Below are 144,179 nucleotides of genomic sequence, written 5' to 3'. Positions count from 1 at the left end.
TGTGTCACTGGCCGGTGCTTGCTGCCCGGCCTATGGGGTTGCTGAACTTGGTATGCTCGCCATATAAAACAACTCAAGGCTAATGGATATGTGTACAAATTGCCCTGTAACACATGGGTCAGCGACGGTGTACCAGTGGAGGAGGCAACTGGCTGGGGCCACCGATGTCTGAGGAACGAGGCTGACCCTTGATACCAAGACAAAATGCCATGCTCGGACTGGGTGGTAGGCCGAGCGCTGTCCCAAACAGCACTGCTGTGGTGGATGCCATTGCTCTGCCACTGGTGGGGTAACACTGGTGGCTCACCCCCGAAAACCAATCTCTGCCAGCAACCGAGCCTGGAGTGGGTAGAAGTCTCCCTGGTTGAAGTCTCTGAGTAAAGGACTGGGGGGGACCAGCAACCCATGCCATTGGAGAGCGATTGCTAGGTGGCGGGGAGCCTCCATTCTGGGTCGCAGTGCACCCAGCGGCATCTGGAGTGGGGCGAGGGAGGCGACAGCAGTCCGGCTTGCCCCTCATTGTACTGGGACGGGCCGGGGTAGGCAACTCCCGACTATGGTGCTAGGAGACACGGCAGCGGTGAGTCCATCAAGTCTGAGGCCACCTCGAATGCCTCCATGTAGAGGGGAGGCGCAATCTCCACTAAGGTTCCGGGGATCTAGGCCGGTCCGGTACTTGAATCACCCTCTCTGCGGTGTGGAGTGACGGAGCAACCGAGGGCTGTTTTTTTGGTGCAGGATATTGTCCATTAACTGCGGACACAAATCAGGATATAGTGAATGGCAATATACAAAAATTTGTAGGAGAACACTTCCAAACAATCTCCCTGGCCACACTATAGTAGATCTTAAGGTGGCCATCCTACAGCAAAAAACTTCATGACAGACTTCAAAGAGAAAACTGGTCTGAGCTTCAGTTCACTTGCGAATTGACCGACCATCAGCTCGGATTAAACAAAGACTTGTGAATGGCTTGCCAACTTACCAAAACCCAGTTTCTCCTCCCTTGGTTTTCCACACCTCAACTGCTAGAACAGGGCCTCATCCTCCCTGATGAACTAACCTCATTATCTTCTGGCTGCTTCATTTAGTATACCTGCCCGTGGAAATTTCCACTATATGCATCTGACGAAGTGGGTATTTACCCACGAAAGCTCATGCTCCAAAACGTCTGTTAGTCTATAAGGTGCCACAGGATTCTTTGCTGCTTTTAGCTATATGCTTTTTAAAAAAACATATTTGTCTCTTTTCTCAGTATTGTTATTGATTATCTAATGTGAAACTACTCAGTTAGAACCTATTTAAATCATGCCAGATTATAGCAGCACTGATGTGTGATGTGGGTCCCATTTTTAAAAGCTTTGAGACAGATTGTGAACTCCTCACACACAATGGTGAGTAATTGCTATGCAGGCATATTATGCTCCTAGCTCCTGGCAGCAGCTACCAGGGACAACAGAAGTACACAGAAAATACATCCAAGGATCAAGGTGTGAAAATCCTTCAACAGTGTCTGAGTTCCTACCACTGCCCTTCGCTGTACTGCAGTGAGTGGGAAAGGAGTGCTCAATGTTCACGTTAAGGTGTTTGAAGAAGAGTCAGGATGCATCTATTTCCATGATCATCACCCTCATAAAATCAATCCAACATACTGAAAAGGAGTGATATTTCTGAGCACTGGGATGCCAAATATTCTGTGTTACAGTATCCCCGAGCAAAGAGAGGTCTATAAAGGATTAATTTGCTGTTACTTGTTACTGGCCAATGATTTTTTACTCTGGTTTGAAGGATTTTTTTGATCTTTTGATTTTACAGGAGACTGGAATTGATAAACCTGCTGATTTCAAGGACTGCGATTCAATCAAAAAACCCCTGGTGAGGCTGCAATGAATGGCAAGTCCTGGGATTTGAAGGTTTAAGTCGGGGACCGCCAATTATTATCACTAAAGCACTACCAGTTTAGCTACGTGAACTAAGCTCCGTGTGCAATAGCTTAGCCAGCAGATGTCACTGTTACACTCAAACAACTTAAGATACAGAATAAGAGCCTGATTCTGAGAAATCCCATGAATGTAAGTAACTTTACCCCATGGGGTTGCTCTCAATAGTAAGCACCACTCTTAATAGCAATTCATCCCTTTGCAAGACAGTAGTTCTCCTGTGTACCACTTAAGCTCTTTGAATTTCACCCTAAGGGTCAGATTCTGATCCCCTTATTCATGATGAATAATACCTTAACCTACAAATAGTCCTGCTGAAGTCAGTGAGATTGCTCACAGAGGCTCTGGCTCAGCAGAATTTAAGCATCTGCTTCACTGATGGTTACACATGGTTAAATCCCATAGAAATTAATGGTACCTAAGCGTGTGTTTAAAGTTGAGCTTGAATGGGGATGGGGTCAAGCATTTACGTCACTGTCAGGCCACAAGTAAGTGTTTTGCAGCATCAGGGTCAGAGTAGAAAAACTAATAAGTATTAGTAAGGATATGAAAATCTGGCCCTAAATGATTGCAGGATTGGGCCCTAAATTAGTACTCAGCCCATCCTAAAATGGAACAGTGTTGTTTTGGAATTTTGGTGGTAATTATGGTATTTGCAGTTCCACTACATCCATCCCTCCATACGAGGACTGTGAGTCAGATTCGGATCTCAGTTACACCAATATACTGTAAATCGATAGTAATTTTACTACAGAATTACACCAATATAATTGAGATCTGATTCATTAAATAAATGTTACTTTTTATGATGTGTAGATGCACATTCTATTTACTATATTATTCATTATTAGTATTATTTTCCAATTCCGTATCATTCAAAAAAGGAAAGTCTGATTTTCTATTTGCTTTTTACATTAGAAATAGCACTTCCTTCTCTCTGCTGGAGGACTCTGGTAAGATCTTTGAAGAACTTGAATAATGATACTATATGCAGTCTTGTTTTAGCTGTATTGGTCCCAGGATATTAGATGGACAAGGGGGAGTGAGGTAGTATCTGTTATTGGATTAACTTCTGTTGGTGAGAGAGACAAGCTCTCGAGCTACACAGAGCTCTTCTTCAGGTCTGGGACATGTAGTGAGGCCTTGTCTACCACTATCAAATTAGGTCAGTTTAAATATGTTGCTCAGGGATGTGAAAAATCCATACCCCGAGTGGTGTAGTTAAGCCAACGTAAGTCCCAATCTAGACAGCCCTAGGTCAATGGAAGAATTTTTCCATCAACCTAGCTACCACCTCTTGGGGAGGTGGATGACCTATGCTAAAGGGGCAACCCTGCCCATTGGCATAGGTACTGTCTACACTGAAGTGCTACAGTAGCACATCTGTGGCACTGTATTGTTTTAAGTGTAGACAAGCCCTCAGAGTGTCACAGCTAAATGCAAGGTGGAACAGCTTGTTTATCATAACTTGTTAACACATATTCCAAGGCACCATTCAAGGTAAAAAGGCCGGTGAACAACTCTCCAGTCATAAGGGGGAAAGAAGAAGAGAGGAAAAAACAGCTGCGTGTAGTGGTTAGTGAGTCATAGATTGCTGTAATAAGCCATAAATCCAGTGTCTCTATTCAGTCCGTGATTTTTAGTATCTAGCAAAGTAATGAATTTAAGTTCTCAGCAGCGTCTTTTGAAGGTGTTGTGCAGGTTTCCTTTGAAGATGAGGACTGAGAGGTCAGCTATGCAGTGTTCACTGACAGGTGATAGAGTGTTTTTGTCTTTTATCATTTTTCTGTGTGAGTTCATTCGAGAGTGTAATGATTGTCTGGTTTCACCCACATAACTGTTATTAAGGCATAATCGGCCACTTCACCTTGAATGGTCCTTTGAAATATGTGTTAACTACTTACACTAAACAATCTGTTCTTCTTCGAGTGCTTGCTCATGTCGATTCCAATTAGGTGTGCGTGTGCCGCGTGCACGTTCATCAGAAGATTTTTACCCTAGCAACACTCGGTGGGTCGGCTGGGTCGCCTCCTGGAGTGGTGCCGTTATGGCGCCGGATATATACCCGTGCCAACCGAATGGCCCCTCAGTTCCTTCTTACTGCCAGTGACGGTCATTGCAACTGTGGAGCGCAGCTTTGCTGATCTCCACTTCCCTAGCTGACTCGTTCTTTACTGTTAATTGTGTTGATAGTTCGAGTTTGTAGTTAGTGTTAGTTTTTGTATATATATAGTTAGTGTACATAATTGAAAGGGGGATCGAGGATTAGCCCCTTTCCTCCACCTCGATGCTGGGCTCATGCCCAGGTCACCGGGATTCAAACCGTGCTCAGCATGCCAAAAGCCGATGCCAATAGGGGATCCCCACCACTCCTGCCTCAAGTGCCTAGGGGAATCCCACCTTCCTGAAAAGTGCTGCATCTGTAAGTTATTTAAACTGAGGATGAAGAAAGAGTGGGACTTTCGACTGAAACAGCTTCTCATGGAGGCGGCACTTAGCCCTGCAACGTTGGTACCGAGCGCTCAACAGCCTGCATCTGTGAGGAGCGCCCCTTCGGCTCTGGACCGCTCCGGTACCGCAAAAGGGTCACGGCACCGACCCTCACCGGCACCGATGTCTGCTCAGCACCGCTCCCCGTCCCTGAGGCCCAGGAAACAGCACAGCACTCCGGCAGCTTCGGCACCACCCACACCACAGAAGGAGCGCCCATCGATGACGGATCGCCCGGCACCGTCATCTGCCGCGGCACCACCGAGTGCGGCACCGCAGAGTGCATCACCGTTGATTCCGGTCCCACAAGAGCTGTTGAGTCCTGTGCCCAAAAGCTCCCCGGCTCACGCCATGGTCGAGCTCACTCTCCCATCCTTGCCGGAGACCTTCTCCACGGCACGGGAGTTGATCGTGATGACAGAGACCACGCTGCCTCAACCCCTGGCACCGCCGGTGCGGGTCATTCAATCTATTGGCAAGCCTGTCTTGAGATGCTGCCCTCTGTGGGAGCCGCCAAGAGGCATCATTCAAGATCTTGGTTCCACCGACGACCTCGGTCACGCCACCGATCCTGGTCCCGAAGCCGCCCGCAGTCCCGGCACCGCTCTCCATCGCGGTACCAGTCGCACTCGCAGTATCACTCGGCCTCCCGTTCGCCTGCCAGATACTCACGGTACTGATCTGACTCCCGGCAACCAATTCACGTCCCACGCAATCTTCGCGAGCCAATTCCAGGCGAAGGGATCACATCCCAAGTGACCTCTCCGGACGCTACGTCCGCAGGTTCTTTCTGGTCTCGCTCGCCGGTACCATTATAGATCCTCCGTAACCCTTCTCCTGATCCGCCGGAAAGACAACACAACCAAGTCCCCCAAGGGTCTGTCAGCACCGACCGGGGCCGTAGAGACACACACGTGTGTCCAAGTTGTAGCACCCCTACCAGAGGAGCCGCTCCCAGATTTGTCCCCAGCCATGAATATATCTTCCCTCCGAGTTAGCCAGCAGCGCCGCTGAGCGAGGGACCCATCACTGTCCTTCTGGAACACCATGGTGCTCATACCCCAAACCCCAACAAAGGTGTGCAATCGTTTCGGTGTTCGCCGATCGGCCCGTCTCAGAGTAAACCGGGTGCGGAAAGCGCAGCGAAGTAAGCGTGCCGTTCCGCCACCCCCCCATGGACACGGGATTGATACGCCGTTCCGATATCCAGTCTGGCAGATACCGCAAACGGTCCACCTGAACGCACATGAGTCCTCACAGAACATGAGCCCCCACAGGATCCTCCGGTCCTTGGTCTCCTCCGCTCGCGTCGCCTAACTTAGAGCCTGTGGCTAGAGAACATCTCCTCAGCCCTCCGCCAATTTGATCCCTAAGGGTCATCAAGACCTCTTGAAGACGATGGCTTCAATATACTTAACAGGTGGAGGAGGTTCCCTGGAAAATAGAGGACCTTGTAAGTGGACATCCTTTCGGCTTGACGCACCTACTAGAGTGGCTCCCCCGTTTAATCCGCACCATAAACAGGCAAGTGTGGAACCAACCTTTGGCAATCCCAGCCTCATTCCCCTCACCAGCCCAGGGGAAGTAGGAGAGAGAATACATGGTCCCCTCCAAAGGGATGAATAATCTCTACACTCCACCCCAACTCCTTTGCTCTCCTATAGTGCAGATGCCAGGGAGCGTTCTGCGCGCCCTGCTCCTAGTCAGTGAGTGGCGGCATCCTGCAATTAAACTCGACCGGCCTTCACTTGGTGCAACGCCTCTAGCAGGTATAACTTACGTGTCTTTGGGGTTTACGGCCTTCTTTCCCAGAGTCCGGTCCAAGAAAATTTACGGCCCTCTTGAGGAGAAGTAAAAAAGGTGGCAAGACCCTTTCCTCCAAGCCCTTTCTTGGATGCAGTGGACATCCTGCAGCCAGAACTTGGTGTCAGGAGTGACGATGAGGCATAATCTCCTGGCTCCAGGTCCTCCAGGCCTTCCCCTGAATTACACAACTATTCAGGAACTTGCCTTTGAAGGCCAGGGCCTTTCTCAGACAAGACTGGACCCCAGATTGCAAAGTCTGAGGACAATCGCATCAAATAAGCACATTGCTGGAAAGATGCACACGCAGTGACCCAAGCAGGACCTTCAGACGCAGCCCATACCGCCCTTTATGCCCAGTCTAAGGCTGCGTCAGGAAACTTTAAGCAAAGAAGGTGTGGTAAGGGGAATCGTCGGAGGCAGTCTGGCCCCAAATGGGGCACAAAAATCAGGCCCCCCTAAACCACCAAGCAGGGCCCAAGCAGAACTTTTGATGGGGATGCCTGAAGGACGGCCCACCGTTAAACTTTTCCGGATCCTTTTCCTCCATTTGTCAACCCACCTCTCCCATTCCTCCGCCTGGTCCCAGCTAACCTTCCCGAATCACTGGGACTGCGCACGGTGGATATTGAAGATGCCACCTCCAGTTTTGTTTCAAACCCCACCTTCCCACCTTGCCTCCCGTCCCCCTTCAGGGACCTCCTCTCATGAGCAATTCCTCTTACAGAGGTTCCTGTCTCTCCCTAGCATGGGAAGCCATAAGGAGGTGCCAAAAGACATGAGGGGCAAGGGGTTTTATTCCTGCTACTTCCTAATCCTCAAGGCAAAGGGAGGTCTATGACCGATCCTAGACCTGCAAGAACTCAACAAATTCATGATAAAGTTGAAGTTCCGCATGGTAACCCTGGGGACCATTATCCCCTCCCTGGATCCGGGAGACTGGTATGCCGCCCTCGATATGAAGGACGCATATTTCCACATTGCAATTTACCCACCACACAGATGGTCAACCATCAACACTTTCAGTTCACCGTACTTCCGTTCGGCCTTTCTACGGCCCCGCGAGTGTTCACGAAATGCATGGCAGTAGTCGCCGCCTCCCTCCGGTGTCGTCGGGTACACATCTACCAGTATCTCAACGATTGGCTCATTCGAGGGACATCCCAGTTACAAATGTCACATCACCTGTGCATCGTCCAAGACCTCTTCAGGAGCCTAGGTCTGCTAATGAACACAGAGAAGACTACTCTGACACCCTCGCAGAGAATAGACTTCATTGGAGCGGTTCTGGACTCCAATCTGGCCAGAGCCCACCTCCCGCAGTCGCGTTTTCAAGTAATGGCTACAATTATTCGAGGATTTCAAAGCTTCCCGACAGCGTCGGTGCACAACTGCCTCAGCCTAGTAGGTCACATGGCCTCCTGCACCTTTGTGACCAAACACACCAGGCTACGTCTCCGTCCCTTTCAAACCTGGCTTGCTTCAGTATACCGGCTACGCAGGGACAGCCTGGACTCGGTGCTCACTATTCCCCAGAAGGTTCTGGGCTCCCTACCCTGGTGGCTAAATCCCACTCTAGTCTGTGCAGGATGCCATTCCACCCACTGCAACCCTCGATGGCCCTAATCACGGATGCATCATCTCTGGGTTGGAGTGCTCACCTCGAGGGCCTCTGCACTCAAGGCCTCTGGTCAACTCAAGAGCTAGCCTTACCCATCAATGTGCGGGAGCTGAGGGCGGTGCGTCTAGCATACCAGGTGTTTCGAGAGGATCTCCAAGGCCATTGTGTATCAGTGTTCACAGACAACACGACGGCCATGTTTTACATAAACAAGCAGGGTGGAGCATGATCCTCTCTCCTTTGTCAAGAAGCCTTCCACCTCTGGGACTTTTGCATAACCCACTCAATCGATTTGGTAGTGTCCTTTCTCCCAGGAGTCCAGAACACTCTGGCGGATCACCTCAGCAGATCCTTCCTGTCTCACGAGTGGTCGGTTCGTCCAGATGTCATCCATTCTGTTTGCTGGAAGTGGGGATTTCCCCACATAGACCTCTTTGCCTCCTGAGAGAACAGGAAATGCCAAGTGTTCTGCTCCTTCCAGGGACACTCCCTGCACTCCCTATCAGACGCTTTCCTCATCCTGTGGAAGAAGCACCTACTCTATACCTTTCCACCGTTCCTGCTGGTCCACAGAGTCCTACTCAAGTTTTGCAGGGACAGTGCCCACCTGATCCTGATCGCCCCAGCGTGGCCGAGGCAGCACTGGTACACCATGTTGTTCGACCTCTCAGTGACAGACCCGATCCCCCTGCCACTCTGGCCAGATCTCATAACGTAGGACTTTGGCAGACTTCACCATCCGGACTTGCAGTCTCTTCACTTCACAGCATGGTTGCTGCGTGGTTGAGCCAGTCTGAGTTGCGTTGCTCTGCCTCGGTCCAACAGGTGCTCTTGGGCAGTAGGAAGCCTTCCACTATGATGACGTATCTGGCCAAGTGGAAGTGTTTCTCCTGCTGGTGCGCTCAACATAACTCAGTCCCCACGCAGGTGTCAGTTCCTACTGTCCTGGACTACCTCTGTCCCTGAAAGAACAAGGCCTAGCGGTCTCTTCCATAAAGGTGCATCTGGCAGCCATCTCTGCCTTCCACCCAGGGGAAAATGGCCGATCAGTCTTTTCTCACCCCATAGTTTCAAGGTTCCTCAAGGGATTGGAACGCTTGTACCCACAAGTTAGACGCCTGACACCTACCTGGGAACTCAACCTGGTGCTAGCCAAGCTTATGGGTGCTCTTTTTGAACCACTAGCCACCTGCTCGCTGCTGTACCTTTCCTGGAAGACAGCCTTCCTCGTCGCTATTACTTCGGCAAGACGAGTATCTGAGCTTCGGGCCCTGACAGCGGAGCCCCCGTATACGGTGTTCCATAAGGACAAGGTACAGCTGTCGAGCCCTTACAACCCCAATCACTTCCCCTCGCCTAAGTGATTTTCGCCTTCATCGTCAATCAACGAACAACTCAGATTGTAGGGTAATACTGTCCTCCTTCACTCAGTCTTCTATTCGCGCGATATGCATATCCGGTGCACGCATCAAGGACGTCGTGAACCGATACAGCTGACACCCGTAGAAACGCGCAAGGGTTTTCTCGCCGTGCTTTAGTATCAAGAGAATATCCCTTTCTGAAGGTTCGCCCCATTCAGCTCTTTGTAGCTTGTGGCAGACCGGATGGCAGGCTACCGGCTCTATCACAAACGAAGTGTCACTATTTGAGGATACCTGTCTGCATTCCCGTACATTCGCTATGATCTTGGCTCATGTACGGCTAGCCCAACCCTCAACCGCGTCCGCTTATCTAGTACCCTCAGGTCAAGCTTCATTGCCTGTCCGCTCTTTCTCTGCCCCATGTTCCCCATCCAGCCTGAAATTTATATCCGGAGCCACTACCGTGTCATCGATTCACCTTTCCTCACATTGCGATTGGTTCAGACAGTCCAGAAGATGATGCAGCATTTGGCGTCAGCAGTTTGCATTCGTGCAACATCTACACTCCGACCCTATGTCTGCTTGTGCCTAACTCCGCTCAGTAGGGAGAGCCCAGAGCTGGGTGAGATCACCACTCCTTAATTGAAAGCGATACTCGACCCAGAGTCCAGTCTGAAGAAGAGAGGAACGTGTTAATCGTAACCCTTTTAACTGTTTCTTGAAAGGCGAGACACGCTGTTTGATCATATCCATCCAAATCAGCCCGTGCTCTGCAGTAAGCGTGTCACACGCCCTCTGAGGTCGGAGAATAGCTCTGAGCAAGAAAGGGAAGGCTTAAGCGGTTGTATACGAGTTGCGAGAGTGTTTTGAGTAGGCAGGGGTCTATAATCTATCTTTGGCCTATAATCCAGGGCCCACTTCCAGGGGGTCGACCAGGCGACACTCCGGATAGCCAAGCTGCCAAGTTGTTGGACGTCACAGGGTAGGAGAGATAATCAGCTATTCCTGAGATAGAATTACTATAGCCACTCGCAGGATCAACGCGAGCAGCGCGCACGATAGCCACCCTAGTGGAATAGCATATGAGCAACTACTGAGTTATCGTACAGCAAGCCAACAATGATCACACTTAAGTGGCTGAGGTAACCTAGCGTCTTTTACTCATCAGATCAGAAGCTTCTTTCCATACACTCACACAGCTGGAACCAAAAGACAGGTCCAAAACAGAAATCTACCGATACGCGTTTAGCACCCTTCGTACTACTCTCCAACATATGAAAATAAATATAACAATGATATAGAGAACCGTATTGGATCATACCTAACATGCGAGACGCCCACATGCTGTCAGACATCTCACTAGCTTATCAACAGACCTCTTGAACATTACATTTGTTTTTACACATCCATGTCAGAACGCTTTTGAATAATGGATTTCAGCCTAACACGGAGGTCCATGTTTGTTCTATAATATCTTATGTGAATGCATTAAGGCCAAGTGAGTAATGACACAAACCTGCACGGCAGTCGCGGTTGGGGGGGGTTGGAGTGTGTAAGGATCCGGCGGGGGGGGTTCCAGGTGAGCCCCGAGAGTTGCACTTCCTGGGAGGTGTGAGCATGATCAACAACCTTAAAAACTCCACATCCCAGCTGTGAACTTTGTGCCTCAAAAGTAATACTTTGCACCCCAGATTAACCTCGTGATATGATTATAATATAATTATGATTCATCTTATTCAAGATATGGCATTGAGGATCAATGGAAGTTATGGTTTGCTAAATCACGATTGTTATTTGCACATTATTTTTTCTCTGGAGTATGAATATTGACGATCATCTATATTTCAACTGTGTTTTGCTCTGGGGTTAACACACCGAAGTTGTTTACATCCAGTCTAAGCCCGCACATTGGCTACCAGGGGCTACCCAAGGTAATGGCTCATGCAGTGAAAACAGTGCCATGGGAAAGTTTAGCCTCGCCTGATAAGCTTTCCTGTGGAGCTTCAGCCAAAAATGTGTAATGGCGTGCGGTATGTACGCATGTGCATGAATTGCTGAAGAAATGTGACTAAATCCATGTGGTCTGGGGACTTGTTCTCAGATCCTTGGCTTGTATGGTTACATAAATCACTGCGGGGGCTTGGTGAACAGCGAAGTTTGCGCGCTCTCGACATTAGGTAGATGAGGCGTAGTAAAATGGGGGGAATCAAGCATCACCATGAGGGTGCCTCACTCCGCCTCGCTAGACATCACACTGACTCTGGAAGTAGAGATGAGACGTTGAACTAGGGAAGAAGGGTCCAGGTAGGGGTTATCAGAAGCAATTCCTGCCTGTAGCTGTGGGGCAAATAGGCTAATACTTGCTCTTAACCTTATCTAACTTAAGGATGTTAGAGTACCAGACTTCGATTCATCTTCACGCGTCGTGAATCTGAAAGCTGAGGTAGGAGTCTGCGTGTTTTGTGGTGTTATCTTCTGGTATAGTTGACATCTGATCTAGTATGCTTGCTCCTATGTATGCCTTAAATCTTTCTTGGCTTAAATTGTCGCTCCTTGTGCAGCTTAATCCCTGTAATTATCATTTTGTTTAATATAATTGTTTTAATGTTTTACTAAACAGTGTGTTGGCCTAGGATGGCTTGGGGAATCTGCTCAGGAACCAAAACTAGTGCATTGTCCTCTTCCACACTGAGGCGAGCGGCACGACTGGAAATAAACTACTCGTCAGGGTCTTTTGACAGGAAAATGGTATAAGCTCTGGGTCCTAGGCTGTGGAGCTGGGGGCCGGCGAAAGCCTTCAGCATCGTAAGGCAGGGCTGGGGTGTGTTTCAGTGTTGGGAGTGGAGGAGTGCTCTTAGCTTGTCAGCAACGACATGTGAAGGGAGCCAGGTTGAGTGAGTCAGAGGGCTCGGTTTGTACCCCCAGTTCGAGTTGCAGCCCTGGAGGAGCCCATCGATACTGGCAACACCTTAGAACTTATGTAGCACTTTGCACAATAGCTAGGCCAGGGGTCGAGCAACCTTTCAGAAGTAGGTGCCGAGTCTTCCGTTAGTCACTCTAATTTAAGGTTTTGCGTGCGGGCATACATGTACCTTTTTAGCAGGTCTTTCTAAAAATCTATAATATATAACTCAGAACTATTGTTATATGTACAGTAAATAAGGTTTTAAAAATGTTTAAGAAACTTCACTTTAAATTAAATTAAAATGCAGAGCCCTCTGGACCGGTGGCCAGGACCCGGGCAGTGTGAGTGCCACTGAAAATCAGCTTGTGTGCCGCAGGTTGCCTACCCCTGAGCTAGGCTGAATGTTGCTGGCACAGGGCTCTTCTGAACCTCAGGGCACAGCCAGCTCTGCTAGTTCATTGTGACCTCTGCACTACCCCTGGACAGAGTTGGGCTGTGGGCATGCCCAAAAAGGAAGAGTGGGGTGGCAGCAGGTCAGGGTGGCTCTCCCCTGAAATGCTCACCATGCCAGAGAGAGGTCAGGAGTAGGGGGCATAAAACTGGCTCTGTACTTTATTCTCGTGTGTGTGTGTGTGTGTGTGTGCAGTCCAAGTCACAATCTGGCTGTATAGAAACAATAATGTTAGCAAAGCATGAAGAGTCATTGGCATCCAGCCATGCAGAACCAAGTCAGTTTTAGGAGAAGACAGGACTTATGTTAAGGCCCAGGAGTAGAAGTCAGGAGATGTTGTTAGGTGTTTAAAGAGTGCTTAGCATAATGGACCCTGGTATATGACTGGGTGGTGTGACTACAATACAGATAATTAATAAGAAGAAATATTGCTACTATTGGCTACTATATAGCAATGTAAAGCAGTTTGAAATCCTAAAATGGGAGGATTGTTTGGATACTAAGATGGTGGGTGCCCTAGAAATGCTTGCTGGGAGCCAGCTAGCTGGCAAACACACAGTTGAAATTTGGGACACCAAGTATCAGATACTTGCACTGAATTGTCTATGCTCAATTTATAAGAAAAAGTTGGGAAAAAATGCCATTGAGCACATTTGAATAACCAATAAACCTGAGGGAATTGCAATCTGCTCATGGGCATTCCACATGTAGAAAGAGAGCTAAATTCATGCAGTAAAATATTCCCTACAAATTATTTGCTCAGGGCTAGAATATGTGGCTTTACCATAAGCCTTGTGTAGGAGATAGCACATAGCTGCATTGCCCTACGAACAACACAGGGAAGAAGTGCCTCTGGGATGCACAGTTTCCTCCCATGCTTGTCCCTTGCTCCTGAGATAACTTGCCACTGACCCATGCCATGAATAGATTACATCACCCTTCCAACACCAGCTCAGCTGCTCCACCCATTCCTCATCCCTCCCTGTCCACCTGCTGCAAGGAGAAATATAAGCAACCGCCCCTCCAGCCTTCCCCTCCCAGGAAGAACACCTGAGAAGAATCCAAAACAGAGGTCTGTTTGGGCCTAATTTTATGCCCAAGCTGAGCACAAGTGACCCAGACTCAGAGAGTGTTGTTGAATCATTTTGACCCTAACCCTTCCCACTGTATTGCCACCACCGCTTCATCCTTGGGACTTGGCCTAGGGGCTTCTTGATCCCCAGGCCTCCTGACTTGTCAGCACACTCACTCTGCAGCTCACACAGAATGTAGTGAGTTGGCAGTGGCCAGCAAGAACAGGGCATGCAGCTGCAGCCACTCTACCCCAACCCACCCCACAGGCAGGAGGAGATGATTAGACACAACCCAAGCTCAAGAGGGCTGGGGGGTTTTCAGCCTTGACTTGACCTGAACCTAACACTTTTAGTCAGGTCCCATCAGTCCCATCAGGTTCAGTTTGGGTTGCAAGGCCCTAATCCGAAAGAATCTCCACAAGCAGAACCTCAAGGGGTTTCCTTAACCGTTTCATGTAGTTTTTTGCATGGGAAGAGATGTTTATCCCCGAACGGCTTTGGAATTAGATTTTCAGAAGACTGATACTTTCAAAAGCCTGAGACCCCTATTTGAGGGTGTCACAAATCAAATGACCAGCACCTCTAAGCACCCTGCAGGTAATTAATGAGATGTAAATCTGCGATTTTTCACTTGCAGTTGAATTGCAGGTGTAGATTGCCCTTGCATTTCACTTCTGCAAGCACAAATTGTCACACAAAAGTTGCTGGGAATTTTTAAAATCTGGTCCTTCATCTGTTTCACACCACAGAGAAGCCGCCTGAATATTGAATTATGAGAGGTCAGGAGACAGAGATTAGGAAAAAGAAAAACTTTCTGACGTGTCGGTCCAGAAATACTGTGATTTGTTTCACCCAGCCAAGAGATCTTTTATGCATTAATGTAACTTTTCAGTGTGACCCAAAGTTTGGGTTAATAGCAGGCTGATGTCCTTAGGATTGTTACCTTGTGGGCTTGAAAACCAGAAAATAAAAATTTGTTTCCAGTTGTAACATTGATGCAGGGTAACAGAAGTGATAGTTGATTCCTAACCTAGCCCCAACAGCAACCCACTCTGAGCTGAAGATTTTTCAGTGTTCTTTGGTGCCATCACGTGGCAGTGAGTCTGAAGGACAAAAATATTGTAGAGATCTTATTGTTACAGATAAGGATTTGAGGTCATACTATTAGCATATATATGAGGTAAAGTCTTCTCCCCTGGTTTGGGAGTCTATCAAAATATAGCTGCAAAGCCAAGCAGATAAAATAACATATACCAGTGTTTTAACCAGCTTGCAATGTAAACCTTTTAAACAGTGGAAGCTATGCTTGAATGTTCTGTTTTTGATAACTTGTGGTTATAGCAGCATTTGCAGATGCAGCTTGGGGAAAGGTCATGTTAGTCAGTTCCTAGAACACACTTGATTTTTGAGAGTTGTAGGAGTTGAATAAAATTTAATGGCCAAATCCTCAGCTTGTGTAAGTCAGTAAAGTGCAAAGTCAATGGAGCTAAGTTGATTTACACCAGTAGAGGAACTGTCCTTAAAAATTAGATCCATTCTGAAATTTATAGGGCCGTATTCATGAAGAAACTTAGGCAGGACCATGCTGAGTGTCACCACACATAACTTGTAGGTGCCAGAAAATCACTACGGTTCACAAAGTCTAAGTTCAGCACCTAGGCTCCCTCTACAATGAATGAGGAGAGATAGGTGCCTCAGAACGGGCTTCGCAAAAGCCAGCAGGCTTGACGGCTCCCTGCCTAAGCTAGCCAGTATTAGATCCTGACAAGAAGGGTGTGTTCTAAGTGCCACCCCTTCAAGAAGTTCAGCACTTGGGGTTCTCAGCTAAAAACCTCTCTTGGGGTTAAGTTCCTATGCCCTTTTGTGGGGAGAAGGGTTGAAGATGACCTCTCTCATAGCCTTTCGTCCTGTGGTTCAAATACTCACCTGAGATGTGGGGAACCCCCAGTTCAAGTTCCCCTTCCACCTGTCCATCTCTCTTGTTGAAGCTGTTCCACTGTGGCTATATAATGAAAGCATCATTAGGCTGGAGAAAGAGAGAAAGCAAGCATGAGAATGAGGCTGCAGCCTGGTGTTTGGCGAGCTCACCTGGGAGACCCAGGATCTGGTCACCTTGCTCCAGTACCTTTTTTAAAATTATTTATCCACAGTGAAACAGCTTCAACAGGAGAGACTGAAGGAACATCATATCAGAATATCCCATAGCCCAGTGGCTAAGGCATTTACCTGAGAGGTGGCAGGTCTTTTTTCAAATCCCTTTTCCCTCTCAGGTGGAGGGAAGCCTTGAACCAGGGGTTTTCCAGATTCCGTGGGGGTGCCTTGACGGCTGAGCTATAAGAGAAGCCATCCTCATACCCCCCTCACCTGTTTTATATAAGCTCACTTCTAGGCAACCGATCCAGTAGGTGAGCTCTGCGCACACTTAGTGGATTGGGCTCCGCAGGTGACTTAACTGTTGGAACTCCTGTCTTCCCCTGGTTCATGCATCGCTCTGGGGCTTAGTCATCCAGATGCCTGGCATGGGGCTGCCATGTACATGCTCATTGGCAGAAACATAGGTGCCTAGGGAACTTTCACTGGAAACATTTAGGTGCCAACCATGTTTAGGTGCCTCCAGGGTTCAGCGGCAGCTCAGCTGTGTTTTGTGAATTCCAGTGGGGCCTGATTCTGGGATTTAGGCACCATAAGTGGCAGTTAGGTGGGACTGGAGCACCCACGGGAAAAAAATAGTGGAGGGTCAGCACCCACTGGCAGCCCCATAGATAAGCTCCTCCCCCTCCACCTCAGTGCCTCCCACCCACTGCAATTCAGCTGTTCAGCGGTGGACAGGAGGCGCTGGATGGTGGGTGGAGCTAGGCGAGGGCACACTTGGGTAGGGGGGTGAAACAGGGTGGGAAAAGGCAGGAGTAGGGGCGGAGTGAGGGTGGGAAGAGGTGGGGCAGGGGTGGGACCTTGTGGGAAGGGGTGGAGTGAGGGCAGGATCTGGGGAAGAATGGGGATCGAGCACCCCCAGGGAAATGAGAAAGTCGGTGCCTGAGATTAGGTGTCTAAGGCCTTGGCTACACTGGCGCTTTACAGAGCTGCAACTTTCTCGCTCAGGGGTCTGAGCGCAGCAAGTTACAGCGCTGCAAAGCGCCAGTGTAAACACTGCCCCAGCGCTGGGAGCGTGGCTCCCAGTGCTGCAAACTAATCCTCACGGGGAGGTGGAGTACCTGCAGCGACCACACTCACACTTCAAAGCGCTGCCGCGGGAGCACTGTACGGCTGTAAGTGTAGCCATACCCTAAGTCCCTTTGTGAATCTAGCCCCTAGTCTGACTAGACTTGTTTGTTTCTTGGTTGTATACATTTATAAATAAAGTCATAGTTTCTTAGAGTTTATGGCCAGAAGGGACCACTACATTATCTAGGCTGACCTCCTCTATATCACAGACCATTGAATAACCCCTGCTTACTCCTGGACTGAGCCCAATAACTTGTTTGACTAAAGCATAACTTGCATTTGAGTAATGTATATCTTCCACAAAGGCATCTAGTCTTAATGTGAAGAGATGGAGAATCCACCACCTCCCGGGATAGCTTGTTCCAGTGGATAATCACCCTAACTGTTAAAAATTTGTGCCTAATTTTTAATTTGAATTTGTTTGGCTTCAGCTTCCAGAAATTGATTCATGTCATGTCTTTCTCTGCTAAATTAAAGAGCATTTTAGTACATGGTGTTTGCTCCCTGAGAAAATACTTATACACTGTAAGATACATTTACTTTGCTTTCATGTCTAAGCAAGAATGAAAAAGGGAATTTACACAAAGCTCAGACAAATTGATTTCTGTTGTTTTAAGAGCTGGAAAAGCAATGAAAAACCCAAATAAAATATCTAGCTAGGAAAACCAGTGTCAGTTCCTTTAAAATAAAACCAACACGAGTGATTTTAAAGGACATTTTTATGGTAATTAATCTAAAAGATATTTTAAATACTGGATGGTTTATTTAAAAAAGAAGAGTTTAAAATTGTTGAGATATTTTTGAAAAGGTGTAAATACATAAGGACTCTTTCATCAAAGATATAACTGATTATATAGTTTATGTAATGAAAAATATAAACAGGGGAATCCCGAGCAGTAGTAGAGAGGTTATATTACCTCTGTATGTGGCATTGGTGCAACTGCTGCTGTGTCCATTTCTGGTGTCCACAATTTGAAAAGTTTGTTTATAAACTGGAGAGGGTTTAGAGAAGACTCATGAAAATGATTGAAGGATTGGAGAACATGACTTACAGTGATAGACTCAAGGAGTTCAATCTATTTAGCTTACCAAAGAGGAGGTTAAAGGTGGCTTGATCACAGTCTAGAATAAGCACTTAAACGGGGATGAACAAATATTTGATAATGAGGGGTTTTCAGTCTAACAGAAAATTGGTATAACAAGATCTAATGGCTGGAAGTTGAAGCTAGACAAATTCAGACAGGAATGAAGCATGAACTTTTAACAGTGAGGATAATTAACTACTGGAACAACTTATCAAGTGTCTTGGTGGATCCTTCATCACTGGCAATTTTAAAATCAAGATTGGATGTTTTCCCAAAAGATCTGCCCTAGTATAAGCAGGAATCAGTTCAGGGAAGTTCTGTGGCCTGGGTTATGCCAGAGGTGAGACTAGAATATCACAGTGGTCCTTTCTGGCCTTAGAATCTAGTTCAAGGTTGACAAAAATATACAACACAAAAGGACTCAGAGAAGAGAATGAAATCTAACTTAGCTCATTATGTATAACTGTTGCAATGGTCTCCAGACAGCAGCCAAATGGAATGAGTTCAGAAGAAAGCACCTGATTCTTCATTGCCTTGCACATCGTATGCTCTGTACATCTGCGTTAAGTGGGTGCAAAAGGCTGCTATCTTGTTGTGGAAGTGTTTCGCACTGATTTTGCACAGATGCAAAGACCATGGAGAATCAAACAGAAATTTGAGGGGGGTTGTGGATTTAAATCACACTAAAATGTTAATTAGACACTAGAAAGACTTTTGAGCTACAAAGTTTGGGTCTGTATTTTGAACCTTTGAGCATGAGGATGCTTGGTTGTAAATTTTGGTTTTGCCCCATTATACTCTAAAAATGTATACTTCCTCACAACAGCTGGTGAGGTTGGAATGTGCTGTTACTCCCACCTTACAGAGTGAGAACTGATGCCCAGATCCATTCAGGGACGTGGCTAGAAAAATCCCTGGAACAACAATGGGATCCACAAAGCCTGAGTTAGGGACCTGGGCTCCCTCTACAATCAATGTGGAGAGATAGACACCTTAGAATGGGATCCACAAAAGCCATCATGCAAGATAGAGAGCTGCCTATTCTAATCAATGGGAAATGCCAATGAGAGGGGTATGTCCTAAGCCCCACCCCTCTGAATGCAATGCCCTAGTCTGTGACACAGGGAGGCACTTATCACTGCTTGTGAGCCACAGCTGGGAACTCTATCCTGGAGTTTGGCAGCTTGGATGGCTAAGATGCTTCTTGGGAGAATGAGGTAGGTGCATGCCTCCCTACACACTAAATGGATGGAGGAGAAGGTGAGCATGCCCCTCCATCACTTTTAGCTCAGTGGTTAGAGCACTCACCTGGGCTGTGGGAGATCCAGGTTCAATTCCCTTCTGCCTAATGGGGAGAAGGGGTTTCAAACAGGGTTTTCCCACCTGGCAAGAGACAGCCCTCGCCACTAGGCAGTGGGATAGTCTGATTGGGTTGTCTAAGTGCCTAAATTCCTTTCAAAAATTAGATTTTAGGCTCCTAAATCAGTTAAACTTTACAACAATGAGCACAGCAGCATCTTTAAAAATCTCAGCCTAAGTGACTGACCCAAGGCCACGTGACAGAGCAGGGAATTGTGCCTAACCACTGGACCAGTGTTCCTTTAGGGACAGTTCTGAATGTCTATCCTAGATCCACTGCTGATTCTGAACTCCTTCTCCCACCCGTGGTATAGGGATGATGTTTACAACTCTAAAGTGGCTGCCCCTTTCCTGAGCAGCACCTCAGTGATGAATAGCTGATCCCAACTAACTCATGAAGAATGCCCTCTTACAGGAATTTTTCCCATCTTGCTTTTCTGGGGCTGGCCCTTTCAATTTGGCAGAGTCAAGTAGCACCAGTCCTGAGATGGTCATTTTGCAACTGGCTGTATCTCTTTCTTCTTCCAGCTGATAAGAACCAGTTATTTTTCCCTTTCTTGCTGAAAGGAGGACACATGGCATTGATTGCGGTTTGGGGTTTTGGTTCTGGTGTGTGCCGGTTTGACATGAAATAGTTTTTGGCTATTAAATCCCCATTTAGGAATCCCATTTTCCTTTTTCACTAGCAGGCGTCTCAACCTTTCTTTGCTCCAAAAATAAAATCTTAGTCCTGGACCCACAAAGGGACTTATGTGCTGTGACGCTAACTTGTAGATGCCTAGAAAATCACAAGAACAACACTTGCAATTCACAGTGCCTGAGTTAGGCACCTATATGCTCTATACAACAAATGGGGAGAGAGAATCACCTTAAAATTCAGAGCACAAAAGCCAACACGCCAGGCAGGAAGCCACCTAAGATAGCCCATGGGAGATGGCAATGAGAGGGGTGTGTCCTAAGCTTCTTAATGACTCTTTATTTCACCACAGTGGAACAGCTCCAATAGGCAATGTTGAGGAAGCTCCCCTCTCTCAGAGCATCCCATAGCTCAGGGGGTTAGCACACTCTCTTGAAATGTAGCTAGCCCCTTTGCAAATCCTTTCACCTCATCTGGCAGAGAGGGGACTTGAACCTGGTTCACCCACAACACAGATGAGTGCCCTAACCACTGGGCTAAAAGTTGTAAAGAAGGCATGGGCTGTTCCTCTGGCAGCCAGATGTTGAATGAGTCCCAATCTGGTAGCTGACCTCAGAGTATGTACTGATTCAGGCCTGCATGTGAAACAGGCGGGTGATCACCTGTCACCTCCCGGGAAGTGAATTGCTCTGGGTCTTAGGCAGGAGCTAGATGGACAGACACCTAGAGTAAAGCAACAGTGCATATGCCCAGAGGCAGAAACTTAGGTGCCTACTGAACTTTTACCCTGAAATGTAGGCATCTAAACTGACTCAACACCTATAGGGTTTAATGGGAGTTTAGAACTGGGACTTAGTCTGGAGTTTAAGTGCCTAGGTACCTTTGTGGATTGGGGTCTTAGTGTCTCTTGAATTTATTCATGTGCTTCATTTAAACTGCCAGTCCTGGTAATTTAGACTCCGATTCAGCCAAGCTAAGCATATGAATATTTGTGTAGACGTCAGTGGGACTGGTACAGAGAAGGGCTACGAGGATGATCTGAGGAATGGAAAACCTGTCTTATGAAAGGAGATTCAAAGAGCTTGGCTTGTTTAGCCTAACGAAAAGAAGGCTGAGGGGAGATAAGATTGCTCTTTATAAATATATCAGAGGGATAAATATCAGGGAGGGAGACGAATTATTTAAGCTTAGTACCAATGTGGACACAAAAACAAATGGATATAAACTGGACACTAGGACGTTTAGATTTGAAATAAACAAGGCTTTCTAAGCATCGAGGAGCTGAAGTTCTGGAACAGCCTTTTCCAAGGGTGAAGTAGTGGGCGTCAAAAGACGCATCTGCCCTCAAGACTAAGCTTGATAAGTTTATGGAGGGGATGGATGATGGGATAGCCTAATTTTGGCAATTAATTGATCTTTCATTAATTAGCAGTGTAAATGGCCTGTGATGGGATGTTAGATTGGTGGGATCTGAGTTACTACAGAGAATCTTTCCTGGTGCTGGCTGGTGAGTCTTGCCCACATGCCCTCAGGGTTCAACTCATCTCCATATTTGGGGTTCAGGAAGGAATTTTCCTTCAGGCAGATTGGCCAGAGGTTCCTGGACGGTTTTTTGCCTTCTTCGCGAGTGGGGGCACGGTCACTTGCTGGAGATCTCTGCACTTTCTCTTTGCGGAGGTCTTTTAAACCCAATTGATTTGAGGACTTCCAATAAACTCAGACTTAGGTTAAGGTTTGTTAAGGAGGGTGGGTGCAGATCTTGGCCTGCTATGCTGCAGAGAGGTCAGGACTAGAATGACCATGATGCCGTCCTTCTGACCGTAATAGTCTATGAGTCGTGTGATGCTTACATGCTTTAACTAAGCCACTGGTGTAATCAGTGTTTATTCTTTCAGCTGTAAGCCATAATTGCGTTTAAGGCCAAAGTTTTGGGGCGAAATTTAAGAATCAGTAAAGCTTGATTAAGAGTCGTTGTGGTGTGGAGATCACATGACTACCTTGTGAGACTTATATGAGGCAAAGGTCTTGGCTGAATCTGAGAGGGGTAGGATTGCCGCCGGAAAAGAGTAGATGGAACTAAGGCCCAGAAGTGATAAGTGTTGTGAGGCTGTTAGGTAAGTATGGAAAGCTCTGAGTACAAGTATTTCCTAGGCACAGTTGGGGAAACTGAGTCAGCGATACACCTGCGTGACGGCGTCTTGGGGTAAGGTCATTTGTGCTTACAATGTGCTTTGACTGCTTTGCTGTAGGGGAGATGAGGGGCCCCATAATTCAGTGATAAATTTAATATCTTCCATTGCCCCAGATCTAAACTTTGGCTAGTATTATGAAAAGTAGTGTTGTGAAAGCCCACTGCTGTGAGCGCTCTACTGGATACTCCTTTGTTATCTATCATTATACTTGCCTCCTTGGCTCTAGTTACTCTCACATGGATCTGTCCTTCTGAGAGAAGGAAGTAGTTGAGAATGGGGATTGTAGAGACCTGATATACAAACATACATGTCCACGATACCTTGTGACCATGCTTTGTTGCCTTACTGTGCCAATGCCTGCTCATGTCTTACTTCCCAGAACAATTGGCCTTGCCATGTTTGCTCCCTCTGCTGCTTCCTGGCTTCTTGTGTATGCATGTTGCCCTTCCAGATTCCCTCCACCCTCTCTCTCTCTCTCTCTCTCTGCTTACAAAGAGATTCTTTGATTCCCAGTATTCTACCAAAGGAGCTATTACAAGTTAGCAGGGGATTTTATTATAAGGCATTTTTTTTTTTTGAAATTGTGTTGGCAAGTGGATGTACTTACGGTAATTACCAGGTGACAGAATATTGAAAGCCCTTTGCTTTGATGGGAAAATTGTGAAAAGCTAAAGTCTGCTTAACCAGCTCCTTCAATATTTGTCTTTTTTCCCTGCAATCTGATTACTCTGGTTGGCTTAATTTGGAGACCGATCAGAAATAGGACAGATACAGGTCTTGAGTTACTGTACAGTAGGTGGAGAACAGGCAGTCAGACCATGCTGTGAACCTCTTCATCTAGCGTGCCAGGGGAGTGCGCTGTGATGCCTTTTTCAGTCGTGATCTCAAAAAGGAGGCATGTATAAAACCAAAGGCAAATTTAGCTCAGCTGCTGCTTCTGTGGGTTAAAGTGGAAAGAACATTACTGACACCTAATGGTAAAACGAATGACTACATTTTTTCATGTAAAAAGCTGTGCATGTGGAGCATTAGGGAGCCCCAATTTCCCTGTTTCTTGTTACCGGCCCAACTGATGCTTACTCCCTTTGATATAGGCACAAACCAAAACTTCCCCCATCGTAGGGAACTTGAGATCCAAACCACTGTACTCCATCCCATTCTTTTCAAGTGTATCTTATACTAAAGGGCACAACTCGTTTTAGTCCCACAGCTACCTATGTTCCACACAAACGTGGTGTCCTCTCACTTTGATCACTGAACATTATTTACATCAGAAATAAAGAATCATGAGACTGAAATAAATTGACCGTAAGGATGTGACCGCACAGCAGCTGGGAGGGTGATTTCCAGCCCAGATAGACAGATGCACTAACAATAGCAGCATGGCTGTGGTGGCACAGGTGGCTGCTTCGGCTAACTGCTTGAATATGTACCCAGAGGTTCAGGTGGAATTGTATTTGGGTGGCAGGCCCAAGCCGCTGCCTGTATGCCACAGCCACGCTGCTATTTTTAGAGCGCTGGCATATGTCTGTCTACCCACTCTGGGAAGCACCCTACCAACTGCTAAAGGGAAGAGTGTTAGTGTCTTGCAGGAATGCTTTTTGTACATCCTTGCTTGTCGGTGTATGTCAATTGTTTTGGACCCGGACAGCTTGAGATGTAGGCTGGTCCCATCTCTGTAACGGCCAAACCGCTGAGTGTGCACACACACTGAGGAAATTTGGCATTCTCTCTCTCTCTCTCTCTCTCTCTGGATGAAGATCTGATTGAGGGGCTTAAGGTAAGGAGGGAGTGTGCATGTGTACACAAAATGGTGCGCAACTCCTCTCAGCACAAATGTGGAAGATGTGTTCAGGAAGGTGGAATAACAATGAATACTCCCTCAGAAAGCAATCCAGACACAGGAGGTGCATATAACTAGGGTGGCGCATGTGCAGTAGGCAGCACTAGCCAGTCAGATCAGAGTGGCACCTGAGGAATTCTTTCAAAAAGGCAAAAGTGGCAAGTGAGGGCACAAAGCTGTTGCATGCATGGTTGGATAACAATGTAATACCAACAGCACAAGACCACCTGTGGCCTATGTGGAATGACTTGGAGATCTGCCTAATGCTTCGTGAACAGCTGTCTAGATCATTAACCTCACAATCATTACTCTCTATGCTTTTCAATTTGGAAATAAGTCTTTCTCTTTTTTTACGGTGAGGGTGAGTAACCATTGGAACAAGCTACAAAGGGAAATGGTGGATTCTGTCTCTTGATGGCTTCAAATAAAGACTGGATGCCTTTCTTGAAGAAATGCCTTAGTCAAATGTAAGTTATTGGGCTCAGTGCTGGGGTAACTGTGTGGCATTCTGTGGCCCTTTGTTAGACAGCAGGTCACACTAGATCAGGGATCAGCAACCTCTGGCACGCTGCTCACCAGGGTGCTTACCCTGGCGGGCTGGACCAGTTAGCTTACCTGCTGCATTGGCGGGTTCAGCCAGTCACAGCTCCCACTCACTGCAATTTGCTGTCCCAGGCCAATGGGGCCAGCAGGAAGCCATGGCCAGCACATCCCTTGTCCACACTGCTTCTCGCCACCCCCTTCCCCCCATTGGCCTGGGACGGTGAACTGCAGCCAGTGGAAGCCACGATCAGTCGGACCTGCCGACATGGCAGGTAAACTGGCCCAGCCTGTCAGGGTGCTTACCCTGCTGAGCTGTGTGCCAGAGGTTGCCAACCCCTGGACTAGATGATCTAATGGTCACCTTTGGCATTAATCTCTAAATCTTCATGTCTTCACAAGAAGTGACCTTTAATATGAAACTCTTGTCAGGTGATGTTAAATATTAAATACACTTTTGCACTTTTCATAGGTGTATAATGCTATTCTCTGGTGTCCTTAACAAAACATGCCCTCCCCAGACTGTAGGATGGCATCATTCGCCCCGTCTGACTGCTGTCCTCCATCCACGCCCAAAATAGCCTTAGCAGGGACCAGAATCTGGCCTCAGAACTAGATGCCATGTCATGGGTCCATAGTTTAAATGGGGATGGAAAAACTGCCCTCAGTCCCTTAAAGTAGCCTCTCCAGGTTGAGGTGAATCCATGGTTGAGTTAGGGCATGTTGACAGGGGAAACATGGTTTTATGGTTATGGTTCTGATCATGGTCTTAGAGTAGGATTCTATTCCTGGCTCTTGCTATGGAGCTTGACCAAATCACTTAATCTCTGTGCCTACATGCTCAGCTGCAAAATGGGCATAGCAATCTTAATCGGTTCCACAGGGCCAGGACTGTCTCTTACTGTGTGTGTATGTGGCACCTAGAACAATGAGATCTTTATCTCCGCAGGAGCCTCTAGGCATTACTGCAGTAGAAATCATTAATTTTCTGGTAGTGGCCTTCTGCAACCTGTATTGCACCTGTCCCATGGACAAAAGACATGACTCTCCATTGTGTCACTTCAGCACCTTTCTAATACACTTGTCTTAGAAAACAAAATAACTTGTAAATTCCTTAGATTTGGTGCCTAGTTGGTTGATAGATACTTGTACAGCTCCATGAAGCAGGAGCACTCTGTGGGATCAGGTTGATGTACACGCTCTCTCATTTTGTTGCTCTTTGTGGTGAGTTTTCATGTCTCATCAGTGATTTTGCTCTATTAGTATACAAAGGCCCCTTGGAATGGGGTTCCCTGTTCTTTGCAAACAACTCTCATCTCTGATCTGACAAACTCACTACATCAAATGCACTGCTTACAAGGTATTTGCTCATAAAGAGTAATATTAAGGTCTCTTGAAAGCTTGCAACTTGATTGTAATCGTGGCATGATGTGTGTACAGGTGATGATAAATATAGTTACATTATTCCTTAAGTAAGTTGATGCCCGTATGGTCTTGCAGTTAAAAAGGAGTAACCAGGGAATCGTAGTACTTAGTGATGGCCTATTAATGCAGGAGAGAGTGACTTCCAATCCCTTATATTACATCACTGGCTAACCACGCTCAATTGTCTATCATTTTACCTCATCCCAAAACAGTCAATGGGAAAACCAACAGAGACCGCTGCAAACAATTGGAACCACTTGGATGTAAAACAGGAACACTATAACAGGTGGGATCATCTTCTATGAATAAAGACAAGACTGTCCCACTGAAGCAGAGTGGGAAAAGGCATTCTGGATCCATTCACTGAGGAGACAGCTTGGTGGGTGGGGGAGGAGGAGTTTTTTCATGAAAGGTTGGATCCTGGTTCCTGTGAAGCCAGGCAGTTTTGCAACAGACTGAACTTTGTGGGGAAACCCAGGGTTGAATTCACAACCCTGGGTTTAGCAGGCCAATGCTCAAACCACTGAGCTATCCCTCCCTCTCCCCTCCTCCCGTCATGTTTAATGACTTTGTTTTGCATTATCATTTGTTTCCTTCACTTTCTCATTTCTAGTAGAATCTTTATTCTTTCTTAAACCTTTTGCTTCATTACAAGTGCTGTGAGTTATATGGAAAAAATGGTATAAGTTTCAACTGGAGTACACTTCTCCTTTGGGACCAAAGCATGTGAGATTTCTGAGAGTGCCAGGGGTCAGAGATCCTGGGGGAACACTTCAAGGGTACTAGAATTTACCTGTTAGCTTGCAAGGCAACAATATGGCTGACATACTCCAGAGGAGAGTTCTTGAGTGGCTGAAAGTCTGGTGGTGTTGGGGTGTTGACACCCAGCTATCACAGACAAGACACCATCTCTCTGAAGGCACAGGCTGACTGAGTGACTCTCAGTCCTAAGTACCCCAAAAGCTGTCACAGCATCTGTTTGCAAAAGAAAATGCAGTGCTTGCCCACATTTTGTATTAAAATACCAGAGCGGTTCCAGTACTATTTCCACACCTCTGTCATGGAAGTGGGATTTGGGGAGCATCCCAATACTCTACAGCTGTTTTTGGAGGGGTGAGTCCAGCCTGAAGCAGGGAGTCACCCAGAGTCACACACTTTGGGGAAAGAGCCCTAATAAACAGGAGACTGGAGCCAAAGCCAGAGTTCTGGGTAGTTTAAACAGAACTATGAAGCGAGGTGGGTGGGAGTGTGTTGGCTCAGGAACAGTCCTCATGTCAATAGGCTTTTCAGCCCTTCACACAGCTATTGTATGCAAAGGGGACTCTTACTGCAGCTGTCAACAAAATGAAAATTGAGCTGGCTGACTATGGATCTGTTAAACGTGAAGTCCAACACTACACTTAACCAGCAGTGGTGGATGGGTGGGTGTGTGTGTGCACTTAAATCCAAAGTCAGCTCAAACTGTGGCTCAGTACCATATACCCTTTCGTTCAGTCTTTAACCTCTCTCACAGAAACACTGATGCTTATGAGTATTGGCAGACACTGGTTGCTCTCAAAAATGATCCCGTTTTGCCAAGATCAGTAAAGAATGTTACCTCAGTAGCTGAGGTTCTCTGAGTTTCCTGCCCCTCTATATGAAATGCTTAGAGAGAATAAAATATTCAAGTAATGTTATGATATCTACAACACACGCTGCTTTAATGGAAGGAAAAGAAGGAAGTTCCTTGCTTCTCCTATGAGGAGTAACTTTTAACGAGAAACTGACAAATCACCACAGGGCCATTATTCCTCGCCAGCCTACGATACCACCTTGGGTCTCAGGGGCTGAGTTCAGTTCCTGCCTCTGCCATATGGGGGTGGTGGTGGGGATAAGAGTTGAGCTAATGTATCTGCAACTACATGGATCTACTGACTGTTTCGCCTTGTGGATCTGTAGTATGATCTGAAAGAGTCAGGCTTCAAGGGACTTGCTATGATGCTAGGGCTCAACCGTGCAAGCTGGGTCATGCTGCTACCAAACAAGCATAGGCCTCTCAATAAAGATCTTTCCCATGACTGAGCCTGCTTGCTGCTTTGCTTGTTGCTATTGAATCAAGGGATTACTGTAGCGGCCTCACAAAGGCCAGAATAGGAAGTGTTCCTTTCCTGGTGCTCCCCCAGGCACTTTTTAAAGTGCATCCTGGCTACTTAGCCTGTGTGCTAGGGTTAGGAGACAGCCCTAAGTGAATGGGTTAAAAGACACTGAGGACATTTGGCTCTTGGGCTGGTGCTGAACATAACAGGGTTGTGGGTGTGTGACTGACAGTAGAATTTGGCCCAACTTTTAGTACAATGTTGTGGGATTACCTGGAGAGGTAATGCTTTAAAATTAGGGATAGCAAATAGGCATAATGCAGAGTTGTATGCAGCAAACTGCATTTAAAGAATCTTGCGTGCGAAAAAAGTACTTAACTCGTGAAACACAAAAGTTAAGGTAGCCTTTGTCACCTTGACTCTGCCCATTAGTGTATGTACGTTACAATATAGTCCTAGATTCTCAGCTGTGATTGAGGAGTGCTTGGTTCAGCTGAGGAGATGAAGTGCCAAGATGCCCTGCTCCCAGTCATGGAGTCACTTAAGTGCCTTTCTAATCCCCTGTCTAAATTAGAGTAAGGAAATGTTTCAACAGCTAGAGATTCTCTCCTCTCCAGTTAAAGCCATGCCCCCTTTTCCTAGCCATGCCACCTGTGCCAGAGGCTGGGGAGGAGACTGTAGAAGCTGACAGTCAGCTCTGAGCTGCTTGAGAAGCCTCTGCTTTAGGAAAATTCTCTCTAGCTGCAGCCTAAGCTGGCTGTAGGGTAGCTTTGTGTTGGCGGAGTGATGCAAAGCTGCCCCATCATCCAGAAGAATCTGGCCTGTACTCTTCCATAATGCTGTTGGTTTCTCTGCAGGGCTGTTGTTCATCAGCCAAGTAGCAGGGTGCACTGTGAATGAGGCAATGGTTTGCTATCTTTTTTGGAAAAAGGGAAATTATTTTTATTTATATAAATATATTAAAACTGCCACCTCCATGAAAGGGTCTGCTAGACTGTACTGGAAGGCTCTGTCTTGCACAGCCTGTTCACTCCAGGAGGCCAGGTTTCACAGCATAATTTTGAGCCTCTAGTGAGCATGTTGATGCATCATATAGAATGAGACCTGTTTCATTCCATACATTCCCTCATCACCCATATCCTTCCCGCCCGACACATACAACCCTGGTCCAAAGCCTGATAACAGCTAGGTGAATGCCTTGTGCCTATGAGCATGTGTTTCAGCCATTTTGCACAATGTGAGGCATCTCCTCACATATCTCAAGAGAGGGAGGAAGAGGATGGTTTGCCATAAAATTGTCTTCCAAATTTTGACTTTTTATTTGGATAATTTGCCTATTGTGCTTCAGGCCTGATTCTCCTCTCACTTCTAGTGCTGTACATCAGAAGTAACTCCACTGAAGTCAATGGCCTTGACTCTTTTTCCCCCACCCCTCATTTACCCCATTGATTTGAATAGACTTTCTCCAGTGTGGGAGGAGAACTAGGCCTATTATCTTCATAAAAGCTACATTAATGGTGGTACGATGCTACTTGTTATAGCTATGGCTAATGAACAATCCTGCAGGAATTCTGAATGGAAAACATTATTTGTAATGAAGTCAGTAATGACTGCGCCAAAGGAAGGCAGGCAGATCCACCGTTTACATTCCTAAATAACCCCGAGTGTGTATTACACTTCATTGGAATAAAGTTCTTCGGAAGTTGAATCATAGCTACAGACGTATCAAAAGCCCACTCAGTTCAGTGTCTAGCTCCAGTCTTTAGTGAATAATTCCTCTCATTTATTGAGCACAAGAAGCCAGAAGCTTTCTTATAGCTCGTCTTCTATCACCACTTGTTTCCCTTGAACAAACATAGTCATTGTTGCCATTGCAAGCAAGAGCTCACTGTCCACTGACAGTGGTTTCTCTCTGTCCCATAGCAGTACATGCTGATGGAGTACAGGGTCTCCCTAGCTCATGTGATACTTCATGGCTGTGGAGTGAATACCGGCAAGATGTTTGCACTGGCTTCAATGCTAGCTCCTTTCTGGAAGTGGGGAAGACTGGGAGACTGAGGGGTCTCATTTTGTCATGTGAGGATTCAGCACTTGCCCCTTGTCTCACCTCCTAGAGGATGTGGATATGTCAGCCAATTGAACTGGCAGAGTGTGCTGAGAATAACAGTTCTTCTATCCAGTTGCCCCATATATCCAATCCAGTCAGTGACTGGTGAAAGCTAGTCTTCGTGGTAGGCTGATGAATGCAGTGAACATCCCTCATTACAGCACAGGCTAATGATCCCTCTTATGACAATATGTGAGGGAATGGCTATTGAGGGCCAGGTTGTCTGGCCCTTGCATGGATGCATTGTGAGCCCTCGGGAGAGGAAGACACAAGGAGCCTTCCCTGCTTGTGCCTGGCCCTTGTGCAGGGTGGTATAATCCGTCTGCACTCCAGGCAGCTTACAATTGTTCCCTTCTATGCCCCTGCAGCTACAGGAAACCCTGAAGGGGCCAGGCAGAGGCAGATCCATGCTCCTATTCCTCCCCTCAGCACAGATTGGCTGACATGGCCAGCTGCATGGAGAGGTGTATGGTGCACCTTGGGAGCCGGGGGCAGGGGGGTTATTGAAGGACTTGGACCTCTTGCTGCCCAGTTCCTCCTGGAACACCCATGTGGCAGTACAATTCTGCCACTGCCCCAATACTGGCCTGTGCCAGCATTGCCTATTGGGGGACACGTGCCGAGTACAATGCAGGATGATTACTTGCCTTGTAGGAAAGCTGAGTGCAGGCAGTTGTAGGTGTGCAGCTCTACTGAAGTCAATGGGGTTTCACAGGTGAAGTTGAGAGCAGAATTTAGCAGCCTGGGGAAAATTTTTCAGTCACCCAAGTAACTTAGGCTCCTAATTCCCATTGACTTTCAGCAATCCTGACATCCTTAAGGCCCAGAGCCTCAAATGTATTTAGGCACATAAATCTCTTTAGAAAATAGAATTCAGGGTCCCATGTCACTAAGGTGCTAAATTAGGGCAGCCCTTTCCATAGGCCAAAACCATCCTGCAACTGTTCCAGGGCATGTCCACAGTACAAGTGAAATATATGTTGGGGGACCTGGTTGTAGCCAAGGTTCTCCTTGTAATGCAGATGAGGACTTAACTGTGTCCAGGAACCCTGGCTCTCCATTGAATGGTATGAGTGCTGTAGAATTTAGCAAACTGACCTTATACCAGGGACTTTTGACTCAGTAAGGATTGAGTAAAGTGAATAAAATAACCTTGGGTTTTGGGTGCGGGTGGGAGAGAGACTGAAGGCTTTTTTGTTAGATAATTACTTAGCTTGTCCCACGTATCCATTCCTCTAACACTGTGGATGGAAGCAGTTGGGTAGCTGCTTATGGGGCCAAATTCTTTGCTGGTATAAATGGGTTAATTTGACTTCAATGGAGTTTTGCTGATTTGGACCAGATGGTAACTTGATGTGTAACCTGCATCACTTTGTTTTAATTTGCATCACTTGCAAATTAAAATGATCTACCAACTCTTCTGTTTCCTGCTGGCAGCATTTGAGAGATCCTCCTCCCTCTGAGCTTTCCACCACAATCTGTATTGCCAGGTGATGCATTTTAACCTGGGACGGAAGGGTTAAAACGAAGAATCAGGCCTGGTGCGAAGGGAGTGGGGGGGGGCAATCTCTACAGTTTGGCCACAGACCTTGATTCACTACCTATGCTGTATGTTAGGAGACCTACAGGGACAAATAATACCTCTTATGAGGCTCAGTGAGGAGAGAGCAGGAGCACTATCCATGTGGCAGAGCTGGGGACCTTATGCTTGTATGAGGCAGGTGAGGGGAAGCATTGTGCACCTTTTGAAAGGCACAGCAAGTGCTCTCTGGTGCAACCATCTCACTGCACAGAGGATGGAGATGTGGTCCCACCTAGCAGTGCCCTTTCCACAGCATCGTGCAAGTCAGAGACCTCTAGCCAGTTAACCTTCCTTTTCACACTGAAATACTCAGAGTCAACTCATGGCTGCCTTCTGCGAGGATGCTGTGTGGGGAAGAAGACCATATGGCCACTTCTCTGCGATATCCATGGAGGTGCAGGTGTAGTTGTGGCCAAACTGTTCTGAAAGGCACAGTGTGTTGCTTAACCAATCTACACAAATATCATGTAACAAATACTGTTGGGGCTTTTTGGTTATTTTTCTTACAGTGACCATACATATAGGGTGCCCCATTCTGTCCCCCAATAACAGCAGGGCCACCCAAACCTATTCCCCATGGGCATTATTTAAAAAAAAAAATTATCGGAGGGATTCATCTGAGAGTACAGTCATTGTTTTGCATGGCTGGGTGCCAAACACAGACCACTGTAATTAAAAGAAAATTGCATCTTTGTGGGTTTTCACTTCCGTGGCCTCAGCAGGTGCCCCTGCAGGGTGGTAAAAGGCAACCGCAGCTGCTACAGCTGTTACTCTGGCACCAAAACAAGAACTCAGTCGAAACTCAGTAAAACTGTTTTCTGTTCAGCTGGTAAACCCCATGTAGGAGCCTGCTGGCGCTTGATTCTAAGGCATTTGTTGGAATTAGTGTGTGGTGGGTGGCTGTGTTTGTGTGTTTTGTGTTATACAGGAAATCAGCCAAGCCCAATTTTCTGCCAGCCATTTGCCCCCACATCAATGCTTTTCTGTGTGTGTGTGGGGAGGGGTGTAATGACGTGAGGAGCTTGCTTTTAGGAAATGTTGAACCCACTGTCGACAAGTCGGCATTTGGTATAATTAGAATCCAGCTTGCTGAGCTAAATGAACCAACTGAGTCACCATTCAACAGCAAAGTGACAAAGCACTGTCTACAGTGGATTTTCTGGTTGATATTTTCCACGAAAGCCTTTTTCTGCCCTTTTCTCCCCACCCCCAATTCCTTTGTTTGCAGATTAGAACAGCCTTCAAGTCACAAAAGCCCAACATCTACTGAGCTGTTTGATTTGCCAAACTTCTAAATCCATAGCAAAACCTATGGGTCTCTTTCAACTTTGTCATTTGCTGGTGGGGGAGAATACACTCAACTCCGTTAAAAGAAGAAGCCTCTCAAGAATTGTAATGTTGTGTAAGTTTCTGAGATAATAGAGAGCTGTCCTGTTGACAGGGCTAGAATGGATCCAGTTTTAAAACACAGTTTCCCTTTTTGAAGTAAGGAGCTTTCGCCCTCCAGCCTCTAGGCTTCTACGGACATTGCATCAACAGTTGATATTAAAAGGCTTTGGCTTGACTTGTAACAGTCAATGTGGGAATAGTCCTCTGACTGGCTCTACCTGGCATATTTACTCAGCTTACATATACATTCGACACAGTGATAGAAAATTGCTCTTCTGTATCTCATAGGTTTGGGTCAGAAGTTTATTTAGTTTCAAACTTCAGTGTCTACCTTTTTTACAAAAGTGCTGAGCATCCTCTGCTCCCATGGGTTTTGGGAGGAACTAAAGAAGACAGTCAACACCTTTGAACATCTAGGCCCCAGCTTGGCTTTCAAAGATATTGAGACACTAACAGAATGTACCTCCGTGTCCACACCCTATGCTGTTCTAGTAATCTTGGCCCAAAGTATGCCTTGTGTGAGATCTTCTGAATACTCCTAATTTACTGGTTGATACTATCCTGAGGAGGTGTGGCAACATTGTTTGAAGTTAAAATGTCTCTGGATAAAATGTTCCGAACCACAGCAGAAGTTGGCAAACAGGTCTGTCTTGAGCAAAGAAATGTGTGCTCTGCTTTGTTTTCATTTAAGTAGTAAATAGTCATCAAGCATGAAGGGTAGGCAAAGAATCCTAAAACAGGTGAAAAAAAGGAGTAGGGAACATCCTTCTCCATAGACTTTTTGTCTCCAGAATCTCAGCTGGAAATGTTTTCCAAGAAGGGGACTGACACTATAAAAAGGAGGGACAAACACCTCAAAGCACTCCTCTTTTTTTTCTTTCTCTCTCTCTCTATCAAGTCACCACATCAGAAGTGACAAAGGAAGCAGCCACTGAACTGGAAAAGGATCCTGACCTAAGGATTTTGGTAGGTAAGACTGCTGAGAGTGTGTGGTGAGAGAACCTTGTGTTAAATTTAAACAGTATAAATTAAGCCCCAGTTGTATCTTTCTTTCTTGTAATCATTTTTGACTTTTATGCCTCATTACCTGTACTCAAGCTCTTTGTGGCTAATACACTTGTTATATGTAATCCAATGTGTTTAGATTGAAGTGTCTGTGAAACTCCAATTGGGGTAACAAGGTCTGTGCACATTATTTGAATCTGTAGTACTCGAACTACGGATTCTATTTCTTAGTCTAAGAGATGGCTGGGAAATGCAAGACAGACATTTCTGGGCGGGGGCGGAATCTAAGACTGAGAGTGTGGTGGGGTCATCCTGCAGTATAGGCTGCGGTGCGTGTGTACACACATCCCACTGAGAGTGACTTGCATGCTGGAGGCTGTGAATAGGCCAGACTGGAGACTACCAGAGCAAAGTCTTGTAAAGGGCACACCAGGTTACAGGGCAGGGAAGACACTGCTACTTATTAGTCTGTATTGTAGCCTGGGTACATACAGACATCTAACCCCCACTGAACAGTGAGGGTTAAGTGCCTAAATACCTTTGAGGCTCTAGGCCTGGATGGTAGTGTAGATGCAGCATTGTGTAATTTTACTTAATTGGCCTCCAGGTGGTGTCCCACAATGCTCATCTGTGACTGCTCCGGAGGTCATTCTCAACGCTGCTGCACCACAGCAAGGTACACAGGAAACAGCCCCTTCCCTGCTAAAGCTTTGGGAATTTTTGATTTCCCATTTCCTGTTTGATCAGCATTGGGAGTGTGCCAGCTTGAGCACAGCTGATCATGGAGCCTACATGTCCCAAACACACTCCAGCCTGGTCTGCACAGGAGGTGGTGGATCTCATCCCTGTGTGGGGAGAAGAGTCTGTGCAGGCAGAGCCTCAATCCAGCAGAAGAAACGCTGACACCTATGGAAAGATTGCTTGTAGAATGGGGGAGAAGGGCTACATGAGGGACACACAGCAGTACCGTGAGAAAATAAAAACTTCACCAAGTGTACCAGAATGCCAGGGAGGCAAACAGTCATTCTGGTGCTGAACCCCAAACATGCTGATTCTACTACAAGCTGCATGCAATTCTCAGGGGTGACCCTACCAGCATCCCCACAAACAACGTGGACACCTCACAGGTCTGTGACTCTAGGGAGAACAAGGAGAATGATATGGTGGATGAGGAAGAGAAGCAGCAGAATGGAAGACAGGTGAGTGGTGGATCCATTCTCCCCAGGAAGTATTTTTTTAACCCTGGAGCCCCGTGGGTCGCAGGACATCACAATGCCTGACCATGATGCCATGGAAGGCACCTCTAGAGAGTATACAGTTACAATCAAAATCCAGTTAAGCTTTAGCGGGAGCACATATTTGGTGGTATTGCATGTTTACTGTAAGAAAAAGCAAGGTGCTGTGGCTCTCTGCTTATAAGAGGCTACTCCAGCTACGGAGAGGGTGACCCCCAGAAAAGACTGTTTATGTGGGCTGGGATATCCATGAAGGATTCCCAGGCTATCTATCTCTAGGAAACTTTCATGGAGGTACTCTGCAATCCTTCGCAGAAGGTTTCTGGGCAGGGCAGTCTTACTTTTTTCATCATGGTAGGACACTTTCCCCGCAACTTCCTGAATTTAATTGTTGCTTGGCATCATTGCGGTTATACAGCATTTAAGGACCAGGTCTTTACCCAGATTGTTGCGGCATCTCCTTCCTTTCACCTCTGTTCACGTATCAGAGGATAGCGTGTAGTCTGGAGCTGTTAAAGCAGCAGAGATCCTGTGGCACCTTATAGACTAACAGAAGTTTTGGAGCGTGAGCTTTCGTGGGTGAATACCCACTGTGTCTGAACGAAGTGGGTATTCACCACGAAGCTCACGCTCCAAAACTTCTGTTAGTCTGTAAGGTTGCCACCAGATTCTTGCTGCCTTATCCACCTCTGTTACCCTCAGAAGACTTGATTTCACATAGGACTTGCTTAGGGGAACAGGGGAAGTTTGCATATTAAAAGTGCTCTTACACGGGAAAAAGGGCATGTAGCATCACCCCACACACACACAAACACACATGCATTCCGGATCGCCAGGGGCGACTCCAGGCCCCAGCACGCCAATCGCGTGCTTGAGGTAGCAAGCCGGGGGGGGGCTCACTAGAAGCTGATGCTGCATCACTGCCCACCAAGTTCAATGAATGAGAACTGCATGGGACAAAAAAAGCTCTCGGATCTGTGTCTGCAATTCTCTGTTCTTTCCTCTCATGTTGGCACCATTATCGTAGCCCTGACCTCTCATGTCAGCTATTGCAATTCCCATATCTTCCAGCATTTTAAGAAGCACATTTGTCAATCAGCTCCTGTAGCATCATCAATATCAATACATTCTAGAAAATGCTCTGACAGCCACCATTGTAGGGATATTTTCACTAGGTTCTGTTGTTGCAAAACACACCATTAAAGCCATTTGTTCCATATGGCTGATGTCAGGTGTGCAGTCAAGAATAACAGAGTAATATCTTGCTATCTTCAGATCTGCCACACCCTTCTGTTTGCCTTTTGTTGCCAGTAACTGTGTGATCTCATTTTGAATTCTTTTCAAGATAGTGGTGTGTGTACATTTCTTGGATGGTGACTCTTCTTAGATGCTCCTGGAGTACAGCATCAAACTCCGCCATGAGCTCTACAGTTTTAAGGAAGTTTCCACTGTTTGGCACATACAGCTGATCTGAAGTGCCACGCAGTGCTACATTTTGGGTAGCAAGCATTCTCATGATGGCAATAAGTCTTTTTTCAGAACATTTTGCCAGTAAAGAGACTCTGATGCAATCTTCTCTTGATGCTGATCATCTATGGTGACCTTTAACCTTAGTCTCCTCTCAAGTTCTTTCCACCTATGGAATGCTCTCTGGTGATTTGCTGCCATCTCATGGCATGCCAGATTTCTAGCAGATTTTTCCAGTCCTTTGTTCCTGTAGAACCCATGTGGCTAGAACATTAGACTGGAAGAGTTTGCAACAAAGATAGTATGCAGCATTCTGGGTTTTTGAGTACATAAGCCCTGGCCTCTCCATTTTGTCACCACTGAGGATTTGACGCCAGTAATGTGTTGAATGGAAACTTCTATTTTCATTGTCTTTGGGAAGCATGGAGTTTTTCACTTGCTGTGGCCCATGCAGTACTTAAGGAACTAAACTCAGCAACAGCAGCTGTTTCTTGCACTTCAACCACACTCTTCTTTGATCTACACCTTTCTTCAGGAACGTGCATGGTTACATCCACCTGAGATGGAGATATGGATGCTGAAGTAGCTGCCAGGTCACCTGCACTCTAACTGGAAGATCAGGCATCTCCTCCCACTCACATCCTCACTGGAGCCAGAAAGCTCACTGTGAACATGTGTCTATGTATCTCAGGGAAGCTCCTTCAGTAGAAAAGTTTCCTTTGCTTGCTTTTGTTTCTCAGTGTTGCCCCAGAGGGGCGTTTTCTTCTTTCACTCATGATGACTGTTCTGTGCCAGCTATAGTGGCTCTCAACACTCAGTTGAAGGGGTCAAATACTCAGGCTGATAGCAGGGCCTGAGTGAGGGAAGATATCAGCGTCTTAAGGGTCTAAGTGGCTCCTGCTACTTCAGTTGACTGCCTGTTCTCCTCAAGTGGGTTCAGGGAAGCAGCAGGAAACAGGAAGGTCCCTGAGAAGCTGGTGTTAATCAGTCCAGGCTCCTGGGGGTGCTAGAGAGGTACATAAGAGGCTCCTCCTCTCCTGCTGCTGTCTGTTGTTCTCTCACTTTTTCGCCTGCCTGCCTTCTTATGTCTTTTGTGCCCTCCTTCCTCCAGCACAGCACTCCCCCATCTCTGTGCATCTAGAGCAGAGAGAATACATATGCACCTGCAGCAGACACAACTTTCTACACTCTGGATCCTAGTGGTGCCCCTCCACAGTCTGGCACCTGAGGCAGCTGCCTCAGTTAGGGCTGGCCTTACCATGAGGCTGGCTTGCACCTAGTGTAATAAGGGTGGGTTTTTTATGCAAACAGCCTTGCTAGGGAAACATTTTATTCATGTATAATGGCCCCTTTATTCTTCCCATGACTGGCACCTGGAAAAGTTTCCTTTGGCATCTCATCAACACCTGAAAGCATCCTTTCACTGATTAGAAGGAAAAGTTCACTGAGATAATGAACACCTCCAGGACAGCTGACATAGAGCTGAGAGCATGGAGGACTGCACTGTTTGTGAAGTTAAACATGGTCATGGAGAACAGGAAAGCTTTCAGTGAGCAAGAGCGTGCAGCGCAGGATGAGATGCTTCAGATTATGAGAGACAAAGCAGACACATTGAGGCGTCTGGCTGAACTGCAGGAACAGAAGCAGGAGAAGAGAGTCCCTCTGCAGACCCTGGTGGACGGCCAGTCAGCAGTGCCTGGTGCAGAATCACCCTCCCCGAAGCATTCCATGAGGCATAGGCGAAAAGTCCTTTATCCCTTTCACTTTGTTCAGGGGAAGGATACGAGGAAAAGAAGATGCCCATTCAGTCCTTTGAAGGTCCGGAATGTGGTGTTATGTTACACAGCTGAAAATGTTTCTCCCGTTCCAACTTTACAACCCCTGTTTGCCCAAGGTTACCCCCCCTTTTTTTTTCTGTTCTCCCTCTCTACTTATGTATGTTAAAGTAAATGGATTCGAGAAATAAATGTTCTTTATTGAGTAGTAGTAGTGGGCATGGGCGGGGGTTGGGTTTACAGAGACAGTGATACAAGCCAGGTGAAGGTTTGGGAAAGCACCATGCACACACACAGCTCACATTACTGTGACTCATTATTGGAACAGCTTTTCAAAACCTCCCACATCTGCAGCACCCTTGTTGTGCTCTTCTTATTGCACTGGTGTCTAGCTGCTCAAAAATGGCTGCCATGTGCTCACCCCTGCGGAAAATTTCCCTCATTTTTTTCAGATATTATGGAGCACACAGCAGGCCGCTATAACTATGGGGATGTTCTCTTCACTAAGGTCCAAGCTTGTTAGTAGACTACTCCAGTGCCCTTTCAAATGACCAAAGGCACATTCAACTACCATTCTGCACTTGCTGAGTCTATAGTTGAGCCGTTCCTTACTGCTGTCCAGATGGCCGGTGTATGGCTTCGTGAGCTATGAGAGCAAGGGGTAGGCTGGGTCCCCCAGGATAACTGATGACATTGAGATGCCTATAATGTTCATTTTGTGGTCTGGAAAGAAATTCCCAGAATGCAGCTCTTTGAACAGACCCAAGTTCCTAAAGATATGTGACATGAACCTTTCCCAACCATCATACGCTGATGTCAGTGAAATGTCCCCTGTGATCCAACAGCACTTGCAACATCATTAAAAGTATCCCTTTCAGTTTATTACTCTTTGGCAAGATGGTTTGGTGCCAAGATGCGAATATGCGTGCCATCTATCGCCCCATCATAGTTAGGGAACCCTCTTGCAGCAATACCATCCCCTATGTCCTGCACCTTTCTCAGACTCACTGCCCTTTGTAGCAGAAGTCTATTAATGACCCTGCACACTTGGAGCACAGCAGCTCCCACAGTTGATATACCTACTCCAAATTGATTCCCCACTGACTGGCATTGCAAGCTTCCAAATAGCGAGTGGCAATTGCTTCTCCACTGTCAAAGCAGCTCTCATTTTTGTGGTGTTGAACTGCAGGGCAGGGGAAAGCTGCACAAAGTTCCTGGAAGGTGGCCTTCCACTTTCAAAAGTTCTGCAGCCACCGCTCATCATCCCATACATGCAAAACAATACAGTCCCATCAGTCAGTGCTTGTTTCACAGGACCAGAAATGGTGCTCAACAGAGTGCAGCTGCTCCATGACTGCCATCAGCAATTGTGAATTTTATTTTATTTTTTTCAATGGCTCGCAGCAGGGCTGCTTGCAGGACATTGCTATGTTCCACGCGGCAGACCCTACTTCGGCTCTGGAAATACTGCAGGAGACAGCACAGGATGTTTGAGATGCTCACAGCAAGAGTGCGCAGATGAGCAGGCTCCACGATTCCAGGGTTATGGTGTACACACTGTGGTTTTAAGATGCGAAAACCACTGGGTTGTTTGCTGTTGATATGCGGGAGGGAGCACAGTGCATCATGTGACACAATGTTCTCATTCTCCCCTGCAACAATGTTTTGGTCCCATGAGGCACTGCCTGAAACACAGTGCGGCAAGTTGCACTTTGGTATAGCTACCCACGATGCACTGCTTTGTGCATCAATGCAGACGCTGCTACTGCGAATGCACACCATCGAGACAACGTGCATAGCCACACCATGCTCAGTCAACTTAATTAATTTGGAGGGTTGAGGTTGAATTAGATAAGGTTGACTTAATATTATAATGTAGACAAGCCCTGAGGGTAGAATTTTGACCTGCCTTCAGGGTGTCTTTTATTTGGGGGTGGGGGAGGGGAAAGTTGCTGCTGGGTAAACTGATCAAATGGTTTAAAGGAACTGAAGAACTGCACATAGATCTTTAACATTATAAATATGTGGTTTATTGTATTGAGGACATATTCTGTCAACAGCACTCAAGGATCCAGTTTTGAAGAACCAAGAAAGCAGCTTTTTTATGATAAGCTGCATATAAACATGTTGTTTGGAATTTTCTTGCTTTGCTTTGGAGCAAGGATTGCATTTTTCTGATATGTTCCAGCCAATTGTTGTAATCACTGTGGTCTTGTTAGGTTATTTCCTTGATAGAAAGGCTACTCTGTATTTTTCCCACAGAATTTAGAATGAAAATATCACTTTTACTGTCTGCGAATTGATATGTTTTAGGGGCAGGAACTAATGACAGGTCAGGACTCCTTTTTTCAAGAAGGAAAAACAAGCCTTTTTCCAAAGTATGAAAAGGCAAGTTGATGATAGTGTGTTTGGTGTCTTGGGATATTTGCTGAAGCCAAAGGCTACACTGTGTGATTGTTTTCAAGACACTATACTTTTCCATGACTGCAAGAATATGATGACCCTTGGCTTCCCACCTCTCTCATAAACAGTTTGTAGAGAAGAGCCTGATTGAACTAAATCAGTGCAAAATTCTCAGTGACTGGTCACTATTATCAGCATTTTAAAGTGTTTTTTTTTTATTGCAGTTTAAGCAATTAATCATTCAAATATGAAGCTCCATTGTTACTCACTACAAATCTACTAGCTTGTGAGTAAGGGGTGCTATGTACTGCAGCTGTCCTGTCCCCAACACCAAAGTTGAACAATGTTCCCACTTCTCTTCTCCCCCCACCCCGCCAAATATGGTTCTAACTCATCAGCAAAGAGTTGGGGGGGAAGGGGGAAGGAGGGGAAAGGAATGAGTAAGGAGGCATCTCAGCTGGCATAATGCAACAAGTCTATGGCACATCCACTGTTCTTCCATGTCTCCAAGTGGCATAGGGTCATGCCAGAGCTCTCTGCTGAAAAACCTGTTCCTATGCCATCTGTGCATAAGAGTGGCAAGAAGGAGTGGGGAATGCATCTGCATATCAACTGGCATGTTGTCCCCTAGAGACCATAGACAGAGGCCCCCAGGCTGGGCCTGAAACAGGCCCCAGAGCAGAGCTGCACTGATAATCTGGTAGTTGGCAAAGGGCTCCTTGGCTTTCCTCCCCTTGCATCCTTTGCCAAGAGAATCTTGGACCTGAATATGCAACTAGCATTATTTTATTGTACTTTCTGACTGAGGATGGAAGCTTCCCTCCTTACGGAACAGCATGGTGGGCTGGGGACACCTTTCACTGCCCTTCTGCTTTTCTTAGACTAACGTAGTTTTTGCAACATGGAAGACTTTGAAAAGAGAATATTTTTCTGAATTAGTTCAGCTTTTTTGAAGTTCTAAAAGCCCCCATCCCTATTACCTCATGTCAAAGCAAGAAATACTTCATAGCAAATTCTTTATGGGACAGTTTGTGTTTAATATGTTTTTGTGCATAGAGATTGTTACCACAAATTCTTAGAGCCCAAATTCATTTTCTCAGAAAAAATGTCACTCCCACCACACGAGAAACTGTACTGCAGCCAAATAAATCCACTTATAATATTAATGCAATCTTCTAAGGTCAATGAAGTCTTCAGGTGTTCTGATAGCAGTAACCTGGTCAGCTGTGTCTTTACATCAAACATCTGTTTGCTTTATTATCTTAGTACCAGTTGACAATTGAACCTCAAAAGTCTTGGAGATTTGGTTCTAATATTTGGATGAACCTCATGTGCTGTCTAGAGGAAAACATTTTATGTCCCCGAGCTTAAGACTTTATTATCTGTCTTCTCATGTGAGCCCCAGTTCTTTCCTGTCCATAGGTTGCCAATCATGTTGTGTGATGTGCAGTACAAGAGTGAGAGCACTTCCCCACATTCCCTGTGCCTGTATTTGAACTCTGGTCTCAAGAAGGTATCAATTAGCTCCTTAGCACTGTGCTTACCACCTATAGGCTAAGCAGCAGATGTTTTCTTATCTCTGTCATTGAAATGTGTATAGTTTGATGCCTATGGCTCCTTGGTTTATTCCTGACTACAAGAGAAGGTACCAAGAACACAGTGTCTCTAAAATCCTTAAATAAACTCTCTTGTTCTATACCCTTGGCTGTAAATCTTCTAGTCCAACAGGTGCCTGTAAACGCAAGTGAAACCCTGCAATTTTTGCTTATGAAATCTTGCAAAAGCCATAGTGAGTGCTATATTTGAAAGGACAAAGCACACCCATGCACACGTGTGCGCTAAAGCCAAACCACTTGGTTCACTGTCTGTCTCTCCCACTGCCTACAGTGGTACCTGGGCTGTTGGGAGGGGCAGGATGGTGTAATGGAGGATCCCCAGCAGAGTCCCAGCTGCTACTGGCAAACACTAGCTGAAGTGCTGGCACTGCTCTGATGCAGTTGCCCAGGGAATGCTACAAGCTGGGCTCCTTCTTCTCCATTCCTGTATCTCTTTCTTTTCCTCATCCTTTCCCCCGTCCTCTCCCATTCTCTTCTCCTCACCCCACTTCCAGGGTGAAAGTAACTTAAGGGACTTACCGGTACTCAGGGCAGCCGAGGTCCTGAGAAAGGTGGGGGGAGGGTGGCTCAACCAGAAGGGGCGTGGCCTCAGGCAGAAGGGGCGGGGCTGGGGCCAGACTCCCCCAGCCAGCCCTTCAGTGTGGTGCAGCAGCAACTTAAAGGGCCCAGGTCTCCAGCTGTGGTAGTGACAGCTGGGAGCCCTTGGCCCTTTAAATCACTGCTGGAAACCCATGGTAGTGGCAACAGCTGGGAGCCCCAGGGCTCTGGTGGCAATTTAAAGGGCCAGGGGCTCTGGCCGCTGCAGTCAGCTGTTTACCGGCTCTTACTGGTATGCTGTATTGGCCCGGACCAGCTTACTTTCACCTCTTCCCACTTCCCTTGATCTGACCCCTGCACTCTCAGTTGTAGAGGAAGAAGGTGGGCACTATGACCTAAAAGTGGCATCCAGCTGCTGAAGTAGGACCCAGAGCACAGCTGCTCTGTCTGCTCCCCATCAGCCAACATGCCGGGGGAGGAGAGTAGGGGCATTGCAGCATGGGAATGAGAGAGCCCTCTTCTCCCACCCAGTGTGAGCAGAGCTGAAGACCAGGGTTGGGGTGCAGGGTTTCCCGTTTTTCCAGGGACCCCCAATTGACTGGGGTCCCTGGGGACAGGCTCTATTGACCTGGCGGCTAATCCGCCACTGATTGTCTGCGTACTGGAAAGAACTTAGTGCTATTTGAAGTGGTAAATGGCAGGTGGCTCTGTTTTTCAGAGCAGCTACAGTTCCCATTAAAAATCAAGCCAGTGATGTTTGCACTAGCAGTCATCGGACCAGTTTAGATACAAGAATATCCTCACATTTCACTCAAAATTACAAATTGGTTCTTATGAAATTAAATAGAAAAACAAATTCTTAGGTTCTAAGGCTCCAAGAGACCATTCTGAGCATCTAGTCTTGACCTCCCTGTATAATATAGGCCATCTAGGGTATGTCTACACTGCAGCTGGCATGTAGACACTCTCCTTAGTAGGGTTCAAGTTGACGCTTGTTAATAGCAGTGTGGACATTGCTGCTTAGGTTCTCATGCCCACCTGATTCCCGAGTCTGAGCTTGGGTGGTTAGCCCTAGTCTCTGCCAGGGCCACAACATCGCTGCTATTTTTAGAGTGCTACCTCAAGACCTGCTGGTGTGAGTCTGTGGGCTGAAAGGCTCACTTCCAGCTGCAGTGTAGATGCACTCAGTGCACTCTAACTCACAACATGTTCACACTGGCAAGGCACGTAGAGCGCTCTGGTACTCCATCTCGGCAAGTTGCTGAGTCACCCAGAACTGGGGGTCTCAAACTAGGGGGTCAGGACCCATTAGGGGGTTGCGAGGTTATTTCCTGGGGGGTCACGAGCTGTCAGCCTCCACTCCAAACCCTGTTTGCCGTCAGCATTTATAATGGTGTTAAATATATTAAAAAGTGTTTTTAATTTATTAGAGGAGTTGCACTCAGAGGCTTGCTATGTGAAAGGGGTCACTAGTACAAAAGTTTGAGAACCACTGCCCCAGAACCTTGGCTGGGATAGTTGGAGACAAAGCAATTGCTTCTGTTGTTTGACCTCCAGTAAAGTGAAAGCTTTTGATAAATACTGATTAATGGATTCTGTTCTGTTTAGGTTCTCAGACCACACTCAAAGGCTTAGTATCTGGGAAAATTTTGTTTAAAACCTCATTTTAGATTGTTAGCAGAACAAGCTATAATAGTGTTGTTTTTGTTTTATTTTAAACATATATATTTTTCTGGTTTGCCTGACTTTTCCCCCCAAATGAAACAAAGGCCCAGCAGAGATGCACTGCGAGCAAACATTGCTAAAAGAATTAGCAAGCACACTGACATCGGAGAAAGAAAAATATCAACCAACTGGATGAAGAGATTTAACAAGCAAAAATTCTGCTTAATCCAGATGCTAGGTAGCAGCTCTAACCTTGTGAAAACTGACCTATACCATAGCCCTGGGGTTCTTGATTCCAAGAAGTGTCTTCTCTTTAAAGATATTGATTTCTTTTACAGACCTTGACCTCTCACTATTTTTCATCCCCTATCAACGCATGGGGCTTACTGACCTTGTTTCAAGAAGTCACATGCACAAGAGATGCTCTCCAACCAAATAAAAAGTTTTCCACATAGGGTTCATTGAGCCAATGCTTGTTACAACAAATTCTTCCCTGTTCTGACACCGGATTACGTTGATCTGACTGAGGTAATTGGCAAAACAGTTTTCTAACTGACCTTGTACTTGAAAGATGACCTCCATTTCCCCCACTCAAATGCTGATTATGGGGCAATAAATACCATCAAGAAATGGGGAAATAATTTTGTCACTTAGAAATATTGCTGTGGGATAAAAACTCAGCCTTGTCCCCTTCCTAAATTTGAAAAGAGAGTTGAATGGTCAATTTAAACATCTGACCACCCCTCACAGGCAGGAGTGCCACCAGCTTTTTTGGCGCCGTAGGCAGCAGAAGGTCCCGCCCCCGAAATACTGCCAACGACCAGGGCGGCCACCGCCCCCCAAATGTTAGTGCGCTAGACGACCGCCTAGGGCGCCTAAAGGGTTGCGCCAGCACTGCTCACAGGCAGGCTTTGCTAAGAAAAACTGAGCAGTAGGCAAAGGCAAGCTTGGCTGGTAAGAGCAGGTGACCTTCCAGAGGCTTCGAGGTTGCATAAGTATCCAAAAACGTGGCTACTTAAATCTGATCTGAAGTATCTGAGCCTCTTGTGCCTACAAGACAGGCCTGGAGACAGTTATTTTAGGAATAGTTTCTCATAAGTTTCCTGGTATTTCCTACTTCCAGTTGGGCCTTTAGTGTGGTCCATTATTTCAACATGTCTTTTCTTGTTCCCAGACAAAACCGGAACTTTCAGAGACATGAAAAAATAAGCTTAATGACCAGTCGTGTTCACTTTCCATGGGAGAATAGTTCCCATTGAAGCAACAGCGCTGCTCGCTTATGTAAGGCCGTAAATTCCAAAGGCATTAAGTCAAGGGCTGTATCATACTCTGCTCTCTACAGTGCTGAGAAAAGAACTGCCAGCATTTAAAAAGGAATAACTAGTAATAATAATTGATCAGAAGAATTAACATATTTGCGGGCTTGAGGAAGTTTGCTTTGGGTTTCATTCTAGTTTCGGGTGAAAGTTCTGTTAGTTTAGAATGTGTTCATTGCTCCACAGTATGTTTATGGGTTAAGTTCTGTAAAGGGCTCAATGCCGAGTGTTGAATGTCCTTCACTCCCTCAGGTACATAGGGTCCTAATCCTAATTCATACACTGATGTCATTTCACTGACATTGGTGTTATCCCTGTGTAAAACTGGACTGAGATCCGGTTTAGCGCTTAAAGGAGACGCTAAGCACTTCACACATTCAGTCCTCTGATCTTTGAGTTGCGGATGTCTAGACCCAGCCACAGTACGTATAACTGAAAAAAAAAAAAAGATGTTTTCAGGGTGGAAGAGGAGAGTTAGAAAACACTTTTAGGGATATGCACCCTTGCAATTCTGCCCACTGCTCCCCCAGCGTTACACAAAACACATTTAAATCACGCCATGAGTTAAAGGTCCTGCCACAAGGTGGTGGAACTGAGCAGGAATGACTTGAGGATGCAATATGTTGTTCAATGGGCCATGCAAAAGGAAGGAGAAATAATCTACACAAGTAATGGGAAAGCCCCTAGGTATAGAGCCAGCACCCAAACAATGGCGCACTTAGCAAACAACGTAATTGTATAGAAACACAAGTGAAATAGCTTTTTCTACAAGGAAAAAGGAGACTGTCCACCTAGGGAATAATAATTCTCATGGAGGGAAGAGCAGATTGAGGATTGTCGCTTTTCTGTGGGACTGATGCTATAGTCATTAGTCTATGGGTACATTTACACAGCAGGTGTGATTCCCAGCTCCGATAGATGTACATATGCTAGCACACCAATATCTTTGTGGCCATGGTAGCATGAGCAGCTCTTCAAGCTGGTGGTATGAGTACAGTGCTGCTCAGCCATCTGGGTATGTACTTAGGTGGCTAGCCTGAGCCACCTGACGTGCCATTGTGGCCACACTGCTGTTTTTAGCGCGCTAGCTGGAGCAGAGCTGGGAATGTCTGTTGGACCTGGGACTCTCACCGCCCAGCTGCTGTGAAGTTGTACCCGAAGTTACAATCCCGATTGATTTCATTGGTGAAAGATTGGGTCCTAGAAATACTGCTGTTGGAGCCAAGGCTCAGATCTTAGAGAGAGATGGATACTATACAGACTATGAAAACTGTAGAATTGGATGTTTTCTCTGTGTGTGTGTGTGTGTGTGTGTGTGTGTACACATATGTATTTATATATCAGAGACTTTCATGCCCTGCTTTTGATAAATGAAAATATTTTCCCTCAGGTTTTACAGCTCCTCAGTACATAGAAAAACTCATGGCTTTTTCTGCATAAAGTTTTCTTTGTTGTCTGGAAGTCTGGGTTTTTAGCTCCCTCATAAGCCTGTCACACTTATAAAATCTGCAGCTGCTCGATTCCTGTGGAAAATAAATGTGAATAGGTAGTCTCCACTGTAAGCATGGAAACTACGTGTGTGAAACACAACAGCTCTCTAGTGCCCGTGAATATGCAGAATAGGCCCAAATCTGGGAACCTTCCATCATCTGTGACTCTGTGAATCAACAGTACTGTCACCCCCAAGGGTTCAAAAATCTGAAGTCAGGCCCCAAACATCATGAGATTGTCTTTAAAATCATACATTTAAAAAAAATCTTGGGTTTTCATTTACCTTCTGTTTCTTGAGCCTTTTAGGATTCACATTTTCAAGCTTTTCCCTGCAACTGAGGGCCAGAAACTTTTTTGTTTAATGAAAGCTGAGATTCCCACAATCACATGACTCCAGGAGCCAGGGCTTTAAGAATAACTCTAAACCTCTCAAAACTCATGATAAAATCGTGAAGTGGCAAATTGAACCAGCTAATAGCTAATGAAATAGATGAGTTTCAAGTGTTGTAGCCTATGACCAAGTGAACAGAAGTATTGCTCTTTCTGGAATGTCCTGAATGCTTTTTGAAAGGTACTTTGTGCCTTCAATTCCCATTTTCACTTTAATTATCTATGGCTTAGCCTGGGTCATACAGATGAAGAGCCATATTGTAATTTGGCAGTAGAATAAATTAACTGTATTCCACATTCTGTTATAACAATGATTAGATTAGTTCAGAATATTCTAACCCCATCTATCCCATCATGTGAGCCCTATTTCTTGGAAATCAAACGTTGATTCAATGGATATATTATAATACATAAAATAAACATTTTAAACAATGAACACCAGGCTCTGGCTGGGTAAAATATGCAAACAATCTATCTTATGTTTAAAACAAGGATTACTGGCTTCACACTGTAGTGCAAGATCTGAAACAATTCAACTTTGACCTTGCAAAGGGAGATTTTAGATTTGTTAATCCAAATAATGGAAGACTTGTCAAAGCAGCTGTGGATTTTTGTTCTAGATAAAATATCCTCAGCTGTCCTCTATTGATCTAGATGTGTTGATGGGACAATCACAGGAAACTGAATCCTCTCTTTTTTTAAATCAATCCAATCATTTCACAAATGGGATACATATGAACACATAAATATGAAATTCCCGGTGTCATTCATGGGTAGGATCAGGGCCATCCTTACCCATACACAAAGAACACAGTTGCATAGGGTACCAGGAAATTTGGGGCACCAAATGTCCTGGTGCCCTGCACAGCTGCGTGCTGCTTCAGCTCCTGCTCTAGCTCTTCCCCAGGGCCTCTGCCCCACCCATGCTCCACTCCCACCTCTTCACAGCCATGTCCCGCCCCCTGCTCTGCCTTGCCCCCACTCCTCTGAGGACTCCAGAAGGGTCAGACCTGCACTCATTGGTAAGTAGCGCGACCCGGCCCCAGACTGCTCCGCTTCCCTGGCTCCCAGTCGCTCCATTGGCAAGTGCTGGGGGGCGGTTCCCCCTCCCCGCAAGCCTGAGAGCCAGGGGAGTGGAGCAGGCTGGGGCTGGGTCACTCCACATCCCGCAGGAAGCGGCCAGTCCTGCCCCCCCGCTGCCCCTGTCCCTCACAGAGGCCTGGACCCAGCCCCCCCAGCCCCCAGAGGCCTGGACCCAGCCCCCCCAGAGGCCTGGGGCGGGACCCCACACAGTCCTCCCATGGAGGACTGGGGCCAGCCCCCCACCCCCTCCATGGAGCCTGCCTCACAGAGGCCTGGGGTCCCACACAGCCTCCACCATGGGGGGACTGCATAGGGCATCTTAATAGCTAGGGACGGCCCTGGGTAGGATCATTCCAAAATGTCAGTGAGCTCCCATCGTTCAGGAGCCTAGGATCAGTTGGGCATATCTCACCTAATCAATCCCCTACGATCGCGAAGGTCTCAGGCAGTGGTGGCACCTTCTCTCCTCTTCTATGCCTGTGGCATGCAGCAATTTTGTCTACTGAGCAAAATGCTTTAGTTTAACCCAAGCTTTTTGGGCTAAACTGAAGGGTAACTGGGTGAAATGTAATGACCAGTGATAAACAATAGGTCAGATTAGATGACCTAATTTAATGGTACCTTCTAACCTCTATGAAAAGTTTATATGCAGGTGTGGCCCCATTTGGCGGGAGAGGAGGAGTAAGTGTCATACACAGACATTGTGACTTTGGAATGATTTTACTCATGAATGACATAAGAAATTTCCTATGTTATGAGTTCATATGCACTCACAGGTTACATAAGTACACAGCCGTTATCCTGTCTTGGTGACTGCTCGTGAATGAAGAGGAGAATTTACCTTCTGGTGAAGTGTGCCATTTCCCCAGCCCAGTACTGAAGTAGTAGCTCTTTTCCAGTAAGTAGTCATCTTTGCCACTATCTGTAATACAGCAAGTGTATTTGTACATGTGCTAGGTACAGAGGAGATGTCCCCTGGCTTTTATAACACAGGAGCCAGACATCTGTGGGTCAGTGCCAGAAAAATATTCTGCACATGCAGCAGCTCTCAGTTCCTGCCTCCTCTGCTTTTCTAACCTTTCCCAGCCAAATTCAAGGATGAGATTCAAAGTGTCCATTATGTCACCAGTTATTTGGCAGCTGTAAACATCAGGGATCCAGTCATGTGAGGTGTTGAGTACCCTTAACTCCCCCCTAAATTGAAATTCACTCCCACAGTTGCTCAGGGTGCAGGACTGGGCCCAATGTAAGCAGAAGATTCCAACCTAGGCCACTATTTCATTCAGGCAAGTGGCCCTCTGTCCCAAAAACAAATCGAGTACCATTTAAAATAAACACGCACCTGTTTACACCGACACAGATAAATCCAGATCCTCCTTCTGAAGCAGTTTTCGATATTTCTTTTGCACTGGAACTAGCTTGTGTTTATTATTCAGTTCTTGGCACAGAATCATAGAACTGGTAGGGACTTCGAGAGGTCATCTAGTTCAGTCCCCTGCACTTGTGGCAGGAACAAGTGTTATCTCTATATCAAAGAACTCCAGAACCACAGAAAGGATTTCAGGGGAGAACAATGGTAACTGGGACTGAAGTGATGGAAGACCCTGCACTAGACTAGAAAGATGTCACATGTTCCTTTATATGCTCAATAACTAGTAGATACATATTCCTCTATTTCTGTAGCAATCTTTAAAACATACATTGTGTCTTTAGGCAGGAAGGGTGGTATGTTCATGGCACCAGCCCAAGAGTGACCCCAGGAGGCACTGTGATTGAGAAACATCGTCTGAGGCACAATTCTCTGTCTGCTACTCCCTGGCTCTAGAGAGGTAGTAACTTGCTGCTGGTCCACATAAGCAGCAAACTGGAACACCACCTGCGCTGACTCATCTGGGCTGGCTGGTGTGCTGGGAAGGGGAGAGACTGATATAAAGGCTCCACCCATTTTCCATCCCAGTGGGCAGATGGAACATGCAAGAGAAATTCTTATTGCTCCTTACCCAATTGCACAGGCCTGAATCCAGATCATGTATTTGAAACCGCATGAGGGCTAGATTATAAGAGAGAGGGAGTATGTGATGCTGCATCAAGTGCCTGAGCCTGTTTGTAATTCCACATCCAAAACCTGGATATTTTACCTGGGGATTAGGATCCCAATATTTAAACAAACAGTTTATATAAGAGGAAAGATGAAAAGAATCAATGTATATTTTTGGCTCAGAAACCACTTTGGGGAAGCGGGTCACTGATAACAATCTACAAGTATGAAGCATATGAAAATGGAGGAGAAGAGATGTTCAAGGTAGAACATGGGGATATAACTAGCATTCATGAAATTAAATTAAGAAAGAGAAAATGTAGCCAAACATCAGGAGAAACTCCTTGGCGGTGAACTGCAATAGGCTATGGTTATGGGGGGAAAAAACCAAATGAATTGGTAGGAGCTCAAATGCTTGGGACATTTAATACTAGACTGGACAGAGCACTGCAAAATGTGCAGTAGGGACACTCTTCCAGTGGCAGTGAGGGTGGAAGATCTAACAGGTCTCTGTTTGACTCTGTCTATGTGCAATTTTTTTTAGGTGGTCTCTTAAGCAATGTCTTGCTCTCAGCCTAGCTCAGCTATGCATTGTTCAGTCCTGCAGAGGGCAGGTCTGCACAGGACATATGCCTTTGCTGTGCCCGTCGCCTATGCATAGAAACTTACACTCTTTCTTTTCACAGTTGCTGATTTGTGAGCAAAGATGAGAACAATTTAATGTCACAGGGTTGGTATTTCTGTCATCTTGGTCCCTTACTCCCTCTTTATCCTTAATTTGGCCTCCTCCTTGAAACTGAAAGCAGGGGCTGAACAATGGCGGCTTTTATGGGGGCTGGCCGTGGCAGATTGGAATGAGGCACTGTAACAACTGCTGCAGGAGCCTGGGTTGTGGCCTACCATTGTCTGCACAATAATCTAGCCCTAAAATGGCTGCTCATTAACCAGTTTGCTGCTGTGCCTCATTATTTTTTTCTCAAGTGGATGCTTTAATCATGCCTGGTTGTGCTGAAAAAGCATTGTCTGGTGGGGGCGAGGATACATGGTATTGGAATGGAAGTCGTAAATAGATTTCCTAAAGGAGAAATCTCTCCATCTTAGATCCAAATTTGGCTCCATGGGTCCAAGTCAAACCCTTTACACTCCCCCCTCACAACTAGCATTCACCAAGACTGTTGCTCTGGTTTAACTACAACATTTCAGGCATAAGTATGTATGTGCATATCCTCTGGGCCTACATTTGGAGGCTGCTCTTTGTTGGTAACTGCTTGCCAAAATTTTCATACATGGATATTTAAAGTTAGGTTCTTCAAATATGTAGGGACACAGATATTAATTCTCTACTAGTTCCTGGAAGCCTCAATCAGCACTAGAGCTCCTTTGCTCCAAGTGCTGGACAGCCATGGGGATAAAACAATCCCTGCCACAGAGAGGCTCATCATCTGGCAAAATGACAGGACACCATGGGTGGCAGTGGGAAAGAATGAGTGGAGGGCCATGGTAACAGCAACATCCCTGATTCAGCAAGGTACATTCGCACTCTAGCTTGAAGCATGTGAGTCATCCCTTTGGAGTCAATGGCTTTATTCACATACTTAAAGTGAGACATGTGCTTAAGTGCTCTGCTGAATCAGGGTCCAAGCGCTCACATTATGCTTAATAAACCACTCTCCGAGCTTCTCACCTGACTACTCAAAATAAAAAATGGCCTGATCTGCAAGGGTGGTCAGCACCTTCAGCTGTCATTGACTTTCCTGGCACTTGTGGGTGCTGGGGCCCAGCACTACTGAAAATTAGGCCATTTATATTTAGGGGGCACCCAGCCGTGAGACTATTGGCCTCTGTTTCACTGTCGTCTTTACCTTCCAGTGTACAGTAGGAGCGACCTTAGTTTAGCAGGCAAGCTTTTTATCAAGCCAGGCACCGGGGAAATTAATTAAATCTAACAGAAGCCACCCTTTTTCTGCAGCCCCTTCACAATTTAAAGCTGCAGGGTGAAGTAATTAAATGTTATAGAAGTTGCAGCTTATTAAATGACAATGTAAGGTTTTGAATACAGTAGGGATAAGCATTAATAAGGCATCAGGGGGCCTAGTCTGAGGGAGCCATGGGAACCAGCAGCCCCTAAATTATTATCCCAGCTCTGACTTTGATGCATTCTCTAGCTGAGGACAAGTCACTTAAGTTCTCTGCCATGCTTTCCCCATCTCCAATTTGGGGATAATAATTACTTGCATACCTCACATGGGGTGTTGTGAGGATTTGTGAATGTGTGAAGAGTGCTTTGAAGAGGAAACATCACATCAATAATAATATTATCCCTTGATAATGAAATGATTGTGTGTGTGCATCACATATGCCATGACAAACAATAAGTTATAATGTGGCAGCCCCTCGTGATAGATGCATAAACATCATGTGAGGTTTTCACAAATACCTCTTTTCTGCAGGGATCTAATCTGTCACCCTTACTGCTTAATGTTATTTGTCATGCATATGTCATGTCATAAACATACCACACTGAGATCCCATGACAGGGGTTTGTGAAAACCTATGTTCTTATCAGACTCCCTTGCTGGTACTGTAACCCTTGTTTCCCGGGTTTGATTTTGTTAATTATTATCTGGTGAAATTCACTTCTATGCCAGAGGACCAGCAAAAGTCCCATTGGTCTGAAGAGGATCAGAGACTTCATGCAGGCCCTTTGTGTGTGTGTGGGGGGGGGGAGGTGTTTGATCTATCTTACGCTTTTTCCAATCAAGAATATTTAACACATACCAAAAAAAAAGTCAGGTGACAAAAGGTTGAAGATGTGAATCTGATACACAGAGAAATGTCAATTGTATTAGAGAAGGTTCAGACATGTTAGTGATCAAAATAACTGAAGAAGACTCGGGATGGGGGAGAAATTAGAAAAACTGGTAATGGGACACAGATCATAGACCTCTAAGTCAGCAGTTAGAATACAAACCAAGAAAGGTTGGTAGGTAGGGAAAGCTCTCGTCCTCTACAGTTGCTTGGTGGTTTTTGTGAAATGGGTCAAGGGGTTTCAACCCAGTTCCTAGCAGACAGGTGTCCGCACCACAATAACCCCCATCACAGATGTCACCATGGTTGGCAGCCTTAGCAGAGAGACCAATGACTGAATAGGCAATAGAAACTGAAAGGTTGTGGAAGCTGGACTTTACACTCATTTTCTGAGCCACCGTTCCTCTTGGAGCTCCTCTTGGGCGTGCAGCTCCACACTGAACCCTTGATGGGCTGGGCAAAGTCTGGCCATTTATATATGACAGGCCTCTTAGTCTTTTTGTGCCATTCAGCCTGGTTTGTAAATTGGAGACGAGCCTTGTTTTTAGACAAGGGAACCACTGGCTTTTTGGCACGAAGGTCTTAGAGCCTCCAACTGGGGGTAAATCTTGTATGTCTTGCTCATGTGAATAAGTTCACTCTCTGCAGCATGTGTCCCTTGCTGTGGAGTGAAAGGGAGAGGTGGCTTCCCACAACTCTGATAATGGGCAAAATCCTGCCTCAGCCAAGTCAATGGCAAAACTCCATCTTACTTCACTGGGGCCAGGAGTTCACCCTTGTGTCACTCTTCCCCTCCATTAAACAGCACAGTGTGAAAAACCAGGTTTTTTTACCTGAGCACAGTTGCATATGATCAGGATTAAGTTTACACTCTGAATGCTTTGTACAGCATAAAGGGAAGGGGAAAGGTCTTTTTGGATAGCGATACCTGAGCATAGCCGTGTCTTCTGGGCCAGATTCTCAGTTTATGTAAATCAGCATAGCTCCATGGAAGAGCTTAATAGAGCTACACTGACTTATGTCTGCCAAGGGTCTGACCGCAGGGTTTTACTAGCTGATAGGATTCCAGCACTGCAACCGTAACTGGCTGGGACTTCATGTGATTTTTACATAAAACGACTTTTTCAAATTTAGACTTTGCAATAAAAAAGCCACTGTTGGTGCAAATAATCGCACTTCTCTCATTTGCATAAACTCTAGGAAGCTGGATAGCAGAGGAAATAAGCAATAACAGCAATACAAATGGGCCCTAAAGTGAAGCAAGACTATAAATTACAATGCAGCAATTCAATCTATCAGGCTCAGTTTACATTGGTGGTAAAAATAAAAGAAGAGCCATTATGTCTTTAGAAAAGCTTGACCTTCAGTGTTACTGAAGACATAGGGGGCTCTATGCCAGGGGAAATAGACTTTCTGTACATTATTATTATTTAAGGGGTTTTGCTAGGGCTCGTATACACTCATCCTTTGCATTTACTTCTGGAACTAGAGAAGAAGAGGACATATAACAAATGAATATGTGTAACCCAGCAGCCCCAGCTGGCCCCCTTCCCAATATATTTTGCCTGACAAACAGTTTATCCCTGACTATAGTGAATTTTGCATTCCTTCAAAGTTACCATTAATCATGGAAAAACCCAAGTTGTGCTAGCGTAGAGTGAGCCTCTATGAACGGCTCCTTTGATAAGAATGTTTTTACATGCCTGGAGGGATTTAGCATTTTGGACCTCCTTTGCAGTGGGTAGCTTGTGGGTCTGCTTTCATCGCTGTGTATCAAACTCTGGAGATTTATACTGGAGGCGTTTGAAATGAGAAGGTGTCTAGTACTTGTGTTCCTGCATTGTAGCTGCAAATCCTTTGCTCCTTTCACAGCATTTATAGTGTGCCCCAGTGTACTAAATATCTGTTTTCAACAGTCTAGAGAGCGAATTGAGAAGGAAAGAAAGAAAGGAAAGCAGATGCCAGGGTTTCAGTGTGGAAATGTTTAAACAAGTAACATTGAGTAGTCAAGCAATTACGTTTCTTATCAGTCCATAAACTGAAGATAGCAGGGTATGTCTACACTGAAATAAAACACCTGTATCTGACCCATGTCAACTGTCTCCGCTTCAAGGGGCTTGGGCTGCAGGTCTAGAAAATAGCAATGAAGATGTTCCAGCTCAGGCCTGAGTTCTGGGACGCTCCCCCCTCACAGGGTCCCAGAGCCCAGGCTCCAGCCTGAGGCCAGATGTCTATGCTGCAACTTTATAGACCTGCAGTCAGAGCCCTGGGAGGCTGAGTCAGCTGACACGGGCCAGATGCAGGTGTTTTATTGCAATATAGATATAACCACTGCATCTCAGATTATAAGAATCAGTTGCCTGAGCAATTAGATAAATATAGGCCTATGAGCCTTTTCCCAAATATACAATAAAGATACTTATCATGCATGGAAATACGGAACCATACAATGTATTACCATAATTATTCATAATTACAATATTTATAGGGCACTCATCACCGTGGCATCTTGGCAGACTTTACATAGCTTGGATTGTTGCCGTATTGATAGATTTTTAGGGTCAGAAGGAACCATTATGATTACTTAACCTGGCCTCCTGCATAACACTGGCCGTTAAAGCGCACTCAGTGATTACTGCATTGAGCTTAATAACTCTTAGGGCTTGTCTACGCTTAAAATACTGCAGGCAGCTGCATCTCTGCAGTGCTTCAGTGTAAACACCACCCACACCTATGGGAAGGAGTTTTCCTTTGGCATAGTTAATCCATCTCCCTGAGAGGTGGTAACTAGGATGACAGAAGAATTCTTCCAACAGGGGTTCAGTTGGCTTAATTTTGTTGCTCAAGGGTGTGGATTTTTCATGCCCCAGAGCAACGTAGCTGGGGTCGACCTAATGTTTTAGTGTTGACCAGGCCTTAACTGAACTATAACGTGTCTTTTTAGAAAGACACCCAATGCTGATTGAAAAGTCATGAGTGATGGAGAGGTCACCAATATTTGCTAATGCTTAATTCCGCTCTCTGTTAAAAAATGTGCAACTTATTTCTAATTTGAATTTGTCTAACTTCAATTTCCAGCCAACGAAACTGATTATGCCTTTGTCTTCTAGATTTAAGAGCTCTCTACTTGCAGATATTGTCTCCCTGTGTAGGTACTTATAACCTGTGATCAAGGTACCTCTTAAACTTATTAAGGTAAAGTGAGTTCTTAAAGTATTGCAACTTCAAAGGAGGTAGTTAAATAAATAGTGCAGAAATGCAAAGAACCTACAGGCTAAATGCCAAGGATTCCAGAGGATGGTCTGGACCAAAAAGCATCTCTGATAATGCTTTCTAAATGTGGTCAGAGTCAATTTTAAACATACTTCTAGTGGGAACAAATTATAAGCATCCTGAATGTGCAACCCTTACTCTCTTGGGCGAGTACTTACTCATGCAAGTAGGCCCATTCACTTCAGTACATTGTGACCCATGGCATATAAGTAGCAGGTCATAAAGCCCCTGCGTGGGCTATTCCCATCGCAGACCACAGTGCGGGGATTAAATAGTCTTCACGGAGCCACATATGGGGGCTTGGAGTGTGCAGGGCCTTAACTCCAGCCAGCAGCAAAGCAGCAGCCAGTACGACTGAGCCTGTACAGAGTGGAAAGTAAGCTGTGCCAAGTAAAGGGATGGAACAACTTACTTTCTCCCTGGAGCAATGGAAGACCAGACACCAAACTGTGACTCTGTAAATCATAATTATGTCCCAGGGCTGGTGCAGGGCAGCAAAACTACAAGGTGTCCCTTATAGAAGGTAACTCCTCAATTGATCCCTAAGTGATTATTGGAAATGAATCCCTTGAACAGGAAATAATAAATAAAAATTGGAGCTATACCTATCTCCTAGAACTGGAAGGGATCTTGAAAGGTCATAGAGTCCAGCCCCCTGCCTTCACTAGTAGGACCAAGTACTGATTTTTGCCCCAGCTCCCTAAGCTGAACTCACAACCTAGGGTTTAGCAGGGATATTCTCAAATCACTGAGCTATCCCTCCTCCCTAGGAGTTTATAATCTCCTAACGTGGAATTCTGGCCCCCTTAGAGTCAATGAGAGTTTTGCTATTGATTTCAGTAGGGCCAGAATTTCACCCCAAGTGATGTTTTGGTGGATGAGGCAGTATGCGTCAAGGGCAGTGATGGTGAATGAGAAAAGGTTATTCAACAAAAGAGAACAACCTGGCTCCCCTAGCTGTTCATCTCCAGGGATTTGGGGTTTCTTCTTACTTAAAGTGTTGAATTTTTGCAAAGAAAGTACTATGGGTTTGGAGTATGAGATGAAATTAATTGAAACATATTTGTAACTTTACCTCTGTTTCAACCAGATTTTGTGTTTGTGAAAGTCTGGATATGACAAGCATTGCAGAATATTACTTTTACCAAGTCAGAAATGAAAACAATCTTTCTAAACAGAACCATCTAAACAGCTTTTCCTGTGGTGAATTTCAGACCCCAATTGTAATGGCTATAACCATAAAACCTAGCTCCTATGTGATGCTCTTCTTCCATAGACCTGTAAATATTTTACAAAGAAGATAAGTATCAGGGGAACTGAGACACAACGTGCTTGCCCAACATTGTTTAGTAAGCTTCTGGCAGAGCCAGAACTAGAGCCCAGATCTTTTCACTCCTAGTTTGGGGTCCTATCCATTACAACACTTGGACTCCCATTTTGAAGGAGCTAGGATGATGATGTGTGAAGGTGTGTCTAGTCTGTTGAACTAAGGGAGTCATTTGCAATGTGATAGATGAGGGCCATAAACAGAAACCTACATGAATATTCCTTAACAGAACTTTCTTCAGCTTGGTGAAGAATGTATCATCACCTGCCATAAGTGCAGGAAGAAGGGAAAATGCACAGCTTGTTGCTGTAGCCTGCAGAAACAATACTGTTCCCTTTTTATAGTCACTCTGCTAGGAGGCAAAGGTCTCTGTTCCAGTTAACGGTGCTCCAGGTCGGTCATGATTTCCTCAATAAAGAGAACATATGACAGGAATAACAGAAATAGTATTTATTAGAGGTTATCAGACAAAACAAAGAAGCTGTTGTGTATGCCAAGTAAAATGTTGGTGGCCCAAATCCTGCAGTTCTGGTCTTGCCTATTATCAGGAATCCCCCATCCCATGGGAAGAAAGCTTAACAGAGGGGGGGGGGAAAAAATATCTTTGAAAACAAGGGCAGTCCTTGAGGTATTCCATTTCTAACCGGAATGTAGCTTGGAAGATGCACTGAGGCACTCGGATCTTGTCATTCCAGGGCCTGACAATTGGAGATTGGCATTGCTTTATTCTTATTCATTGTATTAAAGAGCTGGTATTGCAGTTTGTAAGAAAAACAAGCAGGAAGTGTTAAACATTCACAGAGCTACCAAATAAATTTAATCACGCTGTTCAGGTGCTATTGTGTTGGTATTTAACATCTCACTGTAGGTGGACTCGTTTATTGGTTGTGCAATTGAAGTCTGATATGTAGCGAAAATTTAACCAGTTTTAATCCCCCAACTTCAAACTGTCCACAACAGAGCGACTATTGAAAAACCAGAGTCAGGGAAGCTGGTAAGAGGCAAGTTGAAGTGGTAGCATCAAATTTGCTGCAAGGATGTAGCAACGTAGTAAGAAATGGCATCCTCAGAAGACATCAGTACTTTTTTCCACCAGGCATCTCAACAGAAAGAAGACTAGTGTTTTACATTCAGTCATTGAGAATGTCTTGCGGGCTTAATATAAGGGCCAGATCATTATACTTTAATTGATGTTCCCTTCATTCCGAGGATAGGCTTAAGAAATTTGTGAAGTGACTGGAAAACTCGAGGAGTTGAATGAAAGATAATTTTCAGATCTATTTTACATTGATTCTCCTTCATTCATTTTTCTAACGTAGTATTTTTATATGTATATGTGTGGGATGTATATACAGTCTGCCCACACACATCCACTCACATGCTTGCTGGCGCCTCCATCTCAAGGCACTGCCTCCTAGAATGCCTTTTGATAATATATAAGAGATATAGGTTGTAAGGCTTCTGGAGGTCATCTTTAGCTCAGCCCCTGCTCAAAGCCAGGACCAGCTCAACTAAATCATCCCAGCAGGTCGATTTGTCAAGCGGTGTATTAAACCTCTAAGAAGAGATTTCCACCACCTCCCTAGGTAACCATCCCAGGGCTTCACCAGCCCTCTATGAAAGTGTTTCCTTATATCCATCCTAGACCCTATCCTGCACTTGACAATTTGAGACCATTACTCCTTGTTCTGTCATCTGCCACCACTGAGAACAGCCTAGCTCAGAGGTGGGCAAACTATGGCCCGCGGGCCACATCCAGCCTGTGGGACCCTCCTGCCTGGCCCCTGAGCTCCTGGCCCAGGAGGCTAGCCCCCTCCTCTTCTCTTCCCCCTCCCCTGCAGCCTCCACTCACTGCGCCACTGATGCAATTCTCTGGGTGGCGGGGCTATGAGCTCCTGCCAGGCAGCGCAGCTGCAGAGCCATGGCCTGCCCCAGTGTGCTGTGCTGTGCGGTGGCATGGCTGGCTCCAGCCAGGTGGCACGGCTGTCTGTCCTGATGCTCTGGGCAGCGCGGCTGTAGCGCCACCAGCCACCAGTGCTCCAGGAAGCGGGCAGGGAGCCGGAGGGTTGGATAGGGGGTAGGGGAGTTCGGGGTGGTGGTCAGGGTGTGGGGGTGTGAACAGGGGTCAGGGAACAAGGGGGTTGAATGGGGGAAGGAGTCCCAGGGGGGCAGCCTGTAGCTGTGCATGGGATTCTTCCATCCTAAGTGCAGGACTGTGCACTTGTTCTCATTGAAGTTCATCAGATTTCTTTTAGCCCAAACCTCCAATTTGTCTAGGTCACTCTGGACCCTATCCCTACCCTCCAGCGTATCTACCTCTCCCCCCAGCTTAGTGTCATCTGCGAACTTACTGAGGGTGCAATCCATCCCATCATCCAGATCATTAATGAAGATATTAAACAAAACCAGCCCCAGGACAGACCCCTGGGGCACTCCGCTTGATACCAGCTGCCAACTAGACATCAAGCCGTTGATCACTACCCACTGAGCCCGACGATCTTGCCAGCTTTCTATCCACCTTATAGTCCATTCATCCGATCTATACTTTTTTAACTTGCTGACAAGAATACTGTAACTAAAATACAATAAATATACAGATAGAATACACGTAAACGAAAGTAAACCAGCAAGAAGTACATGCAACAAATGAGCCAAATTCTGATCTCAGTTTACCCCAATGTAAACCCAGAATCTGTATTTATGCTGCTGAGACTTAAGAGTTGGGCCCAGCATATTTTAACAGAAACTGAAGATAAGCAAATTAGAGAAAAGATAATGTGAAATGACTGCTTTGGGATTAATTTAATTTCAAAATCCACAACAGAAACGTATTCTTATGTTGGAAGAATTTGCAAAGGGAAAGCATTTGATTTTTTAAAGAAGGATTTAAATGCAAAAGTATATTAGAAGTAATACCACAACATGTAGTTTAATGGAGACTCAATATAAGATATTATCCAGATGTTTATATATTAACAAAGTTACAGTCTATGAAACTGTGGCTACATAAACAGCACTGAAGAATCTATACTTGTGAAAATATTGATAGATATTGCCATAGTGATTCAGACCAATGGTCGGTCTAGGCATTTATGGGTTGTGAAGTCTTCATCTAACCTATAATAGTAAAAGTTTAGCTTATGACCTCAACCAGGAGAGGTTATATCCTTTCCAGAGCTTCCGTTTCTATTTAATAGTTACTCCTGCATATTCTTGTTTTGATATCTCTTCATGATGAGGACAATGCTATTTTCTTTCTCCCCATGCCTTGTTTGTCTTGTCCAGTTAAGCTGTAAACTCTTCAGGGTAGGGATTCCCTTTCCTATATGTCCCTTCAGTGCATATCAAAATGGGGTCTTGATCTCAGCTGGGCCCTCAAAGGATATGTCTTTGCTCCAATTAGACACCTGCAACTGGCCTATGCCCACTGACTCTGGCTAAGGGGCTATTTAACTGTAGTGTAAACTTTTTGGGCTTGGGCTAAAATCTGGTCTCTGGGACCCTCCCCCCTCACAGGGGTTCAGTCTTGAGCTCAAATGATTACACTGCAATTAAAGAGCCCCATAGCCCCATGAGCCCAAGTCATCTGGTGTGGGCCAGCTGCGGATGTCTAATAGCAGTGCAGATATACCCTTAGTGCTGTTGTAGGAATAATAATTATTGATGCAATGAGATCAGACACTGAACATCTATGTCATCTAAAGGGGAAAAAATGAGTCATTTCAAGGTATGATAGGTACATAAAAAGGGTAACCAATTCTAGATCCTCCTCTCTGCCCAGGATGCATAAACCCACAGTGAGAGCCCTGGGGATGCCAGGTGATCACTAAGATCTTAACCCTACAGCTAATTCCATTTGGGTGGACTCTTGTGCTCAGTCAGTCAGTAGCAAGATCAGGGGCTTGATTTTGTTTTATGTAATTTGGCTATAAATACATTTATAGTCTCCCACCCACTTTTTACTTTTTTGCCTTCAGACTTTTTGTAGGTCACAGATGAAATTAGGCTCTCAGTTTTAGCAGTGTAAACCTGGAATAGCTCCAGCAACGTCATTAGTAATGGATAGAGCCTGCACCATTAAAGTGAATGGGAGAATTGCTATTGACTTCAGGAGCAGGCCCAATAGGAATACATGAGAGCAAGCGAAGAAGAAGAATTGGGTTATCCAGGTGCTGAGTAACAGACAGGAGGGAGCTCACATGATTAATAATAACTAATCAAATGCTGAAATTGACCAAACCCATGGTATGTTAAGAGTATGGAGGTCTCGAAAGAAACAAAAAAGCATAATTCCATCTAAAACCATAGCTGCAGATCTGGTTAGAGCTAGTCAAATAATATTTGTCAATTATTTAATGTTGATGTTTTTTCTAATAAATTGCTGAATGCATTTTTTTCACTATTTGCCTACTTTTAATTCAGGTAAGAAATGGAGCCCATCAGGTCTGAAACCAGAAGTACAAGTTCCCCCCATTGCATTTTTGTGTGAGTAGGAGCAGAATAAATGAAATACTCTTTGGCTGGCTCAAATCGGTGCCTGCCTCTCTGCTCTGAAGCCATACTAGACCACACTGCCAACTTCTTGTATTTGTATTTTATTGTATTTGTTTATTTTACAAGTTAATCTTCATTCTTTAGTCTAAAGCTTCCCAGTTAACCCTACAGTCCCTATTGGGCTTGTGAAGATCAGGAGATATCTACAGAACTCTGACTGCCCTTCAAGCCCTGCTGTGGCTTCTGTCAGCCTAGCTTTCAGAGCCCTCAATGGCTCTTCTAATGCCTTCAGGCGGGTGGAGCCTATGAGAGATGCCGGGGTGAATGAAGAGACTAGTTCGTCATACATTTTACCAAGCACACCCAGAAACACTCAAAATAGCAATTGATATGATAGTTGCAGCAAGGTTGGAGAGGATGTAGAGTAGCAGAGGAAACCATTTGCATCAGATTGAGGGGTGATCCAGGGTTCAGTGTGGTATAGATTCAGAGCCAGTTCATGGCCTATCCAGCACACACAGGGGAGAAGATGGCTGTAAAGTGTTTCCTTGATTCCCTGCTCTGGCTCACTCCACTATGGACAGCTGCATGCAGGGGAGAGTGGACTGTGTGAAACTGCTACATTCCCCAATCCTCATGCCACATGCATATAGCCAGAAAGAAACAATCAATGGACAGAGCCTTGACTCTATCTCCGCTCCCTCTCCCCACCCCCCAACATGCCAGCCAGAGCAGTCACACCAGTGTGCTGGAAGGATGTAAATTGCACCAGGTATAGGGCTGGGGTAGGGTACATCCCTCTGGAGTTGGTGGGGGAGTTGTTCTGACAACCCAGGAGGTCTGAGTCACAATCTGCTTTCTGGGCTGCTCGTGGAAGCCGCAACTGAGTTCTAATCAGAGAGGAATCATGAGAATTTGTTCCAAATGATCCATAAGGAAGAAGACACTTTTTTGGAACCCTTTGCCCAACGACTGGAAATTGAACCAAATGTTTTGACATAGAAACACAACTGACAGCTACATCCTATTTATGGAAAATCTTTCTCTTACTCTAATGTATTGGTAGGAAGATGTGCTCTGTGGCCTACTATCAAGGCTTTCAAACAGATGCTTAGCTTTACGCACTCAAGCAATCCCACTGACTTCAGTGGGGCTATTCACATGCTTAAATTTAGGCATGTCCTTAGGTATGTTACTGACTCAGAGCCCTAATCCTAATATAGGCATATAAAAAAAAAAAAAGGGATAGCTCAGTGGTTTGAGCATTGGCCTGCTAAACCCAGGGTTGTGAACTCAGTCCTAGAGGGGGCCACTTAGGGATCTGGGGCAAAAATTGGTCCTGCTAGTGAAGGCAGGGGGCTGGACTTGATGATCCAAGGTCCCTTCCAGTTCTATGAGATAGGTATATCTCCAATTATTTTTTTTCAGTGTAAACTTTTGGGCTGCATAAATACAGTGGACTAAATTCTGCATGAAATCCAGAGTAAATCCATGAAGTCAATTGAAGTACCCTGAATTTCAAACTGGAGTGTAGCTGAGAGTAGAATTTGTTCCCTAAAGTAGGCAGATAACAGCAGATTATGAAAACAGACGATGCTGATGGAAGGGATGAGATAAAATAGTAAACTGAGGGATGGGTTTTCTGCTTTTGAGAGAGGGAGATTTTTCCACTGAGGGCAGAAAAGTTGTAATATTTTATGTATTTCTTCATTGTTCTTGTTTTTCCTTTCATTGAAAGGATCAAGAGTCCTGCTGAAAAGACAAAGAGAAAGTCTGACAAAAACTAATGACCTGATCAATACACAGAGCCCTTGTTGACTTGAACTGGCAGCAGCTGAGCGTGGAGTTACTAAGAACAGAAAATGTAGTTGAGGGATATTGTCATCGTATGCATCCATAAAGCACCATACATGTGCCGTGTGATTAACAATAACTCCAGCAACTGAAATAGTTCGGGCCCTATCTATGTACTTACATGACTTCCATCACTGTTGCATCTAAGCACCTAACTTCCTATATTCCCAAAATATACAGGTTTGGTCTGGGTAGTCTGTGTAGTGCTTGCTGCCCTGACCCCTCAGTCTTGGGGGCTCCTCTTGTCCACAGCTCTGAAACAAGTAGCTGAGAGGATATTCCATAGCCAGATCCCACAGCTGTGGCATTGCAGGCCTGGGTCCTGGGGTAGTAGAGACTGTGCAGTTGATGCTTTTGATCTCTGGAGAGGAAGGAGTAAATGCTCCCTGTGCCAGCTGGCTTGAGAGGAGCAACATTGGCTTTGATTGTGCAAGCAGGTGCCCACTTCCCCTCCTCATCTAATGGAGAGAGCTAGGGAACAGCTGTAAGCAGAGCAAAGTTAAAAAATAGAGGGAAATAGGGATTAAAAAATAACTGGCTTGTCTGGCACTGGGAACTTGACATGTTTTTTAACTAAATTAAAGAGAAAGTTGTGCTGTTGTTTTTCTGTCTGAAACAATTGGCTAATACAAGAGCTGCACATTTTCGAGACGTGAGAACAAGCCATATGTCTTCCATAAAAACATACTGATACAGTTGAGCCTGCAATGTAAGCTCTGTGGTAAATCATTTTTCTCACATGCCATGGTTAAAGCAAGCAATACTTTTATTTGCCAAAATGTATTTACAGCATTGTATCATCATTCATCTCTGTCAGTTTTGCATTTGTTATCATTGACACATGGTAAAGTAGTTTCAATTATCTCTGAGCACAAGAACTGAGAATTTTTTCTATTCAACACAGTCTAGTTCACTTCCAGTATCTAAGCTACCATAATACAACTGTTACTGAAGGTTCCTTTTTTTCCTCTTTAGTTCATAATAAAGGCAGCTCACTTGAGCCAATAGTTTCTTTGAAATGCTAAAATCCTTCTCAGATGTGTTTTTTGTTAGATCAGCTGCACTGTTAAAATACTTTTGCTTTTCCCTTTAACTTGAGTGCAAAATAACACTTATTAGCCATATGGACACACAGTAGCTCATCCACTGAAGACAACTGAATTAAAGTTTCATGTGGAAAGATGAATTGACTGTGATGCAGGATGTAAAAACCGCAATTATATGAAGTGACTTTTTTTACTCTTTCACTTCTTATGCAACACAATCTTTGGGGAAAAAAAGTAAAAATAGCATCCACAAACATTAACAGTCATACTTGTCCAAGCTCATTAAAGTCCATGGGAAGAATATGTAAAGGAAAGTGGATCAAAAACACAGGGTGAAACATAAACTTGTGTTTATTTCTGTTTGTACAGCACCTAGCAGGGTGGGGTCCTGGACCATGACTGCGGGTTGCGGGTGCTATGGTACTGCAAATAGTAAAACCTGTGGCAGAGAGAGTACTTTGAAAAGAATTATATTTGTATATATTTCCCTTCCAGTTAGTTTGTTTCAGGATTCAACATGTTTTGGTCGTATTTAGCACTTGAGAGCCAGAATTTCAAGAGCTGAGCTCCCGTTTGGACCCTAAGTAGAGATATATCTTTCATGCAGAATTAGCCCAGGTGATCAGCACCAGGGCCTGAGTACGTGGATTAGCCTCGCTCTGTAAAGCCATACCAAGTCACTGGGTCCTCACTGGTGTTGCACTCATCAGTGTGTGGAAACAGGACTTCATGCTTCTTTGGGCTGTGGTAAACTGAGACACTTTATGATTATTTCTCAGTGAATTGTGGGAGAATTTCTGTCTTTCTGGGCACACAGGGGAATTGTAGGAAGGCTTTGGAGGACTATCAACATTCAAGTGATAACCTGCATCCTCATTGCAAAGTAGGCAGCTTACCAGCCTGAATAAAAGCAAAACCTGGGCTCTGATCCATACATCCCGCTGTACAGCTAGCCTGGCTTGGAAGTACCATTAACTCAAGTGAGAGGTTTTTGTGTGTGGATGAGTGGGAGATTAGGGGCAACATCCAGGTCAGTGTGCAGGCTAACTCTACAGTGAAGTCCTACTCTACGTGGCCAGACTTTCAGAATTGCTGAGAGAAACAGATGAAGCACAAGATGGGGTACTAGTTCGTGTCTGCTATAGACCACCATATCATGCTATGGAACAGGATGACTGGTGCCTTATGCACCTATCTAAAATGTGTAGGGGAAAAAGCTGAGTGATCATGGAAACAACATGTGCTGGGTCATCATCCAAGACTTCTATAACATGAAATATACGGCAGAATGCAGGTAAAACAGAGCAAAGGACATACAATTCTCCCTCAGAAAGTCCAGTCACAAATTTAATTAACACATTCTTTTTTTAACAAGCGTCATCAACATGGACTTGTCCTCTGGAATGACGGCTGAAGCATGAAGGGGCATATGAATGTTTAGCATATCTGGCACGTAAATACCTGGCAACGCCAGCTACAAAAGTGCAATGAAAATACCTGTTCTCACTTCCTGGTGACATTGTAAATTAGAAGCGTGCAGCATTATTGTTGTATCAACCAGGCAAGGTACTAACAAACTTCAACAGGAGTTGAAGTGGAAACCTCTTTACCAGGTTATTTTTAAAGTGGAAACCTCTTTACCAGGCTGCTGCTGCACCCTCTGTAACTTTCACTCTGCCTCAACTCCTTTCCCATCCTTCCTGTTTCCTGTCCTTTCAGACTCCCAACAGCCAGTGCTCCCTGTTCTAATAATCACAAGCAACCTCTAAACACCACATTCCCTCCTCTCTTAAGAAACTCTCCCAATTAAAATAAATGTTCTAACAACAGTAACAAATAGGAAACAAGATACTATACTATTGTCAGAAATATTTCTCTGAAAACACTGTAGATACTACATAATATAGTCTCTAGTCCAGACAGGTGGTCGTCTGGGTCTGACAGGCCATCTCTCAAGTCCCAGTTCCAGTGCAATGTCTTGTTGTGTTGATACTACAGTGAAGTCATCCAATGCAGACTGGGTGTTGGCATAATCTTCTCTTGGTGCATAGGCAGGTGCAAGATAAGAAGCATTTCATACCCGCCCATCAGAAAGTCGATAGTGTAAGGTCTCTTCTTCTCTATGATTTTAGGATGAGCTGTGAATTTATGGTCCCCTTTGCGTAAAATTCCAGGTTTTCGTATTCTAACGAAGGAACTACACTCAAACTTTAGTTCCTTAGCACCCCTCTGCTTGTCTGTGAAAACCTTATACTTTGCTTGGTTCTGTTCAGCTGATTTTTCTCACATCGTCCTCGGTTGGGGCCTCAGTTTATGCCTTTAACAATCCAGCAATGTTCAGTTTAGTAGTCATCTGTTTCCCATGCAGTAACTCTTCAGGTGATCTTTGCGTTGTGGCATGTCATGTAGCCTGGTATGCTTGCAAGAAATCAGTAGTGAAGGGTATCCACAATCGCTCTTCCAGTTTAGCCATTTGCAAACTCTCTTTCAAACTTCTGTTAAACGGTTCGATTTCCCCATTGGCTTGAGGGTAATATAGGGATGACTTTCTGTGTAAAATGTTCCTCTCTGCTAGAAAAGTTTCAAACTCCAGGGAAGTAAATTGACTGCCATTATATAAAAGTAGTTCTTTGGGGTTATCTTCGCTGCTAAAAACTGAAGAGAGGAACTTAATTTCTGTAGCAGAAGAGATTTGTGATATAAACGCTACCTCAGGCGATTAGCTACTACATTCACTTTTGGCCCTAAAAAGTTCTTTAATGCAGTGAGTGCAGTCTCATATTTATCATCTGCAAGGGGAAAGTGTAAAATATATGCTGCCCTTCTGCTCCAAGGCAGTGGATTAGCAGAGCACGCTTTCTTACTTCAGAAATCTCTGTAGCACTGACTACAAGCAGATAAGTCTCAAACATACAGATCCAGGCAGTAAAAGCAATTGGAGGCTCACCTGGACTTTGCAGAAAGGATGCAGGTGAGTTCAGAGGCAGAAGATCCATCCTTGTTGTCAAAATGTTGTATCATCCAGGCAAGGTACTAACAAACTTCAACAGGACTTTATTTTTAAAGTGGAAACCTCTTTACCAAGCTGCTGCTGCACCTTCTCACTCTGCCTCCTCAACTCCTCCCCCCTCCTTCCTGTTTCCTGTTCTTTCAGCCTCTCAACAGCCAGTGCTCCCAGTTCTAATAATCATGAAGAACCTCTAAACACCAAAATTATCTCCTGAAAATGTAAACAAACTTGTTTGTCTTAGCGATTGGCTGAACAAGAAGTAGGACTGAGTGGACTTGTAGGCTTTGAAGTCTTACATCGTTTTGTTTTTGAGTGGAGTTATGTAACAAAAAATCTAGATTTGTAAATTGCACTTCCACAACAAAGAGATTGCACTATAGTACTTATATAAGGTCAATTCAAATACTATTTATTTTGTTTATCATTTTTACAAATATTTATAATAAAAAATAATATACACTTTGATTTCAATTACAATACAGAATACAATTTATATGGAATATAGAAAAACATGCAAAATATTTAAACAATAGAATACCAATTGAAATTTATTAACAGTGTGATTAAAACTACGATTAATTTTTTTGAATTAATCACATGAGTTAACTGCGATTAATCGACAACCCTAAAAAATATGTTTAAAATGGAAGAAAGGGGAAGCTGGTAGTAATGAATATAAATCAGAAGTTAGGCGTTGTAAAAAATTGATAAGGGAAGTAGGGACACAAGGAGAAAACTATGTCCAGCAGAGTTAAGGACAATAAGGAGGGTTTTTTTAAAATATATTAGGAACAAAAAGAATCCTGACAGTGATATTGGTCCATTACTAGATGGGAATGTTAGCATTATCAATAAAAGACATATGTATTCATTAAATATTTATTTTCTGTATTTGGGGGAAAAAACAGATGATATAGTCTCATAATATGGTGATGACAACTCTCTTTCCATTCCACTGGTATCCCAGGATGATGGTAAACAGCAGCTACAAAAGTTAGAGGTTTTTAAATCAGCACATCTGGATAACTTGCATCCAAGAGTTTTAAAAGAGGTGGCAGAGGAGCTCTCTGGACCATTAATGTTGATTTTCAGTAAGTCTTAGAGCACTGGGGAAGTTCCAGAAGACAGAATGAAAGCTAATGTTGTGTCAGTTTACAAAAAGGGTAAATGGGATGAGTTGGGTAATTATAGGCCTGTTGGTCTGATATTGATCCCTGACAAGATAATGAAGTGTCTGATATGGGACTCAATTAATAAAGAACTAAAGGAAGATAGTGTAATTAATGCAAATTAACATTGGTTTATGGAAAATAGATCCTGTCAAATCCACTTTATTGATAAAAGTAATAGTGTTGACATAATCTACTTAGACTTCTGTGAAGTGTCTGACTTGGTACTGCACAACATTTTAATTTTAAAAAGAAAACTAGAATAATATAAAATTAACGTCACATTAAATGGATTAAAAATTGGCTAACTGATAGATCTGAAAATGGGGAAATGGGGAAAGCTGGCTTGTTTTCAGTGGGCACCCACAGGATTGGTTCATGGCCCTATCCTATTTAATATTTTCATCAATGACCAGGAAGAAAACATAATATCATCACTAATACAGTTTGCAGATGACACAAAAACTGGGGGAGTTGTAAGTAATGAAGAGAACTGATTCAGAGTGTTTGGGATTGCTTGGTAAACTGAGCACAAGCAAACTATGCATTTCAATATGGTTTAATGAATACCTGGAACAAAGAATGTGGGCCGTACTTCCAAGACAGGGAAACACTATCCTGCAAAGCAGTGACTTTGAAAAAGACTTGGGGGTCATGGTGGATAATCAGCTGAACAAGACCTCCCAGTGTGATGCTATGGCCAAAAGATGTGATCCTGAGATGCATAAAGAGGGAAATCTTGAGTAAGAGTAAAGAGGTTATTTTACTTCTGCATTTAGCATTGTTGCGACCGCTGCTGGAATACTGTGTCCAGTTCTGGTGCCCATAATTCAAGAAGGATGTTGATAAATTGAAGAGTGTTCAGAGAAGAGCCACTAATGATTAAAGGTTGAGATAACATGCCTTATAGTGATAAACTCAAGGAGCTCAAGCTATTTAGCTTAACAAACAGAAGGATAAGGGGTGATTTGATTACAGTCTGTTTGTACCTACATGGGGAACAAATATTTAATATTGAACTCTTCAATCTAGCAGAGAAAGGTATAACATGCTCCAATGGCTGGAAGCTGAGGCTAGACAAATTCAGACTAGAAAAACCGTGTAAATTTTTAACAGTGAGGATAATTAACCATTGGAACAATTTACCAATGGATGTGGTCAGTTCTCCATCACAAATGATTTTTAAATCAAGAATGGATGTTTTTCTAAAAGATCTGCTGTAGGAATTATTTTGGGGAAGTTCTATGTCCTGTCCAGTACAGAAGGGTCAGATTAGATGAACATAGTTGTACCTTCTGGCCTGAATCTATGTTGGGTGATGTTTTGAAACTCTGGCCATATATGTCCAAGTGGGAGTTCTGGGTGCTCAACATTTCTGAAAATCTAGTGCCTATGGGAGGTCAACTCTTTTCTAAATCTGACCCCAATTTGTTTCATACCAAGACTATTTATTCCCCAATTTACAGCATCACGTGCAAGTCTAAGGGCAGGGATACAACAATTACACCTCACACACAACTATTTCAAATTTGATGACAATATATATCTCCAGATGAGAGGCACTGCTATGGGCACCCACATGGCCCCACAATATGCCAATATTTTTATGGCCAACCTGGAACAACGCTTCCTCAGCTCTCGTCCACTCACGCCCCTTCTCTACCTACGCTACATTGATGACATCTTCATCATCTGGACCCATGGGAAGGAGACTCTGGAAAAATCCCACCACGATTTCAACAGCTTCCACCCCACCATCAACCTCAGCCTGGACCAATCTACACGGGAGGTCCACTTTCTAGACACCACGGTGCAAATAAGTGATGGCCACATTAACACCACCCTATATCGAAAACCTACCGACCGCTATGCCTACCTTCATGCCTCCAGCTTCCATCCCGGGCACATCACACGATCCATTGTCTACAGCCAAGCACTGAGGTACAACCGCATCTGCTCTAACCCCTCAGACAGAGACCAACACCTACAAAATCTCCACCAAGCATTCTCAAAACTACAATACCCGCACGAGGAAATTAGGAAACAGATCAACAGAGCCAGACGTGTACCCAGAAGCCTCCTACTGCAAGACAAACCCAAGAAAGAAACCAACAGGACTCCACTGGCCATCACATACAGCCCCCAGCTAAAACCCCTCCAACGCATCATCAGGGATCTACAACCCATCCTGGACAATGATCCCACACTTTCACAGGTCTTGGGTGGCAGGCCAATCCTTGCCCACAGACAACCTGCCAACCTGAAACGTATTCTCACCAGCAACTGCACACCGTACCATAGTAACTCTAGCTCAGGAACCAATCCATGCAACAAACCTCGATGCCAACTCTGCCCACATATCTACACCAGCGACACCATCACAGGACCTAACCAGATCAGCCATACCATCACTGGTTCATTCACCTGCACGTCCACCAATGTAATATACGCCATCATATGCCAGCAATGCCCCTCTGCTATGTACATCGGCCAAACTGGACAGTCACTACGGAAAAGGATAAATGGACACAAATCAGATATCAGGAATGGCAATATACAAAAACCTGTAGGAGAGCACTTCAACCTCCCTGGCCACACTATAGCAGACCTTAAGGTGGCCATCCTGCAGCAAAAAAACTTCAGGACCAGACTTCAAAGAGAAACTGCTGAGCTTCAGTTCATCTGCAAATTTGACACCATCAGCTCAGGATTAAACAAAGACTGTGAATGGCTTGCCAACTACAGAACCAATTTCTCCTCCCTTGGTTTTCACAACTCAACTGCCAGAACAGGGCCTCATCCTCCCTGATTGAACTAACCTCATTATCTCTAGCGTGCTTGCATATATATATATATTGGAAATTTCCACTACATGCATCTGACAAAGTGGGTATTCACCCACGAAAGCTCACACTCCAAAACGTCTGTTAGTCTATAAGGTGCCACAGGATTCTTTCTGCTTAAACAATTACACCATAAACATAACAAATCTCTAACTAGGCAGTTCCTAATGGGACAGAAAGCAGACGCGCCAACTTTCTAATGTGCCAAGGGGCTCGACACCTGCTCTCTGCCAGGCCCCGCCTCCACTCCACCCCTTCTCCTAAGGCCCCACCCATGCCTTGCCTCTCCCCAACCTGACCCTGCCTCTTTCTGCTCTCTCCCCCAAGCACGCCCTGCCCTCACTCATCCCCCTCCCCCTAGCACCTCCTGCATGCTGCGGAAGGGAACAGCTGATCGCGGCAGGCAGGAGGCTTTGTGGTCGTGGGAAGGAGCTCATGGGGGAGGCTACCAGTGGGTTCTCAGCACCCACCATTTTTTTCCTGTGATTGCACCAGCCCCAGAGCCCACAGAGTTGGTGCCTCTGACAGGAAGTTCTTTCTGTATGCAGTAGCCAGGCACAGCATTCCAGTTACAATGATTTGCTACTCCGATATGCTTTCACAGAATGCTAAGGGTAGTTACAAACCTGTCAAACCCATTGAAATCAATGGAGTTTTGTCTAACTGATGTTAGAAATGGATTCTGTTTGTACATCACCTGAAAGTGTGATAAGTGCTCCACAGAGAAATTTTAAAAGGCAAGATCTTTGCCATGAAGAGTTTACAACTTTAACAGAGACATAAATACAGAAAGACCCCGATGCTGCAAAGAGATATCTTAGGAGGAGTCTTTCTCCTCTAGTCTATTTAGGTTCTTATTCCACTGTCATCACCATAGTATCTAAGCATCTTCCAGTAGTGCATTAAGCAACATGACTAACATCTGTTCCGTGCCATTTGTTCTCATTTGCATCCTGTCCCCAGGGGGAGAATTGTCCATGCAGCCTAGGGTTTTGTTTGGTAGGATTTGGGGAATTTTGTTTAAATGTACATGCTGCTCTGTGTTTGTTAGAGAAAACAGGTGGAAGAATCATGCCTTGGAATGGACAGTGGTGAGGTTTGCAATGGTCCGAAACTAGTGTGACAGTTTGATCTATAGTCTGGCTGTCCCCTGAGAAAGCTCTAGCTCTGGCAAAGACAGCCTTTACCCTGACTTCACTGGAACACAGGTTCCTTTGCAGGATTAGTCCCTTAGGCGAGAGAGTATTTAGCTGAATACACTTTAAATTTCTCACTTTAGTGTTTACTGTCCTGTGTTTAAAGCTCTTCATTTAAAAGTGCCAGAGGAGTTGGAAGGGACTTTTGGGTGGACATTCCTTATCCCTATGTAGTGCAGTGGTTATGTCACCTCTTATAGAGACTAGTGCTGGAGACCAGAGCCGGCACTAGGCCAAATGAGACCCCTCCCTCCACTTGTTAAACTTTTGAATACAGTCTATATTGTTCTGTTTCTGATATTTTCCCATCAAATTTGCCCCTTGCTGCAAAGTAGATTGCAATTGAGCTTTTCCCTTTTTATATTGAGTTCCTGGAGGCTTCTTCAGGGGCATCTTTTATTTTCCATGGGGCAAAACGGACAGTATTAGGGAGGGAAAAAGTCTATGTTCCGCAGTCTGAGAAAGTCATCAAACATTATGTGCTAAACATGGCAAAAGAAGTAATGGTATTTCTTTTATCTTGCGTAGATAGGGGTTCGATAGATCTCTCTGGCGTCTCATTAAATATGTCCTATATTAGTCGCTACTTACACTTTTCAAGTCTTAAAACACAAGTATCCTTTCACAATTACACAACAAAACAAAGTTTACAATATCACAGCTGGGCTTTCACTTCACTTCAGTTCGTTCTTATATCTCACTGGCTGGTGACGCCCTCCCCCTTATATAACCATGAGGGAATGGCTGACAAGATTCTAGGAGGTTTGAGAAAAATGTGGTTCTCAGAAAGTCTGGAAGGTACCACAAGATTCTACAAAGGTCCAGAACATTCTAGGAGGTTAGTGAAAAATGAATCCACATATGGAATACCTGAAACATTTTACTTCAAATGTTCTATTTTCCCTTTTGTAGCTAACAACAAAAACAGCAACCGGAGCCTGGCACTCCCCATGCCCGGCTCCCCAAGCAGTCTCCTGGGTTGCCCACCCCTCAATCTAGCCCTGCTGGAGTCTGTTCTAGAGGCTTTTCTGTATGCTCTCTTTTTCTGATTGCACCATAGCCTGTTTGTGATAATTTCTCTCTTGGTAGGCTATTACACTGATAATGTGTTGACATATGTCTGCAGAAGCTGGACCATTCTTTGGTATATAATGGTTCACCTGAAAACTGACTGCAAGATGATAATAATTTATATTTATATAGTACTTCTCCTAACTGCTTTACAAATAGACCACTGGGATAACTACACTCATCCCTATGGTGAAACATCCCCGGGGTATATTGCAGTTACGTGTTGGAGTGAATTTGGTCCATCATGTTGATTGGCACACAGCAACACAGCATAACAGTTTAGGACCAGAAGTGCAGAAGAATATTGTGGCCTACCTAATTTGGGAGAATTTTAGGTATGCAGTGAATCACGCTGGAATTGAGCACCCAGGATTAATGCTTGGAAGAATGTCATGGGATCTTTAAGAACCAGTAGCGACTCATTTAGTCGCAGCACTTCCAGCAATCTGCAGGCTGTCGTTATGTTGGGCATTCATACAGCTGAGCACGCTCTAGTCTTGCTCTAGTGTTTTGGCTGGAATTGGAGGGTAGGAGACTAGAAATTATATACAGTTTTTCCAGTTGAGATCATGGGCCTGGTTTTAGGTGGTTCACTCTTGAAGGTTCCGGGAACTTGAGCAGTTCCAGAGGGCCCTGAGAGAATATAATCTTCTTCCAAAACACCAATTTACCAGTGTTTAGGAGGACTTTTTAAGGATCTTTTGTCCTCAGTCCATAGACTACTGGTGCCTCCCCATACTGGGGTGGGGGGGAAGCACCAGCTAAAGGGGAGGGTGTCATAAAAAGATAGCTAAGGGTTAATGTTTCTTTTACCTGTAAAGGGTTAACAAAGGGAACCAAACACCTGACCAGAGGACCAATCAGGAAACTGGATTTTTCAAAGCTCAGGGGAGGGAATGTGTTGGGTCTGTGTCTGTGTCTGTCTCTCAGCTATGAGAGGGATCTTTTCTATCTTCAAGCTTCTAATCTTCAGTTTCCAAGTTGTAAGTACAAAGGTAGAAAATAATAGGCAGTATTGTTTTTTGTATTTACATGTTGTAGTTGCTGGAATGTTTAATGTTGTTTTTTTGAATAAGGCTGTTTATTCATTTTCTTTTGCATTGATCCTGTATTATGGTCATCTTAATACAGAGAATATTTTTAGTCTTTTTCTTTCTTTTTTATATAAAGTTTTCTTTAAGACTTGTTGAGTTTTTCTCTCGGGTGGCTAAGGAACGAAGGGGAGGGAAATTCTCTTTGTGTTAGCTCTACGGAGGGTGAATTCTGCGAGCACCAGGGAATTGGTGGGAGGGAGAAGCTAAGGGGAAGAGAGATAGATCTTTTCTGTTTTGTATTTGGTTTGTCTCTTGTGGGAAGAGAGAGACATGCTTCTTGGTATTGTGATGTAAAGAGGTTGCATCAATAACTCTCAGGTTAGCCCAGAGAGGAAATTCTGGGTGGGAGAGAGGTGGGGGGAAGTGGGTTATTTCCCTTTGTTGTAGACTCAGGGCATCTGAGTCTTGGGGGTTCCCCAGGGAAGGTTTTAGGGAGACCAGAGTGAGCCAAAACACTGGAATTTTTTGATGGTGGCAGCGATATCAGATCTAAGCTGGTAATTAAGCTTAGAGGGTTTCATGCAGACACCCAGATTTTTGGACGCTAAGGTCCAGATTTGGGAAAGATGCTTATGATACAGGGCATGTGACAGCCCCATGTGTGTCCCCTGCCCAGTGACCCCTCTCACCCTAGGCCCAGCCTGGGGCCACAGTGCTCTCTCTGACCCATGTTACCTGAGGGGGGTCGCTCTGTCTTTCCTTCCCTGCACCTCCCTTTCTCCCCCCACACATCTAGCCACTTTGCCTCCCAGCCAGGGTCTCTCAAGCAGAAGCAGCTCCATCCTGCTCCCCGCCTGGCTTCCAGAGAGAGCGACCGAATGTGCCAGGGCAGAGGCACAGGGAGAGAAGGACAGAGCCCCCTCTGGCAGGCCAATCTGTGGGGAGGGTGGACTTGATTCTCCATGTCCCCGCTACTCATTGCCTCTGCCTCAACCAGTGATAAAATGGCCCCTTTGCACCTTATTTGCTGGTCTCCACCGCCTCAGGTAACCGTGGTTCATGGATGACCAGCTGCAATGTAAGTGGAGGGAAGAGGGCTAGAACTTGGTGGAAGACTCACTCCTAATCAGTCTGATGGTGTCCTACAGATTTGTATGCCATGGCTGTGTGGGAGAGGAGGATCATTCTACCACCCATAAACCCATGATCAGAGGATCTGCTCAGAGTGTTGGATAGTCTATTTAATCCTGGCTGTCTCGCTTGTTGGCTAGTTGCAGTCCTTCCATTGTCAGGGAATTTCAGGAAATTGCTTTGTGGATAAAACTGCAGATTCAGACCAGATTTTCTGTGCTGCAGAGGCAGATCAATATCTGGAGGAAACCAGTGCAAGATGTCCTGTGCTTGAGTTTTGGCTGTTGATGTTCTCTGAGATACTGAGATGCTGGGGGCACTCTATGCCACAAAGTGTACTTTAGGAGAATGGGGAAGAACTAGCCTCTCAAGTGGCTTGGACGATGAACACCTCCCTTATGGAGGGAAGGCTAACTGTGTATGGCTTCTGCTCAGGAACACTTTACTTGATGCTGATTGCCAGGCCAAATATTGGCCTATACCTAGAGCTGCTTGAAATTATTCAAAACAAAAATTTGTTAATACATAAATAAATAAAACTGGCCTTTTTAAAACAAAAACAAAAATTTAATTAATTTAAAAATTTTGGGTTTTGACATTGTCTGTCTATTTTCTGGAACACAACTGAAAACCAAAAAAACCTGTGTTTTGCTTCTGTTTGATCCTGGTTTTAGTTTTCCTGTTTTCGCCTTTCGGCAACATTTTTTTCCCCTTTACCCCCTTTGGAGTAGAAAAATGAGAAGAAAGGGTAGAGGAAGGAAAAGCTGGAAAACTCAAACCTAAACACTTTCAAATTAAAAACAAAACAAAACACAAAAATGTTCCAACTCGGTTCTTTTCAAAAACATCTAACCAATTTTTTTGTCCAACTTTCATAGTTTTTCTTAATTTTTTACCAGCTTTATCGATATCTAATCTTCCATTTTTGTTAAAGGTTATAGCGAAGATCATGGCAACACAGTTCTGAGTCCCTTGTTGCCTCAGATCTTCTTAACCAGTTCAGTGTGTGTACTGATTAGGATACAGTTCAGAGATGGCACTGGTTGCATTGGTAAAGAATCTTCTCCTAGCAGTGGATGAAAATGAGGGGTCCAAGATGACATTATTAGCTCTGTCAGCTGCCTTTGATCATGTGGTGGTGTTGACTTGCCTGCAGGCCCTAGCAGGAGTGGATGGGGCTGCAGTCAGGTAGCTCCATTCATTTATCGTTGAATGTTTTCAGAGCAGACATGGGCAAACTATGGCCCGCGGGCCTCATCCGGCCTGTGGGGCTGTCCTGCCTGGCCCCTGAGCTCCCAGCTGAGGAGCCTAGCCCCCGGCTACTCCCCTGTTTTCCCTTCTCCCCCACAGTCACGCCGCTGCATGGGCTGCGCTCTGGCTCACCGCTCCTGCTGAGCAGCATGGGGCGTGCAGCTGGCTCTGGCCGGGTGTTGCGGCTGTGAGATCCTGCTGCTGGTAAGGGGGTAGAGAGCAGGGGGGGTTGGGTAAGGGAGTGGGAGGTCCTGGGGGACAGTCAGGGAGGAGGGGGCAGTTGGATGAGGTGGAGGTTTGGGGGGGGAGTGGTCAGGGGATGGGGAACAGGGACGGTTGGGAGTGGGAGTCCAGGGGGGGCCTGTTGGGGAGCAGGGATGTGGATAGGGGTCTGGAGGGCAATCAGGGGACAGGGAGCCGGGGGTGGGAGTCCCGGGGGGGCTGTCAGGAGGTAGGGGTGTGGATATGAGTCGGGGCAGTCAGGGGAGAGGGAGCAGGGTGGTTGGATAGGAGGCGGGAGTCCCGGGATGGGGTGGTCAGGGGACAAGGAGTCGGGGGGGGAGGGGGTTGGAGGTTCTGAAGGGGGCAGTCAGAGGGTGGGAAGTGGGAGGAGTTGGATGGGGGAGGGGGCCAGGCTGTTTGGGGAGGCACAGCCTTCCCTACCCAGCCCTCCATACAGTTGTGCAACCCTGATGTGGCCCTCAGGCCAAAAAGTTTGCCCAACCCTGTTCCAGAGGATGATTTGAGGCAATTATGCTTCTCCCCTGAAGATGCTCTCATGGTGGGTCCCATGCGAATCCATCTCATGGATCTTACTTGCTAAATGTGTTTGTGGGGCTGGTGTGAGGGTTAGGAAAGAGACATGGGTATTGGAGCTTTCCGGGTGCTGATGACATCCAGGCAATACAAACTGTTTTGTTCTAGTTCACAGCTTTTTAAAACTATCCTCTGTTCCTTTTACTCTTTGTTTGTCTGTGCCTTGATTGTTCACTTCCGTGAATCCAGCAGCCCCTCTGAGCCCCAAATCCCGGATGCTTTATACTCTCTGTATACAGCACAAGGGACGCTCAGCTGGTGATTATGGGCTGCTGGGCAGTGCCCTTTCAAGTCATCTTCCGTTTTGTTTTTCTTCCATCTCCATATGCACAGAAAATGGGGTCTAGCTCAATAAAGCAGGATCATTGAAAAGCAAAATTTAAATCAGGTAAAGAGATAAAAGTAAAGCAAAGAGGTGGAAAGGTATCCACATCTCTGGCAGTTATAACTAACAGTCTTGCTGCCAGTCCCAACAGAAGGCAAGGAATTAAAGGGCAAGTGGACTGAACTACCCCCTCCCCATATAGATGAGCCCTCTAGGTCACGTTAACAAAGGAAGGTTCAGCTAGTTGTTAAACCACTGGACTGGCAGTTCAATTCCAGGCTATACCATGGGCTTTCTCTGTCTCTTGGGCGAGTTATCCAGGGCTTGTCTACACGGTGGCATAGGCCTGGTCTACACTACGCGTTTAAATCGATTTAAACAGTGTTAAATCGATTTAACACTGTACCCGTCCACACTACAACGCTCTTTATATCGATATAAAAGGCTCTTTAAATCGATTTCTGAACTCCTCCCCGACGAGAGGAGTAGCGCTAAAAAAAAATCGATATAAACATATCGATTGTAAGGTTAGTGATGGCCGGCAAATCGACATCGTTATTGCCTCCGGGCGGTATCCCACAGTGCACCACTGACACCGCTCTGGACAGCAATCTGAACTCAGATGCAGTGGGCAGGTAAACAGGAAAAGCGCCCCGCGAACTTTTTGAATTATATTCCTGTTTGGCCCAGCATGGAGCTCTGATCAGCCAGCGGGTGGCGATGCAGAGTCCCAAATCAAAAAAGAAGCTCCAGCATGGGACCGTACGCGGGAGATACTGGATCTGATCGCTGTATGGAGAGACAAATCTGTTCTATCAGAGCTCCGTTACAGAACACGAAATAGTGCCAAAGCGTTTGAAAAAAATCTCCAGGCTACACAGTGCTGCGTGAACAAGCGTAACGGGAAAGCCAGAGACTCAAATGGACGCTAATGGAGGGAGGGGGTACTGAGGACTCCAGCTATCCCACAGTCCCACAGCAGTCCTCTGAAAAGTATTGCATTCTTGGCTGAGCTCCCAATACCTGTAGGTTCAACACACATTGTCTGGCGTGGTTTCAGGAAATAGCTCCTCAAGTTTACTTCCCCCCCCCCACCGCGTGAAAGAAAAGGGAAAGAAATCATTTCTTGACTTCTTTCAATGTCACCCTATGTATCTACTGAACTGCGCTGCTGGTAGGACGCTATGCTGCAGCAGTGAAGCGCAGTATTCACTCCTCTCAACCCTCTGCCGGTGGGCAGACGGTGCGCAGTAGGACTGGTAACGGTCCTTATGAACCCGAGTGCTTCCAATGACTTGAATAACTGTTCAATAATCCTAACATCGTTGGACTGAGATGAGGTCCGGCCGGGGAGGGGGCCCTGGCTAAAAACAGGAATGATTCCTGGTCACTCCCAGTAGATGGGACAGAACCGGCTGGTAACCGTCTTTCATCATAGCAAGCTGGGGGCTGAAGCTTCAATCAGTCTTCCCCCCCCCCCCCTCCTTTCATGTGTAAAAGAAAAGATTCCTGTACTGCCTGGACTATCATAGCAGTGGGATGCTGGGCTCCTCTCCCCTGGACAGCAACGCTTAATGTCCTGCCCTGGACTATCATATAGCACGGGAGGCTGCCGTCCCCCTCATTTCCTATGTCATTAAAAACTCAGTGTTTCTTATCTCCTTGCATTACTTACTAATTCATGACACAAATGGGCGGGACACTGCCACGGGTAGCGCCAGGAAGGTTGGGGCGAGGAGGGGAACACCAACGGTGTGGGGGTTGTTGCAGGGGGCACCCCCTGTGAATACTGACACCGGAGCAGCTGTGCTCTCTGATTACACTGTCCTCTAGTACACTCTTGCCCATATTCTAGGCAGGAATGACTCTATTTTTAGAAACCATAAAGGAGGGATTTGACTCAGGGGAGTCATTTCCCAGTTTTGGCTTTGCTGCGCCAACCGCCGATCTCAGCCAGGGGCACTCCATGATAGCAGTAGACAGTTTCACGCACAAAGGGTGGGAGAGACATAACCGTCATCTCATTGCAGTTTACTCCAGCAGTAGACGGTACAGAACAACTGGTAACCATCTGGCTGCTATCATTGCAAACAAGCAAATGAATGGTGCTGTGTAGCGCTGGAGTATCGCCTACTGTCCGATCGGCATCCAGTACATCATACGGTGACTGTAAAAAAAAAAAAAAAAAAAAAGCTGAACGGGCTCCATGGTTGCCGTGCTATGGCGTCTGCCAGGGCAATCCAGGGAAAAAAGGGCGCGAAAGGATTGTCTGCTGTTGTTTTCCCGGAGGGAAGGAATGACTGACGACATTTACCCAGAACACCCCGCGACAATGATTCAACCCAGAATTCCAAGGGGCAGGGGAGACTGGCAGGAACTATGGGATAGCTACGGAATAGCAGCTACCCACAATGCAATGCTCCAGAAATCGACGCTAGCCTCAGACCATGGATGCACACCACCGAATTACTGTGCCTAGTGTGGCCGCGTGACATCGAATTTATAATATCTGTTTTATAAAACCGGTTTAATGTAATTCGGAATTATCCCGTAGTGTAGACGTACCCATAGTGTGTGATTTCTAAAGCATACAAATGTATTGCACAGATTAGCCTATGTAGAACCTGTTGGTGTGCGCTAAAGTTTTCCTAGTGTGCGTTAATATAGTACTAGAGCACTACATTAAAATGTAATAGGGAACCTTCAGTACACACCAGCAGGGTCTATGAGGATCAATTAATGTGCAACCTGTTGGTGCAATTTAGAAGTCAGACCCCTACAGATAGGGCCGTCCCTAGCGGGGTGCAGGGCCCAGGACATAAGCATTGAGTTTCTATCTGCTGGGGGGGTGTTCCCCCAGGGCTCCGCCCAGGCCCTGCCCCCACTCCACCCCTTTCCCCAAGGTCCTGCCCCCACCCCGCCTCTTTCTACTTCCCACGCAGTTCCACCTCCTCCCCTGAGCACGCTGCACCTCGCTCCTCTCCCCTCCCCCCAGCGCCTCCCGACATGGTGATACAGCTGATCGGTGATAGGTACTAGGAGAGGGAGGTTGATAGGGGAGCTCCTCCTCACCCCTCCCTGCCTGCCCCCTGCCTCACCTCCCCGCCTGCCTCCTCACGAAGCCCGGGGGCCCCCAAAGTATGGGGCCTGGAGCGATCACCCTGATTTGCTGTACCCTAGGGATGCCTCTGCCTGTAGAGCACATTACCCTACCATGTAGACAAGCCATAAACCTGTTTCTTATCTGTAAAATAGAGCTGATACTGATGATAAGAATACTTCCGTCTGCAAGGTCTCCGGAGCAAGGATTGCCTCTTCGCGCATGCGTTCGTGCAGCGCCTAGCACAATGGGGTTCTGATTTCTGTTGCAATGTTTAGGTGCTACTGTAATACATATAATAATCAGACTGAGACACATTGCAGAGGATTTATGAAGAAAATCTCAATTTTCACCACTTGTGCTGAACCTCCCCTTGTGCTCAGATGATTTTGGTCATCATTGCCAACAATCCGCTGTTCTTCACCAGCGCTAAATTCAGTTTATAGATGAGCATTTTTTTAAGTCTCCAGGGGAAATGTGAAGATGGTTTTTACTCTTACAGCTGGGGAGATTTATTTATTAAAAGCTGTCCAACCAGTTCTAAATCCAAGCCTGCAGGGCCCCTCCGTTCATTCCAATGGGATATCAGAAGATCTCTCTAATTTATATGTAATGCATTTATAGATGTACTGGTCATTCTTTCAAGGGAGCATAAAGTCACCATTGTTAGCACAATCTTACTGGTAACAGCACATGCTTCTGGAGTACTGAGCTTTCCGTAATGACATTACAAGAAAAAAGAAGATGAAGTAATGCTGATCACTGTGACAGCCTCTGTCTGCAGAACAAGGATTTGATTCAGAATTAAACCACATTAGCACTGAAAGAGCCATTACTCACATGCAAACTCTTTTTTTTTCAGAATCATTTCATTGCTCAGTGCAATAAGCCACCACATTTATCCACAAACATTTTATGACTGATGCTTTATTTTGCCTTTGAATGTTTCTTTAATGAGATCTGTGTGCTTGAAAATATCTGGTAACATCGCTACCATTTTGCTTTCAGATTAACAAAACGACTATTCTGTCACAACTTGTGCTCAAGTTGACATTCAGTTTTGACCTTTTTTAAACAAAAAAAAACAGATAGCAATGGCTTTCCAAGCACTACAGATTTTTTTCCAAATATAAATAAATGCATCTAGAATAAAAACTTGGGTGTAGCTCTTTGTCACTTATTTGAAGATGTAGATTATGTTTGTGTTTGGCGTTAGCTAAAAGAGACTTCAGGCAGGCCTTGTTTAGAAAGACCTACTCTGTCAGTGCACAAAACTTCTTTCTGTGGTTAGGGCATCTGCTTTGCTCTCTTTAAAAGGCTGTGATGAAGGCAGTGGGCTTGTCTACATGGTGAGTTAGTGTGTAGCAAGCCAGGGTGTGAATCTAGGACATGCTAGCTTGCCTCATGGACACTCCTGTAAAAGTTCTATAGTGTGCTTTGACAAAAGCCCATCCAGTCCTGAGCTCAAAGTACTTGGTACTATCTCTTGGTACTTGGCTACACGTGGACTCTCAAGGCATTCCAGCAGCCACAGATCGACTAGGCATAAATACACTCCTTTCTCCAAAGCAATGCCATATATGAGACCAGGAACGGTGGGTAATACAGGAATTGCCACAGTGGCTTTCCAACCAGCTCAGGATTCCTCCGTATTTGTGAAATCCCCAGGGAGCTGCATCGCCAAGTTGCCACCTCATTTGCCATTGCAACAGTACAAAGCAGCCAGAGCATGGACCAGATCTAGGCCATAGACCAGTTGGATTCAATGTAAGGCATGGCGAACATTAAGATGAGCTGTACAGAGCCTTTGGTACCCAAAAGGGGGAAGGGTGCTTGTGATACTAAGTTTCCTCCACCTGACCACCTCCAGTTTCCCTACCTTAGCAAGGTGACTGTGGTGTTTAGATGTTGCTTGAAATTATTAGAACTGGGAGCACTGGCTGTTGGGAGTCTGAAAGGACAGGAAACAGGAAAGAGTGGGGAGGCTTTGAGGAGGCAGAGTGAGAGTTACAGAGGGTGCAGCAGCAGCCTGGTAAAGAGATTTCCACTTTAAAAATAAAGTCTTGTTGAAGTTTGTTAGTGCCTTGCCTGGTTGATACAACCGTGACTTCTGCCTAGAAGGGAGAAGCTTGAGGGAAAGCTCAAGGAGAAGACTGCTTCCTCCAAATAGCTGGGCCTCCTATGACAGCCAAGCAGTACAGTACAAGTGGCTGCTGCTTTGAGATCCATTCTCCACTTGCTGGGACAATTCTTTCAGGAGTGCATATGTCTTTTGTTTTCTTTCTTTTGAGATTGTAGGATCTGTGCTATTGAACTGCCAAGAGCAGAAGAGTCTTTTGTAGTGTGTGTTAGGTGGGTCATCTGAAAATAAAACAACAGGCCTTATAAGAAAAAGGATTGATTTCCCCCCCTTTTAAGTTATTTCTGATTGCCTGTTCTCATAGACTCATAGACTCATAGGTCAGAAGGGACCAATATGATCATCTAGTCTGACCTCCTGCACAAGGCAGGCCACAAAACCCTACCCATACACTCTCCGGGCCATGGCTCTGCCATACCTACCATTTGTAATCTGCAACCTGTAATATTATAAAATAAACACAATTTAAACTGCACAAGGTCCAGTTTTTAAGAGTTCTGCTTCCACAAATAAGTGGCCAGATTCTAATGCATCTTGGATGCTGAGATCCTTTGAAAAAATCAGATCCCAGCTGTGGGGTTTGAGCTCTTGCAAATCAGGTTCTGAGCTCTTTTGAAAAAATCTAGTCTAGGATATCTAGATGGGTGCTGCCAAAGGATGACTGGGATTAATGTTATAGGGATGTTCTTATTTTCTCAAAAGAAATTCTAGTGAAAGCCTCCTTCCTAACATTCACTGTATAAAAACATTCACATGTTGCTTTTTAAAAAACAAACACATTTTTGTAACAGTCTCTTTCATTCTTTTGGTACATGCCATTGGTTTTTTTTTAGACTCAGCTCATTTCCACTTGTTTCTTGTTACTCTTTAAGCCAGCATAGGATGTTTGCCCTTTTGCACTGAAGCACTGTACTCGCTCTGTCAGTGTGAGCTCTGCAGAGGATTATCCCTTGGACGTGCACAGTGGTGCCAGATGAAGATAATGGACTCTTTTCAGACTAAAACAAGCCTGTAGGAGTGTTCTGAGCATAACTTTCACAAGCAGAACTGCAATTAATCTTTCATTTGGAACTGCACGGGGGAAAAGCTTTGACCTTGGTTGCTTGCTCAATATTTTTAAGCCCACTGATGACTCTTTGGGGGTGTAGGAATCATCAAGACTTTTCAGTGTTGCATTCATCTGCCTGTTTCACTTTGCCAGCTCCTGCCAAACATGCAATAGTAATATTCAGAAAAAGGTATCCAGCTACAGGAATCTATCAAGTCTTTTCCACCCCCAGCACTCCTAGTTCCAGTATCGCGGGATGGGCACTACATTAATCCTTCTCCGGTCTTCCAGGACCTCTCCTGTAATCCATTAGTTTTGCAAATATTATTGCCAGTGGTTCTGAGATTTCTTCAGCTAATTCCTTCAGCGCCCTGGGGTGAACAGCATCAGGCCGCGCTTACTTGAATTCATCCAAATTAGTCAAAAGATTGTGACATGTTCTTTACTTATCCCCAATCTGCATCCTTTCCCCTCTAGTGTCTATGATAACTTTGTCTGCTCACATACTATTTTTTATGAGATGACTGAAGAAAGTAGGCATTGAGCTGATTTGTCTTCCTATCATCTGCCATTACCAGCTCACCTTCTCCATTGAGCAGTGCACTCACACCAGCCCTGATTTTTCTTTTTTACCTGATATATTTGTAGAACCCCTTCTTGTTCTCTCTAACATTTCTTGCCATCTATGAGCTGGTCTACACTACAGGGAAAAATCGATCTTAGATACGCAACTTCAGCTACGGCTACGTGAATAACGTAGCTGAAGTCAAATATCTAAGATCGGATTACTCACCCATCCTCACCGCGTGGGATCGATGTCCGCGGCTCCCCCTGTCGATTCTGGAACTCCGTTGGGGTTGGTGGAGTTCCGGAATCAATATAAGCGCACTCGGGGATCGATATATCACGTCTAGATGAGACGCGATATATCAATCCCCGAGCAATCAATTGTAACCCGCCGATACAGCGGATAATGTAGATGTAGCCTATAACTCATTATTTGCCTTGACTTTTCTGATTTTGTCCCTACATGCTTGTGCTATTCCCATGTATACTTCCTTGGTGACATGCCCCTCCTTCCATTTCCTGTATATATTCCTTTTGGTTTTTAAATAGCTAAAAAAAGCTCTTATTCTCATAACACCCTTGTAAGGTAAACACATGTTATTGCCCCCATTTTACTGGTGCAGAATAGAGAGTGTAAGTGACTTGCCCAAGGTCACACACAAAGTCTGTGGCAGAGCAGTGACTTGAACCCAGTTATCTCAAATGCCAGAGTAGTGGCCAAACCACTGGATCTTCTGACCCCAATACACAGTTGGACATTGAGAGGTGTGTACGTATAAAGCATCTGAGGACTGAATTTGGCCTCGTATATCCATGATAAGAATCTTGTGGCCACACACTCCTGCCTTGCAGATGTTTCCAGCTAAATGCAAGGTTACTACCTCTCAATCTGTTCTTCCTGGTATGACAAATCTATTCTGGATATGTATTTAAGCAGAGTCTTGACATCTCTTTAGCAAATAGAACTATGCTCTGTCAGGCAGCATGGAAAACTCTACTGTGGAGTGTGGCATGAGGAACCCGAGATAGAATTTACATGGAACCTGAAGAAGTAATGTTCTTTCTCTACCACATTGTTGTTTCTAGTAGTTTCAGTAACCTGGATGCGTTATTCAATAATCAAACTATATTTGGGGGTGAATGTAGTTTGGATAGACTGTGGTTCAGTAGGTAGGGGAGCAGACTAAGAGTCAGGAGACCTGCAGACAAGGGACTTAGGCTGAAATTTTTAAAATTGCTTCTGATTTTTGGGTCTCTGACTTGAAACCAGTTTGGGTTTGATTTTGAGATACACTGGGCATCCACAGCTCTACTTGAAGCGAATGGGGCCTGTGGGAGATCAATACCTCTAAAAATCAGATCCAAGGTATCTAAATCGAGGACTTAAAAAAATGAACCACTGGAAATCAAAAGCCTGTTTTGGATACTTTGACCTCAGTCTCTTTGTGCTTTAGTTTCCCCATCTAATGGGGATAATCATGATTCTCCACTATTGTAAAGTGCTTTGAGATGTAAGGGTGAAGAGCACCATGATACGTACGTGTGAAGTGTTCTTAGCTACAGGCTCTTACTCAAATATGGCAAGAACTAAGAAGTAAATGAGATTCTTTCTTTTAATACAGTATGTGTGATGCCTGAGTAAAGATAACGAAGAGCTCTGATAGTGAGAAAAGAGATACCAAGGTATCCCCCTTTCACACCATCTGTAGCTCAGTCTTTCCTACCTGTGAGGAGTTCCCCCGACCCCATATACTCAACGTCTCTGGACATTGAGGGGATAGATCTTCAGCAGGTGTAAATCTGCACTGAACCTGATGGAGCTTTGCCAATCTACTTCACTTGAGCATCAGCCCCAAAGACACAACTGAACCTTTCATAGCAATCTTTGAACTTGTGTAGTGGTCAAATTTTCCCACCCCCTCACCATTGTCATTCATATCAAGCTGCTGTTCTTCCATGCCAGGGTTAGTTACATTTCAGTTGTCTCACAGTTATGTATATAGCTGTAAGTCTCTTTGGGAGACTTTGTGGATGACTGACTGCAGCTTACATAGTCTCCTGCCTCCCGCAGTTACCAAGCCTCATGGCCTAGGGCTGGGTATTTTCCAGCTTCAAAATGTTACACAGCAGGGCATAGTCTGTGGGTCAGATGCTCCAGTTTAAGTCCATCTTTAATGGCACAAAGTGGCCAGTGGAGAAGACCCCATGTGCTGGAGAACTCTCCATTGGTAGAAAGCTGGTGGCTAGTATAGAGGTTTCTGCTGCACCAACCATCACACCCACTTCTGGTGTAGGGAGTCAGAGGAAGGGAAAGTCACTACGAGACTTCACACCATTGATGTAAACTAGAGCCGTAAACTTACACTGAGGGGTCAGAGAGCTCTACCGGCTCCTTGTACCCTACCACATCCCTCACAGCTTCCAAGCTAAACTCAGATGCAAATGAGAACCGAGCTCTCATGGTCCGTTTGTGTCAATTATTAATTAGCACATAGAAACCTGAGGCGCTGGAGGCAACTTGATGATTTCACTTTCACTTGCATGCATTGATGTGTTGGTGTTTTTTTAAATAAAGTTCAGCACCTTGACCTTCATTTGGGTTGAGACTCTCCACAGTGGTGCTTGAATATGTTTTCAACCACTTGTAACATCAGGTACCTGGCAAATGGACTGCAAATGATCCACGCGCTAATTTAGCACACACTGGCTTGATCCTTTTCAGAAAGACGCTGATTTATGCCAACCAAGCAAAAGGCAAAGTATACCTATTTTCTTAATAAAATCTTCTACTTTTCTTGTGCCTCATTTAAAACCTTCTTATCTGATACCAAGTAATTTAAGCATTTTTAACATTCAAAAGGCACGTTAATCCTTTAAAAAAAAAGAAAAGAAAAGAAAATGGGCTTAGAATGACATTTTAACAATGTCTATGGAATGTTAAATCAATGAAAAATTCTAACAGCAGTTTCAAGCATTTTTTGGCTGAAATGTCCCAGTAGTATTAATCCATAGTAAAATATAAGCATTATATTGAGTTTCCAATGGCTTGTCAATGACTTAAAATATTTTAAATACTACCAGCTTCAGCTGTGTTTTTTTCAGCAAATGGAGAGCCCACACATGTGGTTTGAGTGAGCTGGAGCATGTAATATAATGCTTTGTATCATATGGGCCTATATTTTCACAGAGTTATCCCCTGCCAGAAACCTCCCTCTTATATGTATGTTATGCAGTCAAATAAACTTGATTTCTGTCTGGTTCAGAGCCCTCCCCCCATATTATCTGATTTATTACAAAATTTGGTGTGAATTGGAGTGCTTGTGTAAGGTGTTGGCTAGATAGGCCCGTAGTCCTCTGTTTGACCATGGAATAGGTATAGTTTGGGTAGCTGTAGTGCTAGCTTGTCTGAATGGCCCCTCACTTAGTGGGACCGACTTTAGGAGTATGGTCTGGTCTCCGGGCCCATTCATTCCTTAGCCTGTCTGCTGGAGCAGCCATAAACCAGTGGGAGAGCCTCCTGAGCTTTGTATAACTGGTTCTTTTCTTTAAGCATAAAAGGAGTCCAGAGCTACTCTCTTGTTCTGTAATTAACATAAAATATAAATAATAAAACAAGTTGCGATTGTGATCTGTGATGTGCTCACTAGGTCACAGGGAACTGGACTGAGTCCTGATAGCAACACATAAGCCACCGCCCAGCCATCAAAAGGTAACGCTTTTGTGATAGATTTGTAGTGTTTGATAAATCTGTGATAGATTTGAAGTGAGAGTTATTTTGGGTTATTACCAAATAACTGAACAATCCATTGTAATGGTACATCCACATAGCCGTTTTTATTCTTTAAACATCTATAATAGCGTAGCTATTGCCTGGCAGTGTGGATCACTATTGCGTTATCAGGAAATCATCCCTATGCAGCAAGGCACTTGAGCACATGTTAAAATACTTTCCTGGATCATGGCCTTATATGAAGCTTCTCAGAGCAGGGGTAATGTCTTCTCTGTACTTGTCATGTACCATTTACATGTCAACAGCAGCAGTTCTGCTGGAACTCAGCACCCCTTTAAATCAGACCATTACTTCTGTATGTGGCACTGCTGCTGGGCTTCCATGTCCAGTTCTCGTGTCCACACTTCAGGAAGAATGTTGATTCATTGCAGAGGGTTCAGCGAACAGCCACAAGAATGACTACAGGATTAAATAACATTCCTTAAAGTCATAGGGTATGTCTTCACTACCGGCTGGATCGGCAGGCAGTGATCGATCCAGCGCTGATCAATTTATCGCATCTAGTCTAGACGCGATAAATTGATCCCCAAGTGCTCTCCCATTGACTCCTGTACTCCAGCTCGATGAGAGGCCCCATCAGAGTCATTGAGGAAGCAGCAGCAGTTGACTCACCGCAGTGAAGACACCACGGTAAGTTAATCTAAGTACATCAACTTCAGCTATGTTATTCATGTAGCTGAAATTGCATAACTTAGATCGATCCCTCCTCCTCCCCCCCAGTGTAGGCCAGGCCATAGAATCAAAGAGCTCACTATGTTAACGCTTAACAAAAAGAAGGTTAAGGGGTTACATAAGCAGCAAATATTTGATAATGGACTTTTTGGTCTGGCAAAGAAGAGTAGAACGCGATCCAATAGCTGGAAGTTGAAGTTAGATTGGAAACAAGGTGTACATTTTTAATGGTGAGAGTAGTTAACCATTGGAACAATTTACCTAGGTCATGGTGAATTCTCCATCACGGACAAATGTGAAAGATTCTAAAAGATCTGCTCTAGGAATTATGTTGAGGAAGTTCTATGGTATGTGCTATAGAGGAGGTCAGACGAGATGGTCACAATGGTCCCTTCTGGCCTTTGAATATATGATCCTAAACATGAATTTCAGTGCCTAGTTTTAGGCATCCAAATCTGACCATCTTAACCGTAACCTCTTTGTAAAATGAAAATAGTGCTAATTGCCCACTTTTTGGGTTGTGCTGATGAAGCTCTGTTAAATAAGGATTCTGAAGGGCAGAGACCAGCTAGTGGAACAGATGGGAATAAATTCATCAGCTCCTTATTTATTTCATCCTTAATTTTATAAAAATAATAAAAGGTGCATATCTGAATATTCTAAGCATCTCTGATGCACACTTAAAAATATAATAAATCACAGAAACAGCAACCCAATATACATAACAATACTGAGTATCCAGCAGCACAGAAATATACCAGATTCCCTAGTTTAACTTTAACTATCAATTTAGATCATAGTTGCTTCCTCAGCAGCCCTCCTAAGAAAATGTGACTTGACATGTGTGCCTTGAAAATGTGACTGAAGGTCCGTAGAGCTAGGCTATTTCAAATCTGGATCCTTGTTCCTCTCTACTCTTACTACAAGATTAAGGAGGTATTTGGTGGGGGAAAGGAGAAATACCAGGGCTACAGTTCCCTGATACATTTGAAAATAGGACCCAACCAGTTTGGAGTAATACAACACAGGAGACAGATTGAGGGTGAGGCTAAATTAGCTATTCCTGCACAGCAGCTGGGCTGGGGTGGATGGATGGTAGTGGATAGGGCACCATATTGGGACTGAAAAGACTGGGTTCTATTGCCTGCTAGGCCGGAGACTTCCTGTGGGACCTACCACAAGTTGTCCAACTTACCCCCAGTTTTCCGTCTATTTAAGAAACAAGAGAGAGAGAGAGAGAGGGAAATATTATCTCATAAGGGTGTTGTGAAGATAAAATCCATTAATGACGGTGAGGGGCTCAGATACACAATGAAGAGGACTACATATGTTTCTAGATAAAGAGAGGGCAGTGCTAAAAAAATATAGGACAAAAGTCATTTGGGGGTGGGGAGTGTATGTGTAGCTACACATTGCTATGAAAAGCAGGCTGCCTCCACACTGCAGTGTGTAGCTACACTTGTCAGTGAAAGGCTCGGCAATGGAGGCAAGAGACTGCAGGGTAAAGCTTCCAAAGCTCCCTGCTGCTGGAGCCTCTGACTGTGGCAGGGAACAGCTCCAGCAGTGGGGACCTGGCAGAACCTCTCCTGTGGAGGGGAAAGGCTCCAACAGCAGGGAGTGAATGGGACGCGACACTATTAAAAATAGCTGTGTAGACAGGGAGGCACAGCTTGGACGAGTCAAGAGCTGTTTACAGCCTATACTTGGATTCATACGCACACACTTCAGGCATGTCTTTACTCGCCTCACCAGCTATACTGCTATTATACCTGTGCTAGAGGGCCTATGCAGGTACATATGCTACCTGCTGCTGAAAGTGATGTGTAGTGTAGGTTAGCAAAAGGGTACGGAAAGCAGAGTATGAGTCCAATTCACTGCAAGTGAATGTGTGATTGTAGCACAAGTAGGCTTTTCTAGCATGGGTAACGATAGGAGTGACAATAGACCTGGCTGCACAGGCTAGCAACCCAAAGACGAGCCCACTGGGGAGCCTGGGTACCTACTTGGTTTGCTAGCCCATACTGAAGCCCAATGAACCCTGTTTTCACTGCTGTTGTTACCCATGCTAGCTGGATTAATGCTAGCATGGATATGCCTACCCATCACAATCGCCCTTTCACTGGCCATGTAGACATACCCTTCATAAGATTCTGATGCTCTGCTCCCCCTATAACTCTGCCAATGACGTCAGTGGTACCTTGTTCATGTAGGTACAGCAGACCATCAGGTGAGTGCCAGCCCATGAAATCAAATTTTTCTCTTGTTTTAAAACAGATTGATATGATACTTTGGGTCCAGGGGGATTGGTATATACAAAGACATGGCTTTTAACTTCAGTTACATTATCCCTATGAGAGAGGCAGGAAAACAGGATACAAAAATCCCTCTGCCTAATGTTGAAATAGGCTGCAGCTATATACAGTAAAATATCTTTAGCTGTGCTGTTGTCATGAACTGCTGTTGCCCCTTCTCTTTTTAAATGAATCCTCCTGTAAATGAAAGATGTAAGAAAGCTTTAAACTCTAAATTCACCTTTAAACTATTAAAATTTCAAAGGGGAGCAGCAAATTGCAGAGTTATCTGCTGAAGCTTTCGGTGATTAGCAACGAAACATGTTTGATCTTCACCTGACAGTAGCAGAACAGAAGTTTCAGAGCTTTCATTCCCCTCTGGTTCTCTTGGCAATTAGCAGCAGCAAAACCAGTAATTTCTGTTTGTTTTTACAATAATATCCTGTTTTTAATCTACAGGAAAAGGAGTATGAAAGTAACTGCCTTGGCAGTGGTTAGGACAGGGGTTTGGTTTGGTTTGGTTTGTGAAGTCTAGAAGTTCAGAAACAAAAGCTTGGAGGAATTTCTAAGTACAGTGCATGCCAAATGGAAAAGAAAATATGACAATGAAAGAGAGAAACTATTTATTCCTCCTGCTAATAAATTCTTCTTCTGGGGCTTTATTCTTCTTCAGTGATCTGTTCACAGGAGGTTACTTCTGAGCCTCCTTAAGTGAACACCTGTTAAGTGTTTAAGGGGCGGAGAGAGGCAACAATAGATCAAACATCAGAACAGAATAGTAAAAATAGTTCCACATGATTCAATACCATATAAATGAATACATAATGAATCAATAGGATACACACAGCCAAGCTTAGAAATTTATTTTATATATATATATGGGCAGTGTTTATTCAATGGTCATATTACATATGAAGAAGTGGCTAGATCATATTTTTCTCCATGAAAGGTAATATTTATTCAGCTAGTTAATCCCTTATTGTATCGCCATTTCAAAAGCTGGAAAGGAAGTGTGTCACTACCAGGAAAGGACGTTTTAAAAACCAAGTCTATCAGTGCAATATATCAAAGAGCCATCAGCTAGAATAAATATTGATGCTATAAGTAAAGAATATGCAACTTAAAATAGAGACAAGTTAGAGTCTAACAGATCTGCACTGACCTCAGTAGACTTGGAAAGGGGCCATATCACTACTGGCTACATATATTTAGACTTTCTGATTAATTACTCTTTCATTTTTCCCTAACCTTTGCTCTCTTCTTAGGCTCCATTCCCCTCTTCTTAGACTCCTTTCCCAGTTACGGAAAGCAGAAGCATTTGTCTAGGAAGAGTAAGAACTAGTAACAAGTGATACTCAGAATGGCAATATTTGGCACTCACTTTCAGAACATTATGGCCTGCAGGCTATGGGCGAAGGTCCTGGGTCCTGTTCCACAGAGGTCTCACCTTCTTGCATCCCGAGAGAATGATGTGGCGGAATCTCTGGAAGGGGGACTTCAGAGAGTTTTTTTTTCTCCATGAGCCACTCCCCATGGGTTTTACGATGGGAGTAGGTGATCCGGGGGCATGTTTCCCTAGTTATTCAGACTGAGTTTTCATTTCTTAATTTAAGACCATTAATCCTAATTTTTGTCTCTTTATACCACTAGGAATAATCTCTCTCAGTCCTTTGTGTCTACATGCTTCTGATATTTTTATATGATCATTCTTTCCCTCCATAGTCATTGATATAGCCAGGAACAAGTCAGTGATTGGAGTTAATGGAGCCACAGTGATTTTCATCAGCTAAACATATGGTCCTACATATTGAGGCCCACATTTTCAAAAGTGCCCTCTAATTTGGGGGGTATGATGTGGAACATTCCTAAAACTGAGTCACCCAAAATCAAATATTTTGGCATCCAAAATATTGTCTTGAGTTCTTGTAGCTGTCTGTCCAATCAGTCCCTTCACCCCTTTAATTATTATCCTGGATTATTTCAGTAATGACCTTTGGCACTAGGAGTCAGGAGTTCCTGATAGTCTGATGCAAAATATAGTTGGCCAAGTCCTGTGGTCCTTACTCAGTTTGGTTTCTTTTTTACTCAATCCTTATTTGGGGAACTGCCAGTTAAAGTTAAGAGGGTTGAGTCTCCTCTCACACCAATATGGCACCGGTGTGAATTTGACTGACTTCAGTGGAGTTACTCCTCATTTACATTAGTGTATGCAACAGAAGGATCAGATGAATTTGCCTTCAAAACCATTATGCAAGCAATTTAGGACTTGGCTTGTTGCTAATACCAGCAGGAGGTCAGAATTTGCGTACAGTAATCTGAAGGATTAGAAGTATTTACACTGATTTTAATTCACTACAATATTAGCAATATGGGGGACTAATCCAAATCCCTTTGAAGTTAAAGGGAGTCTTTCCATTGACTTCAATGGACTTCAGATCAAGCACTCAGTTGTAAAGCCATGGAATTATATACTCCTTTTTTGCTATGTCCTTAGTAAAATGCAACCAATTTGCTGCAGTGAAACATTTTCATGTTAAAAGGTTGAAAACATTGTGCCAGATTTTGCACTCTCTTAATAACAGTGTCATCGGGGTTTCTGGTCAACGTCCATTGGCTGCAGTGCTCAGAATATATTTATAAATGACTCCTTAAGCAGAGAGGTTATTTTAATTGTGGTGCTGATTTAAGTAGAGAAGGGAGAAAAAGCGATTCAAATCTCTTTCATATACTTTGCTGCAAAGCAAAAAGGCATATTGAGATTTGCTAGGTATTTTGGTAGCTGCTTAAAACTCAGTTTTGTTTACTCACATGTTTGAGTTTGATGGGAACATAGGACTACCTTCTTTAAAACCGATACAGCTAGCTCCAATGGACCCTTAACAGGGAAGTATTATTCTAATGAGTTCTTTAGCAAAGGGGCACTTGCCTTAGGAGGATTTTAGTGATTAATGTAATTGGGTAAAATATTTAGAAGTGCCTACCTGATTTTTAGAGCCTCTTCTTCAAAAGTGACTTGGACACTTAGGAGTCTAAGGCCTTGTCTACATACAATAGTTGTTCTGCTTTAAATTATACCAGTTTAGTAATGGTGGTGCAATTACAACAGTATAACTGTGCTTATACCTGTTTAGCTTCAGGAAGGGGAATGAGATATACTGTGGCCATGCTAGGAGTTGTACTGCTATAGTTATATCAGTAAAATATTGCCCCCCGAATTGACATCGTTATATCAGTCCAAAAACGGTATAAACTAGTTCTAAATCTCAACTAAAGTCAATGGGACTTAGGCATTAAAGGGCCTGAGTCCCTTTTGAAAATGAGACTTAGGCCAGATTTTGAAAGCTATTTTGGCGCCTAAAGCTGCAGATAAGTGCCTAGTTGGATTTCCAACTAACTTGCAATATGGAGTTCACAGTTTGATACAGTTATATCCCACTCTATCACCTCAGTGACAGTCCCATTTTTCTTTTTAAAAGGACATTGATCGTGATTTTTTGTCTCCGTGTCTTGTTTCTGAGCAGTCACCAGGGTATCAGATAGAGTGGAGGTGGAAAATACTCAGTGGGAAATAATGGTGGAATTCAGACAAAGATAGCTTGTATTGTGTTTATGAATGGCGGCTTCTTATTTTCCCCACACTGTTTCCTTGAAATAAACAAGGATGTAAATAACTGTGTTGAAATAATTGTCACCCCATCAATAACTGCTTTATTCTCATTCCCCCCTTTCTTCCTCAGAGAATGTTGTCAAAAAGATGGAGACAACCCAAGGTCAGTTGGGGAAATACACATAAGTGATGGGACACACGAGAATGCAATTTACCAGCCTTTGCATGAAGAGGAATGACAGTTTCCCCAACATACAGGGTAACATGAAAAGGAGACTGAGCAGAAGAGGGAGAGAGAGGCTGAGCAGGAGATAAAGAAAGACAACTGTGCCCACCTGTTTATTGAGCCTGGCATGGAGATAGACGGGCACTGCCAATACAGATGGAGAGTCAAAGAAAACAAAATAGCGGGAAACTTACCACCAGGAGCACCAGTGCATCTATGGATGTGCACAAATTCTGGATCCAGAGACAGTGCAGGCAGCAGAGGGGGAAAGCAACACATCCATCCTATGCCTCTGTGCTAAGTTGCTTTATGAAGGTATAGTCCTGGACTATGGGTGGTTCCACTAGCAGACTGAACCAGTCATTGGAAGAAACCACTTGCATGAGAAGAAGATACTGGTAGCAGGTTCAGTTCTGGCCCTGCCCTTCATTGTCCTCTAGAATTCCACTGTCATAGTATCTTTCCCCAATCTGAACCTTAGAGTCCAAAAAATGAGGTACTAGAATGAATTCCTCTAAGCTTAATTACCAGCTTAGATCTGATACGCTGCCACCAATCAGGACTTTGAGTGCCGGATAAACTCTGGTCTCCCCAAAACCTTCCCTGGGGACCCCCAAGACCCAGAACCCCTGGATCTTAATACAAGGAAAGTAAACTCTTTCCGTCGTAGTGCCTCTCTAGGCTTTCCCTTCCTGGGTTACCCTGGAAGATCACTGGGATTCAACTCCTTGAATCTTAACACACAGAGGAATTCCACCCCCCCTCCCTTTTTTCCCTCACCCAGAGGCAATACAGATTCAAGCTCTGTGAATCTAAAGCAAAGAGGACATTTACCTTTCCCCCCCTCCCCCTCCTCTCTCCAGAGAGAGAGAGACAGAGTTAAACACCAGAGAGCAGGTTTTTCCTCCCCCCTTTCTCCTTTTTCCCACCAATTCCCTGGTGAGTGCAGACTCCCTTCCTTTGCCTTAACCAGGGAAAAAATTAATCAGGTCTTTTACAAGAAAAGTTTTTAATAAAAGAAAGAAAGAGTATGAAATCTCTGTAATTTCAAGATGTAATATTACAAGGTCTTTCAGCGTATAGAAACTGGAGAAAAAGCTTCCTCCAATGGAAATACAATTTAAAATACTTCCAGCAAACTACACATTTGCAAATAAAGAAAAACAATTAAAAAAACTATCCCGCCTTTCTACCTTTGTACTTACAAAATTGGAATAGAAGATTAGAGAGCTTGTAGGTACGTGTGGTCATTCTCAGAAACCAGAGAGAACAGCGACAGAACAAAAGACACACACCTAGCTTCCCTCCACCCAGATTTGAAAATATTTTGTCTCTTGATTGGTCCTCTGGTCAGGTGTTGCAGGTCACTGTTTGTTAACCCTTTACAGGTGAAAGAGACATTAACCCTTAGCTCTCTGTTTATGACATCCACTCTTCCCCGTCACTGGCCATCAGTGACCAGCTCATTCCGTAACATCTAAATCCAGCCAGAAATATGGCTTGTAGAACATAGATTTCCCCCAACTCCTTTGGGGCGCACTCCATGTTAAGGTCAATGCAGACAATGGGAGCAGTGACGCTATGGGATATTGACAACAATCTCCTTGAATGGCTTTCAGGTCCCACATTGCTTTGAATCTTTCCCCGCAAACCCTCTGCTCTGGGGAGATATGCTGGCCCTGTGGGAGTCCCACAATGCACTAGTACAGCAGTGGTTGAAGGCAGTGTTTGTGTGTGGCTTGTGCTGCAAAACACAGGTAGGCCTAGTCCAAATCCTGGTCCCACTGTACAGCCCAGACAACTAATGCTAAAGAGTTTTCTCTGGGGCAGGAGGACAGCAATGATTTCAGTGGGACCTGTGGTTGCTCAGCACTCCTGAAGAGCCAGTGACTAATTTAGGTGCTTAAATATAGACAGGTGCCCAACATTATGCTCTTTCATTAAAAATTTGGAGTAATGTATTTATGGTGAGAATTAAGTCTACATGGATAAGAAAGAGGCCCCATGACCACATGTTTCATTGGCCTGAGACAGGATAAATTTAAAAAAATAATTTTAGTGTTTTCCTTAAGTAACTTGGAGGGATTTTGAGCTAAAGTTTGGATCTCTGCCAAATAACACACACAGCTCCCCACAGCCTTGAGAACATTGTGAAGTCCTGTTGAGTGGGCTAGCAAAATAATCAGATAGCAATGGATTATCTCTCACTTTTTTAATAAACTGCTATTTAAATCTTCTCCTGCTCCACTCACTGTAGCTAGACCTTCCCAGATTAGTGTGCTGTGTTGAGGCATACAGATCTGTGCAGCCCCACTGAACCTTGCCCTGAAAGGGTCATTAAGAGGATGTCTTGCCAGGTAGGTCATTGGATTTCAGGGGTTAATCCTCAACCAGGATTCATAGGTCAGGGAAGTATGTCCAGCTCAGAGCTAGTTAGGGCACCTTAAAGAGGAGGCTGGTTACTTCAGAGAAGAAGGAGGTGGGGGATTGTGCTGACCTGGAACCAATGCAGCTTTGAGAAAACCTAAGAGTGACTCTGTTTAGTTTGTGTATTTTTTTGGTTATGGAGGCTGGTGTAGGGCAGGAATGCAGCCAGAGACACTTGCCAAAGTTATATCCTTCTGATTAAATCAAAGAGCTCCTGAAATGAACCTGAACCCCTCAGAGAGGATTGTGTTTGTGTTTTTAACTGCCACCTTTGATGACCTCTCACTACTCTCTGCCCTTGGATGGTTCCCTTACAAATCTCAATCATACACTACAAGTAACCCAATAACTTGTTTGTTAAGAGCACCAAGGTCTATAGCTGAGCAAGAGTGAGCACACTCCTCTTGCTATTCAGTACTCTTCATAAGGTTCTCATGCACTGCATCAGCCACATCCTTGAGATTGCTGGTCTGGAGCTCAAAGATTATTCCTAAGTGATTTGAATATAGTTCAAGAGAGATTTGCAAATGTTATAATGCAATTTCAGAGAGAGATCAGTAACATTAAGATTTTGCTGTTGCATTTGCTGCAATTGCAAGTTGTTTCTGAGGTGAAGTTGCTAGGCAGGCCAAAGCACTGAAGGCAATGATAAAAAATGATCAGTCTATCACTCATTTAGAACATACTGCAGGAACTGAGCCAGAGCTAATGTAGCCCAGGTTAGATTCATTCTTCGAGAGAGCAAATCAGGCAGAGGAAGCTGAATTTCAGTTTTTCAATGAGTTGTTTTTGCTGAAATGAGAAATTTTTATGAAAAAACAAAGAATTTTTCACAAACATTTTCACAAAAAATACCTCTTTTTTAACCAGCTGTTTGAAACTGTTTGAAATTTTAGTTTAATAAAAGGGGGAGTGCGATGCCAAATTTTTCACAAAAAATGTTTCACCAGCTATCCGGGCAGGTTTGTGGGCAGCTTACATTTCACACTGGACATCAACAGCATGGTGACTGGAGTCTCTTTACAAAGGGTAGAACATTGATCCATAATTAAATTTAGATAAGACCATTTCAGCTCTCCTTTGGGTAAAGAATTGGCAGCATGTTGACTCCAGTCGGGTGACAGTCATTGCCCAGCTGAGAGCCTGATCCTATTTGCAATTCCCAATTGGCTTCAGTGGAAGTTGCACGTGCTCCTTACCTTTCAGGATCAGGCCCTGCCTAACTAAAGCAAATGGAGATGTGATTCTTCTTTCTTTAGAGACCAAATCCAGCAGCTCTGACTCCATCTTGTCAGATAAAACTCTCTCAGTGAAACGCATGGAAATGTTACCTGTATAGGGAATGTGAGCTGGAGCTCTGTGTTTGCCAGTGATTTGTGAAATTGCATCTGGGTTATTTTGCCTATGAATCTTTCTAGCTACCGGGGTGGGGAGAGAGGGAAATCCTTTGGCTTCTCTATCGAGCTATCTTCTTTTTAAGAGAAAAATATTTGTCAATAAAATGTACTGTGCAGATCTGGCTCATGCCTCTTGCTACTGCCAGCTCTCACTCTGATAATGTGTGATCAATGAGAGCGCATCAACGAGACAAGTCTGGAATGGAATGTTGTGTGATTGATTGGTCCTGCTTTGAGCAGAGGGTTGGACTAGATGACCTTCTGAGGTCCCTTCCAACCCTGATATTCTATGATTCTATGAACTTCTATGATATATGGTAGTTTTGCCTTATCGGTAAGGCTACTGTTTTGTCACGGAGGTTGTGGAAGTTATGGACTTCCAGAGACCTCTGTGACTTCAGCCTGCGGCATCTGGGAGCTGCAGGGTTCCCGCACTGTGGGCAGTGGCTGGGAGCTGCAGAGTACCCCTGCTGCCCAAGGCAGTGGGGGACCCCAGGAGCTCCTAGCCCCTACAGGCGGCAGGGGACCCTGCAGCTCGAAGCCTCCGCTGGCAGAGGCTTATAAACTGGAGAGGTTTCAGGGACAAGCCATACGAATGATTAAAGGCTTAGGAAAAATGCCTTTGAGTCTATCACTATAAGAGCTCAATCTGTTTAGCTCCACGGTTCTCAAACTTCATTGCTCCGCGACCCTCTTCTGACAATAAAATATACTACATGACTACAGGAGTGGGGACCAAAGCCTGAGCCCACTGGAGCCTTACCACTGCAGGCAGGGTAGCCAAAGCCCAAGCCCGAGCCCCACTACCCTGTGAGTGTGGTGTGTGGCAAAGCCAAAACCCTAGGGCTTCAGCCCCCAGGTGTATTGTGGGGGGTACTGTAACCTGAGACCCGCTGCCCAGGGCTGAACCAAGTCTAACGCCAGCCCTGGTGACCCCCATTAAAATGGGGTCCCAACCCACTTCGCAGTCCCGACCCACAGTTTGAGAACCACTGAAAGAAGGTTGAGGTGACTTGATTATAGTCTACAAGTACCTACATGGGGCACGTATATGTAATAATGGGCTCCTGAATCTAGCAGAGAAAGCTACAACGTGTGCCAAGGGCTGGAAGTTGAAGGTAGTCACATTCAGACTGGAAATAAAGTGTACGTGTACCCCCACCCTGAGCACCTTCCCGTACCCTAACTCCCTCCCAGACCCTGCTCCCCAACCCTGAGCGCCCTCCTGCACCCTAATGCTAATCCAGACCTTTGAATCGCTGCATCACAAAGTGTTAAACCAAGATTTTCAGAAATAATGAAGCATATTCAATCACATTGCTCTCACTAAAAATATTAATCATTTTTTGTGAGAGCAAAAAGGTTTTTGTACCGTTAATAAATAAAATACAATAAAAATTATTTTAAAAATATTGTTTATTTCATCTTTATCGCACCCTTTTTTAATTTCTATTTTTGTATGTTTTATAATGTACATAATATATTAATATAGTAGTACATGTATATCATTTATACATAAATAAATATACATATATTGGAGGGGTGCTCAAAAAATTTTTACTGATAAGGGTGCGCGATCAAAAAAGTTTGGAGACCACTGATCTAGACCATCCATGAGAGGTGTTTACAAAGGCAGATTAAGTTGTATTGAGCGCAAAAAACATTTGGGCCCCCACAACAGCCCTCCCGCCATGGGGCCCTGCATCCCTGCTCCTCCCTTTCTCCCAAAGCCCCACCCCCTGGCTTGGCTGGATGCTAAGCCATGGTAAGAACTGCCCAGGGAGCCTGAGCTGCTGCGGGGAGCCCTGGACCCTCCATCTGCCCTGGGCAGCATGCCCTGCAGGGGCAGGGACATGGGCTTCTCTCAGGCCCCCCCGCCTCCCGCCCACCGCTCAGGGCAGGTGGAGCATCTGGGGCTTCCCACAGCTGCCCAGGCTCCCTGGGCAGCTCTTACCACAGCTTAGGGTGACCATATGTCCTGTTTTAGCACCAGACAGCCTGATTTTTTTTTTTTTGCCAAAACTTGGCATTTGTCCCATTAACTCTTGCCAATTAGCTGGGAAGAGCAGAGGGGTGAGCAGTAGGGTTTGGGCCAGCCTCACATGGGATGCGAGGGAAGGGCTTGGGCCAGCTCCACCCTAGGGTGAGGGAGAGGGGAGCAGGCCAGCTCCACATGGGGCAGAGAGAGATGGGCTAGGGCCAGCTCCATATGGGGGAGGGAGGGAATATGCTCCCCCTACCACAGCCAGGCTCCAACTTTCAGCCTGGTCAGGGGGTGGAGCCTCAGGGGAAGAGGAGGAGCAGGGGGCAGTGCCAGAGTTCTGGCTCTCCTGCTGTGGACCCCCAATTGGCTGGAGCCTCTGGGCATGGGCCCCAGCTTCAAACTTGAACTCTAACACAAATCCTTAACAGTGAGCTCTATGCATTTATAGCAATAGATCAATGCCGGTGACTGTCACCCATTCCATGCATTTGGGAAGGGAGTCTCCCTTAACACTACTGAGGGCACTGTTAAGGTTTTTCTTTAGTGTGCAAATTTGATGTTAGGGAATGCACCAAAGCAACTTGCCCAAAGGTTACATAGTGTGCTAGTAGAAGAATTGGAGGAATAGGACTCAGAGTTCTGGACACCTTGTTCCATCATTAGGACCCTACCCTACCGACCATGAAAAACGCATCATGGACCATGCAATCTGGTCTCCACAGAGACATCTGGTCTTTTATGTACTTTTACCCTATACTACACAGATTTCACAGGGGAGACCAGCGTTTTTCAAACTGGGGATCCTGACCCAGAAAGGGGTTGCTGAGGGGTTGCAAGGTTATTGTAGGGGGATTGTGGTATTGCCAGCCTTACTGCAGCACTGCCTTCAGAGCTGGGTGGCCAGAAAGTGGTGGTTGCTGGATAAGAGCCCAGCGCTGCAGGCAGCAGCACAGAAGAAAGGGTGACAATACCATACCGTGCCACCCTTATTTCTGCACTGCTGCTGGCGGTGGAGCTGCCTTCTGAGCTGCTCTCCTGGCCAGCAGCTGCCACTCTCTGGCTGCCCAGCTCTGAAGGCAGCGCCACCAACAACAGCATCACAGAAGGGTGGCAGTCCCATGACCCCATTTACAATAATCTTTCCACCTCTCTCCCACTGCTCCCTTTTGTGTTGGGTCCCCCTATAGTTACAACATTGTGAAATTTCAGCTTTAAATACCTGATATCATGACATTTATGATTTTTAAAAGCCTATGACCGTGAAATTGACCAAAATGCACCATGAATTTGGTAGGGCCCTACCCATTATTTAGTTGCCAGGCTTTTGTGTCCGCATATCATAGCCACATGCACAAACAGGAGGGAAGCTCCAGTGGCAGGAAATAACATGAAAGATGCCTGCTACTTACCTCATTAACTGTCTCCCTCCTTCATTGCGATCCCAGGGGAGTGCTTTCTTGTTTATACAAAGGATAGCAGCTTCCCTCCTACGTTCATTCAGTAAGAGCCATTATGAAATAATTATTACACTGGTGCTACTCTTAGTTGATGTCAAGTACACAGCATGCATACCAAATAGCATAAAAGTGCCTGGGTGTCACACAAGTCATCACTCAGAAGATTGCATCTGTATCAGGAAAGGAACCCCTCCCAATGGTTGTATGAAGTTAAAAGCACTGATGATTAAGGCAGAGGACATTTCTTAGGGATTAATAACTGGGTAGAAGGAATGTATATGGCCAGAGGCAAAGTCAAAGCCGTTAGCCCCAGCAGGTCACTAAGGAAACATCCTGTGCTGAACTGGTTATCGCTATATTATAATCTAAAAAAAGGAAATAAATCTATAGGTGTATGGCAGTTTCTCTTCTTTTTTTTTATGAGCAATGCTGATTCAATTATTATGTACAGGCTAGTTCAAGAGGATTAATGCCCTGTACATTAGCCAACCCGATTGCTTGAATTATCTCTCAAAATTCAATTTGTTTCATAATAATTTATCAATAATGAGGCATTATAATGTCTAAGCCAGACGACATCATAAATACCATCAAGCATAGCTCAGAAACGCGAATGAATTTTAGGTTTGCTTTAGAAGTGCGTTCAACACTCCTAGGGAGGCCTTAAAGGTCAATAAACCCTGGCAATCCCCTGTGCTTGGGCACCGCTCTTTGCCTATTTTCTTTCTCGGCTTCACATGTCAACCATACTAAGCCTGCACCAAAATGGTCAACTCTACAGTGAGGCCAAATTGCTCTAACTGACTTGAGTATGTGCTGGGGTTTGCTCAGCACTTTGGAAGAAGTTGTCGCCTTTATTTAGGTGCCTAAATAAGTAGTGCTTTCCGGTAAAGCCTTAGGCTGCTAACTGACTTGGGGGCTTTTCCAAAATTTACCCTAAGCCGGGGTCTGGATTCCCAAAGGTAGGTAGGTATTTTGATGTCAGGAGGGATTAGGTGCCTATGTTCATTCACCCGGTTTGAAAATCTTGGCTTTAGAGCCCATCTATACTACCAATTAACTGCTTATTTGACAAAAAAAAGTCAACATTTTCCATGGAAAGCAGCCAGTTTTTGTGAAAAATTTCATTTTGTTCAAAACTCAATGTCCCATCAAAAAACATTTTCAATGGCAAATTCACAAGCCCTACACTTTAGTAAAAGGTACTAGTACTGAGAAACATGCATCCATATGCTCTACTCACGGCGAGGTGCCCAAATTCACCTGCCTGGGTTCAGTTTCTTTTCTAGCTTAGCCTTTCATCGCTCATTTTCTTTGCTGCAGCTTGACACCTCAGAACTGAGAAGTAAATAAGGGGTGCTTGCTTTTCTACGCCGTACATTGATTTTGTGCCATAATCTCTTGATGGTCAGATGCAAACATCACAATTTTTCCTTTCTATTGTTTCATGAAGATTAGGCGCTTTTCCTCATTTGTTGGTTGAAGTGATGACTCATGAATAGTGGATAAGGCGTGAAGTGTTGAGGCTTGTTAGGCCTGGCTAAATTCCAAGGACCAAGGGCTCAGCCCTCAGATACACATTAGCAACTGTGAATGGGAGTGTACGTGGCTCTACTTCGAAAAACAACACAGAAGTGAAGGGCTTGACACAGAAATTATTGGGTGCGGTTCTATGGCCTTTGTAATGCAGGAAGTCAGACTAGATGATCATTAGGGCAGCCATCTACATTTAAAATCTATTCATCTAAAGGCACAAGCAGGCCTTAGGCTGGGTAAGTTCAGCCCATGGTCTGTGAAGATCCAGTAGTACGCTCAGCTTTGACCAAACACTAACCTTGGAGAGTCCCCGCCCCCCAAGGAGTTTAGAGGAATGCTAGCCTTTCGCTGCGGCTTGTGATGGCTAAGGCATTCCCCTCACCCTTTCTGTCCTGTTATGCAGGGGTGCTGTACACTGGTTAAACATTAGTTAGGGCCTGGAACCCACCTGCTTAAGTGACTGCTTCTCTCCTTGTGAGACACTGCTATTACTGGGATCAGCAGCGCCACCTGAACAGGGGCTCCATCAGGAAAAAAGAGGTGGTTGCCTGCAGGGTGTTTTCCATTAGGGCCTCATTCTTTTGGAATGGGCTTCTCCCGTGAGTCCGTAACTGCCTGTGTCTGCTAACCTGCAGGTCGCACTGCAAGCCCCGGTTTTCTCCCTGGCTCTTAGGGAGCTGGGGAATGGGCAAGACTGGGGAGTGGTGGTTGTGTTGATGGGGCTGATTAAACTTTTGTTATATTGAGCTAGCCACTGGAGCCTGTTTATTTCCAGAGAAGTAATTGTGAGGAGTTTGCCAAGGGTACCCAGCAGCAGGGCTGCACATTCTTTCATTGAGCATGGTAAAAGTGTCAATAAATAAAGGCTGTTAGCCTATACCCCAGAGTGGGCTGCCCTGCATTAAGAGGTGGCGACCCCATCCATGCAGTTTCTGATAATTTTGTAAAGTCTGTCACGTGCTTTGGGATCTTTGAGTGAAAGTTACTGTTTAAATTGTCCCTTTTTATTATTATTTTTCAGGGTAATTGGCAATAACACCAAAGACCACATCTCCCTCTTTAACTAGAGGCAGCAGTTCCAGTCCTTGGGCTGCTCTTGCTTTTTGCTTGAATGCAGTAGCTGTTGATTTTCAGTGACGAGCCCATGTCTCTGGGAGCCAGTTCCCTCAGCAGTCGCTCCACTGCCGGAGTTTGGTGCACTGAAGGGCCCAGCATACAACTTACCGTCTCTGTTCTTTCATCAGGTCTTAGATCGCCGGCCAATTTCAGCAGCAGAGCAAAGGTGACTTTACAGACGCATTTAGAGAGTCATTTAGTAAATATTTAGATGATTTTAATTAGTGTAAGGCGCCTCAGTGATAGGTACTGTACCTATATAGCTATGAGGCTCCCATGCAGCAAAGCACTTAAGCACATGCTTAAATCCCATTGGCTTCACTTAAGCATGTGCATAAGTGTTTGTTGAATTGGGCCCTGAATAGACAGAAGCTGAACTGCTGGCCCGTCTGTGGTACAAATAAAACTCCCACCGCTTTCAAAGGGAGCAGCATGCATGGAAGGACTCCAGGAGGAGCCCTTCTAGCCACTGTCCTTTTTTTATCAGGTCTGATTAGTGGTGATGCGCTGGGCCAAAAATCATTTTGCGTGGCTGCTAGAACTTGCTTGTTTCTTGTATGCCTGGACCTATCCCTTCCACCTTCTCCTCGCACACATCTCCTCCTCCCACTCAGTCTATACTCAAGCTATAACATGCTCAAAATGTTCTCCTCCGCCATGCATGCAGTACCCATGAGCAGCTGCTGATTCTAACATAAGGTAGCTAAGCCTGACCTAAAATTGACCTTATTCCTGGTGTAGATGCAGGGTAATGCTTTTTGATCCATTTTAGTTAGTCATTTCTAGACTTGCAGGAGCCTACAACTTGACCAGTAAAATGGCACCGAGGTATTACCCTTCATCTACACGAGGGGAAAGGTCAAGTTTAGATGGGGTTTAGCTAGCTCACATTAGTTAACACCAACGTAAACTCAATCACTCTTTCTAGGCAACACACAGTATGATGTGACCTTGGTCATGTCATTTAGCAACTTTGTGCCTTGGTTTTCTCACCATAAAATTTGGTTAATAATCCCTAGGCCAGGGGTCGGGAACCTTTCAGAAGTGTTGTGCCGAATCTTCATTTAGTCAGTCTAATTTAAGGTTTCACCTGCCAGTAATACATTTTAACCTTTTTAGGAGGTCTCCTTATATGTCTATAATATATAACTAACCTATTGTTGTATGTAAAGTAAATAAGATTTTTTAAAATGTTTAAGAAGCTTCATTTAAAATTAAATTAAAATGCAGAGCCCCCATCCTGGACTGGTGGCCAGGACTGAGGCAGTGTGAGTGCCACTGAAAATCAGCTCGCGTCCCGCCTTCAGCACATGTGCCATAGGTTGCCTACCCCTGCCCTAGGCACTCAGATGCCAAGGTGAGGAGCACTGTATAAGCTGAATTTCAGCTGGGAATTTTCATGCTTTGCCCCAGCTCTAGCATCTGCTTCATGCAGATTAAAACCTTGCCTTGCTTTAAAGGAGTATTTCTGGTCTTGCAAAAACACAAGAGCAAGTGGTGCTAAATATTCATGCAATAAAGACAAGCCATGCACACAACCTGCTAAGCTTGCCAAGAGCTGGTGAATTCATGGAAACAGTCAATGCTTTTACAGTATTACTGGAGTGGAGTGAGGTAAGGCTAAAGCTGTGCTAAAAATTAAATGGAGAGAACAGTCGTAACTTCTAGGCAAACACAATGAATGAACAACGAGGGGCTAAACACGTATTAAAGGGCATAAATCTTTCATTCTCAGGCAGTCGAAGGACTATGTTACCATAGGATTAGCTTTATTGTTTTGGTTGGAATGGCATGCATATGGGGAGGTTACAGATGCAGATCCAGCTGCTGCAGGTGGTGAAAAACAGAGTGAACAGGATCCTATACAGTACAACAGTGAAGGCTTTCTGATAATTATGGAAGACAATAACTACTGGCTAATGGAGCTATTGGCATGGTACCATGTGGGTGCAAATGAAGAGACACAAACATTACAATTTTTTCAAAAATGAAATAACAGCAAATGTATGTCTTCGTCCGTCTCTCTCTCTAGCCCTCCTCCCTCTGAATTCTTCACCCAGCTGGTTTCAACTCGCTCTCTTTCTAGGGGGGTGTGTGTGTGTGTGTGTGTGTGCGCGCGCGCGCACGCACGTGCTGATCAGTGTTTTTTAACCCACTTAAACCATATCTGAACTTGGCTCACAAGGGGCTAGATCCTCAGGTCCAGCTGAGCTGTAATCCACACAGGACACAAGGCGGTGAGTTAAGCCAATGTGGTTTACATTGACTTTTGGACTCCCAGCCTTCTGGGGCCCAGCCAGAGGTTGGTTACAGACATCTCAGGACAGCTCTGACTTACATTAGCAGTCATCTTCACAAGGTCAAAACTCAGACTTATTGTAGCGCAGTTATTTTTGTCTATGGGAAATTAGGGCCGGTCATTGTCCCAACACTATTGCTCTTCAACACCACCTTCCACCCCTGCACTGGTGATGTATTCAGGATACTACTTATTCCACGTGTCTAGGAAGAATGAAAAGAGATGAGCCACTCTGATCTTTCTGATGCTCACAGTCATGTAACTAGTTCCATTTTACAGTCTCACAAATCATACAGGAGCCAGAAATCTCTCTTCATGCCATTCGGAACATTGAAAGATCGCAGGACTTGGATCTCCAGCATTCCCAAGCCTAGATTAGCTATGTAGGTCTATCAGTTATTGGTAGGGACTCCAAATTCACCAAGTGAAGGCTGGAAAACTTCAAGATGACAAATTTTTAAAAAATAACCTTTCTGGCTGGCAATGATTATACACTCTGTCTCAGCATGGACTAGTAAACCTACTAATAAAACAAATCTTTTGCCCTTTGTGCCTCTTTTATCAGTTCTGTCTACTGTTAGTTCCCCAACTAGTGTGAGAAGACTCAGCCAACGAGTGGCTTCCCTCAACTGGGCAGGTACAGTCCCTGCGTGCACATTCTGCACATTATCACAGTCAATAGTCTAAGCAAGACCATTACAACCATAGGCAGATGTTCTGGCAGGTGAATCAATAAAACACCTACTTTGGCCAAGGCAGTACAGACAGCACTAAGCTAATTTTAGCTAGCAGTGACAATATTTATTTATTTTATCTTTTGAGTCTCTGAGCAGTTTTGGGGATGGAAGGACCCATTTGCGGTCGGACTCATTGATGCTTGGAGCTCTTTCTTTGAGGGAAACAAACGCAATGTCGAGAAGTGATCAGTTCACCTGAGCTGCAACATTGTTTTCTTTTTTTCAAACATCACAGCAATGGTTGGGTGCTTTTCCCCTTTGCCAGTAACCTGAAAAGCAGTTAAGAAACACTGTTTACAATCATATCTTAGGGCTACGAGTTCTTCGTATTACCCTAATCTTCCTGTCCGGTTCAGCACCAACCAAATTTTGGTACCACATCCCACGAGCAGCTCTCGCAAGGCTTTGATGTGCGCTAGTTCATCTTGAGCACCTAAAGAGAAATGACAGAATCAATCAATTCCCCAAAGCCTCCTAATGCTGAAAATCCAGCTCATTAGATTTGCCAGTTGCACACGAGGCCACAGCACATAGAGTAACTGGAGGTCTTTATTAACTGCATGACTCTCAAACAAACAGTGCGGGAAATGCGCTGAATCCTGCCCTCCCTTCTGAGCAGCAATGGCATGACCTCCAGCACAAGGCCTTAGACCCTAGTTATTTTTACTGATGCTACTGAAGGGCCAGCAAGGGCTGTTTTATTCCCACATCTAGGAGCTGATGCAAAGGGTCTTTTCATCCCTCCCAGGACTGAGATTTGACCCTGTTCTTTGTTTATTCTTCTTTTGGGTTTGGCCAAAAGCTGTAAGATAGTGTTGATTTAAACTGGAAACACATGGGTCAATTTGGCCTGATATTCTTTTTCCCAGAGTTTGGCTGACTCCAACTTTTGAGCTCCATCCTTCTTCCCAGAGGGGATAGTTGAACATCAGGTTAGGAATTACCTAGACACCCTGGAGCCACAGCAGCACTGACTCAGCCTTTTATCCCTCTGACCTAGGTAAAGTGAATACATTGCCGCTTAGAGCCTCAGCCTGCCATTCAGGCAACAGCCTACATGGCCGTTATAGCTGTGACGTTGTAATGTTACCAAAACATCAGTGTTGGCATTTACCCCCAGAGGACCAGTTCCTAGAAGGTTTGTGTTTCCCAAAGCACATGCCCGCCCCTAGCACAGAGTGAGTGTGTACCCAGTACCACTCCTTTATACAAGTTCCCCTGGCTCTGCTCATCACTGGGGCTCTGTGAGACTATCTACTCCTCACCCCTCCCTTTGGGTGACTGTCTTCCAAGGGGAGCTAAGCCAGAGAAGTCCCCATACTATCCCCAAGTGCAGGGACTTCTGTTGTGCCAGGTCCCTGAAGTGGGGGGGGGAGTGAAGTGGGGGGTACCGGCTCAGGAAGAAGAGTCGTTGCCTCTTCTCTTCCACTATCATGTTTCTTATACCAGTCCCTGTCACAGAAAACTTCTGGTAAGGCTAGGCAAAATCTGGCCATTGGGGAAGGATAGGTCCTTCAGATAAAGCCTTAAAAAGAGATGACTTGTTTGCTCTGCACGCACACTAAAGATGCACTCGGGTTTTCCCCGTGGTCTGTAACGAACATTGCTTCTCTCCTGTCTGTGGTTTGGCATGCAAGGTGCTGTTTCACATCTTCTCTTCCAGCCCACATGGCTCTATACTTCGGAGATCTTTCATATATGTTGTCTGTGACGCACTTTGTGGATCTCCCAACAGTCCCAAATTTTGCAGATTGTCCTTCTTTGAGCCCGTCTCCCAGTTCAAAGAGAACATTTCCTGCACCCAGGGCCAGCTGGAGGGGTGAGGGCTGGGGAGGGCAGGGGCAAAAGGGCAGGTTGTACACAGCAGAGGGTGAGACCAAGCAGCCTGGTGGGCTGCTGCAGGGGGTGGGGCCCTGCAATCACCTTTAAGGTATTCCAGCCTCCTTGGCAAAATCCCTGAAAGTAGTAGCCTCACTGGGGTTCATTCATTTCCTTTTACAGGAGGTACCTGACCAGAATATTCCTGATGACGTGCTTATGTAACATGCCAAATTTCTTCATATCTGCTGCATTAAGTTTGGCTATATTTGTCTGGCTTGCAAAACTGTGAAGTGATACAGCCATCATATTTCCAAGAGAAACCACAGAGCAATTTTGCTAGCACTGTGTTAAGATGTGGAGCTGTAAAATGAGATTAGTGCAATAGAAAGGTTTACTGTGGCCATGAGAAACCAGAGGGAAGCATATCACAGGCAAGCAGTGCTAGATTAAAAGGCTTTTATCCAAAGGCATTGCGCCAAGGGGGCGTTGGCAGAGTAGAGTGAACATATCTACCAGCTTTCTTGAGCCATGTCTTACCAGATTTCTGATCCAATCTTCCCCTCTCCCCAGGCACCTGGTCCTTCCCATACACCCCAATGCAGTGATCTACCTCATTCCATTAGTGCCTGTAAATCCTGTATATAGCACCAGGGAAAACTCAAACTCGGAAGTTTATGTCTTCTTCTCTTTAGACACAACTAATGCAGTATTTATGCACCAAGGTGGAACTAGAGAGATTACTGGTGACAAACACCAGCTTTGTAGGCAGAGGAATCAACTACGGGAGGTGCAAGAATGACACTGTCATCTTAGCTAATACCAGGGTGGGAACCAGGGACCTCTGAAGCTGAAAGCATGTCCCCTCTACAACTAGGTTGTAGCTAAAGGTGTAACAAATTCCTGCTCTGTGTGGCTTAGGCACCTAGTGGCAGCTATAACATGCATTGACTGGTGGCTTACATATGGACGCTCTGAGATGTTATTCTTTCACCAAGCTGGAGTGCAGAGAAAAAGCTATTCCAGCTGAGACAGTATGGCTCCTACTGGCTGAGCCTGAGGATAACTGTTCATCAGCTCACTTGCTAGGTCTGCTTCCTAGACCATGAGCGTCCCAGGTCCTATTTCAGTTGTGGCAATGAGCAGGGTGCACAGCTAGAAGTTTGGCTAGCCACCAGCTGAGGCACTCCACTTACTGTCTTATAGTTAGAGGCAGCTTGGTAAGTGAACAGGGCTGTGAACTTTCCAGCTAAATGGAGCATGGTTTGAACTCATTCCAGCCATTTCAGATGATCTTTACATTCTTGGCAGTGCATAAACGCCTTCAGATATGTAAATACTGTACAGTGCCTCATTGTGCAGTATACGGATAAAGTCACGCACCGATCATTTTATTGTTGTAATTCCAAGAGGAAGGTGCCTGTATTGAAAAAAATTCCATTCAAGGAAGCAAAATGTTTCCTCAGGAGGCACCCTCAGACACTATTTTTATTAAGTGGTATCCTGGTGCTAAATCAGAATTCTCTGGCCCCGGGACCATCACTGAAGTCTGATGAGTCCTCTCTTTACTTCAGCCAGGAGGCCACCGATAAAAGCCAAGGCTTTTCCTGCCCTAATAGCTGCAGAGCCCAACTGAGACTGGACGCCATTATACTAGCTCTTACATACACGTTGTCATAAATGGATAGTTAAGAGTTAATAGAACAGAAGTACTTTATATCTTTTCTGATTGTAAAGGGTTAACAAGTTCAGTGAGCCTGGCTGTCACCTGACCAGAGGACCAATCAGGGGACAGGATACTTTCAAATCTTGAGGGAGGGAAGTTTCTGTGTGTGCTGTTAGAATTTGGTTGTTGTTCTCTCTGGGGCTCAGAGGGACCAGACGTGCAACCAGGTTTCTCTCCAATCTCCCTGATACAGGTTCTTATAGAGTCAAAATAGAGAGAACTAGGTAGATAAGGCGAGTTAGGCTTATGTTTGTTTTCTTTATTTGCAAATGTGTATTTGGCTGGAAGGAGTTCAAATTTGTATTTTGCTGAAAGGATTTTAATTTGTACTTGTATACTTAGGCTGGGAGGGTATTCCCCATGTCTATAGCTGAAAGACCCTGTAACATATTCCATCTTAAATTTACAAAGATAATTTTTATTTTTGTTCTTTCTTTAATTAAAAGTTTTTCTTGTTTAAGAACCTGATTGTTTTTGTATTTTGGTGGCTTTCTGCAGGCTTTTTCTAGGGGAATGGTAGTCATATGGGTAAAGCTTAAGAGCAGGAGTCAGAACTGCGGAGACTGGCTAGACATCTCTGGAGTGCTGAACAGTTCCTAGCTGCCTGCCCCACCGGGTGACTGCGCCGGGAGATGCACATCGTAACTCCACCTTTTCATCAATGACTTTGTCCTCTGGGTTATGTCCTCTATCCACCACCTCCAGCCACGCCGAAGTATCCACAGGGCTGTTGGCAGTGGAGGTGGTGTCACCACTGATGATCGTGTCCAGCTTCTTATAGAACTGGCAGGTACAAGGTGCAGCACCGGAGCAACGGTTTGCCTCCCTTGCTTTATGTATGCCTGCCTCAGCTCCTTTATCTTCATTCTGCACTGCAGCATGTCCTGATCATAACCCTTTTCGCACAAGCCTTGAGAAATGTGCCCAGCTCAAGTGCAGCTGTGACTGCGCAGCCTCCTCTCACAAAATACTGAGCTGATCCAGCAGCTCCACAGTGGCCAAAGCAGGAGATTGTTTGCCGTGATAACCTGGGAAGATGCAATGAGACCTCTCCACACTGAACAAACAGGAAATGGAATTTCAAAAATTCCTGGGGCTTCTAGAGGGGAGGGCCAGAGCGGTCAGGATGGGCATTGTGGGACACCTCCTGGAGGTCAATTAAAGTGATAAAATCAAGTACAGTGTCTACTCTGGCACTTTGCCAACAACAATTCTGAGGAAAAAGGCTTATGTCTCTCAAAGGGGTGGATGTATTTTGTCGCCAAAACAGGGTATTTTTGCCACCAAACGTCACATCCCAGTGTGTACGTGCTCACCATTTTGTCAGTGAAAGCTGCCTTTTGTCAACAAAACTTTGTGGTGTAGACAAGACCTAAGAAGCGTGCAGGTATCCAGAATGACTGATGGGCATGTCGTCAAATTTTGACACTATCCAGGCTGAGATGATTGTCTGTGCTTCGCGTCTACAGAGTCCAAGCCCCCAAAACTGATTCTGTTCAAACAATATGAAGAAAAGCCTTTTCTGTAACAACTCTTCACTTTTGTTCTGATGACCAGATTGGAGAAGAGCAGGGCAGGTGATGCAGTTCACCAGCCATGCCTAACTTCCTCTTTGAGTCGCTCACAACATTTGAAACAGGTTTCACTTACTGCCTATATCAAGTCAGTTTCCACTCTCCAGTACAAATAACTGAACTGGAATGACAGCACCTGACCCTCAGCCAATTACTGAAAGAAGGGCAACCAAGACTGTTAAGAAATGGTGGAGGTGGAGGTGCCTTTGGCCAGTGCACCTAAAAGTGCCCTACACTCCCTGTGAGAAAACTGATTGTTGTGTTTAGCTAAATCTTTCAGAACTGTTTCTCACAGTGATGTGTGCTCTCCATCTTGAGTAAGGAGCAGAAACTTCAGCTAAGGTCAGTCTTTGCTAATGACTAGGGCAGTGGTTCCCAAACTGGGGTTTGTGAACCCCTGGGGGTTCGCAAAATGTTACAGGGGGTTCTTGGGAACAGATTCCCTAATGGCTGACAGAGCTGTCCCTAGGGATCCTGGGCAGCACTGGGCCAGCAGCCTGGAGCCCCTGGACTTCCAAGAGTTAAGAAGGTCAAAGCAAGCATAGCTATCACATTGAGGAGATTTAAACTTCAAGACTCCTTGTAAGAAATGGAAAGGGAGGTGGATATTTTTTGCTGTTTTTAAAATTAAATAGGCAGGTAGTATGGTTTTAAATTTAATATATTAATAATTGGAGATCTACCTATCTCCTAGAACTGGAAGGGACCTTGAAAGGTCATTGAGTCCAACCCCCTGCCTTCAGTAGCAGGACCAAGTACTGATTTTTTGCCCTAGATCCCTACATGGCCCTCTTAAGGATTGAGCTCACAATGCTGGGTTTAGCAGGCCACTGCTCAAACCAGTGAGCTATTGCTGCCCCCCTTGAAGGACAAGTTTAAGGTTTGTTGTAATGTGTGTTGTTTCCCTGGACTGCTCAAGACCTGAATACTTGTGTAGGAAGAACGCTTTGAGTTGGCTTCTTAAATACCTTCATGCTGTTTCACGTCTGATGCCCCTTGATGAAACATAGGAGCCTTGTTTTATAACAGGCTTATTCAAAGTGATACAAGCTACGAAAGTGAGATTTTGGAAGAGTGTTGCTGTTTTCATAATGTAATAAAAATACTGTAATGATAAATAATTAATAATAAATAGTATGTAATAAGCATGTCATAAAAACAAATTTTATATTTCCAAGATCACTGCTTTTATAATTTATATTCAATAGAGAAATCCTGGAAATACAATAACTAGGGGTTTGCAGTTACAGTTTTAGATGAATAGGTGCACAGAATAGTTAAAGTTTTGGGAACCACTGGGTAGATATTAGCTATCTAGCTAGACAAGATGTGCCCATGCCACTCAGCAGTGGCAGCCACTGTTGAATCTTCTCTAGACTGGGCACTGAACCACTGCGTGCTGTTCCGCATAAACCCTCCAGCAAGCGGGCTAGGCTCTATGGCTTCTTTATGAGAACTATCATTTATACATGTGAGATCAATGAGGTACAGGCACACTGAGCTAACACGCCTTAAGAGACCAATGGTTACACATGTTGAAGCATGTAACAACAAGAACTAATTTCTGTGTACAAGACACTACTAGGAATCAGGGACATTTCTTCCCGTGAGTCTGGTACTTTTTTAACTTTGAAAAATCAGATCAGATTCTGGATTCAATTTCTACTGGATAGCGAGTGCTTTGTTATCTTACTATTACATATATCATTCCAAGTGTTAACAAATGTAACTATAGGTTATGCAATGCATGAAAGCACAAAGCCGTGTTTGTTGTTTACTCAGAGCTTTAACATTTATTTTTCATTCCAGGATTTCTAATTTTGCTACTTGTAATATTGCATAGGCGTGTATCGTAAGTGCGACTGGACAAAACTCAAGTCTGGACATTTCTCCTTTTTGCCTCATAAAACTGCAGGTGCAAACGTGTGGAGTTGTGTTAGCAGTCCGAAAGCAGTTTCTTAGACCTCTCCTTTCGATTCGAAATCAAGGGAAAGTCTCAGTGTTCGGGATCGGAGCCTGCCAGACCAAGTGATTTTGATTCAAAGTAACAGTTTTGTCTTCTCATCCCAGTAGCTAGGCTTGAAGAGTCGCTCGTCTGGTTAGTAGAAAGTGAAAGTGTGCGTTTTTCGCAGACCAACTGTTTGTAAAACTACCATGCTACCAAGAGCAAGTGACAGCATCTACAACAGTATGGTGTTGTTACAAACATACCAAGTCACTTGGTATTTTTATCCAAATTTACCACGAGAATTCTACTATCATTAAAGATCATTTCCTTTTTCCATTATCCGCTCTGAACAACAACATGGTTTGGCTTGTATCTATTGGTATTTAAATTAGTATGTCATTATCGAAATGTATTTAAAGAAGGCAAACGGAATCCTCCATAGATGGTGCGATGCTGGGAAACCTTCATGCATTAAGAGTATTATAGATGCGGCCTTTTTTTTTTTTTTTTTTTTGCCCTTTCCTTTCCCAGAACCTTTTAATTCTAAATCAAACCAGGGATACAAGAGTAAGAGGGAAAAGGGCAGATAAGCCAAAGACCCTTGAAACCTGAATGGGAAAACAATGAAAATGTCCACAGATAAAGAACGTTCCCAAAGCCCTGAATATATTGTATTAGCTGGCAATACTATAACCTCTACAATCTTTACTGGATGAAAATAGGAAAGTAATGATTGTAGGGTCACTAGGCTGAGTTCAGGAAGCACAATGGCAGCACTCAAAACAAAATTGAAAGGCCACAGGAAGCAATTGCCCTAAAAGAGGCATTTCGAATCTAATTTCAGCTTCTGTGGCTGGCTTATTAACAGAATGATGAAGACCCTGTCTGCCATGAAAATATATTCACTATATGAGGGGAAAGCAGTTCTCTCTTGATTTTTGCCTGAAACGTCAAGGGGAAAAGGATATCCGATGCATGGATAGAAAACAGAGATGCAATTGATAAGGTGCTTCGTGTTTCCAGTATGAGCAGACATGAAGTGAAACCATGAAACACTAAAGGCACCAACGGTGACACCTTAGCAATGGACAAAATCTCTCTATATATGTATATCTAAGGCACTCACATGCTGTCCAGTGAGGCGGGGCTGTAGAAGAACCTAAATAAATAGAATCTAAACAGAAGTGAAAATCAAGACACGTAGTAACCTATTACAGTCACAAAACTACATGTACAATAGATGTCAGTATCCAGTTACCTAGGGAAAGTATTTTTTTTTTATTTTTACCTTTTAATTCTTAATGATAATATAATATACTGCTGGAACTACGATAAATGTTTTGAAAATGAATTTTAATTCTTTAGAACAGATAATGAGAAAGAGTTTTTCCTCCTGCGTACAACTTGCTAAGGACAAATTTTCTCAAAAACAGCCACTGGTTTGGGGTGCCCAATTCAAGCCATCTATTCCAGCTCAATTAGTTCTCTCAAGTTTAGCACCCCAGAAGTGGAGTCAGCCAAAATTAGTGGTGACTCTCAGTGCATTATGGAATGTTTTCAATCTGCTCTGAAGCAACAGATAGTAGCCACTGTTGGAGACAAGATACAGGTCTCATCTTCTATGCTAAACCTATAGGCCCATATACATCGCAATAATTCCTTTAAGATTCTAAATCCTTTGAAGATAGGTTCTGCTACTCCCTCTGAAATGTTGATTGGCCAGATGTTCACAAATTATAGGTAGATTTAAGTGGTTTTTTGAAACAATGGACCAAATTCAGAGCTGTAAAAGGTGATGTAAATTCCCTCACACCAACAGACTCCCTTATAGTCAGCTAGCCTAATTTGCATCCACTCAACCAATATGTAATGCGGGCTAACAGTGTAACATACATAATGCATAGATACAAATGATAAAAGAGGATGTTAGTGTATGAGCCACTTTACATTACACCATCTTTCACTTTCATCCATTGCCTCTGCATATAATTAAGACCAACGTGGGCTCCCTGGCATTTTAGTAGGCCTAAGGGAATCTAAACAGATGTAAGGCCAAATTCTGCCGGACTGGCATCCTCTGCAACTCCACTGAACTCAGTAGTGTTACATGGGGCAGAATGAGACCCTCCATTAGTACAAAGCACCTAATTTACACCATATCTTATTTTATTCTCTGCATTGTCAGAACTACAAGATAGCAACTCGTGTAGTACTAGATCACTAAATTGGCCATGCTCTCTTATTAATATGACTGTCTTACACTTCTATTAAAGATCAAAACATGATTTTTTACAAAAGACAAGCAGTAGTTAAGCTTTGCAGTACCATATAAGGTGGGAAAGCACAGTAGGTTAACAGAGGACACAGCTAAACTAAGTGACTCCCCTGAGGGCACAAGTCAGTGGCAGGGCCAGGAATTCTCTACTACCATGCTCTTGGTCTAACCACTTGACTGCAGGTCTCTTAGCACATAATTCCAAGTTTCTACATTTGGTGCATATTTTTATTTTAAGCAGAGTGCAGATTTTGACAGGCCTGACTATAAAAGTTGCTCTCAATAGCCAGAGATTCAAGCAAGCTGATGAACTTTCAGCCTGAACTTCACTTTACTTTCCCTTGCTATCAATATGCATCTGATATGGCATTTTATTAAATGAGATGAGAATAATAAAAGGCACAGTATGTCAATAAATGTGCATGGAATGTAATCAAATATGTACTTTGAACAGGTACAATCTAGTTTTATGGGTCCATGAGAGTTAACTTTCATTTAACAAGGACAAGTATTCAACAAACTGTTTCTTCTACCTGCAGATGGGAGCCTCTGTTCATCTGGACTCTATAAAGCCATGTTATTCTCTCCTGGTTATCAGATCTGTGATATCTAACAGAAAAGAAAATGTGTGTGATATCCGCCAGCTGGATTCCATCTGTCTTTTCTCCATGGGGATGCAGTTTCACAGTCTACATCCTATCTCACTGGCACACCCTCCCTACATGAGAAGCTAAGTAAGTGTAAAGTTTGGCTATGTTGAAGGAAAAACAATATCTCTTTAGTGCATCACAACCATTTTCCTACCTACACAACAGTGGCATTCTTCTTGTTCTGGCATGCAAGATATGTTGTTGCAATATATCACTAAACTTCCATTGAAGAAAGGAGCCTGGCAAAAGTTGTAAAGAGAGAGAGTGCACTTTTCTGACCTGGGCTTTGTGCATCTGTGGGGGGAAGAGGGTGCAGGGCAGGGGAGGGATGCACAAAACTATCAAAGGCCAGATCCTCAACTGATGTAAATCACCCATGACTTCAATGGAACCGCGCTGATTTATGCCAGCTGAGGATCTGGCCCCATATTCTTGGTGGAAGAAAAAGCCTTACTAAATAAGAGCCTAAGTCTGCTCCCATTGAAGTCAGAGGGAGCTTTTACATTCACTTCAGTAGAACTATAAGGCTCTGAGGCATTTCAGAGGCTCAGCACCTCAGAGGATGGGACCCAGAATATAGCAACTTTATTGCAAATCAGCCTGACCCATTTAAGTTTTCTCTACTTGCCAAAGTATGTGTTTCAGGTCCAGTAGTTACACCGTTTCCATAAGACAAAAAACTGTCTCAGAGGAGAGCAGTAGACAAATAGATTTGAGCAGCAGAGCTGGTGGATGGTGCCCGTGCTATCCATTCCTTTCCCAGCAAGGTGCACAGAAAATCCATAGTGATCTAGCTACATCACTGCACTCCAGGACTTTTCTGGTAAACAGGCTAAAGACTAGAGGTGATGCTGAAGACTGAGGCTTGATTCTCCTGGCATAAATCAGGAGTGAGTCAATACAGTTACACTGGTGTGACAGAGTAAAATGAGGCCTGAGATTTGGTCCTCCCGATGTGAAAGAACAAAGCTGACTATAAGGACATTCAGCTACAGACTTTCCAAGTTATAGTTCATAACACAAAGAACACTTGTGTAATGTATTTCCTCTCAGTGAATTTTACAAACATTAAGCTTCACAACACTCCCATGACTTATTATTATGATTATTACACATTTTACAGATGAGGGTACTTGAGATATAGAAAAGATAAGTGAGAAATAGATGAAGTCACATCTCATATGAGTGGCACAGGGATGGAATACCATCGTCTCCGTCACTAGACACACTCAGATTTTCACAGTCCCAGTGCACATTTGTGCACATACATTTGTGCGTGCTTAACTTATGCACCAAAGCACTTGATTTGAACATGAATTTGGTATTTGCCTGTGCACATTATCACTTAGATATCTAGTGAGCCACATACAAGCATAAATATCTGATCTGTGCATAAATATTGCATCTCTGTGTGCATAAGTAGCCAGCCACCAATGGACTTCCTAACTTGTAAAAGTTGGTCCTTTGCTGCAGACATAGTAAGTCACACCCAGGAAGAGGTGTGATTGCTGTGACCAGTTCACTTTTTCCCCCTTCACTACAGGACCAATGATATTATATATTCATATACATATACATATGCAAGAAGCATGGTGAATAAACAGGAAGAACTGGAAGTCTTAGTACACAAGCTAAATTAAGACTTAATTGGCATCACTGTAAGTTGGTGGAATAAATCTCATGACGAAAATATTGGAAGAGGGGGTAACCTGTTCAGGAAGGGCGGCATCGTAAAAAGGGAGAAGGCGTTGCATTATACATCTGAACTGTATACTCTTCTTCTGAGGTCCCAAAGGAGGTACGAGGAGGCCAGTTGAAAGTCTCTGGGTGAAGATAAAAAGGGGGAAAACAGTGGTGACATCATGGTAGGGGGTCTACTATAGACCACCAGATCAGAAGGACATGGTGGATGAGGTATTTCGAAAACAAATAAATATTGAAAACACGAGTTCTGGCAGTAATGGGAGACTTTGACTACCCAGATAGTGGTTGGAAAAGTAGCATGTCAAAATAGAAAATGTCCAATAAGTGCTTGGGAAATATTGCAGGCAACTTCTTGCTTCAGAAGGTGGAGGAAGAAAGCAGTGGGGAAGACATTTTAGACTTGACCAACAGGAAGGAATTGGTTGTGAATCTGAATGTGGCAGGCAATCTGAGTGAAAATGATCATGAAATGATAGATTTCATGATTCTAATACAACAAGGAGTGAGAACAGCTAAATAATGAAAATGGACTTCAAAAAATTAGATTTTAGCAAACTCAGAAAACTGGTAGATAAGGTCTCATGGGAAGAAAATCTAAGGGGAAAAGATGTTCAGTGAGCTGGTATCTTCTCAAAGAGACAATATTAAAGGCATAGCAGCAAGCTATCCCAAAATGAAGGAAAGAGTAGTAAGAGGCCAATATAGTTCCATCAGGAGCTTTTTAATGGCCTGAAAATCAAAAAGAAATCCTACAAAAAGTAGAAACATGGACAAATTGCTAAGGATGAATGTAAAGGAAATTGCAGTCATGTAGGGACAAAATCAGAAAGGCTAAGGCACAAAATGAGTTACACCTAACAAGGGACACGAAGGGCAATTAGAGGAGGAAGAGAAAGATGAAGGAAAGTGCAGGTCCACTACTCAGTGGGAACCTAACAACTGCTGACTTCAAGAAAGCTTAAGTGTTTATTGCCTATTTTGCTTCAGTCTTCATTAAAAAGGTTAATTGTGACCAGATAAGTAACATAATTAATATTAACAACAAGGGGGTAAGGAAAGTAAGCCAAAATAGAGAAAAAACAGATTAAAGAATATTTAGATTAGTTAGATGCATTCAAGTCAGCACGACCTGATGAAATTCACCCTAAGGTATATAAGGAACTAGCTTCAGCAATCTTGGACTCATTAGCAATTATCTTCTAGAGCTTATGGAAGAAGGATGTGGTCCCAGACAGCCTGGAGAAGGCCAGATGTAGAACCTATCCTTAAAAACAGGAACAGAGAGGTTCCAGGGAATTACAGACCAGTCTGACTAACTTTGATACCTGAAAGATACTGGAATAAATTATCAAACAATTTGTAATCACCTAGGGGATAATAGGGTGATAAGTAACAGCCAACATGGATATGTCAAGAACAAATCTTGCCAAACCAACCTACTTTACTTCTTTGACAGGGTTCCTGGCCTAGTGGATAAAGGGAAGTAGCAGTAGATGTGATACATCTTGATTTTAGTAAGACTTCTGACAGTCCCACATGACATTCTCACAAGCAAATTTGGGAAATGTGATCTAGATGAAATTACTATAAAGTGGGTGTATAACTGGTCTGAAGAGCGGTTATAAATGTTATGCTGCCAAACTGGGAAGGTGTATTTAGTTGGGGTCCTGTGAATGGTACCAGTCAACATTTTAATTTAATAACTTGCATAATGGAGTAGAGAGTATGCTTATGAAACCGGCAGATGACACCAAGGTGGGAGGGATTGCAAGTACTTTGGAGCACAGGACTCAAATTCAAAATAATTGGCAAATTGGAGAATTGGTCTGAAATCAACAAGATGAAATTCAATAAAGACAAGTACAAAGTACTACACTTAGGAAGGAAAAATCAAATGCACAACTACAGAATGGGGAATAACTGGCTATGCAGCAGTACAGCAGAAATGGAACTGTGGGGCATAGCAGATCCCAAATTAAATATGAGCTAATAATGCGATGCAGATGTGAAAAAGGCTAAAATCATTCTGGGGTATATTCACAGTACTATCATATGTACAACACGGGAGGTAATTGTCCTGCTTTGCTCATCTCTGGCGAGGCCACAGCTGGACTGTCCAGATTTGGGCACCACAGTTTAAGAAAGATGTGGACAAATTGGAGAAAGTTCAGAGGAGAGCAAGAAAAATGATAAAAGGTTTAGAACACATTACTTAAGAGGAACAGTTTTTAAAAATTACGTCTACTTAGTCTTTAGAAATGAAGACTGGGGAGAACCTGACAACAGTCTTCAAATATGTTAAGGGCTGTTATAGAGAGGATAGTGATCAGTTTTTCTCCACATTCACTGAAGGTAGGACAAGAAGTAATGGGTTTAATCTGCTGCAAGGGAGATTTAAGTTCGAATATTTTCCCTAATATCTAACTACAAGGGTAGTTAAGTTTTAGAATAAGCATCCAAAGGAGGTTGTAGAATTCCCTTCATTGGAAGTTTTTAAGAAAAGGTTAAACAAACCTGTCGGGGATGATCTCTATATACTTGGTCCTACCTCAGTGCAGGGGTCTATACTAGATGACCCCTTGCAGTCCCTTCCAACCCTATGATTCTATATTTAAAATGAGGTCCATATTTTTAGATATATATGCATAACATCACGTTTATTTATTTCAATAGCATCAAAGTAGGTGAATTTTTTTCTGCCTCTTGCTAATAAATTCTTATGCTTGTGGGGAAAGAAGTCTCTAATTTACATTAGTAATACAGTGTGGGTTTGCTACCATTCCTATGGGGGCAGAGGATGGAAAATAAGACATTGCCTTTTGGATAAGAGGCTAGTCTGCTTTCATGCTGTTTTGCCTACCACACTAAATGTCTTCCTGCAAGTCTCAAAGGATAGTTTGCTTGGTTCTATCAGAATTTCCTATTACCTCTGATCTCTCCCTTTTAACTCTGCTATAATATAATAATATGATATTTTGTGTGTCTATGGTTTTAACCAGGGAGCCGAGAAGAACCCTGTGAACCCAGGATCCCTTCCCTGGAACACTGAGAGGACCTGAATGATTAGACTTTGTAATTAGAATTAAATCAAAACTTGCCCACGATAAATCATCCCTTGGTCAATGAGGGAGAGAGTGCAGCTCTGCAGCCATACTACCTTGTACGGCAATCATTTTATATCCTGCAAGTGAAGCACGTTTAGCTTGGGTCCGCTCTTGGATGGGAGACCTTTAAGGTAAGAAAGGAACATTAAGAGGTGGCACAGGTTGTCTGCTAAGTGATACCCCTCAAATCAGCATGGAATAATACCCCAGCATGGTATTAGAGAACACAGTGCTATATTTTGCATGAGACCTAAAGACAAACTCCATCTCACTTATGGCAGTTAAAGCATCTATAGCAGCTCTTTTACGAGTACAGGTGCTAAACACAGCGTTGTGGCCTGGTAGTTACAGTGGCCCAGATCCTGAAAGGCATTTGGGGTCCTAACTTCCATTGATTTAATGGAACATAAGAGCTTATAGATCTTTGAGGATCTAGAGCACTCTGCGTACTTAAATCTCACACACACATTCAGCTGGGTAAAATATTTTTCACTTCCCACCTGAAAACAGTTACATGATGCTGCTGTGAACTGTTAGAGAACTGGACCCGATCTTCATAAATATTGAGCACCTTCCACTCCCACTGGTCTCAGTTCAAGTCAGTGGTGGTCAATATGTTGCAGGAAGTACTCAGCTGGCTGGACTGACCCTAACTGCATTCCACTCCTGAGGGTCTTGTACTTCAGTGGTGGAAGAAGTGGTCCTCATGCATCCTTTATAGTCTAAGGATTAATTGGTTAATGCTTGTTAAGAGGTTTTTAAGTCTTCTAAGGAATAAAAGTGCAAAGTACATTTTATTATTGTTCGTTTTAATTGATTAACATATTTAATGTAGATCCAATCTTCAGTGGTATCTGGAGAAACAATAGCCTTCTTTGAGAAAAACTGTGTATGTACTGAAGGTGAGGGAGGTCAATGGATAGAGCTCAAAAATGCTTGCCTTGAATGCTACTTTTTTGTGGGCTCTATGGTGGAGAAAGAAGATGGCCTTGGTTGGCCCCGGCTGGGGACTCGAGAGACACATGTTCAGTTCCTGACTTGGGCAAGCCAATTAGTCTCTCTGTGTCTCAGTTCTCCATCTGTTAAATAGGGATAACAACTCAGATTTTTTTTTTTTTAGAAGGGATCATTCGATGATCTAGTTTGATCTCCTGGGCCAAACCTAGGATGTTTTAGTTTAGAGATTCTCCAACCGTATCATGGTGTGAAACACATCTTAGTAATGTAGTCACCGCACAATTTTTGAATGTACTTATCTTCACAACACCCCTGTGAGCTAAGACAGCTGCCTGTTTTTTAGATGAGGAACAGAGACACCTCATAGAGAGACTAAAGGACAACTCTTAGTGGGAGTTGCGTGAGTAGCGCTTTTGAAAAATCCCAGTATTTGCATCTTTACGTGCATAAATACTTTCAAAAATCTAGCCCTAAGGAATGTGACCAAGGTCACCGAAGTCTGTGGCAGAGCAGGGAACAGAAGCCAGGTGTCTCAACCTAGCATCCTAACTACTGGATCATGCTGGCTCACCTGCTACTTGTTTAGGTTTTAAGCTCCTCAGGACAGGGACTGCTGCTTATGTGTTTCTACAGTGCCTGGTACAGTGGAGCCCTGATCTCAGCTGAGGCCTTTGGGCATTACAGATAATAAGGATTCCATGGTGCAGCCACTTAAAATGACAAGTTCGTAGGCCAAAAACCACATGAAAGGGTGTTGTGTTCCCTATGACATCATTTTACCCAGACAGTTATAAAGCACACAATAAATAATTGGCTTTAGATCCAAATTCAAACTTTGTATCTCAAGCCCAGCATTCATTAAAACACCCCCAAAACATAACCAGTTAATACTACAGGAGCGATCCCCAAAACTTATGCATATCTACATTCTGTTGGGGCCAAAGGGATCTTCACACTCAGTCAGTCTGATACTTACTGCTCCAGCACTAGCTGTCTGCACTTCTCTGAGAGTCCAGATTTCTGTTCAAGTTAACAAAGAGTTTTTTAAAAAAATGTATTGATAAAAAGTTCATTTCTATTTCACTCAGGTAGCTTCTGATTCTTCAACATGCACACACACTGAGGAGCATTTACTCACAAGAGTAGTTTCTGGGGCTGCCCATGTGAGCAAAACGACTCAGTGTGAGTGAGGCTGCAGAACTGTGCCCATAGTAAGCGCATATGCAAAGCCAATAATGGTGACCATCACAAAATCACCAGCACACACAGCACTAAGAGCGGTAAGTGAAATTCACCCCTGGACAGAGGACCAGCATGAGATCTCTGCACCAGGTAAGTGGTGCATAGGCCTTGCGCTCCGCCTGTGCTGGGGTGAATTTCACCTAGTAATGCTACCATAGGCTGCCCACTTTCAAAGCTGTTCACGCTTGTTTAGTATTTAATCCAGGCTATTATGCCATTACAGCCTTGTTCTGAGCGCTTAAAAAAACCCCCAAAACTATATCAACAGGGTTTGAACTGGACTGTAATTCAGGATAAAGATTCAGATGTTCGAGCACTGGAGGAGAATGGCAACAAGCCAAGAACGCTTTCATAACTGGGTGGATACTGAAATGCATGTGGGAAGAATGGCATTTTTCAAAAGAATAGCAAGCAAATTGTACAGCCCACAAGCCACAGTACAGCACAGTGTTCTATCTCACTTGCCAGCAGCTCCTAACTACATGTTCTTTCAGGTTCTCATGCTGTACATAGACCAGTCAAAGGTTCATCACGCAGGATTGCAGACATGACAGATCCTGCTTGCAGGTTCCAGCGGTATGTTCAGCTTGGGCTGATGCCCATTCATGTGGGTTTTTTTTTTTAGGTTGGTTGCCCTTTGACTTGAAATGTGCAAGCAGGTGGCAGTGATGTTACTACCCTCCTTTCCTTCCTTCCTTCCTCGTAATGGTCTCTATGACAACAGCCTTCCATACTTGACAAATAGAAGAGAATTTGTTGAGGGGAGAGCAGGTGGGAAAAAGGTGTTTCGAGAAAAGCAGAGAAGTTTGTGAGTCCGCTCTTTAGGACTTGGATTATTATATAACCTACAATTCAGCTGTGAATTACGCACGTGGAGTGCAATGAGCCAGGATATGGGAGTGGGACGATTTAAACAGCACAATAACAAAAAATATTCCACAGGAAAATGTGTCTTTGCATGAGGCAAGCTGAACACCAGAGGCCTGTGGCACACGTCTGTGGCAGTGAATCCAGACTCAACAGAGTATAAGATGGTCCCTGCAGACTTTATTCTTTATTTAGAGTCATGGCGGCTCTTTATTAGCAGCACCTGCTAGGAATTTGTTGTTTTGGAATGAAAGCACCTGCATTTACAGCACCCTGAGCTCCAAATAGTAACTAACCCCTTGTCATAACAGGACATCACTAGTAAGAACAGATATATTTTAGAACAGGATTTTAAGGCACGTATCCTTAAGGCCTAAGTCTCTTCTCATCGACCCTAGTGTAAACCAGGAGTAACACCAATGAGGTTGATGGAGTGATACTGATGTAAAACTGACGTAAGGGAGGATGATTTACAGATTTTAAGGCAAGAAGGGATTGTTTATCACTTAGTTTGACCACCTACATAACTAATTCCTGCATCAAGCCCTTCATGGATTGGGCCCTGGCTACCATAGAGCCTGCTTTACTGTTTAGGACAGCTATGCTTCCCATTGACTTTACAGCTGAGATACCCAGGTTTAGATCCCTAATCAATGAGGGCAGAGTGTTGGCGGCAGCAGGACTGAGATGCTGGAACACTTTGCTAATAAAGAGTGGACGGCACCTAAGCCTAACAGTGTTTAGGACCAAGTGTGAGTCAGATACACAGGACCGGCGCTCGGGGTTTTAGCGCCCTAGGCGCACGGCAATTTCACCGCCCCGTGCGCTGGTCCCGCGGCTCTGGTGGAGCTGCCACAGTCGTGGCTGCAGACACTTGGCTGCTCTGCGGCTCTGGTGGAGCTGCCGCAGTCGTCCCTGCGGGCGGTCCACCGGAGCCGCGCAAGCAGCCAACCATCCGCAGGCACGACTGCGGCAGCTCCACCAGAGCTGTGGACCAGCGGACCCTCTGCAGGCACGACTGTGGTAGGTCCACCGGGACCGCCTGCCGCCCCCTCCAACAAAACGCCACCCACCAATAATCCTGCGCCCTAGGCGATTGCCTAGGCTACATAAATGAAAGTGTCGGCCCTGCAGATACACCTTTTCCAGGAAGCTTTTCCTCCAGGATCAGTGCCATAAAAACAAACAAAAACTCCTCAAAACTGAAACAGCAGAATCTTACGTGCCTACATCCCTGTTCATGAGGGAAATAGAAAGAAAGAACACTAGATTGCTATGTCCCCTAAGCCTAAAGGCTGCTCTAACTTGCACTGAAAAGTCAGAAATACCCCCAAAAGGCCACCTAGGATCAGTATAAGAACTTGTGTTGGTGAAAATGCCCATCATTATCTGGCCGCACTCTCAGAAGCATCTATGCTGAAAGGAGGAATAGTCAGTGGCCCAGAGTGCACTAATCTGACTGCAGCTCAACCCAAGACTGGTCTGAGTGCTGCTTCATTCTTGCCCTGTCCATCTTTAAGCTTTTAAGCAAATGAGATGCTCACTTTCCACTATACAGGATGGAATATTCCACTGATGTATGGTGCGACCTTGGGGAAGTCACTTGTCTTCCATATGCCTCAGGTTCCCCATTTGCACAATGAGGGAAACACTTCCTTACCACACAGAGACGATGTGAAAACATGTGCATGTTTGTGAGATGCTCAGACAATATCTGGCCATTTATTTGTATTTTTATGTGTCGCCCAACAACTTAGCAGCACAGTAACTTGCAAGTATTTCTATCTTCACCTCTAAAGCCCCTCTGTGAGGTAGAGGACTATCTCTATTTTACAGATTGGAACTGAGGCGTAGAGGGATTAAGGGACTGGCCCAAAGTTACTCAGGGAGTCTATGACAGAGTTGGGAATTAAACTCAAATCACCTGAGTCACAGTCCAGGGCAGTAAGTGCAAGACAAGCCTTCCACCTTCCATGCTAGTGATTGCTACAGAAAAGCCTGTACACTGCTATACACGCCTGTGCAATCTGCTTTAGAGAACATAGCTAACACGGAGCTCAGTAAGGCAGCTCACCACCATCCTGTAGGTTTTTCTGGCTCCTTTCCTACAGAAACAGTATTTTAATGAGTATTGGGCCTTTGTAGTATTTATTTAAAGAGAAAGATGTCCTCTATCTTTAATCTGTTTAAACCTGATTTCTCATTTAGCTCTCTAATCTGAGAAAAACGAGACCGTCCACTTTAATGCAGTGCCAAATAACTTCACCTAAACCTAGGTATCGCTGAACGTGGGAGACAGGCAGTGTGAGGGCAAGAGAATCCAGCAGCGCTCAAGTTTACAGAGCATAGAAGGGTTTAACCCTCTCCTCGCTCTCCACAGACCTAGGGGATGTGTCATAAAATCGTAGGCACTATTTATATTTGGATTTAAACAACACTGCACTGGCCTTTTGGCTTGATTTTCTAATACTCCCCGGTGCTTGAGTAAAATACTGTGTTGCTTTGCTTGCACTGCTTGTGACTGAGTGGAAAGGAATCGATGTGAGATCCTTATTAATCAGCAGAGTTGGGCAAAAATGTCAAATTTTGAAACTTTTGCCACAAAAAGGACATGTTTTCTGTGAAAAAAAAATCTCATTTTTCAACCAGCTGTCTTAATAGGTCCGATTCTCTCACTGGGTTACGGCCTCTTTGTGCCTCTCAGGTGTAACTCCCTAATGTATAATATAGCCGCAAATGCCCAACAGAGAATTCCTCTGATGTAGCACTGCATCTGGCCCCTGCACCTTTGCTCACGTTACTTCTCCCATAGGGGCATGTCGAGGGAGAGGAGCTGCATGTCGGGGGGGGGTGGATTCAGGAGTGGCATGGTGGAGCTCTGGTCCAAATAGCAGTCCAGCAGTGGCATAGGCTCCAATAAGGACCCTGCATCACTGGTGCAAGATAGAGATGCCTGGAATCCGCGCTAAGTCACGTCAGGGTTGGGCTGGGCCTGAGAATTCGAGAATCAGAACTGGCTCCTTGAGTCCCTCCCACTCTCTGCAGTGCTGGAGACTCATTCCAAAAATTAGAGTGATCTAGAACTGGGGGTAAAAAATGCTCAGCTCGTACTAAATTGGGGGAAGCGAACATCTGAGGACAGAGAAATAATACAAAGGACCTGGCTGGAGGTTAATAACAGAAGCAAATATAATACAGTATGATTCAGTTTGGGCAAGTACAAAATTAATACGCCTGGGACACAAACAGTGGAAGAGGGAACCTCAGAAAGGGATTATTCAGCCAAAAGCCTGCCATGCATAGGGGCAGACAAGAGAAGGCAGGTTAGATTGGGGTTGCTTAATCAGCGGGGTTATATCAATGTGCAATCATAAGATGATATTGTAGCTACTCTCTCTTCAGTGCCAGCGTGACCAAGCCTGGACTATCACCCAAAATAATTCCCAAATCAAGATAAAAAATCATAACCAACTCTACTAATTTTAGCAGCAAACATTTGTTCTGCAGTGAGTTCCACAGTCTTATGATACTTTGTATGAAATAGTATTTCCTTTTAGTGGTTTTGAATTTTCTACTTTTTACATTCAGTGAATGCCCCCTTATTCTTATGCTACAAGAAGGGGAGAAATGAAGTCCTGATTGACTTTTCTTCTCTAGACCATTCCTTACTGTATATATTTTTCTCAGGTCCCCTCTTATTCATCAACTTTCTGCTGGCAGGAATGTTTGTTGAAATAGCAACTGTGAAGCAAATACTGCAGAATAGTCTCCAAAAGCAAATTCGAAGTTTTAATTGTGAGATACACGCTATGCTTCCCTCCTATTGATTGTCATGCTCACTCGCGCTGTTTCACATCAGATTGTAAACTCTTTGGGGCTGGGGCTGGGGCTGGGGCTACCTGCACGTTTGTAAAACACCTTGAATAACTCCTCCCCAGTCCTGATTGTGTTGTGGTAGCACCCAAAGACCTCACATTTCTCTCACTCAAGTCTATTTAGATTGCAGGAAGGATCTGTCTCTTACTATGCATATGTCTATGTTGCACTTACAGGGTATGATGGCAGCTTGTGTAGAAATACCAGAGCTAGTTTTAATCTAGCCAGCTTGGATACTGGAACATAGAAGCCACAGCAGTGTTGGCGTCAGTGGGAGCTATACAAACCATCCAAGAATGCTGGGTAATTACTCCTGGAACTAGGCCATGCTGAAGCCCTTGCTGCCATGACTTCACTGCTCCCTACCTGAACTAGCTAGATGAAAACCAGCTTGGGTACCTCTACACAAGCTGCAATTACACTTCCTTAATACAGAGCAGACATATCCTATGTGTCTGTAGAGCTCCCAGCACAGCACAGCACTGATCTCTGATGAAAACTTTGGTTCTACCATCATACACATTTCTTAAAGAGTAAATAAATAATATCAGTATTAAAAATCCTATGGATTTTAATTCCATATGTTATCGCTGGTGGTCCATTGATGTTTCATTCCATAAACCAAACAAAAGAAATAACAAATGGGCTATGAAGTTTAAAATATGCATTTTTTTCTGCTTCATTGAAACTAGCTAGTGACTTTTTATTTATTCCTGTCAATAAAACATCTGTTTGCTTATGCCTTATCTCCCACAAAGACTAATTAAACTTTTCAATTGAGGTCTAACTGGATTTGACATCAGAAGCTCTCCTGATAATGACACATTTTTAAACTCACAGCCACCACTGATTACAAAATTAAGGACAAAAAACCTAGCAGATTGGCATCCTGGGTGTTCCACTTTCACCAAGTTTGATTTTTGTCATTTGGTTTCTTTCTATGTCAAGTCAATAATATTCCAACACAGATACATTTAGCCAGGTCTCGTGGGGCTGGGAGGAGTCTCTGTTGTTGCTTTTGGGGTTGTTTTTTTAACTTCTCCGCCTCCTCCAGAAGACCAGTTTCAGTGATTGTTCTCTCTGATCACTGGCTGCATTCCAGGAAGCTCAGCAAGGTGGGAATGTGACACTTCTGAGACTTTCCCCCAGCCCTAAAGGGCAGCAGATTAACATCGACACAACCAGCACAGCACACAGCAGCTCTGCTGTCTGAGCGCCTTTAACATGAGATTTAATTTCACACAGCATTTTATATTTAATCTCCTCAAGCGCAAGTGGACTTGGCTGGGTAGAAAAGATATTGAGGAATCAGTACTGAGGGCCCAATCCGGGCAGGTACTGAACACTCTCAACTCCCATTGAAATCAGCAACTTGCAGGATCAATTCCTCTGGGATTAGCACACAGCAAAACCCATGAAAATGTAGGCTTGTTAGGACAAGGACCATGTTCTTGTTCAATGTTTATGCAGTGCCTAGCACAATGGGGTTCTGGCCTGTGACGGGGTATCTAGGTGCTACCAGAATACAAATAATTAATGAGAGCTGAGGGACTGATCCAGTGCTCGTGAAAGTCAATAGGAGCTTTCCCATTGACTTTGACAGGTATTGAATTAGGCCCTAATCTACTTTCTAATGAAAAACAAGTTGTCTGAACTGTTAGCTCCTCTGAAGCAGAATGCACTTTAGGCCAAGGAGTGTGCCCTTCTTATAAGCTGGCAAAACTCAGTGCTTGAAAAATAATACAAAGTGAAAAAGAAAACTCATTTCAAAGAGCCTGACCAGGAAGTAGGTAGAAGAGAAAAATACATGCACATTGGCTTATTGTTCCATTCTCCTTCACATCATTCATAAGTGAAGTTCTGTAACCTGTTAGGCTTCCACCGTATTATATCAAACTATGAAACACAAGGAGCTTAGTGTAGTGCTTAGAGTCAACTTTAACAATCAAGATTCTTAGATTCTGTTGCTGACTTTGCCACGGACCTGGAGTAAGTCATTTTGGCCAAAATTCTCAAACTGGATGCTTAAACTTATGCACCAACGTCAATATCTAGTGTGATACAGCATGGCCAGAGGGCAGCATAAGAGGGTTAGCAGGGGGCCTTATTCCCTGCCAAGGGAGGAAGGTTTGCTTTAGATTAACTAGAACAGCTGTGGCCAATTAGAGCACCTGACTTCACTTAGAGCACCTGACTCCAGTTAGAGCACCTGACTCCAGTTAGAGCACCTGACTCCAGTCATGGGATATAAACCCCTGCTTCAGTCAGACAGGGGGTGGTAGTTGAAGGAGAAAGGTTGGATTGGAGCAGAGTGCAGATTGCAGAAGAGAAGAGTTTGTCCAGAGAGAAATAGAAGGTTTGGAGGAGTGCTGCGGTGGATTGGGAAGCCCAACAGAAACCCTAGGTAAGGGGCACCAGGCTTGTATAGAAGAGAGGCGAGAAGCCCTTCACAAGCTGACGGGTATGAGAGGGAAGTAACCCAGGGGAAGAAACCGCTAGTCAAGTGGTTCACCACAACCCCAGGGCCCCTGGGTTGGGACCTGGAGTAGAGGGCGGGCCCAGGTCCCTCCCTCTCCACTCCCCTCCTCCAAGGACACTAGGGGAGTGATTAAGAACTGGTTCAGAGGCAAGCAATATCGCCCTGAACCTACCCCAGAGAAAAGAAAGCGCGAGACCCAGAGAACAGTACTGGCAATTTGCCACACTAGGTTTTTATATACAAGTAGCCTGATACTCAGAAGTACTCACAGATTAAATTTTTAAGGCCAGTGAGGACCATTAAATCAACTAGAATGACCCTCTGTATATCACAGGCAATTGTGTTTTACCCTGTACTGAGCTCAATAGACTGCGTTTGACTACAGCATATCTTCCAGAAAGGCAGTCAGTCTCAACTGAAGAGATGGAGAATCCACCACTTCCCCTGGTAGTTTGTTCCAGCATTGTTAAAAATATACCCCTCATTTTTAATCTGAATTTGTCTGGCTTCAGATTCCACCTATTAGTTCTTGTTATGCCTTTCTCCACTAGATTAGTAACCACTGTTTAGTACCCAGCTTTATTACCCTCTATTTTCTCCCCATTAAGGTACCTTTCCATTGTCATCAAGTCACTCTCCGTCTTCTTTTTGATAAATTTAAGTCTAAGAACAGCTTAGACAAACACCTGTGAGGGATGTTCGAGGTTTACTTGGTTGTGCTTCTGTGTTGGGGGAGGGTAGACTAGATGATCTCTTGGGGTCCCTTCCAGCCCTACATCTCTACAACTGCAAGGCATTTCTTCAGCCCTCAAATCCTTTGTGTGGCTCTTTTTTGCACCCTCTCTAAATTTTCAACATCCTTTTTCCAGTGTGGACACTAGAACTTAATGTACTATTCTAGCATTGAAAATGCCAGCGCTGGATCCTGAGGCAAAATCCCCTCCCTGCTCCTGCTCACTACTTCCATTTATACATCCTAGGAACACAGCGGCCCTTTTTGCCACAGCATCACACTGGGAAGTTGTGGTGAATTGAGTGTCCACTATGACCCCTACATCCTCTTTAAAGTCTCTGCTTCCCAGGATCCTGGCCTCCATTCTGGAGGCCTGGCTTGTGTATTTTGTTCCTACATGTATGAATTTGCATTTGGCTGTATTAAAACACATTTTATTTGAATGGGCCCAGTTTACCACGCAATCTAGATTGTTCTGTAAGACACTCTTGTCCTCATTATTTAACATTCCACTCATCTCTGTGTCAGTCACAGATTTTACAAGCAGTGCTTTTAAGTTTAGTTTCAGACCATGGATAAAAACATTGACTAGCATCAGACCTAGTACTGAGCCCCATAGAATCCCGATACAAATACTCTCCACTCAATGATGATTCCCCATTGACAACTACTTTTTGAGGTCTGTCAGTTAGCCAGTCCCTATTCTATCCAGAGCACTCCTAAGGCCTGGTCTACACTACAATGCTTTACTGGCATAGATATGTCATCTAGGAGTGTGAGAAAAAAAATCACACACCCCAACCGACAGAGATCATACAGTTTTTAAAAGATTTTCAAATAAACAGGCCGTGTGTGGAGGATAAAATCATTGGTGCCATCATTTGTCGTGCCTTATGTGAAACACGAAAATGGACTTAACCATTTAGCAGAGTTGTATCAAGTTTAACCCAGGACCCAGCTGGTCCACAGGCAGCATTATACCCAGCAAGTAGGAATTGGCACATGTGTGTACTGCCTTTTAAGCTAAACAGACAATTCCCCCCCACACACCGAAATTCAGCGGAACCAGGTAGTAACTGGCTCTCTTGCCATGACTGTATTTCTAGCATTGACAGCCCCACAGGAGCACAGAATGTTGACACCATGCTCATACATAAGAGAAAAAACACATGTTTTGCAGCTGATGACACCCTGGATGAAGCTAGTGGGATCTGGGGACAGGATATTCTGGCTGTGGGGAGCCAGGCTGTGGAATGGACTTCTACAGAAGAGGGCATATCTTGCCGTCTTTTGAACACAATGCATGACACATCTGTTTGCATGGGCCTTTCCTCAGAAAGGCAGCAAGTTTAGGAATGCAAAGCCTTCTTCCCATAACCATCTGCAACACCAACTTATTAGCCTCCTTCAAAACTGTCCTTAAAACTCTTGTTTCCTGCAAGGCCTGCAAAGAACGTGAGAACAGCCTTAGTGCTGAGACCAGTGCTCACTACCAGTCCTGTCTCATTGTTTCCATGGTGCCTCTCCCCTCCCCATTCTGTCTGTATCCATTTGTTATCTCTTATCTTTTATTTAAGTTGTAAGCTCTCTGGGGCAGTTGTCTTTCTACAGCACCTAGCACAACAGGGTCCTGATCCATGACTGGAGCTACAACCTAGAAAATAAATAAATTATAATAATAACGAAAAAGAGGAACAAAGACTAAAGTGATACAAAGCATCATCCCATCAAGGGGACAAGAATCCTTTCAGGATAACACCCAGGTGGCTTTAATTCTTGCATTTGATGCACCCCGTTACCTAATAATATGTAGATAGGTAGCTGAACTTCATCCCCGAAATTTCATTCTACAGTTATCTATAGCAGTAAAAGCAGCAGTAGAAAGTGTAAATGTTTTGCCTAAGACCAAATCCTCAGGTAGTGTAAATCAGCATAGCTCCACTAAAGTCTGTTTACACCAGTTGAGAATCTGGCTGCTTGTGTGTAGCTAATAGCTTCTAAAATGCTTTTTTTTTTTTAAGGCAGACCCAAGAACCATTATCACCCAACGCCACTGTGATGGTACCTAGGGTGCTCAGGGTGCCTAGGACTGAGAGTCACCTTGTTACGTTCAGCCTGCAGCATGATGGAGTCTTTCTTGTGGTAACTAGGTGTTAGCTCCCTAACACCACCAGCCTTTTTGAGCCTGTTAGCCACTCAAGCATCCTCCTCTGGGCTATATCAGCCCCGTCTTTGCCTTACAGTTCAACAATAGCTGCATGTTATGTTCTGAGTCCCTTTGAAGCATTCCCCTGCTCCTAGCTACTATCAGAAATTCCAGGTCCTCTGCCCCAGAAGGAGATGTGTACCCCCGTTTATTCGTTTTACTTCAAATCACCACTCCTGTGTCATCACACAGAGCACTTGGGAGCACTTGTAATGAAACAAAAGATGCTTTATTTAAGAACGAATAGAGATTCACCTAAAAACAAGAGAAAGCAGCAGAAAAGAATGGTTACAATACAAAACAAAACCATAGAACATGAACTAGAGACTACAGTTATCAATAGTTATCTTTCCTTACTATTAAAGGAGGTTTAGTCTATTGCAGAGCTGGCAGGCTCCACAGGAACCAGGATCCAAATGTGCTATGAAAAAAATACCCCCACATACACTTCACAAGATGTTTCCTCAGAGAATGTATCCAAAGTGCCTCTCTCTGCTCTGTGTTATACTGAAATAGTCTTTTTTCTTTAGCCATAAGCAGGGTGAACCTCTGGCCTGGTCCACACTACGCCATTAAATCGATTTTAACAGCATTAAATCAATTTAACGCTGTACCCGTCCACACTACAGTGCTCTTTAAATCGATTTAAAGGGCTCTTTAAATCGATTTCTGTACTCCTACAAAACGAGAGGAGTAACGCTAAAATTGATAGTATTACTTCAGAATACTGTTAGTGTGGACGGAAATCGACATTATTGGCCTCCGGGAGGTATCCCACAGTGCACCACTGACCGCTCTGGACAGCAATCTGAACATTGGAAGATGGGCAGGTAAACAGGAAGCCCGCGGAACTTTTGAATTATATTTCCTGTTGCCCAGCATGGGAGCTCTGATCAGCATGGGTGCGATGCCAGTCCCAAATCAAAGAGAGCTCAGCATGGACGTACGGGAGATACTGGATCTGATCTGTATGGGGAGACAATTGTTCGATCAGGCTCCATTACGGAAGACGAAATGCCAGAGTTTGGAAAAATTCTAGGCTACACGAGTGCTGTGTGACAAGCGTAACGGCAAGCAGCGACTCAATGGACGTAATGGAGGAGAGGGGTACTGAGGACTCCAGCTATCCCGGCCACGTGATTCTCCGAAAACTATTTGCTTCTAGCTGATCTGCGCAGTGCCTGTAGGTTCAAACACATTGTCCGGCGTGGTTAGGGAATAGCTTCCTTAGTTTACTCCCCTCCCGCATCTAGTGAAAGAAAAGGAGGAAAGAATATTTCTTGACTTCTTCAATGTCACTGTGTGTACTGAATGCTGCTGTAGATGCTATGCTGCAGCAGTGAAGCGCAGTATTCGTTCTCTCCCGCTCTCTGGTGCAGATATGGTGCAGTAGGACTGGTAACAGTCCTTATGAACCTGAGGCAGTGCTGATAAGTCAATGTCTAACATGTTGCCTGAGTGAGGCACCGGGGGGGCACTGGCTACAAAGAACAGGAAATGATTTCGTCATCCCAGTAGTTTAAGACAGGCTAGTAACAGTCTTCTTTCATAACAACTGGGGGCTGAGCTTCAATGCCCCCTCCTTTCATGTGTAAAGAAAGATGCTTGTACTGCTGGACTATCATACACCGGGAGGCTGCCTCCCCTCATTTATGTCACTAAAAACTCTGGCATTCTTTATTACTTCAGACACAAATGGGCGGGACACTGACGGTAGCCGGAAGTGTTGGGGTAGGAGGAAGCAATGGGGGGGTTGTTGGGGGCACCCTGTGAATACTGACACGAAGCAGCTATCTTCTGATACACTGGTCCTCTAGTACTTGCCATATTCTAGGCAGGACTGACTCCATTTTTTAGAACTATAGGAGGAATGGACTCGGGGAGTTATTTCCAGTTTTGCTTTTGCCCCCACGTGCGCTCTCAGCCAGGGCCACGTCATGATAGCATATGACAGTACAAGGGAAAAGAGATATATGGTCATTCTTACTGTTCCAGTTTACTCCAGCGATAGATGGTACACGACAAACTGGTAAGCATCTTCTTGATATCATGCAAAGCAATAAGTCCTGTGTAGCGGTGGAGATACTTTCTGTCGCGCATCACAGTACACATATGGTGACTGTAAATCAAAGCTGAACGGGCCCATGGTTTGTCCGTGCTATGGCTGTCGAGCAATTCGCAGTAAAAGAGTGCGAAAGGATTGTCATGCGTGTGTTTATTCTCCGAGGAAGGAATGACTGACGACATTTACCCAGAACCACCCGCGACAATGATTCAACCCAGAATTCCAAGGGGCAGGGGAGACTGCGGAAACAATGGGATAGCTATGGAATAGCTACCCACAATGCAAGGCTCCAGAAATCGACGGTAGCCTTGGACCATGGACGCACACCACCGAATTACTGTGCCTAGTGTGGCCGCGTGAAATCGAATTTATAATATCTGTTTTATAAAACCGGTTTAATGTAATTCGGAATTATCCTGTAGTGTAGACGTAGCCTCTGTCTGTTGTAATGTTCCTTTTTGCCTCCACCTTGTTTTGATTGTTTGCAGTGGTCTCTAATGGTTCTCCATTGATAGTCTTCATGTGGAGTTTGGCTAGACAACTGAGTCTTGCATTGCATTACCAGCTAACCAGAAAGGGGCTACAACTCTCTTAATGGGCCATCACCAAGACTTACTATCTCCTGGTGACTAACTTTTACATCCAGACCATAAAACATTCTTTCAACATAATTACATTATTCCTTAAATATTACCTGTTCATACATCTCATAATGATTATGATTCTTGATAAGTTACGAGCTTTCTGTAGATACCTTACATGTTAGCCCCAATGGATAAATAACATGCAAGACATACGTTTGGTGTAGTGAGTTTGCCAAGTCTGATACAAGATTTGTTTGCAAAGAACAGGAGACCCTTTCCCCAGACATGTCTCTGTGTCACATGTGCCAAGTTGCTTCTTTGTTGAGGGATTGCACAGGTACTGACTTTCCAGTGTGCCAGGGGGTCTCGAACCCTAGTCTTACCCCAGGCCTCACCCCCGCCCTGCCACTTCCTGTCCTGTTCTGCCCACTCCCCATAGCTCTCTACATCCTCGCTCCTCTCCTGAAACAGTTGATCACGGCAGGCATGAGGCGTGGGAAGGGAGGGGGAGGCACTTTTCAGCGGGGTCTGCCAGTGGGTGGGAGGCACTGGGGATGGGGACTGATGGGGGGCTGCCAGTGGGTGCTCAGCTGATAGGTGTGCTTTTTCCCTGTGGGTGCTCCAGCCCCAGAGAACCCACGGAGTCAGTGCCTATGAGGGAATGGCAAGGTTTTTTTTCAGTATTAAACGTATTAAACACCCAACCTGATATTACACCCATTGAAATCAATAGCAAAACTTCTATCACTTTAATGGAAGCAAGATCAGACCCATAAACTGCAGCGCACAGAGTTTCCAGGATACCAGCACAGCTGCACAACACTCTCCCTTGTTTCCTCCCCCAGGAATTTTAAATCCAGAGAAGACTTTGAACTCTTAGTGTCCTGATTCCCACCCTAGCCTGTTACTCCACTCCCTCCAGCCTGATGCAGATAGCTTAAGGAACACAAGGGGAGACGTGCTGCCCAGCAGTGCAGGCAGTCAGAAAAACTGTCTCACATTAAAATGTTACCCAGCTGAGGTAACAGGTAACTATCTCCATCCAGAACAGGGGCCAAACTAACCCCTGACACATGCAAGCCATTGGAACTGTGCTTGTCTGCAGCAGCGTGATTAGAGACGCTTGAGATTAAATGTGTATAAAAATGCATTTCAAATTGATTGTGCACAAATTTTTAAGCTCCTTCTTTTATTTCTGTTGCTGCTGAAAGCACAGGAGAGCAGTAACTCGAACAGGATATAACAGCGATAAGTGTTTGGCTGGACAGAGAGATCATGGCTAAGACAGAGAGCAAGTTTGTTCCTCTATGTGTGTCACCTTGTAACTATAAGAAACAGGGCTGACCTTCTGATTGGCTGTAAACAACGGTTCCACACTGTAGTTGTGGGCCAAATTAGGGGGCCAGCATCTCTCTCCCCTCGCAGTACAGGCAGTTGACTTTTTGGGAAAGGGATGCCCTCTTTCCCAAGTCCCCTACTCTAGGTAACCACTTATGCTACCCACCTCTAACTGCACCCACCCTCTCTCTCTTCACTCACAACAGCAACATTCTGAACCAAACGCATTTACTTGGGCCTGCTGTTTATTCTGATGTTTAAGTTAACAGCAATAGGAAGCAAGAATCACTGTGACATAGGTGCATAAGTAGGAGAGAAGTGACACACTCTCTCCCTTCCCTTTACCTGTCCGTCTATTCTCTGATAATAGATGTAGATCTGTCCACATGTCGACTCTTGCCCCCAACTAGCACCCCGTGGACTTCATTCTAGCCCATTTAAATCAGAGTCAGAGCAGAAAATAGCCCTTATATCTGCAGCAAACAGAATTCAGCATGTGTTTAGAGTTGTTGAGTCAGAAGGCTAAAATAACCTGCCCAACTCAACCCTTGAGTTTATAGTCTACAAGTGATACTAAGAATAGGTCTGTGAACAACTGACTGAACTTAATTGCCTTGAGAAATACCAACAACTCCCCTTACACCATTACCATATCCAGATGGCTCTTGCAACTTCTCTGCATCAGCAGAAAAGTATCTCCCACCTAAAGTGATTAAATGCTCCTCATAAATGTCAAATCCTTTCCTGTGCAAGCCTTCAAATTCCTGCATGAACTAGAGTTTAAAATCACGCCCCCCCTCCACACCCATGCTTTTGTATATTCAGTATGTCCTACTTGAGCCTGGGGTAGAGCAATCTTGTGCCACCATGACAGGGGAGCAGGAGAGGTTATTGAACTCCAGATATTTATTTTGACAGATTGTTAATACAAAGTCACAACATAAAGCCCCTTCCTGACTGACATCCTAAGGTTTCATTTGTTGCTTAGTTATTTGCTAATTGATTCCTGGCACATCTTGTGGTTCTTCTGCTCTATTAGCAGTGACTATTCTGATTAAGATGGTCTGTGCATGCATGGAAAATTCATCTTACTTTCAGAGTCTATTGAAAATTGCATGAGGAAATCCTTATCTGAGCTAATCTTAGGTTAGCATTTTCCAGCTTGGTAAAAGCTGGTTAGGAAAATATTTCTACTCCCCATTGTACCATTCATGCATATGTACAAAAATATAATTCTTTTATAGGAACAACTGTATTCAGTAAAGTGAATCATTTTGGGGTGATAGCTATGGCCCCAATCTTGAAAAACATTCATGTGACCAGTCCCCTACACTTCAGTGTGCCTGCTCATAGGACTAAAAATAAGCACTCATGTAAGTACTTACAGGATCAGGGCCTTTCCGTGCCAACTGTATTAAGTCTTTTCAGCTGGTTATTGAGGCAATGGTAAATTAAGATACAGGAAGATACAAGAAGTCAAGCCATTCTCTAAACCTAATTCTGTCCTAACACTCAATTTATGCAACTGTTCCTGAAGTCAACAAAGTTGAGCAGGTTGTAAACAGGGGAGAATTTTATTCATTATTTATTTTGTGGTATACATTGTGCATAGCCTCAGGCACTAGGCACATGTGCAAACACTTATCTCACGAAATAATTCACACTGGCTCCATGTCTACACCAAATCATTCCCTGAGCTACAAAAACTGATCCTGCCACTCAGCCCACTCACACCCAATTCAACCCTCCCACTCATAAAAAAAACCTGGGTAAATAGTAGGATTTGTAATGTGCCATGACGGTCAATGAACTTGAGCTGTGTCAGACCAATGGTAGAGTAAGTTCCAGTCAAAGGCCCTCCCCTGAGAACCCCACCCACCCTCAGTGCCTGATGTGCAAATTTGGGATGGTCAGCTCAAACATCTTAGCAGATTCCAGCTACTCGAGTAGAACATATGGAGAGAGGCAGGTCTTTAAATTAAAAAAGGATTAGATCAAACCCCACAGTTTGAAAGGCACCCAGAAGTGAATTGGAAGCCAGTGCAGTCTGCGGAATGTGGACATAATCTGCTCCATATGAAGAAGGGATGGGCTGCCACATTCTGCACCAGGTGGAGTTTGAGCAGCCTTTGGCTAGAGCCCTAGCAAGTAGGGCATATTGTAATAATCCCCTCTGCAGGTAACAAGAGTAAGGGCTCTGTAAGAAGAGAAAGGTCACAATGTCCTCACCAATCACAGGTGAAAGTGAGCACTCAACCACTGCTGCTCTGTGAAGATCCAGAAGAAGCCAGGAAACCAACACAATGCCTGAGTTGTGAACTTAAGTCAGGGGTGGCTCTAGGCACCAGCACACCAAGCGTGTGCCTAGGGCAGCAAGCTGTGGCGGGTTGGCCTGCTGGTCACTGTGAGGACGGCAGTGAGGCAGCCTTTGGTGGCTTGCTTGTGGGAGGTTCACTGGTCCCGCGGTTTCGGTGGCGGGTACGCCAAAGGTACGGGACCGGCGGACCTCCCGCAGGCATGCCGCTGAATCCGCGTGCCCAGCGGATCTTCCGCAGGCATGCTGCCAAAAGCCACCTGACTGCAGTGCTTGGGGCTGCAAAATACATAGAGCCACCCGACTCGAGTAACAGAAAGGCAGGCATAACCCCTCACTTCTGCCATTTCCTGCAGGAGTCTCCCCCAACAAGCCAAAGCAGTTCGTTCCAGTTGGAAAGTGCACAAATTTCAGAGATATCCCCAGTACTTAAAATAGGGAACAGCACTCGAACCAGTCATCTCCCCAGAACCAGAACTCATTGTAAGAGCTGTGTGTGTGTGTGTGTGTGTGTGTGTGTGCAGCTAAAAGCATGCCCCAGTATTGAAATGCATCT

Source organism: Chelonoidis abingdonii, chromosome 5 (assembly GCF_003597395.2).
Source record: "Chelonoidis abingdonii isolate Lonesome George chromosome 5, CheloAbing_2.0, whole genome shotgun sequence".
Classification (NCBI taxonomy): domain Eukaryota; kingdom Metazoa; phylum Chordata; order Testudines; family Testudinidae; genus Chelonoidis; species Chelonoidis abingdonii.
Note: the sequence above shows the minus strand (reverse complement) of the source record.